The 144,179-nt window shown below is 43.0% G+C and overlaps 2 protein-coding genes across 3 annotated transcripts; one reads left to right on the plus strand and one right to left on the minus strand.

The window, feature by feature from the left end:
• Positions 1-375: 375 nt before the first annotated feature.
• On the minus strand, positions 376-118,519 carry LOC138827293 (sushi domain-containing protein 4). Of its 2 annotated transcripts, XM_070022797.1 has the most exons (9): positions 118,430-118,518; positions 117,632-117,814; positions 49,498-49,710; positions 31,080-31,253; positions 27,538-27,726; positions 6,220-6,411; positions 4,680-4,824; positions 2,842-3,224; positions 376-1,923 (listed from the first exon to the last, which is right to left on the minus strand). In XM_070022797.1, the coding sequence occupies exons 2-9, from the start codon at positions 117,777-117,779 to the stop codon at positions 1,895-1,897; spliced, it is 1,473 nt and encodes a 490-aa protein (XP_069878898.1). In that variant the 5' UTR covers positions 117,780-117,814; positions 118,430-118,518; the 3' UTR covers positions 376-1,894. The 2 variants fall into 2 exon arrangements, with proteins under 2 accessions (XP_069878898.1, XP_069878899.1); XM_070022798.1 differs by lacking the exon at positions 27,538-27,726 and having other exon boundaries at positions 118,430-118,519.
• A 17,559-nt stretch (positions 118,520-136,078) lies between these two features.
• Positions 136,079-138,031, plus strand: LOC138827266 (coiled-coil domain-containing protein 185-like). Its single transcript, XM_070022749.1, has one exon. The coding sequence runs from the start codon at positions 136,108-136,110 to the stop codon at positions 137,980-137,982; it is 1,875 nt and encodes a 624-aa protein (XP_069878850.1). The 5' UTR covers positions 136,079-136,107; the 3' UTR covers positions 137,983-138,031.
• The last annotated feature ends 6,148 nt before the right edge of the window (positions 138,032-144,179 follow it).

The raw sequence follows: 144,179 nt of genomic DNA on the forward strand, positions 1-144,179 counted from the left end.
TCCAGGCACCCATACCCTCAGGGCAAGTGATGTTTATCCACAGACCTCTGTAAACACCAGCCCCTTGGAGAAGACGCAGCTGGTGATGGCGAAGTTGCACCAGGGGCAGTGTGAGGCTGTCACTCAAGCCAGGTATCATTTCCCAGTGCGGTACCCACATGCTTAGCACTCGTTACTGCTGGTGGCAGTAACGAGCAGCCTGAAGACGGCTGCTCCCTGGGAATGGAGACGCCAGCCTTTCCCATGTGGTGTCTCCCTTGGCCTGACGCTCTTTATCTTTTACCTTTTATTTCCATCGCCCGAGATCACTGCCACCCACTTCCGGCCCACCCACCTGACTCCACTCCACTATGAAAGTCACACTTCAAGCTGTCATTTTCTTTTTAATTTTTAATCAGTCTGTGTCAAGAAAAAAAAAAAAAAAAAGGACTCGATCAAGCTTCCAGCTCTTACTGCTCTGTCAGCACAGCAATTTTATGGATCAGAGTTTTGTTTATGTTAGTCTAAGACCCAGAGGAGGAAAGGAAGAGACACTTCCAGACTCAGAACATTTTTTTTAAGTCAGTCTATTTCTTAGGATCAACACTTAGTAGATGTCATGAGACACTGGTGGGAATGTGGGATGGTCAGGCAGCAGAGGTATGAAAGCAAGAAGGGACAGTGGTTGGGGGCTGGTCTGTGTGTGTGTGTGTGTGTGTGTGTGTGTGTGTGTGTGTGTGTGTGTAGTGTGTGTGTGTGTGCATGTGTACATGTGCGTGCCAATACTGGAGCTTGAACTCAAGGCCTGGGTGCTGTCCCTTAGCTGGCTCTCTACCACTTGGAGATAAGAATCTCACAGATTTTCCTGCATAGGCTGGCTTCAAATATGATCCTCAGGTCTCAGTGTCTTGAGTACATAGGATCACAGGCATGAGCCACTGGTGCCCAGCTTACATTCACACTTTCTTTGGAGGCAGAATATGTTTACAGAAACAATTTCTATTTGGAAAATAAAAGCAGTTAAATTTTGGAGTATGGGTAACATAATAGTCATCCAGAAAGGGATGCCTGATTCAGACAAATTGTTAAGTGGATTCTTATTTCAGTGTCCAAACCAAACATCTCCACAAGATGCATTCGAACACATCCCCACCATGTGCAAGGTCATAGGACTTAATCACACACCATGGGTCCACGTGGCATACCATGAACACAAATGCTGATGTTACATCACCAGAAGACAGCACAGGGTACGTGTGAGCTCTACTCTTTGAAGACATTTCCAGGAAGCAGACGGAGTCCTCTTTCCTTTCCTCTGTTACTGGAACTGTCATATCCTGCCTTGAGTGGAGTTATCCAGATGGAGGAAGATGGTCTGAATGTCACATGAGAGCCTTTCCTTGGGAGCCAGGTTCTTTCTGAGAGGGTGCGGGGAGGTAGGGCAGGAGTAGGTTCTGCTCCTTGCCCGCAGCTCGGCAGGGACCTTTTGCAGAGACCGACCCATCCGAATCCGATGTCCCCAGACAGTTTGAAGCAGATTTTAGAAGCTATTTTACATAATGTGTGACATGCTTTCGGAAGAGCAAGGAGTACTCACAACAAAAGTCAGCGGGATGTGCGGGGGGAACTGTCCCCCATCACATGGCATGAGATACCGCACACCATCCTCCAGGGAGGTGCCAGGCACCCCCTCTGCCCTCCATCCCCACTGGTCTTGGTAAACCCTTGAGTCTCACTTAAAAGCAGTGCACCTGCAGTTTGTCAGACTCGCTGTTACACTGGCGATGTATGATGGGCATCACTGTGCCCATGTAGATAAATTAGTAAACAACCTCCTCCAACTCCTCAAGCTCTGTCCTTCAGTGGCCTCACTCCAAGGTTTTAAGGTTCTTTTCCCCAAAGGAGTTTCACCTGGTTAGGGATCTTCTTCCATCAGAGGAATCTCTGTAAAAGAAGAGTTGTTTTGTTTTTTTTAACTTAGTACAATCCTAACACACCAGAATTTGCAACTCTGAGCTGTACTAGACTATAATTCCAGAGATAAGTGATGAGAAGAAAACATTAAGTTGGGGGGAAAATCAAATAAACCAACTCCCCCACAGGACATCTATATGCTGACCAACAATTATGACCTGATTCTCAGGTCATAAAACATACAATGTTAGATTTTTAGGACAGGCCTAAGAGTTAGGAATGCACATGCCGAGAGGCAGCGTGGCGGGCAGGCAAGAGACTCTGGGACTACTGACATTTACGGTGGATAGAAGCAAAGATTCCTGTTCTCATTAACAAAGCTACACTGGGGCTTTTCTCCCGTGGGAAACAGAGCCTTGAAGAATCAGATGTATTTTCTCCTCCTTTACCAGGAATTACATCCTTTCTCTGCAAACAGGTACAACTATACCTTTTTCTTCCTATAGGGAAATTCTGCACACTGAATTGCTCTGGGTTGGGATGTGGCTGGGCCCTGGTACACATGTGCAGACGACTTCTCCTTGCCTGTGTGTGATCCTGCTCTGGAGTCCCACTTGCAGAAGTCCTTCCCAATTATAGGATAAAGAAGAGAAACCTCCTGTGCCATACAGAGGCTATGACAACAAAGTCCAGCCACCATAGCCTTTCAACTCTGGATGGCTCAGTGCTCTTTTGGGTCTTCTGAAATGTTTATTAATGGGCTTATTAATCCAGAAATGATTATTCCTTACAGCAATTGGCCATGCCCATGGCTTCTCCAGATAGAGCAAGAAGCACTGGGAGCTGAGGGAGAAGTCAGGAGATGGAAGCAGCCCTGTGCTGCAGAGGGCTGAGTACAGGGAAGGAAGTAGGGTGCAGAGGCTGTGTCTAGCCTGGCAAAACACTCACCATCTGCAATGTCGATGCCTGGGCTGGTGGATGCCACCTCCCCCGCGGTGTTACCAATTGTGTCAGGGTTGTCAGAGCTGGGGCAGCTGCCCCCTTGGCACATGGGAGGTGAATATAGACTCTGGAGCAGCTCAGAAGAGCCCGAGGTGCTGTCACAGGTTTCTGACTCCCCTGGGCCTGTGTCCGTGTCCCCGGAGCCGGGGTATGCTGGGGGGCTCTGGTCGTCCACGGGTAAGGGGCAGCCCTGGCCCACGGAAGTCAGGTATCCAGGGCCTAAGGCACTCAAGCCGCCACTCACAGCCTCGTCATAGGATGGGAGCATGACGGGCACGCCGTCCACTACCACGAAGTCGGGGTCGCTGCTGGAACTCCTGGGAGGGCCCCTGTGCAGGGAAACAGTGTGAACAAGTCAGCGCACCACTCCCGGGAGGCGGCTGCCAGTGCTGGCCTCTGCATCAGGAGGTCCCTGGGCCCATGACGGGGTTGGTAGCATGGGGGTATTCCAGCCTTATTTCTGGGTCTACTCAGGTGAATGTGCCATGCTGCAGAGACAGGGCATTTTAGTCTTGTTCTTCACTTATCCTCTAAGCCCCAATGATGCCCCTCAACTCCCACACACCCCAACAGAAAACATCACCATGGTGTCTTCTCTAATGGGACCCAGCCCTGATCTTGACCTTGAAAACCTACCACTGACTGGAGTAGGTAAGACCAACTTCCCCTAAACAACTGAGAATAAATAGAAGATGGAAAGACATGAAAGATTAAGAGTAGCAGGCATCAAGAACATTCTGTAAACATCTTAATATTTAGTCGATATCCTAGAAGCTTCTTCTAGGCATAGGTAGAAAATAGCTCTGTAGGCCATTTTAAAGTACTCTGATGCACTATCAATCACAGCTATGCAGTCTAGCTCTTTGTAATCCTCTGGCTGCCTTGAGATACTGTAATTGTTCAGTGATAGTACATGGTCCCTTGATTAATAAATAATAATGCTGGAGAGAGAGACAGAGAGAGAGAGTGCATCAAGGGTAGATTTGAGAAGAAGGAAGGTGTTCTGGAACTTCAGCAAGAGTTTGGCTTGATAGGGTGCCTCATCTCTGGGCCTGGGAAGGGTTGAAGGTGTGACCATGTGGGGCTCCTATTGTCAGGCAAAGGAGAAAAGTGCTAAGTGAGGTCAGGTGTTCTCAGATGTGAGGCGCAGGGGAAGGGGCGGATGCTGTCTGCAGCAAGGTGGCAATTTTCTCCTTGCTCACACACCGGGGAGGTGTGAGAGACACTGGGCCTTGCTGGAAGGAAGAGAGAAGTAGTCAATTCAAAAACCCTCCTCATCTCCTAAGCAGGGAAGGTACACGTAATTCTGGGGACTAGAATGTCGCTGCGAGAGAAAAAGCAAATTCCTGTGCTAAGGCATTAGATCTCAAACAGTAATGGTGACTGAAAATGCCTTCCACTGGTGCGGCTTAGATCCAATTTTCAGGCAGATTCTCAGCAGCCTTTTCTTGGTTCCAACGCAGGAGTGGGAGGTGTCCCATTGGACCCACTGGCTGCCTTCTTACGTCACACATTCTGACCTTGTCTCTTCTTCAGGTGTGTGTATGTCTCATCTTCCAGGGTAACATGCAAGTAGACCACCCCCCCACCCTCGGAGGGGTGCCCTTGGCGGGGCAGCACACAGCTTTGTTATCCCTGATTTGCCCCCTTCTCCAGTCCCCATAGTGCCTGTCTCATAATGGTCTGCTGGGAAAAAAGGGCAAAGGGGCTTTCGCCAAGTGGTTTTCTCTCTCCTGCTGCCCCAGAGTACTTCGTACTCATCACCTCCTCTCTATTGCACTGACCTGGTGGGGAAGTGGGCCTTGAACTTAGTCTGGAACATCCTGGCCAGGATGACAAGCAAGAGGACCAGCAGCACGCTGGTGGCCGTGAATGCCACGATCTTCCATGTAGTTAGGAGAGTCTCGTGGGTGCTGGGCCATGTTTGCTCTGTGGTGAGAGGGAACAAAGCCATATATGAGACTCCCCAACTGTAGCACTTGCTGAGGCCCCCTCCAAGTTCCTTTCCTGGCACATGAAACATCTATGGTCTGCCACCTCATCCCAGTAGCTTAGTGGAGACAACACATACCTGATATGCCTCCTGATATTCATGTCTTTGGGACACCAAAACCCATCTCCAGCTTGGATTCTGCTGGGTTGAAGACAGACCTGCACATTCATATGCCAGACCACGTGCAAAAGCCTGGCACCAGCCTAATGAATGTGCTTGCTTCTTGGACAGAGAGACTGGAGAAGTTATCTTGAGCTGGACCAAGGGCTAAGGAAATGGAAGCTGGGCTAAGACCTTGGTGATAATCTATGACCTGTTGCTGGCTTGGCAAAGGAAGGTGGGGTAAAGCAAAGAAGAGGAAGACTGAGAGGACACAGCTCTTCCTTAGCTCTCGCTCCATCACCTCTGACCATCAGGTGTCTGCCAGGTAAGGGGCAGTAGGGCAGACATTTCCAGAACAGATTCCTGTCCTTTTGTATAAGTTTCCCTGCCTCCCACCTTCTCCTCCCACCTTCTCTCTCCCCTCATCATGCTCAGGGGTCATTTTCAGACTATACTTTTCTCCTCGCTGGCTCACATAACCATCTGTGAACCTCCAGATACCCAGCATTAGTAAACACTTCTCTCCCATGCTGTGTTCAGAGGAGTAGTAGGCAGACATCATTAACTGCTCCAGGCTGAGGCTATGGCCTTGCCCTAGAAAACACTAGGAGGAGTGGGAAGGATGGGGAAGGGCAGGAGACCGTGGGTATGTGTGGTACCCAGGCCTCCATATGATAGGGTCATTACTAGGTGTGCTGAGATCAGCAGCAAAGCGGAATTATAAGTAATCTGTTACTAGTTAGCAAGCAATGGAACTTGCAAATGGTCTTCATTTGTGTAAGTGAGAGCAGAACAGCACATCATTTGCATTTTGTTCTGCATTCTTCAGTGGGGGTATAAAGGTGGAGTCAAGCATTGCTTGGGTTCCAGAGCAATATGCATACTTAGAGTGATACCCATGGGTATCCTTGCCAGTGGAAGTTGAGGCTGGGAGAATTAAGACTGTGTAAAGAGGCTGAGATTCTGCCAAAGCTGCCAGGGGCTAGGGATCCTGTTTGGAGCGTGGATGGAGTTTTAGTCTAGAAATGGGTGGCTTCATACTCTAGGCCCCAAACTGGGCCTAGAATCATCTGGCAGAGTCCAGCCTTAGCTCCACATTGCCACAATGATATCTTTCTACAGCCTTTTCTTGATGCTGGGTGTGGGAATGAGATGGATGCAGCCCAGGACATAGGCGGACCAAAGCGGGCAGGAAGCTCATGATGGGCGGTAAGCCTCCCACACCTCACCTGATTTGATGCAGTAGACTTGGTAGGAAGGAAACCACTCTCCATACTGGCAGGTGATATACTTGTAGTCACTGGTGAGGCTGTAGCCAGGATCACAGTAGAACTCCACCACCGTTCCGTGGTTGTACCGCTCACAAGGCCGCGGGTGGCAGATGAAATCTCCGTGACTTACCATTGGAGGTAGTGGACAGACTTGGGCAGTGGGGGGAAATAAAAGTGTGAGAACCACAGACTCTCTTTTTCTGTGTCCTTCGCACACACACCCCACACACAAACACAGAGTTAAAGATGTACTTATAGGTGAATTGCCTTTCAGGGAAACAGATACTGCCTCTTTGGTATGCTCCCATAAGGTCAATCAACGAAAGCCTGCTAGAATATTCTGAGCATGCGCAGTGGTCACATGGTGTTGTAAAGTCCATTGTATAAGATGGGCTCATTTTACGATTCAAAGAGCATGCCTATGTGATAGTATTAAGCTGCTCTATTAATAATGCATGCTATTATGTGTCAGACAACCTAGTAAATAAAATTAAGATATTTACAAATAAAATCTTTCCTGAAAGGCACAGCAATGCCAAGTCTGTTTCTGTGAGCACAGTAGTTATTTGAGACTCTTCAAAACATGGGGCTGTGGCCCTACTTAGTCTCCCAGAGTCCTGCTGGGGTTTGGCCAAAGAACAATACTGAATGATTTTTGCTCTTCTTTTGGAACCAGGCCATGAACTCCCATTCACAGGCACAGTAGACCAACAGGGACCAGGGATTTGGAGCCAAGGGTTCTAGGCTGGCCTCTGCCACCAACACACTGTGTGACCCGGAAATTGGACACTTTGTAAGTCTTGATTCCCTCCTCTGTAAGGTAGAAGCCTATTTGGAACTAGATTTTGTCTGGGAGGCTTTCTGACTAATATTCCCTGTTGTCAGAGGGAGAAAACTGTTATAATCTTGAGATTGCATTTCTAGGCTGAAATATAAGAATAGCTCCAACTCCTGAAATGGAAAGACCTCATTCATCTCATGCCACAAAAGCTCTCTTCCCTGGAGAAGAACTCACAAGTAAATGGCCACTTACACATTTGTCAGGAAACAATCTGCGAATCTTACCCATTTCAGATTTAAGTCCACACTATTGAGACCTCAGTAGTAGTAGACCAAAACAAACCCTAAAAAGAGCCAACTCTGTGTGTGTGTGTGTGTGTGTGTGTGTGTGTGTGTGTGTGTGTGTGTGTGTGTGTGTGTGTGTGTGTGTGTATGTATGTGCCGGGCGGGGGGTGGGGTGGTCCTGGGGCTTGAACTCAGGCCCTCAGCTTTTTGCTCATGGCTAGCACTCTACCACTTGAGCCATTTCTGGCTTTTTGGCAGTTAACTTTTGGTTGTTAAAGATCATGAGTTAAGAGTCTCATCTCATGGACTTTCTTGTCCAGACTGGCTTTGAGTCATGATTCTCATATTTCAGCCTCCTGAGTAGCTAGGATTACAGGAGTGAGCCATGGGTACTTGGCAAGAGCAAACTTCTGACCTCTTCTCTGAAAGTAACTAAATATATTAACTAGTGTACAACCTGAGACACCACCTACCACACACAGGCAGTTAGTACTACACTGGCAGCCTGAGTCCACTGAGGCTACGTAAATAGACAGCCTCTTGATAGAGTTGTCCCAAGCCATGCCACCTGATGCTCCTCCCCTGATCCCTCTAATGAACGCAATGCTGAAATGCATATCTGCTTGGCTCTTAAAGCTAGGGAGTCTCAGGAAACTACAGGGGGAAAGGGAGCTGAAGCATGTGTTCCACACAGCGAACTTCCACTGCACTGCTCACCAGCTGAGCAAGTGCTTCCACGTCCTCATGTAACACAAGAGTCTCTCATTCTCAGGAATGCTGCTAAGGGAAAGGCCTTCGTTCAGAGCCCACATATTTCAGTGGGGAAGCCAGGACCTGAGCATCGAGAGAGAGGAAAGGGTTCTAGGCTGTTTTGGCTTCCATGGAAGGGCAGAAAAGCCAACAGGGGCATCTCAAAATCAGCAACAGCAGGAGGTGACTTCCACCCCTGTAGTTAGAAATGCTATGTCGTGTCCCAGAGTCAGCTAACTGTAGATTTCAACTCTCAGCACTAACATGTAAAGATAACTGTGAGGAGAAAGAGGCGTTAACTTGCTTGGGTGTAGTGATGTCACTATGTGTATGCATATCAAAACATTGTATTGTACACATAGAATATATAAAACTTGGATGAAAGAAAAAAAGAGAGCATCAAGCTCTTCTCCTAGCAGGCTCTCCCAGCAAGTCTCTGAACTGTTTCCAAGGGCCAGAAAACAGCATGAAAGAGGTGCAGTATAAGTGTGTGCAAGTTTGTTATCAGAAGCACTTGCTACTTGGCCTGAAGAGTAAAAGACTGTTCAAATCACTGATTTAGCCCTAGGCAAATGGTCCTGTGATTTGCTAAAGCATTGTTACACTCTTCATTTAAAGAGGCAAAGGGAGGCTTGAGAGAGGGTGGGTGGAATCATCCAAATTTGGGTACAAATGACCACTTTCCTTCTGATACAGTGTAGGCTGTCACTTCTTAGGTCTGAACTTCTTGAGTTGTAAGGATTAGAAGTATGTGTAAATTTTCATACACAAAGTCAGGGACACAGTGGATACTTAATAAGTAATAGCTATTATAGCATTGCTGCCTAAACTAACTTGCTGGATATCTGGTGCTGGACCTTCCCAGGCAGTGCCCCATTTCCAGCTCGCTTACGCAAGACAAGGAGGGTTTTCGGGTTGTCCCAAGGCGGCCCCAATCCTCAGAGAACCTGGACAAATGTTTCCACTGCGTTTTCTCAGAGGTCAGATAACAGCCATGGGATGGTTGCTGTGTTCTGACACTGTCATGGTTGGCAGCATGTAATGGACATGCACTTCCCCTAAGTGGAAACATTTATCTTCACACCTCACACTAACGACTGCACCCAGCAAACCGTTAGCTTTTCTGTAGAGGAATCCCCTGTGTGCTGATGCTGATGCTTGTCACAGAGTGGGGAGTGTTTCTTTTGACTTGGAAGGAAATGAGAGCAGAAGTACTGTCGATTACAAACCTGTAGACACAGATTTAAAAAGCCAAAGGAGTACTACCTGGGGTTCAAAGAGACTTCCATTCCTACCCAACACAGCCTGACCACGGGAGGAAACTGAGTTCTGCTATTCTATCCTTTCCACACGGCCCCTAAGAGGCAGGCCATTCTAGACAGAGACAGATAAACAGACAGACAGACAGATAAGCACACACTCCAACCCAAAGAGCTCATGCACAGGACAAACAGCCCTATTAACCATGGCTGCCCAGCTAGCATTTGAAATAATCCACACTTGAGCCAATGCAGTGTGGCTTCACCTCCAAACTGCTTTACGCTCAGCCTGTGACTCACGCCATTAGCTGCTAGTTCTGAGCAAAACACCCCCATGGATGGCACAGATTCTTCTGCAACTTAACTTTAAAAACACTTTCTTACCACATCAGGAATGATCAGCAATAGTGACTGCTTTGATGAGGCTTGTAGTGTGGACATTTAATGGCTACAAAGCAGAATCAAAGCAAAGCTCTGTTGAGGTTCAACCAGAAGAGGAGAAAAAAATTACAGTCCACCAGCTGTCAATGCTCTGTTCCTTGTTGGTTGACAGAGGGCTACGGTACTTAGAATAGCCGGAAAATTCCTACCTACACAAAGGGTTGCAGAACAGTTTTTTTTTTTTTAATAGGTTTTGTCTAGGCCCTGTATTGGCTAAAAATGGCCTGCTAGGGTTGGACAGTGAGCGAAAGCTTGCTATGAGACTTCAGATTCCCTAAATAAGTTCTCCGTACCCCCCACCCCCGTTTCCCTTTCCTGGAAAGTTCACGCACAGCTCCTTTTATTCCCATGGAAGTCCTGTACTCACACCTTCTGCCTCTTGTCCTTTTCAGATTAAGTCCAGGACAAACACCAGCTTCCTCAGGACACCTCTGTACCTAGCCAATGACTGCATTGTTTACCCAGATGCTTCTTGACCTACAGTGTATGTGTCCTGATAATTCATCATACAACTAGTGTAAATCCTGTTTCATTAGCAGTGTATAATTGTAATGTTAGATTTGATCAGCTAATACTTGTGGAAGGCTTCACGAGATGCTGATCTATAGTTTTCTTGTAATTTCTTTGTAATGCAGCCTCACAGAATGAGTCAGGAAGTATTCCCTCCACCTTCATCTTCCCACTCAGTTTCCTCCTCTATCAAACAAGAGAAATCTACTCACTAGAGTTTTTGTGAGGATTGTAAGAGTGAAGGAACCTTGGCAAGCAGCTTGCTAACGGAGGTTCACACTCGGTACTAAATTTGCTTGGCTTATTTTCAGAGGCAGGGGCCTATAGCCCTAGCATGGACACAAGGTGAAGTTGCTGGGGTGTTTGGGGAGAGGGGAGCATTTTTGCTGACTGCCTGGTGACTGCTGACTAACAGATTTCAAGTTAAGGAACAGCTCACGTAACCTCTGACCACAGATCCTCTGCTTCAACAGCGACCACTGAGAGGCACAGAAAAGAGACTGAAGTTCTATTATGTTTGGGCCATGATCTATTTTTGGGAACCTTCACAGTAACGGTCTACCATAAACAGCTAGCCTAAGAAATGAGTAACAGATAAGCATTTATTCTGTGAACCAGGATTAGCTGCTTGAACAATGGTCAGCACTCATGCTTGTTGCCATTTGATGCTGCATTTGAAGAGTGTCTTAATGACTTGAGTCCGTGGTTCTTTAGCTCTATTTGTACACTAGAAACACCTGGGGAGTTTTGTCCATTTAGCCAGTGTTGGGTTCTGGGCTTGACTAGGCCTTTACAACTTTCTCAGTGCTTCTACATGGTAATTAGAGTTGAGGAGCACTGCCTAATGCAGTTATGATAGAGAGCTGGAATAAAACCATCAAGTTTTTCTCCATTTTCTACCTGCTAGGGATCGGGGCATATTACACTCTGGAGCTAGTGGTTCTTCCCTTTCCACCAAGTCCTTGCCATCTGAACTGTGGAATCAGCTAGGAGCTCAGAAATGCAAGGTTCAGTCTGGATATAGTGGCACATGTCTGTAATTCTAGAAACTCAAAAGATGGAGGCAAGTTTGAGGTCACTTAGAAAAAGCTAACAGGGAGATCTTGTCTCAAAAGCAAAAGCAAAGCAAAAGAACTAGGAGCATAGCTCAAACAGCAGAGCTCTGGTCCAATACACGTGAAGCCAAATGCACAGAGACTCTAGCCACACCCAAAACCTATTGAATGAGAAACTTCTTGTTGGCCGGACTCCCAGGTGATTCACACGCACTGTGAGGCCATGAGGAAACAGGGTAGCTGAGTTAAGGGGCAATGGGTAAGAAAGCTGGCACTTAATGCCAGACTCTTGACCTCAGCTGGACATAAGGACTGGTCAAGCAGTGGGAGAATTGAAGGCACAGAAATTCTGTGTACTGGAGGGGAATTATCTCAAGACAGTCCAGCAAACTGTTTGCATGGCTCTTAATGAGACCTGTACAGAATCACTCAAGCTCTGCCTTCAGCAGTTCCGCTGCCTTCTAATGGTCAAAGCTGCTTCTGCACTAGCTGTCTCCCATTCCATCTAAGTTTGGATAATAATTCCAGGTAGCAGCATGGGACTCTCCATGCAAAAGTCACAGCTATTTCCGAGGTTACATGGGAAACTTTGCCTGGGGGCGGGGGCGAATCAATAAACATTATACAGCACATTACATTTTCCACTTTTGTTGCAACAACACGAAAGGCCAATAAATGTGTCTGCCCAAGGAAGCAAATGATCATGAGGTGGGAACTTTGCTTGTTTCCAGGCTGGATGGAACATGGCATTTACCTCCGAGATGTGCTGATAGATCACATTTATGATCAAAATTAGCCAGTGACCCTAGGTGGGGGGAGGGGCTCGTGAGCTGCTCTCTGTCTCAGAGTCACCACATTAGGCTGTCTCCAAAGAAACAGAGTGCATCTGATGATGGCTGTGAACCTCCCACACAAAAACAAAGGCAAGGCTTCACGTAAGCAATCAGCAGCATGCGTGGTGTTGCTGCCGCCTGGAACTCACAAAGGAGCTCACAGGTGAGGGAACAGGTGTAAAGCCGTGATGGACTCTGACAGTTTGTGCAGCAGTGGAAGAGTGGTGCTGAAATCCAAAGCTGAGGCATCTTTCTGGGTTTCGATGGGGCTGTGCTTCCCTGCAAAGGCCAGAGTACCGGCTAAATGGAGGACAGCCCCCACCACTGAGAGGAGAAACAAATCACAAGGCATCAGTGGAGTCACAGTAACCTGAAGGCTGTGACCCCTTTTGAAGCATAATCTGCAATTCCTCAGGGCATCTTTATTTTCTTTCTTTTCTTCCCTTCCTCCCTCCCCCATCTCTTTATCTCTCTCCTCCCTCCCTCCCTCCCTCCCCCTCCCTCCCTTCCTTCCTCTCTTTCCCCTCTTCCTCCCCTCCCTCCCTCCCTCCCTCCCTCTCTTTCTTTCTCTTTCTTTCTTTCTTTTTTCCTTCCTTCCTTCCTTTCAATGATGATAATACTGGGGCTTGAATTCAAGGCTGGCACTATACCACTTGAGCCACACTTCTACAAGTCTCACAGACTTTCCTGCTTAGGCTGACTTCAAACTGCAATCTTCAGATCTCAGCCTTCTGAGTAGCTGAGATTACAGGCGTGAACCACTAGTGCCTGACATCTTCATGTTTTTAGGGACACAAGATTAAAAAGAGTTATGTGTCCCACAAGGTTAGCCACAAAGCCCACAAATGAAGGGGGGCATTTGGTGGTACTCCTTTCTCTTTCTTTCTGTATTCCTACCATAGAGGCAATGCTGGAGTTCAATGTTGCCAGTATATCTAATTCTGGTTATTTTCAAATTCTCCCTCTAGACCCTAGATCACAATGGCACACAGATAAATTAAGGTATAGAATTTACTGTACCTTAAGTTTTTGTGCTATCTTTTTTCCTTAAAATGTTGGTACCTCTTCCTTCTTATTTAATAGCAAGTTCTAACAGATAAGGAGATAAATATTTAAGTAGTCAGATAATAATATTGGAAACTCACCGGCCATGTTCTATGTTAGCTATATGTGTGGGTTGTGTATGTGTAGTTCTGAGTACGGTTTTAAAGTACACATAGATTACAAATGCACATACATTACAAATAGCTACACATTAGGCAATAAAAGTTCTAAGATCAACATGTTAGAATTAATCTGATCAGTTTCTCAGAATCCTGTAAAAAAAAGAAGCTATTCTGTAAGGAGAAAGTGTTACACTTTTCAGACATATGAACAAGTGAGAAGCACTGCCTAAGAAAGCATGGACAATGCAAAGAAGAAGAAGAAAAGGAAAAGACAGAGGATGACAGGAAACGCAACGGTAAGAGCTATAATGTGAAGGAAGGAAAAACAGCCAGGAACTAACAAGGCAGTGTTTTAACTAGATACCTCATGAGGTTTAGACACACTGGTCAGCCACTTAGAGTTACACGGCCTTGGATATTTTACTCTCTTTTTAAATTTTATTTCTACTTCCATTCATTTCTCCTTTACTTTCTAGCTGAGCTTTAGTTTCCATCGCCTGTAAAGCAGCAATAGGCATGCCAACATTGCAGATCTTTTACAAGAATTAGAAATACTATCTGTAAATCAGCAAGCACAGAGTGCCTAGAATAAAATTAGCTGCTCAATAAAAGGAGACAGTTACAATTTCTATCAATATTACGAGCCAATGAGATAAAATGCAAGTACTAGTTACAGCCATCACACCTCATGCCTATTTCACTTAATCTAACGATGGTTCTACAGGGCAGGTACTGCTATGGAACCCTTTTGAAGCTCAGAAAGATGAAGCTATTTGTCCAAAGGTCATCTGGTGATTGAACAGCAAGCAGAACTGACTGGCCCTTATATGAGGTTGACTCTGAATTCTTCACAGTACTCTCTTGCCATCTCGTGGGGTTTTAAGGGTATATAGAAAAAAGAGAGTGCAGGGCCTCCCAATGATTTCTTTTATCTGCTAAGCATGCATTGTGCACAGTGGGGTTAGTTTGGAAAAGTCATGATACAGAGAGAGAGTAAAGGTGAGCTAGAAAAGCCCTAACACTATGGGCTCTGCTGATATGCAAAAGCAATGAGCAATCCAAAGGATGCTAGCCAACTCAGGTTTGGGAAGAGTTAAAGACCACAGGTACAAAATTAAGAAACTTGAGGGAAGAGGTGAGGTATGGAGGGATGAGGGAGGTTGATGAAAGATGTGACCCTGATTAAGATGCGCTGTCCTCATAATGCCTCACTGAATGGCAACTCCTTTATATAGCCACTTAAAGTTAAAAAAAATAGCCCCGTTGATCTGGAAACAAAAGAGAGGGTGGAGACAGGGGAAGTTTGCTTCTTATCAAGGCAGGGAGACTGAATTGTATGTGTCTTTCTGTGCCCTAAGCTCTTAGGCTGAAATCCCAACCCTTGGGAATGTGACCAGGTTTGGAAATTGGGTAGATTGCAGATGGAATCAAGTTAAGATGAAGTCACACTATGGAAGGGTAGGGCCTTGATGCCAAGTGACCTCACTAGAAGAGTAGAGAGATACACAGAGAAAAGATGTACACAGGAAACCAGGTACTTGGAGAACAAGGGGATGAGAGGGGAGCAGCTGCACACCAAGGGCCATCACAGACTATGGCCATATCAGAAGTGAGGAGAGGCAAGGAAGGATGCTACTCAAGTCTCAGAGGAAGTAGGGTCCTATCAACAATGGACTTCTTCCCTCCAGAGCCATCAGAGAATAAGTTTCTGTTGTTCTAAGCCACCTGATTTGTGGAATTTTGCTACTGCAGTTCTGGCAAACAAGTATTGCATGAATCCATCCTTAGCCCAGGAGACAGAGGCCCAGCCCTTAGGCCAGGTCTGCAAGGTAGCATGAGGGATTCCTAGGTTCTGTCAGAATGTGTCTGGAGTAACTAGACTCTGAAGATTCCTCAGACTGAACTGAAAAGTAACTATTAAAACAGTTTACTCCCGAAACTTGTAGCAGTGGGCAAGGTGGGGTAAAAGTAATATAAAGAGGCTGAATCCAAGGCCTGAGATTGCCAGAACTTCCTGGAAAGATAACTGTAATTCTTTCTGGGAGGTGTCAACAGAAACCAATTGGGGGTGCAGAAAGCCACCCACAATTAATGCAAAAGGCTAAACATGTCCAACAGTATGCCTGGGTAAGGTTCTGCTTGGCTATTATTTTAGCCCTGGCTGTCTAGAAAATTCTTGACTTCTCAGCTTCCTATTCATTTACTTTTTTCCCCAGTACAAAAAAAAAAATCTCTGAATAAGATACTTATGGTATGAAGATAGACTGATGTATGCAAATTATTCCCTTGTGATAGCTTGAGATGAGGACTAGTTTTAAATCTGAGTTTCAATATAATTGGCTGTCTCAAAAAAAATCTAACCAGGTTTCTAACTTCATAGTAGTCCAGATCGCTTATTAAATCCCTTCCTGTCACTGAAAGAGATGGGGTTAGAAAATGCACTGGATTCTCTCCTGATTGAGGACACACTGGGTAGAATATGTGCAAAGTCCCAGGCTTTGCCTCAGCAGGCAATTCCTGGGAGAAAGCTGAGCTGTGAGTGAAGCATTGTCTTCTTAAAACACTTTTTACTTCAGAGGTAGCTGGGCACAGTTACAGTCAGGCAGGATATTGTACAAAACTAAACTCTAAAGTCTTTTGGACAAAAGGAGAAAATGATTGCGGGCACTGGCATTGAGGGTGTAGGATCTACCAAGAAAAAGAAATTGCATGGTAGAGATGAACAAGGACAGGCGTGGCTTTTTTTTGTTTTGTTTTTGCTTGCTTCCTACCCCGTTGTGTGGTTACTTTGGGAAAAGAGGCAGGCAATTCTGGAAGTGTTTTATAAAGGAAAGCGGGGGGGGGGGGCGTGGAATGGGAGACGTGGAAGAGAAGGAAAAAGGAAACGAGAGGCAAAAACAACCCAAACCACTCTGCCGAATACTGTACTGCCAAGTGCCTCTCAGCGTGACACAGCCCTGGAGTGTCTGAGGGGATTTATGGCCTTCTCTGTTGCACCTGATTGCAAGAGATTTTATTACTATGAAATACAAGTCATCTCGCTTTCTAGAAGGGAAAGGAGGAAATAAATCCTGCCTGCAGCAGGGATGGAGAAGATATCCTCGAGTTTAGGGACAAACACAGAGAATTTCCCATTGGTAGTGGCTATCTATTTTCTGAGCATAATGAAGTCACCCTCAGGCCCCAAGTTGAGGTTCTCGGATCATTGGTCATGACTTTGCTGTTGTTTAGCTCTTTGCCAGTTAAACACCACAAAATAAAGACCTCAGCATGCATGTCTGTGGAGCTTATGAAAACACAAAGAAATTGCAGGGAAATACAAGAGAGCCATCAACTCAAGGAAGGAATGACCCTGTGGCCCATCCCTGCCTCACAACTCATCCAAACTGTAGAACAGGACAGGTGGCCTTCCCAGAAGGAGAGCGGTGTGTGTAGGTCATGCCTGGTGGGATCTCCTCTGAGTGTGTAGGAGGAGAGGTGGTTGGAGTGCTTTTCTAAGGTTCTCTTTCTTGATTTGCTGGGGGACACTGTTTAGAACACTGAGGCTGTCTGCTTTGCTGCCCTGTCCTGTTCCTCTGACCCCACTCAAAATTTCTTAAATGATATTTGAAGAAAAAGACGTCTATTTCAAAAGCCCAGGAGAGATAGAGAATGGATGGTCACATTTCCAATGAGGCAAAATAAAGTGAGATGTGGTGAGGCCAGATCTGCCATGGGATGAGAGCTGGCAAAGCACAGATACCAAGAGTAGGAGGGAGAAAAAGAGTCCAGGAAGGAAGAGCAGCAATGCCTGAGAACTTGAGTCTACTTGAAAAACAAGAACAAGGTCTGTTGGTTTTCTTAGGACAAAAAGATCCGTGTTTTCTGATTCAATATAGGAAAAAATAAAACAGAGAAGAATGAAGATTCTTGAAGCTGTGGCACAATCTCCCTGGGGTAAAGAGTGATCTGTGATGATAAAAAAAAAAAAAAAAAAAAAAAAAAAAAAAAAAAGGGAAGATGCCATTGTGCAATTACTCATTGTAGAAAAGGAAAGAACTGTACATGGCGATCCTGAGAAGCATGCTGAGGTAAGCAAGCAGTTATGTCTTGTCATCACTCTGCTGTCATGCAAGCACCGTACATGGAAACAATCTTCAGATAATTTACTATCGCTTGTTGAACAATAAATGAGCAGGTATGCTTGTGAGTTTGCATTTGCTGCTAATAAATTACCCCACCAGAGTCGCAGAGAAGAAGGTAGCTTCCACAAGAACAGTGCCAGCCACAGGCCTTTCAATTATGGACATCAGAAGGGCAAAACAGGGGTGGTACCCGCTAACACGTGCCCAGACCACAGAATGCATTTCCACTCACAAGCTGACCTCTTCTTGTTTGAGACAGGGCTTTACAAACTAATGTCACCCACGAGAGGAAACAAACATAAGCGTGTTTTCAAAGCAAACGACGATCCTTACGTTTTTGAGAATGTGACCTAAAATTCCCATAAGACTTTAACTAATGTAAGCCGAGCCCTTAATTAAGGTTAGAAACTAGCTATCTACTTACATACTTGAAAGCTGTGTGTCTGAGGAGATGGAATTTCTTTGTGACCCCAGAAAATCATTCACTCTTTTTGGTCTCAAGTTCTCAAGAAGGCAGAGATAAGGGCATGGTTTTCAGACTACACTGGTAAATTCTTCCCTCCAATAAATCTTGAATGGGAACACACTAGGTAAATATGTAAAACAAACCCCACAGGGGTGGGGATAACCTAGAACAAAATGACGCCAACTTCCCTCATTGCTTCCCAAGGCACTTCCTGGGCATTTGAGCCTGATCAAAACCATCTGACCAGGTATTACCTGAGCTCTTAAAAACCTCTCAAGTTGGTAAAGCAGAGGGAAGGGAATAGCCTGGGGTAAGCAGATAAATCAGAGGGCTTCCTTCCACCTTCTTGTGAATAGAGGTCCCACTGCTACCAGGGAAAAGAGGAGAGAAAAGCATCATTTACTGCCCTTTTGTTCATTTTCTGCTGATTCAATTTCATAGTGGATCCAGCTGCTGGTGGCAGCCTTATGAGTGACTCCTCAGGGAACCTGAAGGGCCAGGAGAGGCTAATGGAGATCATGCCCCAGACAGTTGGTCTACTCGGAGAGAGCGAGAGGGGAGGAGGGTATTGGGTGACCAGTTGGTCACTGTCATTATCATTTACAGCCCAGGAGAGCCAGACCTGAATTCTAATAAGCAGAGGCCCCACAGTGCTCAGTGCACACCGGTCGGCACTGGAGACTTACCTGGAAAAGAGGAGGAAGGGGCAGAGGGAGAGAGGAAAGAATCCTCCCACATGCCAAGCATTGTAGGCACTGCAACTTAAGAGGAATCCCATAGTATAGCTCTTCTACCTCCCAGAGCCTGGTGTCCTGGGTGCATTACAAGAGTGGCATTAGCAGTAGGTATGGGCTCAGGAAGCACATGGGCTGGGCTGTTGATGAAGAGGTGACCTAGGAGAGTTTTTCTGAAGCCCAGTCTCCTCATCTGCCATTGGCACAAACTTTCTTCTCAAGACTGGTTAGGAGGGAAGGTCACATAATAAAGGCACTTCCAAAGCACCTGGCATGGGAGAGGCATCCAAAATGTTACAAGGCAGTTTTAGGCGTGAAAACATGCCACCCAGCAGGCTTACAAAAGCAGAGAAGGAGAAGGCACGGTTTGTCATGAGTTATTCAAGAGAAGTTCAGAATATTGTTTCTCCCTGTTCAAGAACGCAGGCGAGGGAAGGAGACAGAGAAGATGGAGGGGCATGGGCTCTCCCCGTGTGAGATGGTCACTAGGCTGCGGCCAAGCCAGCTCACCTCCAGTGTTGCCAATAAATTCATGTCTACAAAGGAAGTGCTAACCCAGGGGAGAGGGGAGGGGAGGAAGGTACTGGGGATGTCTATGGTCTTCTGTGTCCTGTATTCTGTGATCAGTAATTCAAAGTCATCATCATGAAACTGAGCATGGTGACCCATGCCTTGTCATTCCAGCGCTGAGAAGGACTGTGAGTTTGAGGCCAACCTGGGCTAGATAGCAAGACTATCTCTCAAACAGCAACAAGCGCTGGAGCTCTTATGTAGCATGCATAGGGTCAATTGCAGAAATCAACAAATATAAGAAATAATCCATACCATGAAATCTCTAATGTGATTCTTGACATTTCCCTTGTTCTTCTTGAAGTCCAAGACCAAGCAAGAAGGGGAAGACTGAGTCTTTCTTGCTTGCCTGATGAGAAATAACAAGGCAAGGACACGAGGTACTGGGAGAGTGGCTCTCCTCTGTGTTGGGGAAGTGATAGCGTGAGAATGAACCTCCTTATCATGGACCATAATTTATTTCTTTTCCTTTGTTTTCATTTTAGGGTCAAGTAAGTCTAGGACTTGAACTTGATACTTTACACTTTTGTTCACTGGCTAGTGCTGACTGAGCTATACCTCCAACCCCATGGACCAACTCCTTGGGAACAACCCTAGCCTCTTTATAGTGTTTAATTTTCCATTTGGAAATGGGAGCAATATGCTCCTGGTGGACTGTATGGACATACCTTCAAGGCTGTCCTCTATGGACTGCCTCCCGAAGCCTTTCTCTTTCTCTCTGATCTCCTGAGGTAGGCAGTGTTTCCCATTTGATGAGGTCCAGATTTGAGCTGTGTCTCTCCTGTTCTCTCCACTAGGTTGGCTTTGAAGTCCCAGGGCACTTCCGAGTGACAGCAGGATTTCCAGAGGGAGAAATCGTGGCAGGTGCCTCTTAGGCCAGGCGTCTCTTGTACCTGACTGTGTTTTGACTTGGGAACAAAGTACATTGCAAAATGCAGCTGGGAGACTGGGAGCCCTCCACATCTAAGCTGGCTTTTGAGTTTTGATCTCAAATTGGAACCTTTCAAGTTATTTCATATTTGGCCAAACAGGGTTCTTCAGTTTCTTAGTTTTTTCTACTTATGAAAGGATGAGATCTAAAAAGGACCTTTGGGCACCAGTGGGTTCCTAGAAAATCACACCGCCACCTTCTCTGTAATTGAATCCAATACTGTCTGATCAAACCTCTGTCTCCAACCATGTGAACTAGGGGATAAAGGGGAACAGGGCCATCACTTTGGGCATTCTGAGCTGGGGGAGTAGTTGGATTTAGAAACAAAAATTGCATGTGTTTTTTAGCTGTTTGGAGCTGTGTGTGTGTGTGTGTGTGTGTGTGTGTGTGTGTGTGTGTGTGTGTGTGTGTGTGTGTGTGTGTGTGTGTGTAAACCGGCCCTAGGGCTTGAACTCAAGCCCTGTGTGCTGTCTTTGAGCTTTTGTGCTAACGCTAGCACTCCACCACTTGAGCTTCAGCTCCACTTCTGGATTTGGGGTTGTTTAATTGGGGATAAGCATTTCATGGATTTTTCTGCCAGGCTGACTTTGGACCACAATCCTTAGATCTCAGCCTCCTGAGTAACTAGGGTTACAGTCATGAGCCACAAGTGCCCGGCTCTGGCTTTTAATGGGGTCACTTTTACTTATTTCTGGAAGAAATGCTAGTCATAAGGATGAGAAAGTCCCTGAGGATGGAAAAGTCATTGCCCAACTGATCACAGAGGAAGCTACTAATTCTGTTCAGGGAGTGCTGTAGACAGACAAATATACCAAATCCCAACCAGCTACAAGTGGCTCACCTACTTGCCTCTCCTAATACTTTCACAACCACGAACATGCCATTTTCTAGCTCCTTCTCGGTGGCCTCAGAGTAACAATCTCTACTACCATGGTCCTTGGACAACTGATAAATACAATATTATGAACTTAGCTCCATCTGCAGGTCAAAGCCCCAGAATGGCAGAAACCTGTATAACTTGTATAACTATGTGTTTTGGATCTTGTAAATTCCTCAGCATCTAGGAATAACAAATATTTACTGACTGGATACATGACTCTCAAAGGCATTTACTTAAACTAGCACAAAGCTCAGATCTTAGTATCTCTCTTTTCAAAGACTAATCTCACTGCCTGGTCCTTTTTCCATGTGATTGCCTCTCCCCTACTAATCTACTGCCTTTTAAAATCTACTGAAAGAAAGACTTCAGGCTGGAGATGAAAGTTCACTAATTTAACATGGAAACAGAGGAAAATCTTGAAGTGGATGGAACTACACCCAAGGATTACACATTCCACATGTGCTTCAAGCATCTGTTCTGACCCTGGTCATGTGACTCAGAGGTGTACAGTCAGGTGATCACTGCTTTTCTTAACTTACTCTTAGAGCAAGCTGCCATCATGAACTTCTCTAACTAGATACTTAGGGCCCTGCATTACTTTCAGGACATTGGAAAGCCTGAATGGAAAGAGCACGTTCCATAGACCAAGAGGCTCTTGGATGGTTCTTCCTCCTATAGAGAAAGAGACCTGTTTTGCAGATACCATAGCCAGCATGTGTTGCAGCCCCAGCCACACCCTGCCTTGGGGATTCTGGGCAGCTCATACCTCTGTTTCCTCAACTACCTCATATATTCAGGCTTCCTCCTCTGCAGCTACCCACTTCGTGGTGAGGTCACTGGCTGTCTTACGCCTCTCAGTGTCTTTCCACATTCCTGACTCTAAACCTTGAGGCCAGCGCCCTCCATACACTAAGGCGCAATGCCTAGGCTCATGAGCGCTGCAGAGCTTCAGAACGCACAATCCTTTTATATGATTGAGGTTCAGATGCTCTCTTCCTACTGTTCAAAAAGAGACAGAAAATATATGACTGTTTGGTCTTTGGGGACAATAAACAAAAATGCCAGAAATCCCTGGGTAAAAATTTCACTTTACAATTGCAATATTACCTACTGAAACTGCCCTTCCATGTCTTCCAAAAAGACATCTCTCCTCTGCAACTTTTTTCACAGTTGTGGTATGTGTATGTGTCTGCTATTTGTAATGATGCTATTCTCTAGGCAGAGTGATTTGTCTTCTTCTTCTCCCCATTAGACTCTAACCTCTGAGCTGGGCACCAGTGGCTCACGTCTGTAATCCTAGCTACTCAGGAGGCTGAGATCTGAGAATCATGGTTCAAAGCCTGCCCGATCAGAAAAGTCTGTGAGACTCTTATCTCCAATAAACCATTAGAAAACCGGAAGTGGAGCTGTGGCTCAAGCAGTAGAGTGCTTGCCTTGAGCTGAAGAGTTGAGGGACAGTGCCCAGGCCCAGAGTTCAAGCCCCACGACCGACAAAAAAAAAATAGACTCTAACCTCTGTAAAGTAGCAAATTATGTTCTTTGTTTTTCTTTGCAATTTCCTGGGGTCTACTCCAGTGTTTCTCTGGGCCTAGCAGTTGTTCAATAAACACTGCTGGCAAAGGAAATGGATTTCTTGGCATTTAGAAATGAAAGATTCCTTGCACTCATTATCAAAAGTTCCTGGTGTTCTGGATTCTGTGTGTGTGTGTGTGTGTGTGTGTGTGTGTGTGTGTGTGTGTGTGTGTGTGTATGTGTGTGCATAAAAAAGACACTGACAAAGATGAGAGCCTCAAAGGCCATGACAGCATAAGGAAGAAAAGAATTTAGCTATGCCAAGGTCAGGAAAAACACTTGGGCCCAGAGAAAAACAAGCCCAAACACAAGGATCTATGGAGCATCTTCCAAGGCCCGAAATTTTGATGTCAAAGGCTTTAGTCGATGAGGCATGCTTCAGGATGTGCTCACTTGCAATAGCTCCTTGAAATGCACAGCCCACATCTACATATTAGTCCTTGGAACTCTTGCCACCTTTGTTGGCACTTGTCAGTCTGTCTTTTCAAATGGCCAGCTCCTCATGAAGCCAGATCTAGATGATGGGATTGTTCATAAGTGGGTGTGACAGCCGTCACTCAAACATTGGTTTTCTATTCCACCAAGGAGAGGAGGTACCATGCAGCAGGAAGATCCTTGCACTGAGCTAGAGGGTGTGGACAGGTCATGTCATCCTTTAAGGTGAGAGTGTCTCTGTCTGTACAAGGAGGCCACAATATCTGCCCGATTCATTAGCCGAAGTGAGGTTCCCTAGAACTGTGAACCAATGAGCACTGGCCAATGAGCTAGTGGCCACCCCATGGCCAGCAGGGCCATGCTCTGACCTTCCAATCTCCTACAACAGGGGTTCTTCAAGGAGGACAGCTAGACTGGACAGACACATTCCTTCCTACACAACAAGCCTTTGAAACTTTTTTGACTCTTTAAAAATGACTATGAAAATACCAAACTGTTTCCCTCCCACTGGAATGTAATCAGAACAACTCATTAGGTGATGCACCTGGGTGATTAAGATCCACACCTTTGAAGTGACAATATCCACACTCAAGTTCCAGCCCCCTTAGGTATGAGTGCGCGGGTAGGTTACTAAGCTTTCAGAATCCCAGTTGGCTCATCAACATGATGGGACAGACAGCAGACAAGGGACATTATGAGGATCAAATGACACTTTGGTAAGATCCTGACACATAAATAGCCAGCCAGTCTGATGTCAGTCAACACTTCTAATCAATACTCGCATCTCTTCCATTATCAGCTTGGGGAATCCAAGCTTCTTTGTCACAGAAGACTAGAAAAAGAGTTAAGGGTTGGTGGGGGGAGGTCTGCAGTGACATGTACCCTAAGAGTGACAGGTCCACTGACAGTTGATAGTAAGATAGGAAAGGGATAAGAAGCCCATTGAGAAAGATTTCCACTGAGCCGCTGTCCACACAGTCCCTTGCTTGTGGACTCAGAACACTCATAACATGGAAAAGCCCCTATCAGCAGATGATTCTACAGCACAGTGCAAAATGTCCACTGCGTTTTCTTGAAGAAATCACAAATTCAGAAAATAATTTGAGTCAAGGAGGAGAAAGTGTAGACGACACATTAAAGGGATACATTTCCTCAGGACGGTTCATCTATGCTGGATATCTTACAATAAGATTACATCAACAAGGACCTGATATTTAAAAAGAAGATATAAGATTAAAGTAACAACAACAGACACAATTGGAAAACGTTCTCAAGAATCTTTGCTTCTTCTTTTAACTCGTTGCATCCTTTGTTTTCTAAAGATGCAGAGTCTCATTCTGTTGTCCAGGCCAGTCTCTAACTCCAGTGTTCAACTGATCGTCCTGCTTCAGCCTGCCAAGGATCTGTGACTATGAGCATATAGCACCACTCAGGCTTACTTTAGCCCAGTTTCTGTCTAGTCTTGAGAAAAGTAATTCTTTAATTTACTCTGGGCCTCTCCATTTGGAATCATGGCTTTTGTACATTTAGATAGTGTTTCCTTGAAATGGTTCAAAAACTAATTCTATCAGATAACATATTGAAAGTAAAACTGTAAATATTATTTTTATAAAACTGAGGCACTCAGGAGACACTCTGTTGAAAATGAACTATACAATATGTGGGTGGAGATGGGAGGCAAAAATTGGGAGAGAGTGAAGGAAGGCGTGACATTGTCCAAAAAGAAATGTACTTATTACCTGACTTACAAAGTGGTAACCCCTCTGTACATTTTCTTTATAATAACAATAAATTTAAAAAGATAGAAAAAAAACAGAGGAAACTGGAAAGTGGCTCATATCCTTGGAGGCTAAGAGCAAGAGGACTGAGGTTTAAGGCCAGCCCAGGCAGGAAATCTGACTCCTTCTCAACAAATAGCAGGGTAGAGTGTCATATGCCTGATACCTCAAAGCCACATGGGAAACAGGGATTGAGAGGATCTCAGTACCAGACCAGGCCCAAGCAGAAAAGTGTCTCCATAGAGGAGAGCCAGTGATAAAGAGAAGCCTAAAACTAGAGGATCATGGCTCAGATACATGCCCGAGTGGGAAATGATACCCTATTCTAAAAATAACCAGTAAATCAAACCAGGACTAGAGATGTGGATCAATGGTGTTGTTCTAGCCTTCCAAACCTAAGGCCCTGAGTTCAGTCCCCTGGTCTAATATTGCCAAAAAAAACCCCAAAACAATAAATGACAAGAAAACACTCCCCTTCCCCCGCCCCCCAAAACAAAAACAAAGCCTCCAAGTAACAACAATAAATGTGAAGGACGAAAACACTTAGTGGCCTTAACAGCCTAGGTTTTCAGCATCTTTCCTTGGCCGGAGCCAACTGGTAGCAGTAAAAGAGCATGGTAAGTGAAGGGACTCATTTCTCAGCAGCTTACTCATCCAACGCTCTCTGTTTAAAACCTCACACCACTGCCTCTGGAAGATAGATTTGCTTTACATCTTATCCATATCATATTCTGGACCCCATAGAAACAATTTTCCAAATCCCCCAAATAAAGATGATCAGAACCTGACCGCTTGAAACAAAGTCCAAACAAATTTGAAAAGATTTTTAAAGTGATCATTTTAAATGGTTAAAAATCATCATGATAATGGCATCTTTAAACTGCCCTCTATCTGATTTTAGAGCAGGAAGAACACCAGGCAAACTAGGAAAGTAGCCCCTTTCGGTAGACATGTACCTTGGCCTATTATTGGTGTCTAGAAAATGGAAAGACTATCTCCATTGGAAACAAAGGGGGTAATCTTGGCCCTCCAGGTTAGGATGGCCAGATTTAGCAAACAAAGATTCATACGCAGTTCTACTTGACTTTCAAATAAAGCATATTATTATTATTGTTGTTGTTATTATTACCACAAGTTCCATGCAATATTTAGAACAAGCTCCTATTGGAAAAGTACTTGCTATCTGAAATCCATGTTTAATTGATGTCCCATATTTAAGCTAACAGCTTTACTCTTGGCTCCAGTCACCTGGGGAAATTGGGATGGGTAGTAAGTTGGGGGTCAGTGAAGGTATGGCTATCTTAGGAGTATGACAAAACTTACAGCACAAACCTGGTGTCATCCCTCCCTCTCCTCTCCCTTTTTCCCTCTCCCTTCTCTCCCTCCCTCTTCTTTCCCAACTTTCTCTGAGGAGGTTCATTGGCTCAGGCCAAGCTCATTCCAGGCCACTTAGAAACCAATGCTTTTTTCAATTCCTCTGATCATCACCTGCATGACATACTTTCCTCCTTGGTCTCCTACATCAGAGCTGCTTTAAACTTGTGAGATTCACTTCTACATTCTATTGTTTCTTCCCCAAGCAAGGCTGTAAATAGGTTTGGAAGGGTTCTCTAAAATTGTTTTTTTAATTTACTTTTATTGCAATTTTTTATTAGCATACTAGGAGGGCTCTTGATTAAAGTCCCCCCTCACTTTTTCCACAGACAATCCTCCCTGCAAGTATTCATATGCCAAGAAGCACAGAAGGCCTTATTTCCAACTCAAAGAAAAGAGAAGGCTGAATCTTGTGTCTGACTTGCCTACTACAGAAGAGTTTATGGGCTCCACCCCCAGATACTGCCTTAATGCTGGCAATGGATTCTGTCCCCCTCACTGACTCAGACCTCTGATTAGTGGTCTTTAGTGAGCCAACTTTATAACCATACAGATTTCATAAAAACAAGGAAGAAGAGCTCTGGCTCTCAGGCTTCCAAGGATGTGCTTGCAGTGAAACATTTACAGCTAAGCTATAAAATGCATGGAGATATGGAAGAGACATTGACACAACAATAAAACGAGGAGTGAGATTAACGATGCCATAATGCAATCTGTTTTCATTTGGCGCAGAGAAAATTAAGTTTTGAAGCATTTCATTTAACTTTGCAATATTTTGCAGCTTAACCTTTGATACTTGCAACCATTTGTGTGTGTGTGTGTGTGTGTGTGTGTGTGTGTGTGTGTATGTGAATAATGGGGCTTGAACTCAGAGCCTAGGCACTGTCCATTTGCTTTTTTTTCCACTCAAAACTAGTGCTCTAACACCTGAGCTATAGCTCCATTTCTGGCCTTTTTCTGGTTAACTGAAGGGTCTCATGGATTTTTCTGTTCAACTGAAGAGTCTCATGGTCTTTTCTGCTCAGGTAGAATTTACCATGATCCTCAGATCTCAGTCTCCTGAGTAGCTAGGATTACAAGTATGAGGCACAGACACCTGGCCTACAAGGTTTTCTTTTATCTGCTGTCTACTTCTTTAAGCCTCAGGATGGGGAAAGCAAATTTTGCATGTAGTTCGTATGGCTTTGTGGCAAATGATCTCTTCTGTGGACAGAGACACGGAAAGATTACTCCAAGAACTAAAGTTATTGCTGGCCCTAACTTGTAGCATCGCCTATCAAAAATCTACTTCAGAGCTATTAAATATAACTTCCTAAAGGCTAAGATGTGTTACCTTCCAGAGCAAGGCACCGGGGTGGGCTGGATGACCAGATAAGGTTGTGTAAGCACTCAAGATACTCGGACCCCTCAAGTTTAAATCCAGGGAAGCAGCGATAGGCAATCACAGTCCCCACCGGGAAGGAGGTCTGGAACTCCGAGATGTTCACATAGCCATTGGAAGAGGCTAGAGGTCTCAGGCAGCCTGGGAAGCATAAAAGAAAGAGGAAAGGTTTCACTTGGTCATCTTAGTGCATTCAAAAGTCAAATGGAACACTGGAAGTCTTCAGGATTGCCTCATGGCTCCGAGGAGGGAAACACCTTGGTCTCTAGGCTTAGTTTCCATCTTCAAACTGGCTTATTACATTTAGGAGGCAAAGGTTTGCTTGTATGTTTGCAAATGTCACTGAGAGGGTTAAATAAGGAGTCCAGAAGTAGAGTTGAGGAGGTGATGTGTTTGTGATGAGGACTGGCAAATACAGATTGTGTGTATATCCTAGGCACAATGGCAAATGTCTGAACCCTTCCCAGAGCTGACTTTGCCAAATACTGAGAATGTCTTGAAGGAATCTTAGGCACATTTCTTCCATGGACACCTCAGTCTATGACGTCTGGACATCAGAGTGAGTGAGATTAAGTGAGGCAGAGAGGGCAGAACTTAGAGTCACTCATTTTCCTGGTCTGCAGTAGCTAGCGTGCCACTACTGTGCCCTGAGGCACAGAGCTCTCCAATCCCAGCTGACCCTGTCTACTCTTGAACCAATCAATGCTCAGGACAAACTAGATCTGAATAAGTAGAGGAGCTCAACCATCTTTTTAAGAGACTCATACGTCCTTACATGTTTTTGATCTGAAAAGTGGCAATGTTCGTGGCAAAAGTGAAATTGGGGTGGGAATCTGGAACTCCTAGGAAGAAGTTACAGCTCTAAGCTACTTGCATAGATAAACTGGTATCTCCCAAATAAACACTGACTGATCCATCGTAAGCAGCAGGCATCTGAACACTGCTTTCCAAAATATAAATGTTCCCACAAAAAATGTCCACCCCAATAGGCCTTCTAGCAGCTTCCTACGCCCAGGAGATGGCAGGGGTTAAAATTTGTGCAGCTAAGCAGAGCTGAGAGGAAAAGGTAGGTTGTTCACTCTTTGCTGGAGATAGTCCATCCTACATATAATAGGAGAAAATGGGCTTCAACTCAATAGTTCAATGGGGTTTCCATTTGCACTTCTAGATAATAGAGAGAAGCTTCCTCAGGATTCAGCCCCTGGATCTATAGGTGCAAATAAAAGTTACAGAATGAAATGTCACTCTAAGGGCCAATTAATTCCTGCAGGGGGCTCAGCCAGGTGTCAGGCTGTCAAAGGCAACTCGGATGTCTCATTCCTTGTGCTATGCCAGAGGAGCAGCAGTGACAGCTGGCAGAACACCTGTATAGCAAGAGGCAAAGTGGGGTGGTGGGGTGGTGGTCACAATACAGGCCAGGGCATCTCCTCTGTGAGATGGAGGGCTCTGAGGAGAAATGAGCACAGGGTATGTGTGTATTGTTTGAAGAGGCACATCTCTCAAATGTAGCCATCTAGGCACTAAGGGTTCTATCCAGTGGTAGAGCACTTGCCTAGCATATATGAGGATCTGGGTTCAATCAGGAGAACAGAGAGAGAGAGGGAGAAGAGAGAGAAAGAGGTGAGAGAGAGAGAGAGGGAGGGAGAGACTGGAGGGGAAAGGAGGAAGGGAAGGGAGGGAGGAAGAAAAAGAGGGAGAGGGAAAGGAAGATGGAGAAAAAGATGGAGAGAAGTCAGCCAGTTCTTTGGTTGCTGCAAAGTTCTACCTCATGGCTTGAAACAGGATTTGTGAAATGGGTGATAAGGTGGCAAGCCAGACAGAGCAATGGGAAAACAGGTATTTGAACTCCTTAAACTGACATCCCAAGAGATCAACCACCATGGGATGTTCAAAAATTATTGGGGGGGAAAAACTCTTAAGGAAGCCCAGTGTATTTAAATGACACAAAAGGAAATAAAAAGGGTGAAAGGGAAAGAGCAAGGATATATGTGAAAAAGGTAAGAAAAGAAGTAGTGGGAGCCAAGGTGATTTTCTTCGCCATTACTCTGACAGTACCAGAGACCTGGAACGAATCAGTGGTTAATAAAGTTTATTCAAATAAGGAGATCAATCTAGGAGCCAGCGACTTCTTTTGTAGACAGTCTCAGAATGTGTAAATAAATCCGAGTCTCCTTTAGAAATGAAATACAAGACAGGCTAGCAGCACAGGCGGCTGTGGGGGAAAGGCAGGGCAGGGAGTGTGATGGTCAGGCTATGTCTGTTTTCCCAATTCTGCAGCCCGTGTTCCTTCACGGGGTCATGACTCTTAAGCTCCCATGTAAGAAAACAATTTATTTCTGATGATGGGGCACATAAAGTAATACCAGAGCCTGCCAGTTGTGATTTCCAAGCACAAAGTTAACATTTGTCTCAACTTGAACATGCCAAGGTTTTGGAAGCAAATGAGATTGCTCTCCTTCTCCCTCACAGAATGAATTATGCATTGCATTCTCAGTCCTTCAGTTCAAATCTCAGGCCAAAAAAATAAAATGAGAATTAATGTGAACTGGAGGGCTTATTTGCACAAACAAGGAGAGACCTCTATATGGCTAGGGCAAATCTTTCAAATCTGAAAGGATAAATATTCACCATAGGGTGAATATCTGAATTTGTTTTTCTGCTTTCTATGCTTTAAAAAATGGCTAGTTTTGGAAGTGGTGCTGTGGCTTAAGTGGTAGAATGCTCACCTTGAGCTGAAGAGCTCAGGGTCAGCATCCAGGCCTGGAGTTCAAGCCCCACAACCGACCCCTCCCCCCCAAAAAGCTAGTTTTTTTTAAAGAGAAAATAGTGCCTGTCAGATGGGATTTTCTATATTCTCACTGAAATAAAGGAAAGCACTCTGTTATTGCCATTACATAATGAGCTATATAATGGTTCATCATTGTGTTCAGAGCCCAGATTATATCTCATAGTCCTTAAAACTACCTTTCACTTACTTACAAACACAAGCAACATGCTAAAAAGGAAGGTATATGGAGCCATGACTGTAATCCTAACTGGATCTGAAGATCCAGGTTTGAAGCCAGACTGGGCAGGAAATCTGAGACTCTTACATCCAATTAACCACCCAAAAGCCAGAAGTGGGGCTGTGACTCAAGTGGTAGAGTGTCAGCTTTGAGAAGAAAGAAAAGCCAAGGGACAGTGCCTAGTCTGTGAATTTAAGCTCTGAGTCCAAGGGCTGAACTGAGGGCTGAGTTCAAGCCCAAGTACTGGCACAGAATGTGTGTGTGTGTGTGTGTGTGTGTGTGTGTGTGTGTGTGTGTGTGTGTGTGTGTGTGTATGAAGCTGAGTCACTACAGGGATTTAGATGGAGATTCCACGAGCAGAGACATGGCAGTCCCCAGGAAGATATGGGAGGACTCACATGGAATAGATGCTCTTCTATTTCTATTATGCTGCTCTAGACACGATGCAGTCCAGATAGAACAGCTGACAAGTGCAGCTCTGTCCCGTACCTTGACAGATGGGCAGATTATCCCACGACCCATCATCGCGACATAATGAAACCGTGTTGTACAGGTCAGGGTACCGAATCTTGAATCCTTCATGACAGGTGATGATTAACTTATCTCCATGTCTGTATGTCTTGTTATGAATCTCAGCATCTTCAATTTGAGGGATACGGCAATCTGCAATCAGGTTAAAGGTATATATTATATTAGTTTGGGAATTTAAAATGGTTAACAGCTTCACAAGAAAGCTCATGTTTTCAGTCCTTATCTTGACTCATACAAAAAGTTGATGCAAGGTATCTTACCCATCATTAGGCTCAGATGCCAGGAATAGGCAACACAGCCTGAGTCACAGAGAGATGCAACTCAGAGTTGACACGCAGAGGGAAGTTTATTTCCTGCCTATGATACTTCTGTACAGCTGGTCTTAAGAATAATTATGGCAATAAATGAAGATAGGAGTCAGGGCTGAACCTGAACTATCTATCTGGTTATACACTGTTGTGGATGGTACCTAACACAACACAGTCTGTCTGTTAGACCTGGCCAACCCCCTAGCAAGCAGAGGTCAAGCTGTGGCTGTGTTGGCTTTCAGCATCTTCTGTCTATTTTATGTGCTTTTGAATGTCTAATGAATGGAGCAGCACATACTCTTATCAATCGCTCAAAGGCTTAGAGCACCCAGCTGCACTGCCTTCTAAAAGTAGGGTAGAGCAGAGTGCACAGATGCGGGGTGGGGGGTGGGGGCAGGGCAGCAGCTCCTTGCAGCTAAGTAGGGATCCAGTCCTTGCTACCCCCCCTCCCCTCACTGCCTCTTCTAAGTCACATTGATCATAATGTATCTCTCTCCATTTCTTATGAATACATCTCTACTTAGTGTTTCCGATTTTATGCATTTTTTTCAGAGATGGGGATCGAACCCAGGGCCTTGAGCCCACTAAGCAAGTGCTCGGCCACTGAGCTATACTCCCATCCCCACTAATGTTTCTGATTTTAGATGCACATATATTTGTTAGTCTGACCTATGGGTAGATTAGGTTTCAGACATGGACTCTTAATTTTTTTTTAAAAAGGAAAATTCTAAGGACAGCATGTTGTCGATCACAAGAAACTCCCCCCATAAATTCCTGAATCGCCTTAAAGATAATGATTCCTCAGTCATTCCCCACTACACAGAACCTATGATACTGTTGAAATAGCATCAGTAGGAGTTCTGACCTTTAAGTGGTTCTCAGGTGTGGTCTATCAGTGCTGAGGCACTGGACCCTGGAAGCTCTGACTGGGATGACAGGAAGAAAGAAGCCATGGCTGACAGGGTGGCTCTGGTGGCTGCAGACTTTGGTTGCTTTGAAGGAAGGGAACAATGCTAGGGATACGGGGTTTGGGCTACATTGACCAGGAACAGTGGGGAATGATACGATTGACTCTAGAAAACAGGATGTGAACAATGAGAAAGATGAACAGAAAGTGAGAGGGGAGGGCCTGGCAGCTGGAGAGAAGGAGTGTGGGCTATCCATTGTAAGGGTCATCTTAAGTCAAATGCCTGGAAGCCTGAGATGACTTTGTTACCACCATTAGTTTGAGAGCAAGACTGGTGCCATCCACTCCCTGTAACATTGTTTCCAGACTTAGGCACAAACCTGTCAAAGAGGAAATGCAAAGGGAGCCATCTGAATTTCTGCCTGAGAGCCCTAAGAGTACTCAGGAGCCTGGTTAACTGGCTCTCCACACAGCCCCAACCTCTCCCGCTTCCCCAAAGAAATTATCATCAAGCTGTCTGATGAACTCTAGATTTCCAGCTAGAGTCTTGGATACAGAACGGTGATCTTGTTCTTTGTTTTCCTCTCCTTTTTGCTTTTGGAATGGGGGTTAAAACAGTTTACATTTAATCAGTAGTTTTTCTGCTAAAATAGCTGAATTTCTCACAAATTAACCCCAGGATAATCCTGACTAGAGTGACAACTCTGCATACCATTGCTGCTTTCTTCTTAATGGAAAATGTAAATTATGGTGTTTTTTTTCCAATGGCACTAAGCAGACATTATTCACAGCAAATAAAAACACATTTATCAGGGCATCTGTCTGTAAAAATCTTGGCTTCACATAGTTCCTGTGATAGTAATTTGTATGTCTGAATAACTATGTTCATAATGGACTTAAAATGTGTTCAAAAATTAACTGGAAGAGTCAGAAGGTGGTAAACACTAAGAATAGTCCATGGATAAAATGTCCATTTGGACTTGACAGATCAATGCACATGGGCTGGCTAGGTGCCAAAACACTCATGCCTTGTTCCTAAGGTTGACTTCCCAGCCTGTGGTGGTTAAAGTAGAATGCTTTGAACTTCTCAGTAGAACTCCAAGTTTCTGCAGGCAGGAGTCAGGTCTATTTCAGAGCATATGACACAAGGATTGAAGGGAGTTCTCAGCCACCCAAGTCTCATGGACTTCCATCCACAACATCCATGTGGATGCTTCAGGGACAGTGATGCAGGGCCAATTCACCAAGTGGAGCAGTCACATTTCAACTTGCAATTAAGAAGTTAGAGTTCAAGATCCATCACAGTGGAGATGCCAGGAAGGAATATGCCTTAAAAGTAAGGAAAACAGCTGGGCGCTGGTGGCTCACGCCTGTAATCCTAACTACTCAGGCTGAGATCTGAGGATCACACTTCAAAGCCAGCCCAAGCAGGAAAGTCCTCAAGACTCTTATCTCCAATTAAGCACAAGAAAACTGGAAGTGGCATTGTGGCTCAAGTGGCAGAGTGCTTCCCTGGAGCTAAAGAGCTCAAGGGTAGCGCCCAGGCCCAGAGTTCAAGTCCCATGACAAAAAACAAAAAAAAAACAAAAACAAAAAAACCACAGACAGGTTCTAACAAAGCCTACATCTAAACAAAAGAAAGGATCATTTGGTCTCTCTGAGTTTTTATGGCCAATGTCTAGCATTTAACTTCCCCACCACCCATGAACGCAGAAGAAGCCATCTGGAACAGGTATGTGCCCGAATGAGCTGTCTGTGATGGAGAATGCCCATGGACCTTAGTTCTATGGAGCAAAATAATCCAGAGACCTTTGGTCTCTGAAAATTAATGTGAAATCTTCATCCATGTGGATGCTTTGTATAGAAGTCTTCATGGTGATATGGTTGGTTTCTGAAAGATCTGTTTGGCCTGTTTATAATCTCACAGCCTTCCTTATTCTATGTCAGTTGGAAGGTTGTTGTTGGTGGTGGGGGGGAGTTTCAGGGAGCCTTCTGGCAACACTCAGATAAATCCATCATAAGTTAAAAATGCATTAAATACACCTAACATATGGAACACCCTAACTTATTAGTAAATATGCCCTGATATCCGCCATTTCCCCTCATGTGGCTGATGGGATTGAGGCTCAATGATACTGTCCAGCACTGAAAGAGAGTACTATAGCACAAATCACTAGCCCAGGAAGGAACAAAATTCAAAATCTGAAGTACAGTTTCTACTGGACGTGTATATATCACTTTCACATTACTATAAGGTCAAAAGACAATAAGTAGAACCATTATTAAGTTTAAGATGTTTATAACACCATTTTCTTTTCTTCCTTCCTTCCTTCCTTCCTTCCTCTTCTTTCTTCCTCTTCTTTCTTCCTCTTCTTTCTTCCCCTTCTTTCTTTTTTCCCCTTTCTTTCTTTCTTTCTTTCTTCCCCTTTCTTTCTTTCTTTCTTTCTTTCTTTCCCTTTCTTTCTTTCTTTCTTTCTTTCTTTCTTTCTTTCTTTCTTTCTTTCTTTCTTTCTTTCTTTCTTTCTTTCTTTCTTTCTTTCTTTCTTTCTTTCTTTCTTTCTTTCTTTCTTTCATTGGTCGTGGAGCCTGAACTCTGGGCCTGGGCACTGTCCCCCAGCTCTTCAGCTCAAGGCTAGTGCTCTACCACTTGAGCCACAGTTCTACTTCCAGCTTTTTCTGCTATGTGGTGCTGAGAAATTGAACCTAAGACCTCATGCATACAAGTCAAGCACTCTACCACTGAGCCATCTTCCCAGCCCCTGTAACACCATTTTCTATAGCATAAATTCATTCAGTCAGAATTTTTTAAAGTCACTTTAAACATAGTATTACCAAGGACTATAAAAATTATTTATCAATATTGTATTCTATCACGGGGAATCAGTCAACAATTAGAACCTAGGAATATGGGACATAAATAGGTGCTTGCAGGATGCAACTTGAGGGATATCAAAACCTTTGATTCTGGGAGTCATTTTATGCCAGCACACCACTGTCATTATTTTTTGTGCCTTGCTCCTAGTAACAATGGAGATTCGCTACAATGACATATTAAAGGAGCAAAAGATCCTAAGGCAGTTTTATACATTTATATCCAAGTACAAATTAATATATCAAGCTAGTTAGCAGAGAACAGGTTCCTAAGGGATATAGCAGGCATAATATTCATAAAAAGAGGTTTTCAAGAATGTGTGCTATATGCTGGTTGCATATGTCTTTAAGATGTGAGTTATATGTGAAAACAAATTTGATTTCTTAAAAAAGCCACATTTCAGCATTAATACAGCCCCAAACTGGTCCCAGGAACATTAATACATGATATAACACTCAAAGAATCACAGTCCACATTAATATATTAAAGGCTCTAAAGGTCTTTCTGTAAATAATTTGATTTAATTTCATTTAAATCAGAATTTGTAAAGCTTATTTATTCAGGCAGCTACTTGTTCATCCATTCCGTGAATTATTGAGCACTTACTCTAGGCCCAGTACGTTCAAGCTGCTAAGACAGAAAAAGTCAAGATTCCTACTCGTATAGCACTTGCATGGAGGGAGACTGCTACTAGAAAAAAATTAAGAATCAAGTGAGCTGAAAAAAAATGACAAGGACATAGGACAGGTACAGACAAAGGGACTCACTTAATTGGGCAGCCAGGAAATGGGTCCCTGAGGAAATGACATTTGTTGAGCTGAGACATCAGTGACAACAAGGATCCAATTACACGTGGAGCTGGGAGAAGAAAATTTCAGATAGCAGAACAGTTGGTACAAAGGCCAAGAAAGAACTTGGTATCCTGAGAAACACTAAAGGTCCATGTGTTGGGAATACAGTGACAACGAGGGGAAGGGAAAGGCCACACCAGTTGGGCTGATAGATTAGGCAGGGAATTGGGGTTTTAAATAAGTATGGTAGGGAGCTACTGGAGAGTAAGCATGGGCCATGAAGGAGCTGACCTAAATCATGTGCATAATGGCTTTTCTGAGTTCTGTGAGTCCGACAGTACTACTGGAGGAAATGGACTCTTACGCACTGTTGATAGGAATGTCAATTAGTCCAGCCACTATGGAAATCAGTATGGAGGTTCCTTAAAACCCTAAAGACAGAACTATCATATGATCCTGCTATATCACATCTAGGTATATAAGGGATATAAGTCAATATACAATGGAAATGCCCACACATTCACGTTTATAGCAGCACCATTCACAATAACCAAAATACGCAATCCATCTCTGTGCCCATCAATTGATGAGGAAGTAAAGAAAATGTGATACAAACACACAATGGAGTTTTACTTGGTTATAAAGAATGAAATCTTGTCATTCCTAGGAAAATGGATGGAATAGAAGATCATCGTGTTAAGCACATTAAACCAGACGGAGAACAGATACATATCACATACTCTGTCATATGTAGAATTTAGTCCTTAAAAATAAATCCCAGGCGCATACATACTCATGTTTATTGCAGCACTATTTACACTAGCCAAGTTATGGAAACAGCCTTGATGCCCCATAACCAATGAGCAATCAAGAAAACGGTGTGTGTGTGTGTGTGTGTGTGTGTGTGTGTGTGTGTGTGTGTGTGTGTGTGTGTGTTTGTGTGTGTGTGCATTCACACATGTGTGTACACACACATGGAATTTATTTATTTATTTGCCAGTTGTGGAGCCTGAACTCTTGGCCTGGGTACTGTCCCTCAGCTCTTCAGCTCAAGGCTATTTTACTACCAGAGCCACAGCACCACTTCCAGCTTTTTCTACTTTATGTGGTGCTGAGGAATCGAACCCAGGGCCTCATGCATGCAAGGCAAGCACTCTACCACTGAGCCACCTTCCCAGCCCACACATGGAATTTTACACATCCATCAGAAAGCATAATATTGTTGTTGTTGTTTGCAGGCTCAGAAAGACAAAGGTTCATGTGTTCTCTCCTAGGTGGAAGATAGACCTAAAATATAAATATACTTGAAAATACATACTGGGCCATATATGTGTACACATATATGTATCCCTGAGCCAAGAGCACAGGGACAGCTCCCAAGCCCAGAGTTCAAGCCCCATGACTGACAGAAAAAAAAGAAAGAAAAGAATAAAAGAAAAGAAAAATCCTAAAATATTAACAGTAGCATCAAAACTTCAATTCCTAGGTATAAACCTAACAAAAACATAAGACTTTCCTATAGAAAACTTCAAAACATTATTTAAAGAAAAACTTGGAAAGACCTTAAGTAAGTGGGAGAATAGTCCATGTTCTCTGATTGGAAAACTCAATGTTATAAATATTATAAAGGCATTACTTTCCTCAAAATGAACTACAAATCCAACATGGTTATATTAAAATTTCACATTTTGATAACTGGCATGCTGATTTTAAAATTTAGATAGAAATACAAAAATATCAAGAAGAGATCAGTCTTGAAGACACAGAGGAAAAGGAAAAACTTGTTCTGCCAGAATTCGGGACTTACTAGAGAGCTACTGAATTCAAAATGATATATTAAAGAAAATACAAACAGATAGATCAATACAACAGAACAGAGTCCTGAATCAGGATGTGCCAGATATCCTGCAGTATAGTGGGAAGAGTCTTTTCTATGACTAGTGCTGGATCATGTTCATACACAAACCAATTCCCTATGGGATGGTTGAGGTCTCAAGGGGAAAGGTAAAAGAGTGGAGTTCTGAAGATCATATAAGAGAATGCCTTCATCATCTCATAATAGGAAAACCTTTTTACTGGGGCTTGAACTCAGGGCCTGGACATTGTCTTTTAGCTTTTTTCTGCTCAAAGCTGGTGCTCTACCATTTGAGTCACCCCTTCACTTCCAGCTTTTGGTGGTTAACTAGAGATAAGACTTGCCTGACTGGGCTGACTTCAAACCATGATCCTCAAATCCTAGCTTCTTGAATAGTTAGAATTACAGACATGAGCCATCAGTGTCTGGCAGGAAAGCAGTAAAAACAATCTTTAGGAAAGTATTTTTTAAAACAAGAAAATACATTTAAAAACCACCAGATTTCCAGGATTTAAAAGAAATGACCAATACATTTGATTATATGAAACTATCTCATCACACTGATGTCAAGAGAGTAAAACCATAACCAAAGAACGATGGTCAGCACCCAAAACCAACAAACACTTGTAGCTATTATACATAACATCTAAAAATCAACAAGGGCTAAGTACTGGTGTCTCATGCCTGTAATCCTAGCTACTCAGGAAGCTGAGGGTTGAAGCACCCAGCACCTTAGTTCAAGCCCCAGGACCAGCAATAAACAAACAAACAAACAAACAAATAAGTCAACATGGAAAAGACAACTAATAGATAAATGGGCAAGTGAATTAACGAGTTTCAAAGAGAGAATATCAAGCTTTCCAATAAGAAGATAAAAATGTACCCAGCCTCCTTATTCCTCAGAGAAATGTGCAGTGCAACTGGTAGATGCTGGAAGTGGTAACCCGTGCCTGGAATCCCAGAACTGGGGTGGCAGAAGAGAGGAAGGTGTAGAGGCAATTGGATCATCAGTTCTTGGTCTACATTAGCCAAGACAAGTTCCCGTCTCAAAAAATAGCAACACAAACCAACCAGCAAGGCAATTGCCTATCTATCAGATAGCTAAGATATTAGCAACACCAAGTGCTGTCCAGGAGTATGCTCTGCTGGTGGGGTAAGTGTAAATCAGCGCAGCCACTTCAGAAAGCTAGCAGCACCTATGAACACAAGACATATGCATATTCAATACCTTAGCAGAGCCAACAGAAATGTGAGCCTATGATTCACCAATGGGTTTTCAGCACAACTGCAACAAAATTATGGTTAACAAAGTCAATTAGAAAACACCTGTCTATTAAACATCAGAACGTTTAAGTGATGGAATGTCCATCATATATTAGAATGCCATACAGCAGGGAAAATGAACAAAATGCAGCTGTATGTGATTTATGTACATGGATTTAAACATAATGTAAAAGAAATTAGATATAATCTTTATAATTCCATATACTACAAGATAAGACAAAAGCAAATGAAATGTGAAGGAGTGACATGCTTAGGAATGCATGTTTCTGGACTGGGTGACTGCAATCATGAAATAGTGATCGCTGCCTATTAGAGGGAAATCGAAGGAAGTAGTGGGATCAGCTTTCTGGGGCACCAGCAATATACTATTTTGCTTCACCTGGATGACAGTGATGTTGGTGTTATTTAAACTCATTGGGCTAGTCAGTTTTATATACTTTTCTCTATATGCATTATATTAACAATACTAAATAATATTAAAGTATATTTTATATTAAAGCACATTATAGTATATTAAACACAGTCTTCTATTTATAATATTCTATTTATGCTTCCAGTATTTATAATAAATTTAATGTCTATGTAAGTATTCTACTTTATTCATTTCAAAAAGGGTGAAAACACAGCATAATGCATCCAGAAAGAAGAGCAAGAAAATTCACTGGACATGCAGCCTTCTTTCTCTTCTCAATTGGAGCCACTGGGTCCAACAAGCAGAAAAGTATGTAAAGGAATTTTGGGGGACAGAATGACTAAACACAGGGGGGCAGTGCTAAAATTGCCCAAAGCATAAAACCTTAATTATTTGAATATTTTCCAGATGGCATCTTAACTTCTGAATGACAAGCGTTCCTGGATTCTGAATTCTTGCTTTTCTCCTAATAAACACAATTTAAATGACTTTATCTTTAAAGAAATGTTGAATAGACTTCATTTAAATAAGAAGATCACAGGAAGTACTGCATGGTCAGAGGTGATCTCACAACACAGATGAAGTAGCTGGGCCCCGTGGGCTCCCACCTGTAACCCTAGCTATTCAGAAGGCTGAGATGTGAGATCCTAGTTTGAAGCCAGCCTGGAGAGGAAAGTCTGTGAGACTCTTGTCTCCAATTAACCAGCAAAAAGCTAAAAGCAAAGCTGTAGTTCAAGTGGTAGAGCACCAGCTTGGAGCAAAAAAGCTCAAGGACAGTTCCTAGGCTCTGAGTTCAAACCCCAGTGCTGGTACCAAAATAAAACAAGAACCAATTTCACATCCATTTTCCCTGGCTCATGGCTTATAGAGCTTCTGCTGCCACCCTCCCCCATCTTAATGTTTTATTTGTGGAACATCCAAGACAAGTATCCCAGACACTCTACAGCAGGATCACCTGCAGATGCCTGTGGAATGTAGATCCCAGTGCATAGAAAGCTTTGAGCATGGTGCTTGGAAATGTGCTATTTTTCTTGCAGCCTTCAGACAATTCCCATCAAGTCAATCACGGAGACAACACCGTCTGGTGAGATATACCAGGTTATTCTAGTCACTGACAACTGAAGATATCAATTAAAAAGCAAAATTGCTGGCCCCAAATCGAATTTCTAGCCCATCTTATAGTACCAAGAAAGCCAAGCATAATTCCATTCTAACCTGAGATTCTAATGTTCATTAGCTTCAACTCTGTCCACTAAGGCTTCTAACTCTTGCAGACTGAGTGTAGGTTCTAAGAAAGCCTGGCTCAGTATCTAATTGGACTATAAGAGCTGACTGAGGGAGCCATGATCAACCCCGAGCTGTGCTCGACAGGCAAGAGAGAAGATTATTCCCACCCACATGGGTTTGGAAGGACATCCTTGGGGGTAGCCCCATATGTTCATAAGCAGTCAGCCTAATTCTGGGTTGTTTCAATTGTGAGCTTGAGCAAACAGCTTTCTGGGGATTTTCTACCATCAGCATGGAGTTCAAGGCTGCCACCAATCATAGTGTGACCTTTACATAGGATCCCACAAATCTCTGAACATGTGCCCATGTTGTCATCCTTGTTCCCTGCTTGCCTAATAATTCTGTGACTTAAAGCCGTTTCCACCACCAGGGTCCCCAAGCAGACAAGGGCAGGATCCCAGTACTCATGTGACATCAAAGAGACGTATGGCTAAGACAACGCTGCCCTGGTTAGTACTTTCCCTCCACATTTGAGGGCTCCTCCACAAGCTTGAGAGCCCTTGCCTGCGGCAGTCCAGTTGTCATCTTCCCATAGTGATAACTGATCACTTCCATCACTTTCTTTGTGAGATCTGCTCCTGTCTGACCTGACCTTATTTCCTCTGTATCTCCTCCCCTTTCAAGTCATGATCATATTTAAGTTAAAGAAATCTGTTTAAGAGCAAAAGCCAAACTCACTCGGAAGCTACAAGGGAGGAGTAGAGGAAAGCAGGGAGTTCTGTGGATAGCAGCCTAAGTAAGAAATGGCAGTGGCTCTGGGGACAGGTAGAGACACCTCTCTGCTTTTTCTCCCATTAGAAGATGGAAAAACGAGGCCATGCAAATACCTGCCCTTCCCAGTAGAGGCTGTAGCTTTTGATAACTCCTGTATAAGCAACAAGAAAGACGTTTCAGATGATAGAAAATGCACATGAGAAGAAAAGGATGTTAAATAAAATATTTTTAAAGCACCCATCTGTTTTGGCAGAGCTTCTGGAGCTGGAAGACATTTCACCTTAATATATGAGTAACTGTAAAACAAGAGTAAGATTCCCCCGCTTTTGAAAAATGCCTGCGCCCCACAGTTTCAATGAAGAAAGGAACTAGCTGCCAACTTTGCTGCCAGCTTTAGCTTATGAGTCAAGTTGGATCTTTTAATTAAACATTTATAATGTAATAATAATCTTAAACTCACATTGCACCTTTCTCACTAGGAAATTCAAAAGACCTTTTTAACATCAAATTATTCATTTTTTTAAATAGCAATCCTGGTCAGGTTTATGGGAGCCAAAATATTTTAGTAAGTGCTTTAGAAATAGCACATGATGAATGTGTTTTTTTTTTTCTCATTTGCATTCTGTAGGGAACTGGGACAAAGTAGGGTTAAGCCTGGAGACACAGGGAGATGGGGGCGTGGCCGGGGCATTTCTTCCTGAGTCCTACGCCCTTTTCAACGATACCAGGCAACCAGTAACAGGGATCTGGGGACACAAAGCACAAATGGAAGGGTGCTTTTATAAACACCCATACCTTGGCTCCCACCTTCCAGAACAACTGAAACCACCTTTGGAATGAGTACTTGGCACTCCAGGTGATTCTAACTTACCAGCTGGGGCTGTATAACACCGGTCCTGGTCTGGAAGTCAGAACACTGGTCCAATTCCAAGCTTACTTACTGTGTACCTTATGTCACCCCTTAAATTTGTACACTTCCTTTGTTCTGTTGTAAAGTGACAAATGGATGTTCATTTGGTGGTAAGAATAAATGGTCTCCAAGAGGCTCTGCTGAACACTAGAGAGCATCATTTCTCTATTCCCTTGCAGAGCCTCATCACACTACATTCCTGAATAAGTGGGTCTCACTCCGTTCTCTTTATGTTTGAGATAACCTGGGAGTTTTAACAAATGAAGATTCCTTGGCTCCACCTCTAGCAGGAGGTCTGAATATGTATTTTCATCCCTCACATACAATAAATCAGGTTCTTTCCCAAGGGGGTCTGGACCTGGACCCTTATTATATGTGTCACCTCCCTCCTCTCCACAGGTGGTTCTTCTCCTCTGGGTAAAACCATTCTCATCAGATGAGATGAGCACCCTGGAAGGCATAAAGGATGTTGACTTGAATCCCAATTCTGTCACTACTTAGGCTTCCATGGGGAATCTAGCCTTTCTGAGCTTCCACATTCTTAGTTGTAAAATAAGGTCTTAGACCTTTCTTTGTGGAATGACTGTAGTAATTAAAAAAGACAGTGTACAACAGGTACACAGTGTTGAGGAAAGGCAAGCAGAGGTGATATGTCAGGGACATAAACTGCAGATGGGCCGGATACAGAGGCACTGAGGAAGCTTTGCCTTTAGTGGCTGACAAGGACAGGGCAGGTTTGGCTGCTGCCTAGCTGCTTCTCCTTCTCATTCAACTGATGCTGAGTTCCTCTGTCAGCATCCCCAAAGTGCATGATGTGGCAATGACAACTCAATTCATAGTGCCCTGCAGATAACTCAGACTCAGCTGTACCAACATTACTAACTATGACTAAGGCAAAACTAGTACTAAGCAATGGGGGGTACTAAGCTAATCAGAAGTAGGGAAGGAAGCAACATATAGGTGCTTTCCTTATATGTGACTAATGAAAAATGGCAAAAGTCAGCTGTTCTTGGAACCCAAGTGGAGGCAGGAAAGACTAACAACTCCTGAAGCTGCTCACTATGACTATTCATGGGACACCACTTAGGGGCCACTAATTATCACTAGATCACTTGAGACTATGGAGAACTTCCAAGAAGGCAGAGACAGATGGGTTGCATGGACCCCTGGACAAATGACTACAGAAGATCAAGAGAAAAAAGGAGTTGCTAGTCTACTGGGCTTCCCGTTTCATCCTCTGTAGAAGAGAACTGTCCACACGCAGGTGATAAATAGCATGGCCAGTGAGGTACAGATCTGGTCATCACACAGACGGTATAACAGCATGCAAATCTGAAATTTCATCTTCCTCCTAGGTTGAGGGATTTCTCCCTGCCATGGCACTGAAAGGTGGAGAAGGCTGCTCTTTTGGTGAAGAAACAAATCTCATGAAGTCATCTCATGTTTGCCTCAGGCCATGGGCCTGGGTCCCACCTTCTATATCTTGCTCTTTGCACAGTGCTGCAAGTCATACTCAGGTTTTCAGGCACAAGACTCTGGCTCTGCTGGTGGTATCCACGGGTGGCCTGTGCAGGCAGCATTTTCAAGATCTATTCTATGTGTGGGGGTAAACAATGCTATTTCCTACCTGGCTCCTCTCCAGCTCAAAGGAGTTGGCTGGCCAACTACAGCCAAGAATTTTCTGAAAACCTTTTCTGCTCAGGCAGTTCATTTTCAAACAAGTGATGTTCTTCAGAGGGGCATGGAAGGTCTCTTCATAGCATTATGCTGGGATTAGGAGAAGAATCACAGGGATGTAAGCTATCTGCGTACTTTCACCTAAACCAGCTGTCTGCCAGAACTGGGTGACTCCAGTGCCATGGAAGTGCTTTATTTTCTTCATATGGCTTTATCTGAAATTGACTTGAAATGGGGGGATCAATGATGAGTGGCTGTGTGCAGAACAGTGGCTGCTCCAAGGAAGGAGTGGAAAGAAAGAGAACTGTTTCTCTCTACTTTGCAGAGAAGAGCTGGGTGAGAAAGTCCTCAAATATTAAGAACCCATTTCATAAAAATTTAAGTCAGCAGCAGCTCTGCCTTTGACTCCTTCTACATCCCAAAGCACCCATTCCATAAAAGGACACTCAGAAAGGAAACACTGTGTTTCTAACACACGGAGTTTGTTGTCTATACCCAACAGTGTTCAATAAGCACTCTGAATCCTCCCAGTTTCTTCTAGATGGAGCTGCTTTTTTAAAGCTAGCATAAACACTCTTTCCAGAAATGAGAATCCAAAGGGAAGAGGGACTTGGATGCTATTCAATATTGTCCAATGGTCTAAAGAAGACCTTTAATCCATGTAGGACTGCGGTATGATAAAGTATTTAGGGATCTATCTGCAGAAAGAAGAAAGAAAGAAAGAAAGAAAGAAAGAAAGAAAGAAAGAAAGAAAGAAAGAAAGAAAGAAAGAAAGAAAGAAAGAAAGAAAGAAAGAAAGAAAGAAAGAAAGAAAGAGAAAGAAAGAAAGAAAGAAAGGAAGAAAGGAAGGAAGGAAGAAAGGAAGGAAGGAAGAGAAAAAAGAAAGGAAGGAAGGAAGGAAGGGAAAGAAAGAGAGAAAGAAAAAAGGAAGGAAGGAGGAAGAAAGGAAGGAAGGAAGGAAGGAAGGAAGGAAGGGAAAGAAAGAGAGAAAGAAAAAAGGAAGGAAGGAGGGAGAAAGGAAGGAAGGAAGGAAGGAAGGAAGGAAGGAAGGAAGGAAGGAAACTTCTGCCTAGTTAGGATAACCAATATAGAAGGGCTGAGGTGTACTCAGTAGCTCAGCTGTAACACAAAGTGTTAAGCTAGGAAATACTTATATTAATATGGACAATCAATAAACTTGTCAAGATACAGGTTGATTTTTTTTCTCCTCTATTTTGTCCCAAATAATATCTGTTCATAATACAAACAGGTCCTTGAATTGATAGGTTTTATTTTAATCTCTTGAAGTACTGTGAAAGTAATCTTCTTTAATTAATTTTAGAATGTGCTTTTCTTACTTTTGAGACTGTCTTCCTATGTAGCCCAGGCTGGCTTAGAACTCATGACCCTACTGCCTTTGTCTCCAGAGTGCTAGGATTACACGTGTATGCCCATGTGGCTTACATTCCTTCTTGAAGTTGTACAGACCAAAGTGTGAATCAGCAAAACACTGATACCATTTCTTAGCCTTGGCCAATGTATTTAGTAGGTCAGTGCCCACAGGGTGGATTCCTAGTTCTGTGCCAATTCCAGGTCTCCTCTCCATCACACTTTCCTTGTTCTCTGGACCACAAATGTGTTCACTCATGCCTAGGATCACAAAGACACAATTTCATCTCTCAGAATGCAAACTTCAGGGGAATTTGTTTCCTATAGTATCAGTTCTATAAGTCCAAACTAAAAGTGAGTTTGCCTGGGATGAACAAGTTATATGGGAAAGGTAAAGAGAAGACAGATGGCATGTGCTGCAGAATGCAGTGAAGAATAAGAGAGGACCCAAGAGAAACTTATACCTAACACCGTGCAAAGAGTCAGGCAAATGCTTCTGTAGAGCACTTCATTGCTACAAGCCCTGTAATGCATATGAATGTCTCAGACAGAACTGGTCCACAGCGTAAAGCCCAGGAACAGAGACAAACCCTGGGGCTACAACACATCTGCCAGTCACTACTTCATTTAATTCAGGGAAGGGTCTTCTTTGAGCCTCAGTTTCTCTATCTGCCAAATAAAAACTAAATCAAATCAGAATGAAGGCTGGGGTTATGACTTCATGGGTCTCTCTGGCAGCCTAGGGCTCAGTAAAATTGAGCAGAATTGTGGAAAAGCCCCTGACAAAGATTCCATTACTTTACTGGAGAGATGGAATCACAAAATACCAGGTGACCTACACCACAGACCTGCAGGTAAGATAATACCCCCAAATTCCCTATGAGCTCAGGGTCATATCTATGCCTTGAGGGGTATAAGGACCAATGGCAGTGCCAAACCTGGAAGGGACAAGAGGCTCTAATGCATAGGCATCTGCTTGTACTTTCTCAAAAGCATGTGCCTATACTTCCTACACCAGGCAGACACTGAGCTACACCAAACTATTAGGCAAGGGTCCCAGCGGAGGGCTCCAATTTCAGGCCACCTAGAAACCTGCCCTACTGAATAATAAAAATGCTTCAGTTTCACAACAGTGAGTCCTCAACCCAGCTGTCTCCCTCATGTGCCACGGTGTTCTTTCACTTCACTAGAAAATCACTCCTTGCACTCTTCCTCTTTGTGGTTCTCTGCCTACCTAGGGCAGCATCGTAAGCTCAGATGTCACCCCCACCCTCCCCAACAGTAGCATCTGCAGCCCTGAACCTGACCCTGATCCAGCAATGTGCTCTGTGTTGGATTAGAATGGGGCTTCTATGGCACAAAGAAGGTTGGGAAACAACCTTGGTGGAGGACAGAGGCGCCCATTTAGTGCTGGGGTGGGGGAAGGTGGTATTTGTAGTGTAACTGTGAGAGCTCAGAACTGTCCAGAACAACAATTTATTAAGTTGGTTGTCTTGGAGGAAGAGAACTAGGCTTCAGGGTGATACACTGAGAACTTCTTTTTTTCTTAAGCACACACCTCCATCCTTTCCTTAATCTTTTAAGAACCCATCCATTATACATGGACATTCTCCTAACTGCCCTTCCTCTCCTCACTTCATATGAATTATTGCTTTATCTACAAAGAAAAATGTAGATGCTGTCCCAAGAGATCTAGATTCAGAGGAGAGGGAGGAAGTGGGACTCAGAGGAAGTTCCTGTCCAGCCAAGACTTTTATCTCCATTGTCTCATTGTAATGTTCTGGGTCACACACAAGCCCTTCACACTCTCTCTGACCCCTGAAAGATGGAGATTTGAAACAGAAAGCACTTCATTTTCCCCAGGGCTGGCCTGGATAAACCCAGTTTTTGTTGTAGTAGTAGTAGTAGTTGTTGTATTTCTGCTGCTCCCTCATCAGCTCTGTGATCTTAACAAAGTGAGTGGACCTCTCTGAGCCTCAGTTTACTAGCTAGGAAGTGAGAACCATGACTCTCAGCTTGTAGAGTGTTAAATGACACAGTGACTCTGGGGGTACTTTTAATAACCTATAAAAATGTGATAAATTATTATTATTATTACTGCCCCTACCAAAATTCATTGGCTTTCTAAGAGATACCCAGCAAGGGAAACAAAGTAATTCAGCTGCCCTTGCTATTATTCTCCCAGCATAAATCTTGAGCAAGGGCTAAATCAGAAAGACGAGTCTTTCTGAGGAGACGAGTCTCCTCATAAACTGGAGAGAATAAATGAACACGGCCTGGGACATTAAAATTGCTTTCCCTCCATCCGGGACACAAGAACAATGTCTTTATACAGATCTTTCAAAGACCATAACAATATCACTGTTAAGATTAGAATGAAATTGTGCATCATTGTGCTTAGGCTGGCAACAGTCTTCCAGATTTCCAAAATGATGAGAGCCCAGTACCATGACTGGAACACAGACCTGGACCCTCCTTTGAAAAAATCAGACTGTCTTGTTTGAGGGTGCTGTCTTCACCTACCAGCATGGGTGGGCTAAGCATCAAGAACTATGCATACTGACTTGAACAACAGAAAATCTTACTCCTTTCTCAGGAATTACTACATAGCATGAGGAGTTGGAAGGAAGCTCAGCTAAAATGTGACAAACTGGTTTTTCCTGCAATAGTAAAATAACAGAAGCTTTCATCTCTGGGCAATATTCAGGAAGCCTATTTTGGGTTTTCTTTGTTCTCTGATGTCCCTGAGCTTGTCTGGGTTTTAAGTACCGGGTGTCATATGACTTCCCTTTGGCAGCAAAGTTTACATTCATGAACCAAATAAAGTTTAACTAAGTAGGTTCTCATGAAAAGCACAGCTTGCATGGACTGCTTGCAAGAGGAGAAAATAAACTTATTTTTAAAACATTAAATTTGGCTATATTTTTACCTATCTTTATCTCCTTTTCTCTCTATGTCTATAGGGCATGTGATACATATTTACAATATACATATATATGATACATAAAATACACATCCTCATCTTAAAAACAAAAGCAAAAGTAAAGATTAGAGGTACTTTAAGAACAACACACCATCCTACCCATCCTTTACAATTTCCATGAGGAAAACCATAATAGATATTTTTAAAACTGCTTGTCAGATTAAATTATTTAAAAGTATCATAAAAGAAACATGCACAGAATCACAACTTTCACATACATACAAGTATCATAAAAGCTCCCTCCCTAAATAAACTCAGTAATGGTATCAAGAGATCCTGGAACTCATTCCTAATGAGCTCAACAACATAGAAGTTCTAGGCTTCATAAAACTGGGGGCTAGAATTAATTCTTGATTAATGACTACACCAACTTCAGCTTTGTTGATCCTCTGAGATGCATAATCAACAACCACTTGGCAGTACAATTAGTTCAACTTTAAATATGTCTACATATATGTGTGTATACGTGTGTGTGTGTGTGTGTGTGTGTGTGTGTGTGTGTGTGTATTTAAGGTGATTTCCAGCAGAAATTGAATATCTAGTGACCACCAATAGATTTAGGTGTAATTGCTAGGAATAAATGTCTACCATGCAAATCAGTTCTGCTTTCTTTCCTTAAATGAATCACACCTAATTCAGAGCTGAGAAGGACTTGATTTAATCCTCTGAGTAACACTTGTCTTTTGTTTCACAAAATAGAGTTTCTTCACAATATATTTACTGTACTTTTTATTGGACGACATGAGAATGAGTGCTGAGCTGGCAGCCTAATAACAAATAGCCCTAATGTTATCTGAGTTGCTCTCTTGCCTTGACAAAAATGGAGATAAATTAGATTATAATTGACATACAGAGGGAAGACTGTTTTTCTTAATGCTGAGATTAACTTGTCCCCTACCCTAGTCCTCAATGTTTTCATGCTGGTATAGTCAGAAACAGAGATCAACCCCAAGGCAGTCCTGCAGCTGAGCCACTTGAGTGGCTTTCTTGGAGAAGTAAACACTTTACCTTCTTGCACACAGATGGGTCTATCACTTGGGACCCAGCCTAGGGTTCCATTAAGATGTTTCATACACAATCTCTTTGTAGAGCCCTTCAGCCTGAATCCGTCTTGGCAGTGAAATCGTGTTACAGAGCTTTCGAAGAAATCCCCTGTGCTGGGGGTCCTGAATCCATTCTCTGGAACACCAGGATCAGCACATACATGAAGGTCATCAAATCCTGCATTGATAGAGAAAAGAAAATGTATCTTGAATACACTGTTCTTGTGCCAAGGGTTTTCTTAGATAAATGGCAAATACAGTATTATTTCACAAGAGCACAAATATTTCAGTGCAGATTTCATTGGCTAGGAGAGGCAGAGCTTGGACCAAAAGTGCCTGGAACAGGACAACAGGACTTATCTTTCACCGAAAAAGGAAGACAAGTCCTGCTACTGAGGGGAGGAAGTTCTCCATAAGGTAAGTCTCCTTCAGGATTCATCTAAAATAGCACCACTTCCACAAATGCCTCTCTTCCCCTTCAGAATCCAAATAGGAGGCCTCTTTCCCATCATCCCCTGAGCTCTCTTCTCTATAAGTAGTCATTACCATTGATACATCAGGTGTAGCCCATTGGGCTATGAACTCCTAGAGTAGAAGACAATTGTTTTTTTCTTCACCTTCTGAATATTATGGGTAAGTTCCTGGAGGCCATTCCACAGATGTATTCATGAAGGATGGATGCATGCATGCGTGGATGGGTGGATCGATGGACAGGTGGATGAATGAGTGAATGGATGTATGGATAGGTGGCTGGGTAGACTGATAGTTGGGTGGATTTATGTATGAATGGATGGATGGGTGATGGACGGATAGATAGCTGGCTGGCTGGATGGGTGGGTGTTTAGATTAACGATAGATGGAGCTGCACACTAACTATTCTTGTGGAGCCATTAGGCAAGTATCATGATAGTCCCAGAAACTTACACATTCCACAGACAAAAGAGATGTGAGGTACTCTCCTGTAGCACAATGATGCTGTCTCTTTAACACCCTTTCAGCTTCCTCTCTTTTCCCAACCTGAGTAGGCTGTACACCTTAATTTTCTACAACCTTCTTCCAATCCGCAGCCTGAAACAACTTAGTTCTTTTGCTTTGTCACCAATCAAGGAAAAGGTGTATGGTGGAGCTTTTCTCCAGCATATATAGGTTTTAGCCAGTCACCCCTGCTAACCACTAGACCTGCTGACTTCCAAGGTCCCTCGCCTGTGGCACATATCATCCTTGCTCTGTTCTTTCTCCCAGAGGACAGATAATTCAAAGGAGGGCTGAAGACCCATAAGGAAAATGACTGCAGCCATCAAGAAAGTAACTCCTGTCTAATAAATACATGACAAGCACTCCATTAAAATTACAATATTAGAGAGACAAAATTTCTTTTCTGTACTTGTTTCTTCATCATTCTTATTGATTTATATTTTTATGCTGGGATTGAAGTGAGGGCTTTACACATACTAAGCCACACTCAGCACACAACTATTTCCATGGGTTATTTTATTCCTTCCTTTTAAAACACACTTCCATTCCTGTCCTCTACTTTGAACCATAGCTAACTTGAGTGTGTTTCCATGCCCAGGGATGGATGTCTGGAATGTTGCTGCCCATGGCTCCAGCCTCTGGCACAGACTACGGAAGCTGAGAAGCCAGGAGGCATGAGAAGGAAATACTCATCATCTTGGATATGTTGCTAACAAGAAAAATAGACATTTTCTAAGCCTACCAGAGTTTATATACCACTTTTCAAATTAACTCCTTGTAGATCAGTTCCCTACCTGGGTAGTTTTCTGTAGAGCTCTTCTGATAGTATTCTTTTATAATGATGAAGATCAGCCCTAGCCAGTAATGTATCAATTAAGGAGTAGGCTGGTATAGTTATTAGGGAAAAGAGTGGAAAATAATTTATGTGCAGACCTACTCAAATAATTCTATTCTAAGAAACTGTTCTTTGGTTTTTGTTTTTGTTGTTGTTCTTCTTCTTATTTTTGGTACTAGGGTTTAAATTCAGGACTTTGATTTGCCAAGAAGGTATTGTATTCTATCACCTAGCCACATCTTCAGTTCTGCTTTTTACTGGTTATTTTTTTAGATAAGGTCTCACTTCCTGTCTCAGTATAATTACAGACTGTGATCCACCTTTTTTGGGGGGGCTCCCTTTCATTGCTGGGATGACAGACAAGCAACAATGGGCATATCTTCCCTACACCGAGATGGAGTCTTGTGGATTTTTCTGTCTAGGGCTGGCCTAGAATCATAATCTTCCCAATTTCAGCCTCCCACATGGCTTATGAGGGCAGTTGTGTGCCAGTGTACCCAGCAATGGGTATGCCCTTGCTTGTTTCAAATTGTGATCCTTCTATTCTCAGTCTCCCAAAGCAGTTAGGATTACAGGTGTGAGCTACCAGCATCTGGCTCAATAACCTGTATTCTTATAGTCTCAACCTATTTCCTTCTAACTCTTCAAATTCTGTTGGTGCTTAGGAAGTAGCCACAGCCTGCGGAAGAGACAAGAATGCACAGAATGATTTTTAACACATTTGTTCTTGGGAGGAGCTGGAGGTGGGGAAGCTTCCATTTCAATCAGCTGTCAGCATGAGGCATCCCCGGAAACTCTTCCTACATTCAATTCAAAGGGCAGCCAGCAATCATGCAAGAGACAGTCTTTGTGATGGCTAATTTTATGTGTCACCTTGCCTGGGCCACAGGTACCCATATATTGGTTAAACCTTATCCTGAGTGTATCTGTGAGTTGTTTCTGAATGAGATAAACATTAGACTCTATATATTAAGTAAGCAGACTGCCCTCCCCAATGTGGTGGGCCTTATCACATGATCAGCGATCTGAATAGAACAAAAGGCTGAATCCAATACATTTTTCCATCTAGCTGAAAGACTTCAAGCTGGGGCAAAGATCACAGACAGACAGACAGATAGAACACACATACACACATACACATACATATGCCTTCCTGATGGTTCTGTTTTTCTGGAAAACCCACACTCCTATGGCCTTTCTAAAGGTACTTAAAATATATGAGTGACAGTAATGCTGTCTGTTCCTTTCCTCTAGAGAATGTCATTTCTCTCAGGACCCTTGGTTCTAGTAAGTAGCAGTCCCTGGGTCCTAAAGTCTGGACCACCCTAGCACATGGTCCCAGCTTTCAGTCTCTTCTGGTACAGACAGGACCAGCCACTCTTAGCCAGCATCTGCTTCTCAAATACTGGCCTCACTCTCATGTGCAGACCAAGCTCAGGACAGAGCTCTAACTTGGACTCTGGTTCTTGGTGAAAGCTAAGATCTCTTCTTTCTCTTGTCTCCAAACCAAAATCTGTGTAAGAGGAAATGGAGTGGCCTTCCCTTCTCACATGATGACATGAGCACATTAGCTCCTCTGTTTTATGGTAAGGGCTAGACACTTCTAGTTTGCTTACTTCTGAGCCCGCTGAAAACCTACCAGACAGTTTTACTGTGAGCAGCATAAGAAGTCTTTGAAAAGAATAATAAAAATGAAGGATGTACGAAAAGCAATCTTTGGGGCTATTATAACTGAAAAGTCATATTCTAAGAAAGGAAGAGTGTATCAAATGTAGCCAAATCAATTTAGAACTAGGGTAGGTATTCATTTCTCTGTACACTGCTCTGTGAGTCTTTGGGAGAAGAAACAGGATATAGACACAAAAATTGATTTTGTATGCATTTTCTTAGCAAGAGGGTATCCCTGCAAAAGTTTAAACAAATACCTTTGCAAATGTTAAACAGAATTGAGAACCCCCAGTTCCTAAAGCACTAACTACAGACTCATAGAATTGGCATCAAAATCACCTCCAAAGTTATCTACTCTGACCTCTTTGGCTGGGTGGTTAAGGGACTGGCCCAGTCACCCTCAGGGCTAATAGCAGAGCTGAGAATAAAACTTGATTCTTCTGATTCAGCCTAGTGCTCTTTCCACCAACAGTGTTGCTCTACTTGGCCTTGGCCTGTCCCATTTCACTTTGCAAATGACTCAACGCTTTCTGATGCCATCAACTTGTGGACACAAAAGAACATTTTAAAATGTTTTGGGATCCCTGTATCTGTGAAAGAAGGGCTGAGAAAATGCAAAAGTGACATGTTTGGTGAATTAATACAAAACCGTCTTCATGGTTCTCCCCACCGCTGCAAAACCCTAGTGCATCATCTCAGCACAGTGAAGCCAGGGTGTTTGACTTGTGACCTAAGACATCCACCAATCCAGGCAGTCAGCCACCAAATGCGTATTGCCCATAGTGTGTCTCTGCAGCATGTTTCTGGTGATGCAAGATGTTCTTCGGGGAGAGTACAACCTCACCCCAGGTAACAGTTGAGTGAGACAGAGTTATTCCCGGAGATGTGGAGTGCACATTTCCTCTCATCTTCAGAGACGAAAGAGAAAGATGTGGTGGGCTCAGGGAGTCTTTGACCACCTAACTTCCAGATTTTCCCATGGGCTAAAAAGTATGCCATTTCCTCATCAGGAGTGTAGATGAAGTTTCTTTAAAACCATCTAAAGTGTACATTATCTCTGTGCTTCAAGAAACATATGCATGAAGGAGAGAGCCCTTTGTCCTATAGAGGAAAAAAATATTTGGAAAACCTTTCTCATGGTTAAAGATAGTAAGTTTAGTCACCCTGGCTTGTAAGAGACCAAGTAATCACTATGTCCAAAGGCTATGTAGGTAGGGATATATTGACCCATCCTCTTCTCAAAACCCTCTTACTCTTAGAACTACCTAGACTTATTTTCTGAATGAACATTTGTATGGGCATTCCGACAGAAACTATTGGAGCTGGGACTATAACTCTAACAACTTACCAGCAAAGAACAAGCAGCATAAAAGAATTAATATTATAATCATATCAATAATATTAAGCTAAACCTATAAAGCACATAAACTGTCTCTAACACTAATATTTTAAACCCAATGCTCTTGATGTTGGTGGTCTTTAACACAGAAGCACCTGGCATGCCAAGTTTCTAGCTACCCTGCAGCCACTGGGAATCCAGGCTGGCCCCTACCCTGCCTTTGAACCCATCAGGGCTTGGGACATCCTTTGAAGGTGAGATGTGTGTCTGCACTGCCAAAGTTGTGGCTCCTCTTGAGTTTCCTTTTAGAAAAGTTCTGAATGGCCTGGAGCTCTACCTGAGGAAGATCAAGCTTAACCATCCGGCGTGCCTCCTTCCAAAGATAGTTTAAGGGCTACCAAACAGCGTGTAGAAAATGCCAGAAGGACTGAATGACTAAACCAGACTCCAGGCTTCTCATGCATGCCCCCACTCTCCTAGAGATAGAGCAGGAGCCAAGCCCATGCAATCAGCCAGTCTCGAAGAAGAATGCCAGTGTGGGCAAATGATGATGTAACAGGAAGAACAGATTCCAAGCCCAGACTCCAGTGTAAGCAGCAGGAGACACAGACAGGCTGTTAAAAATCAGAACTAAAATCACTGGGAAAATGTAATTTCCTTTATTAAAAGAATCAATATGACACACATATTTTCATAACATGATCATTGAGTGTTTCCTGACCTTCTGGTGTAATAGTATAAGCAATCTTCATCTAAAAACATAGATCTGAAAAAAAATAAAAATTACAACCTGTTTATGCATTTAATCTGTCAACAAACAGTGTTGGGAACTGGGGGAGGGGAAGATGGAGCTGATAAGTCATTCAACAAATAACGGGACCAAGGATCTCTTGAATAGTGAACTAACATCCAGGATGTACAGGGCCTTTAGGATCTCTGTGTGTGTGTGTGTGTGTGTGTGTGTGTGTCTGTGTGTGTGTGTGTCTGTGTGTGTGTGTGTGTGTGTGTCTGTGTGTGTGTGTGCTGATACTGGAGTTTGAACTCAGGGCCTCGCATCCTAGCTTAGCGTCTTAGTTCAAGCTGGTACTTTACCACTTGAGCCACACTTCCACTTCCAGCTATTTGCTGGTTAATTGGAGATCTCATAGACTTTTCTGGCCTTTTCTTAGCCTCCTAAGTAGCTAGAATTACAGCTGTGTCTCAGTCCTGGCCTCTTTGCCTTTTTGTTTTTTAACACGGAATCTCCCTGTATAGCCCAGGCTGAACTCAAACTCACAATCATCTTTCCTCAGCCTCCTGAGTGTGGGTCTTAGGAATGTGTACCATCATGCCCAATTGAGTTAGTAGGTCTATCTTCAAGTTGTGACTTATAATGGGTCTTGAAATCAGTTCTAAGGTTTTGAAGTCAACTAGCATTCTTTAGAAATGAGGTGAAACAGAAAGGCAAAGTCAGAACACCCTTCACGGTAGAGGTGAGCTGTGTTTTGTGTGGCTTTCTGTTTTATTTGTGCACATGTGCTTGTGTGCAATGCAAACTATGTCTTTCAGTGGGTCACATCAAAAAGATGTAGCAAACCCTGCTTCCAAATCCTCTACTTTTTCATGATACATGAAAACATATGTACTTGAAAATGTGCCCAGGGCTTAAGGGCACAGGTTGTGGAGTGAGCCTGCAGGTTTGGAATGTCAGCGCTGCTACTTTCTACCTGGGTCACCTTGGGGGGTAAGTTGGTTAACCTCTCTGTGTATCTTAGGTTGCTTGAAATGTACATTCAATGGATGCTGTAAGCATAGTAACTGTTTCCTGGGATAATGCCACAATCATGTAGAGTATTGACTGGCAGACAGTAAGTGCACAGTCCTGTATGTAAACTGTCCTGTTGCTAATATTCAACTGGCTTTCTAAAAAATAAAATGCATTGCTTCATACAGGGACAGTCACCTAATTTCCTAGAGCCATTTGAGTTTCTGAAATATTCAGGCCTAATGTGTCTTAAAATTATGTTTTTGAAAATGACTTTCAAACCTAGGAATAGCAACAAACACTTATAGGCTTTTTCTTGGCCAACCCATTCCATTAAACCATGTAATAGTCAAAGGCAAAACACAAATATCCAAAAAACCAAACTCTGATTTCTCCAAGAGCTCAGCTTGCAGAGGAAATCATGGGGCCAGCATCTTTCAGTACCCAGACAGCTCTGGCCTTTGTTATAAGAGACAGCAACCTGTCCCTGGGGAAAGGCAGGCAATGCTTTTCTCTCAGGGTGAGCAATCAGGCGTAAAGCACCCTGTGATTCCATTTGGGCACAGGCTGTGTGTGTGTGTGTGTGTGTGTGTGTGTGTGTGTGTGTGTGTGTGTGTGTGTGTGTGTGTGTGTGTGTGGTGTGGTATATAGCAATGAGTGAAACCAAATCCTAGACCAAATTAACCACAGGAACAAAATAGATTCTAAGATTTATGAAGCAAAAGCTCAAAGACAATGTTTGAAATGAACGTTCCAATAAGACATACAATATTCACACACACACACACACACACACACACATACACAACAACAACAACAACAAAGGAACTCAAAGGAAAATCAAACTTCAGCAAAGAAGATTAAAGTTTCCTAAATTAATGTTCGTGTTTGTAAACTAGTGTTATGTCATTCCATAATTCAGTGTAGTAACATACATATTTAAGAAATATCTGGGAGGGAAAAAAGGAAGCTGATTACTGTTACCATTTATTAGGCTAAACAGATTTTTCACTGCAAAAGCAGCATCCTTAGGGAAATACAGCAAAGAAACACTAGGAAGCAAGACAGAGATAGTTACTATAGTAATATTTCTGCTGTCCCAGTAGTATGAAGTGCTATTTATTATAGCAGATTTATACTAACGACACACCACTTAAACCTAGTTTTCTGAGACATAACAATGAGTTGAGAGAATCAGAATACATCTACATAGGCTGAAAGCTCAGTATCTGAATTGAATTTTCCAGAAACTACATGGAACACCACACCTGTGATTATAAACAAAATATCTATGCTGAATATTTGGATGCTAATCAAGTTTAGGTAACTTTCCCCTAGCAATGGTAAGAAAGTCTTAATGCTTCAAGAACTATCCAGAGATGAATATAATGTCTGCTATGTCTGGGCAAGTGTAAACATAGCAAAAATAAGTCTTAGTGGCATAATTTAGACTTGATTAGAATGGATAAAGACCACAGATGTGGAAGTCAAAGCAGTCCCCATTTGATGCCAGAATTGATATTTTCCCCCTCTTGATTTAATTCACTTTGATTACCCAATTATTCCTAAATCCTTTCACTCAGTTTCAGCTCCAATAAAACCGATCACAAAGCTAACTCATAATGTGATTCTCCCTGCAGTCTCATGATACTGATCCATAAAAGCATGCCCAGCAACATAACGGAAGCATTCCAAACTAGGTTATTATAATGCAGAAAACCAGAACCAACCTTTATCTATTTGAAACAAAGCATGCACAGAGAGCCACACAGCAGAAAAAATTGGAGGTTTCCATCTACCTTTAGGAAAGTGGTGGCGGGGAGATTTTGTAGTTGATGAAGACTGCAGAATTACCAACTGTCCAGACATCAGAATGAGGTATGGATACATTTCTAAAACTGACTGGAGAAAGATAATCATACTAATCAATGAACCTATGTGAAAACAGAACCAGGTAAGTTGAAGGAGATGAGAGGGGTCAGAAGATAGGGGGAGAACGATGAAAGGAATGACACTGATCAAAAGCAATGGACTCACAAATGGACACGTTGAATGAAACCCCTTTGTTCAATACTTAAAGATGATTTTAAAAATCAGAAAAAAAGAAAATTAGAAAAAATCTGATTGGTATGATTAAAGAGGAGTCTTCTTTCTGAATCAACTCCTTCTGAGGGTTGCCTGTCTAGCTGGTGTGGCTCAGAAAAGTATCCTATCACTGAATGGGAGAAGTGGTTGGTTTCTCAGGCCCTTTGAACTTCTGGATCCCACAGTATCTAGTCTCTTCTTTTTCTTTTCTTTTTTTTTGGGGGGGGGTCGTAGGGCTTGAACTCTGGGCCTAGGCACTGTCCCTGAGCTCTTTGGCTCAAGGCAAGTGCTCTACCACTTGAAGCACAGCTCCACTTCTGGTTTTCTGTTGGTTAATTGGAGATAAGAGTCTCACAGACTTTCCTGCCTGGGCTGGCTTTGAACTGCTGGTAGACTCAGCCAGAAAACCACGTGGACATCCAGGTAGGAAGAACAAAGGAAAGGTTTATTGCCATTAAGGGGACCGGAAGACCCCATCTCACCAGGTGAGAGGAAGTGAGAAGTGTTGGCTATTGTCTCAGGTGACCTTTATAACTTCCGGGATTTGGGGGATCTTGCTGCCTTATATGGTCATAGCTAACTCAACAGGGTGCTCTCTTTACTACTTGGGCCTAGTGTTGCCTAGGGAAAGAGCATGTTAAGCCATGAGGGAGGAGGCTTCTGGGCTAACAACCAAAATCCTCAGATCTCAGCCTCCTGAGTAGCTAGGATTACAGGCGTGAACCACCAGTGCCGGTCCCTCACCTCTTCTTGATAAAAATTTCCCAGAGCACAAGTACTTAGACTTGTGTAATCAAAGGAAAACCAAAGTTCCTAGAATGCTATTCATTATTATTATTTTCAAAAGTTTCCCCTCTTGTCTGCGAGCCTCAGCTTTGCGGCAGTGTTAACACATGTGTTCCACAGACACACACAGTTCACAGTTTACAAAGCATCTTACACAACATCTTATCACATCCCTCTGAGATCTCCACAGCAGTGTGATGGGATTAGTTCTCACAGTCATGCGATGAAAATCCAACTGTTAGCAGCAGCAACCATTTTAGCAATACTAAATAGATCGCCCACATAGTTCATTCACAAACTAGAGTCCAGCTCAAAGCGGAAGTTTTAATTCTCTGTATTCTCAAGTGCCCTAAGGACTTCTTTTGATGTGGTAGTCTGGTGGAAGGTGGGAGTTATGTGTTAGTCAACTCTTTCCTACTATGACCAAGATAAGCAACTTATTTTCAGAGGTTCTAGTCCCCAGTTGAGTAGCCTCATTGCTTTGGGGCCTGGGGAGAGGCAATACATGTTGGCAGGGAGCAAATGAAGGAATGAAGCTGCTCATGTCATGGCAGTGAGGAAGAAGAATGACGGTGGGGATAGGTAGTTAGAGAAGGAAAGACCCAGGGTTCAAATATCCCTTTAAGGGCATATGGCCCCAGTGATCTAACATCCTTCCACTAAGCCCAACCTAGATAGCATCCCAATAGTGCTACAAGCTAGAGACAAATTCAATAACCCGCAGCCCTTTGAGAAACATTCAACATGTAAACTTGCTGTGAAATGAAAGTTGGAGAAGAAGCTGCTGCTGACTTAGAACAGCATGTGTGAGACAACTAGTGTCTTTCATCATCAGGGTTACCTGCTGAGAAGCCTGAGCACATTTAATAAGTAAGCAGGTGAGGGTTCCACTTGCTTTCTTGTTGGTTTGTTTCTTTATGTGCTTGTCTCTTTGTCCTCTTTTGTGATGATAATCTAGAGGAGACACTTGCTTCCATCAATGCATACATTTACTACAAAAATTTGCACCCATGATCTAGGAGGCAGTGATCTCTGTGACTCTGATATCTGTGGTTGAAGACACAAATATTGAAAACCTGCTTCTTGGTTGGTTGTTGGAATCTGGGACACCAGATCTGTTGTCTGAATGTGGTGAGGTAACTTTTCAAAGTATTTTTTAAATCAAATTATATCACCTTTCTCCCATAGAGGATCCTATTTTAGTCAAATACAACCTTTATAAAGAATATTCTAGGAGGTGACGCTGTGGCTCAAGTGGTAGAGCACTAGCCTTGAGCTGAGGGACAGCACCCAGGCCCAGAGTTCAAGCCCCATGACCAAAATTTAAAAAAAAAAAAGAATAAAGAATATTCTAACAGCTACAAAACAAGAGGCAAGCATATACAAACAAAACCTTTGCAGGGAGATTCCAATGAATGTTATTACTGGGAGACTGGGAGGATCTTAGAACTTTCACTAAATAATTTCCCAAGAAAATTGAGACCTGAGAAGTATAACTAACATGTACGCTTACCCACACAGCTCTGAGGACTAGAATATGGGGCTGACTGATCACTAATGCAAGTCCAGTCCTACTTGGTGGAAAAACAGAACAAGGCAAGGTTGGTGCACTGTTTTGCTGCCGGAATGGTCATCTCGACCTGATGGCACAATGTACCTTCCACCACGCCAATAAAAGTACCATGAAGAGAAAGAATGGCCTCTAAATAAGGGGGAAATATATGGGATTTCCTCATAAAAGAACAGCTATGTGAATTCATTCTGACAGACTTGTAGAGAGCACGCAGTTCTTTTCAGACTATAAAATTTGAGGGAATATTATTCTTCAGATGCATAAGAAGAATTGTTTTTCTTCCTTTTCCAACAAACCATCTCGCAGCATCACAGTGTAAAATCATTCAAAATAAACACACCGTTGTTGATCAACAGGGGTTCAAGGTAAAAATCAAATGAAAGATGTATATAGCACACAGACTTTCCCTGACCAGGCTGAAGCTCTGCCACCACTCCACATAGATCAGTCCCTTCTTCTGAATCGCTGTGAAATATCCTCCTGTGCCCTGCACTGTGCATCTTCCCCCAGCTAGCTGTGTTTGTTAGGGACGAAAGCTGAGTTGGGGGGAAGCAGCAGCTGAACCAGTGCCAGAAAGAACTAGAGAATGGAATGGTAGGCCCTGTGGTGATTCTACCTAGGGCCCTAGGCTGAACTTGGAGTGGTAGCTCAAGATGAGGGACAAGGTGTGTGTGTGGAGGGGGGGGGGCGGCTTCCTATGGTGAGTGGAATTAAACACCTAAAAGTATCCTGAGCCCTCCCCAAAGGGTAGTATTCAAGATGTCAGCTGGATTATGTTTAGCTTAGAGAAACATATCAATGTCCTGTTTCTGGCTTTGTGACCTCTACCCAAGGCCTCATTCCTGGTACGCAAATCTGGTGTGAACAGGAAGGTAGGTATAGGCCTGGTAGCAGCTATTCTAGAAGCCATTTCTGAGGACAAGATGTGTTCCACCTAAAGGCTAGTTTTTTCAGACATCCCCTGATATATCTCTGACTGGTAGAGAATTGGTTAACCTTAGTCTATTGTTCCCAAAATATGGGTAGTTTGGTTACTTCCATGTGATTTATGTGGCCAATAGCACACCACATCAAGTCCACTGGAGCTCATTCCCGAGTCTGTCATCCAGACTACATAACAAAAGCTTTTGGCCATCAATGCACAGCACCAGGGCATTGCCTGGATTTGATGCATAGGCCTCGCTCCTGGCCCTTTGGTGATCAGCTGGAGATGGATGTTTCTGAGTGTCGGCTTGACAAGGTTGCCCATTTGATCTTTTACTGAGCTCTATGGCCCTACAAAGCCATTCTTCCATAGACAGGACATCAGTGGCCAGTGACTTTGAGAAATCATATCAGTAACCATGGGCACTGCTCTGTGTGTGTTCACACCAGCATCTAAAGCCCAGGGCTGTACTTCTCTCATAGCTGCAATGCTGTGACCTTGGGCTGCAGTAAGTGGAAACACTTTTGTCATTTTCTTTTTTTACTGGAAATGCTTATGAACAATTTCAAACACCTCAGTCTTCAAACATGTAGGTCCAACAGCACTTTCTCAGGAACACCTTCACCAGAGTAAAAAATACTAGTTCATAAGTTATTCATACAATAGAATGCTTTAGAATAATTAAATCATGTTCTGGAAGATCTAGTCATTAACTGTTAATGATGATGGGCCCATTCTCTACATGCATAGTGGCTTAAAAAATTTGCATCACAGAATTTTTTTCAATGTGGAGAAAAATGCATGCATGTATAAAAAAGAATGAAAAAGAATATACTTAAATATTAAATGAAATCTTTGAGATTGAAGGTTGATGGGTGCCCTTTATATTCTTCTTTGTGCGTTTCTGAGTTTTCCAAATTCTCTACCAGGAATATTTACAATGAACTCTTACAGCACAGGATTGTTAAACAGGGCAGGGAGGGGTGGGAAAAGTGGGCCTCTGAAGACACACACAGCTTCCAAGACTCCATACAAGGCGAGCCCAGTCCAGTTCCTCTAGAGGTTGTGGTGCAGAGAATGAGCTTTGCTCTGGCAGGTATTAAATTCTACAGAGACGCCTGCAAATAACATAATGTCCCTTTAGTGGTTCCCCTAAATCATTCCCCGGCCTGAGAGCAGCATTGCCTCTGAGCCGCCCAGGGCTCTGAAGTTCTCCAGGCTAGTGATACCCAGGATGCTGCTGGGTGCTTTATGGCTCTCCTCCCCATAAGGGTAGTCTGAAGGCTGAGAATAAATGGTGTCAGGCAGGTACCAGGAGACTGAGAGAGAAAAATTGTAGCTGGATGCTGAAGAACAGCCGTCTGGCTGGGATTGATAATAAACCTTTGCATCCTATCTGAGGCCACTTAATTTTCAAAACACTGTGTTATAAATATGTTGTCAGTGGAGTTAGTGAGTTTGCTAAGGATGGGGGAGAATCAGAAAGAGGCAGATAAAATAGCTCCAGTTCCCCAGTATCCTTGTCTCTGGTCTTAGCTGGAACACTACTAGGAGAGGAAAGAGAGATGCTATGAATGACACAAAATGTTCTCTATGTTTGGGTAGGGGTAGGGGAGGGAGAGGAGCAGCTTGACCTCCAAAACAAAACAAAACAAAAAAGCCATAGTCACTAATGGGCTTTGATGCATTGGCCCTTTTCACCTGTACACTTCTATCCTAATTTATGGTGGAAATGGCCTGGTTCAGTAGTGATGGAAGTAGATGGTGTTTGTGAGCAGTGAAATATGCAAGTAAATTAACTTAAGGTGACTCTAAGGGGAAAGAATTGCACATTGATCCTTATTTGCTCAAAAGTAGATTCAATAGGTATTTATTTTGGGCTTCTGTTTTTCTTGTAAAATAGTATAAAATCCCCAAACCTCTGACACAGAAACAGATAAGTCTTCCTTTCCCTAGTGTCAAAATGCCAGCCGCAACTATCCTTATAGGCCAGAAAACAAAAAGACAAATCTGCAGATTTTGAGTCCATTGTGAGCCCTCACACTAGATTTCTATCTTCTTCCTCTTTTTACTAGAGGAAGGCATAGAACTTTACACTCTAGCATTCTAATAATTGCTAATTTGTTATGGGCTCAACTCACTTCCTCATTTCATCTCCTAGATATTATTCCAGTGAGAAGCTGCAGGTAGTACCTCCACTCGGAAGGTATTATTAATTAGCAGCCAACAGGGCAAGCAGAAATCATGTGCTCCATTTGCACAGCTAATGGTTTGGTTTCATGACTGGTTGCTCGAAATATTTTATGCCAACTGATCTGAAAGAACATATGATTCTGGTTAAATTTAAGGACTCTTGGATCCTGAAGGCCCACATATTCATGCCTTGAGCTGCCATGCAAATGAGATCACCATAATTTCAAAGTTCGATAGGAAGAAAATGAAGCAGCTGCTATTTAATTTTTTATGGAGCCCACAATTTCTCTCATTAGCTGGCAAATAGGATAGGCTGGGAACTGAAAGCAGCCTAAGCCTCGAGTCACAGGAGAGAAAAAAGGGATCACATTAAATCACTCACTGGGGCTCTCTACGGAAAGGCTGGACAGGCTGATGTGAGGTAACAGAGAAACACTGGCTGCTAGACCAGCCCCCTGCTTCAGCGCTACATCACCTTCACCTACCTATGGAAGCCAAATCTTCCTTACCTCATAATCTAACCAGGAAGGATCTGGAATTATCTATCCCTCAAAGCTGTGGGATCATGAGTGTGTTCTGAACGGTTGTTTGACTTGAAGATGACTGAGGTTTTACCAAGGGTCATAGATTTGACTTGTACGGCCATGAGTTCGAGCTTCCTCCTTCGGTGATTTGAAGAAAATCTCCACATTTTCCTGGTCTCTACTCGCAGTTGTATCCATCAGCCAGCACAGGGGAGGCCGAAGACAAGGAGGATGGAAGAGTGCTTCATCAAAGCCTGTTCACCCCAGGAACACAGTGAGGCTACCTGGTGACAAGTCATAGTAACCTGCTGCTGGAAATACAGATACCAGAGATGGGGAGGAAGACACGAAGCAAACAGAGCTAAGTCCTCTAAAGAGGAAGTATAGAGGAGAGGTAAAGATGGGAGAGAATGATGGAAGGGTGACATTGGTCAGGATGCATTGTACTTATAACCTGACTTAGGGAATGGCCACCTCGTTGTACAACTACTTAAGGATAAAATGTTAAAAAAAAAAAAAAAAAAAGAATCTGATTGGCTTTTGTCCCTAATTCCTAAGAGGTTTCCTCTAAATCCTTGAAATTTCTTGATCAATGCAATGCACTTTTATTCTTAATGGTGTGCCATAGGGTTTGTACTAATTAAATGTCTGTGGAGATCTCTAGATAGTTCATGGTAAAAAGAGGAGATCAGGATTGGGGGTGGAGGAGCTGGACATGCCAGAAACACCAACTGTGTATTTAGAGGTTTGGGACTTAGTGCCATGGGATCAGCCCCACCCACTCCATGGCTGGGGTGAGGACTGAATTCAATTCCATGGTTGATGACTAAATCAGGGCCTCTGTAATGGAACTCAAAAAGAAACTCAAGACACCAAGGCTCAGTCAGACCTCCCTGGTCAGAGATGCACCATGATGTACTTGGGATCTTCCTAGACCTCACTCTGTGTGTGTGTGTGTGTGTGTGTGTGTGTGTGTGTGTGTGTGTCTTCTTTGGGTTGGTCCTGATTTGCATCCTCTATGGCAGAAATGAATATGGTACTCTCTTGTGTTCTGTGAGCTGTTCTAGAAAATTATCAAGCCTGAGGGGGTAATTAGAACCCATGAATTTTTAGTGAGTTGGCTAGAAATGCAGGTGACCTGGGAACCCCAGAGCTTCTGGCTGGTGTCTGAAGAGAGGGCAGTCTTGCCAGGAGCCTACGCCTTTAACTCACGGAGCCTGTGCTGACCATGCGGTTGCTATCAGAACGGCACTGCGAGCCTTCAGGTCCTGAAAGAATTTTTTGTTTTGAAATGCCATTGATTTTCAAAAAGTCACGGAGTCACTTGGGGCAGTAGTCTTTATTGATATCTCTTATTCATCCTGTATTCCCTAGAGAACTTTATTGCTGTTGCTTTTATCTCCAGTCAATGTTGCTCATGCTGGCCAAGAAGCCTATGTGCTCCTGATGTATAAAGCTGGGGCTGCCAATGTTGCTGGGGCTTTACAGAAGCTCTTTCTGACTTGGCCTTCTTAATGCTGTGTGCTCAGCAGGCCCTACCCACCACCAGACTGGAGCAGAGCCTCCCCAGAACTCCTCTAGCTCCACTGCAGCTTCCCACACTGCACAGAACATGCCCACCAGCCTCCATGTGTAGTGACTAGAAGAACAGAGAGATAAGAGGCAATAAACTACACTTTCAACAGTATTGACCTCTTTCCTAGGACACGTTTCTTCCAGCTGAATTTTAATCCATGGCCCTTTCTTTCAGCCTGACGTTTCCCACTAGCAAGGAAAGCAAAAGTGTTATGCTTAGAGAAACATCTGCCTGAGGTTTCTTTTTTTTTTTTTTCATTGTGGAAGTGGTAGAGGGAACCGCAGTGGTGAGTTGGGAAGGCAAAGGCTTAAAGCCAATTACATCTGAGTTTGAATCCAGCTCTGCCACTTTGAAGCAAGGTAGACAAGTTATTTTCCTTCTCTGTGTCCTCATCAAAGCCAAATGCATACTAACTGAGTTATGGGGGCTTAAATAAAGAATCCTGTTGGAACTAGCATAATGCCCAATGCATAGGGGAGTTAGAAGCCTTTATGTCCTTCTCTTTATCCTTCCTCATCCAGGCAGAGTTATGGTTGTTGTTGTTATTATAACTTTTGTTGTTATTCTCTTTAAGTAGTTGTATAAAGGAAATGTCATTTAACAAAGCACTATATGACTATAATGCAATGCAATCTTTATCTGTACCACCCCTTCAACAATCCCAACCCCCTTCACCCCACTCCTTCTCTTACATTTCTTAATTTTGTGGAATATAAAATGAATTCTTGACCACATTCTGCCCCTTTCCTCCATTCATTGTCTGCTCTTTTCCTCTCTGCCCCACCCCCACCCCCAACTTGCAAGTATTTATCTCTCAGTGCTTATTTTCTTTGGTTTTGACTTAGGCTTTCTAAAAATCCTCAACTATTTGAGCTCTCTATAGCATCTATTATAATTCAGTCAGTTCATTTGGTGTGGTTTTTTTTTTTAATGATTTCTTTTTTTGGGGGGGGGTCCGGTAGTGGGGCCTGAGCTCTGGGCCTGGGCGCTGTCCCTCAGCTCTTCAGCTCAAGGCTAGCACTCTACCATTTGAGCCACAGTGCCACTTCCAGCTTTTTTTTCTTTTTGCTTATGTGGTGCTGAGGAATCAAACCCAGGGCCTCAGGCATGTAAGGCAAGCACTCTACCACTGAGCCACCTTCCCAGCCCTTTTAATGATTTCTTGTCTACAAAAAACTCTAAGTGAATTCAGGAAAAGTTATTTCATCTCTCTGTTCCCACTATCTTAATAAATATCACACATCTAAGAGACAGCAGTACCTCATGTGGCACCTGCCCTGTCCTGTTTATAACAGCATCTTCAGGGGAGAGAAGGTGGGAATGCATTGGTTTACAAAGTTAGGTGTCCGGAAGCCAAAATGTGCTCAGCATTCAGAGCCAGGCTGGAATGAAGGAGCTCCTCTTATCTTTGCCTCTGCTTCCTGGGGCTCCCACAGGGGTGTCCACCTGACTGGACACAGATGTCCCCATGCATAAGTCCCCATGGACATTTGGCTAGACATGGGGTAGGGGTGGCATAAGACCAATGGGCACCAGACATGGGCAGCAGAGTTCTAAGCCAGGAAGATGTTGAACCTGGCCTTCAGCTTCCTGTAACTTGGGGAGAGGGAGACACTCTGGTGTAGTCTCTGGACTGGGAGCACTATCTATGGAAAAATTACCTTCTCTTGTTGCATGCCCTGAGCTCAGAGACAGCTGTCTGGGACAGAGCCTAACCTCTGTGAGTACCTGGTTTCTCTAACAACTCTGACATCCATTTACTTGCCCCAACTCTTTGGACCCATTTAATGGACACAGGGTATGAAGTAGCATTCTACTCAGGTTTTCTGAGTTTCCATCACTTACTGCTTTCAAGCTTCAAAGGTGCTATCCCATTCCACATGTGGCACAATGTAGATTTTGGTTATCACCTCTCCCATATCTCATCTTTCCAGGTGGCAACTCCCTTCCCTATCCACAAGGCCATTGGCCAACACCGCAAGACTTGTCTATCGTCTGAAATACACAGCCAGGGAAAAGCAGACGTAGGCCTGCCCTGGTTTCAGACACCAGCCCTGAGAATTCCTTCCTGTTTTCTTCCCCATTTGGTTAGGCAGAGAAAACCAGAGACCTGCATGCAACCTCAAGTTAGCCAATTTCCACATGCATAGATCAGGGCAGCAATTAGCCTCTAAGCAAGGCTGTATTTTCTTATCTGTAGAATGGGAGGCTTACCTCCTAGGTAAGTGTGTGCCTCTCCCTGAGTCGTTAGCAGGCTTGCAGATGTTACACATGCCTTCTCTGGGCTAAGTGTTCGTTTGGCCCTCTGTGCTTCCCTAAAGTCCTGTTCCTTTTGCCAGCTTAGAGCCTGCCACAATGCTGGGATTATTAATCGTGTGTTTATTGACCCAACAAGATCAGGTATTCCAAACCTTTTTGTGCAAAGAGATTCTCTAGCAATCTGGTGAAGTCCATGAACCTGTTCTAAAACAATGTCTTTAAATGCACAAAGTAAACACACAGGATTATAGGGAAAAACTGATCCTACTGAAATTCATTCAAAACAAAGAGGTCTGTGGGATGGGAATGTACACGTTTCTCTATTAACACATCAAATAAGATGTAGCAGTGTCTGAAAATTACTCTGACTTCAATGTAGCAATTAGTACAAATGGTATTTTGGAATACTGACAACTGTAACTGATATGGAAGTTTCTGCGATTTCTGTTGCTGAGAAGCGCACATGCTGCTAAGATCACTGTGGCAAGTCCCTACCTCCGTAGGTTAAAAAAAATGCTGAATTTAGAGATTCATGGAAATAAAAAGTAACTTTCTTTTTTTTAAATCTAAGTTCACTGACCTCTGGAATTCTGGGTGAGCCTTCATCTAGATTGTAAGAGTTTACATGCTATTCATATATGTAACTTTAGCATCAAACATACAGCAAAAACAACATCTTGGGGTTTTTTTTAAACTAATGAATTTAGGATATTGTGCCAAGTGCCACAAAACTGACAAGGCACTTACCCTCTAGAAGTGCGCACACACACACACACACACACACGCACGCACACACACACACACACACACACACATACACACACACACGCACACACTGGTAATATAAGGTAAGGGGTAGCTAATGCTATACAGATTAGAAATACAGATGGCCTAGGAGGTATAAGTACATGCATGTGTGCACTTGCATGTGTGCACACGCATGTATGTTTGCACATGCAAGTGTGTACAGAGGTGTGTGCATATGAGGCAGGGAGCAGAGGACTGCAGCACAACTGCGCATTTACCAAATCATTTTGGAATTATTTGTTATGAATCCATCTCCCTGAGTAAAGTAAACTTTCCATGGGCAGAGACCATGTTTTATTTATGTTTATGCAACTGGAATGATATTTTGAAAATAGTAAGCTGATGCATTTTTCATTCCCCCATAATCATGTTCCCTGCAGCCTTCACATAATTACAGCTAGACCTTTCCCCAGGGAAGAGGAGCAAGGTACAAGGGAGGCCACAGGGATGGGGGGAGGGGAGCTGGAAGAAGGCTGTCACCTGCCCCCCTCCCCCCAGGCAGAGAAAGGTGCAGCCCTGCCACACTCATCATTGGGATGGGGGACAGGGGTGAGGCAGCATTAGCTACCTGTTCCTCCTCTCCCGGGGGCTGATTCTCAACATAAGGATGTAGAGAGAAGGCATAAAGGGAGAGACAAAAAGAGGAAGAGAAGAAAGAGGCAAAAAGAAGATAGAGTGAGGGTGGTAGGAAAGAAAAGAACCAAGAAGAGAGGTTAAGGGAATGCTTGTTTCCTGCAAGCCTCTGAGACTCGAGGTGCAGGAAAACAGCTTACAGCTGTGTCAGCACCGACAGGAGATGTCCAGGACAGAAGAACAGGGATGTGTCAGGTTTAGTTGGCCAGGGCCTGAAAGGACAACCAAACACAGGGGTCTCTTGACTTGCATGTGGCGTAAGGGACACATGGTAGAGGTGGAAAGTGGCTGCCAGCAGGCCTGCCTGAGTTGCTGTGGAGAGCAGAAAAGTGGGTCCATAGCTTAGCTTCTCAGTGGACCACTGCTCTGGTTTGAATGTGATTTGTCCCCCAAGGGTTCATGTGTTGGAGGGATTGATCCCCAGTGAGAGGTGCTGCGGCTTCTTGGGGGGAGGGGTCCTTAGGTCAACTGAAAGATTGTGCCACCTCAGAAAGTATTTTTCCCCTAAGCTGGCCCGAAACTATGATCTTCCTGATGTCTATTTCCTAAGAAGTTAAGATGGCAGGCACGTACCACCCACTGGTGTCTAGCCAAAATGGTTGTTTTTTAAAATGTATCTTAAAGGGCTACACTTTGGCTAATAAAAAAAAATTATCTCCCAAGGTTCCCTGTCACCCATCCCAAGATCACGGATCAATAAAACACAACCATATTTTGCCTTTCTTCTGTGCAGATCAGGCCAGGATCTGCCTCCAAAGGACCCTCAAGCATTCTGGCTCTGGGAGGGCAGCAAGCCTGCACACTTACTCCAGAGTGAAAAGATGCCTCCCACAGTATTGCTTGTGAAAACAGGGCTGCCAGACTCTGAATGAGTATGGAGGGGACAGTGGGCACTCGGAATCGGAGGAACCAGCAAGCACTGCATGGAGCTACATGTGCTACTCCCTAGGAAGGTCCTCATTGGCAAACAAGTCCCCTCGATCCTCCAGCCCAGGATCAGTGCCTTGCATTCCCCCTGTGAGTGCTCTGCCCCTGTGTCTCTATGATACCCACTTCACCATGTTACTGAGGTGAGCTGCTGACTCCTCTGCCTTCAGGAGGGTCAACACTCCCTGGCTCATCCCTTGGCAGCTGTACTTAATACAGTCTCTGCTTTGGTGGCTGGCCAACCAGTTGGCTCTTCAGGATCCACTGGGGAGCCTGCCATTTAGGATCAGACTTGGCTCCCAGGTATACAGACAAGTCTCACCACCATCACTCCAAAAACTAGTATTTTGGTCTGTAGCTTTATAACCATGAGCAGCACCTCTGTCCACAAAGCTTTTAAAACCATCTGACGTGGGATAGCTTAATGCCAGGAAAGCAAAAATGAGGGTCTGTGTTCAGTCTTGATTATGACTTTGGTTGGGCAAAGTTGATCCTCCTGTCCTATACCCAGTGCGTCTCCTCCACCAGCATTTCCCCTTCCTCTCCGACACATGCTATTTAGGGTGATTTCACCTTATTCACCAGGCTTATTGATGATTAGGAAAGAAGAACAAGAAATATCCAATGTACATAGGTGAAAAATGGAACCAGGGAACTTGAAGGGATGGATGGGGTGAGGAGAGATGTGGGGAGAAAAATGGAAGGGGTGACATTGTTCAAGAGGCATTATACGCGATCGCAACGACCCGGCACTCTCCACCCGAGCAGAGAGGTTCCATCCCGCCAAAACCGCCAGCAGCGCGCAAAGGGAACTGTCTGCAGACCACCCACCCGCCCGCCCGATCACGATCGCAACGACCCGGCGGGGCCACTCGGGCCCCAGAGGTACCGCGAAGAAGCTGTCTGAGCGGGGACACTCTTGACCCGACAGCTTCGACAGAGGCAGAGACAGAAAAGAATCACACAGAGCCACCACCGCCCAACCCAGCCCGGATTGCAACAACAACTGACGACCTACACCACACAGAAACAACCAGCTCCAGGGTGAGTACCCCACAGGGGAAGTGTATCCCTCAAGGGAGACCAGAGCTGGAGGGAATCCCCAGACCCTGACCTAGACTCCCTACCCCAACACCCGGACCACAGGACCCACTAAAACTGGGAACTGTTTGAGAGCTCCACCAGCCCGTGGAGCACACTCAGCTGGCCAGGCTAGAGCAAGAGCACCCCTGGAAGGGAGCTTAAATGCCCAAGCCAGGAACAGCGCCCCTGGGTCAAGACTACCAACAGTAGAAGAAATTTGAACTGTGTCCCCCAGGCTGTATAACCTAGGTGGTATACACATCAGCACAGGCCTAACGAGTGCGCTCCAGGCTGCATAACCTAGGTGGTATACACATCAGCACAGGCCTAACAAGCGCGCTCCAGGCTGGGGCCGGAACCAGGCCCGGGGATCCGGCGCCTGAACAACACAACCAACTCCTCCCAATTGAAGTAAAAAGCTGAGCATACGCCTCAACAGAGGGGAGAAAACCAGGAAACAACACTCCCCCGGGAAGCACGCCTGTGACAACAAAAGACCTGGAGGCCCAGGACAAGAGAAGCCCAAACCCCACCAAAACTCCACCCATATACCCTAGACTGGGAATTGGGCAACACAGGCTGCCAGCACCTGATAGTAAGCAGGAGCTCAGACTGTTAAGGTGGCTCAGCAATAGAGTGATACTCTTGGATGTATGAGGCCCTGGATCTGATTCCTCAGCATCACAAAAGCAAAAAGGGTCAGAAGTGGTGCTGTGGCTCAAACGGTAGGGTGCCAGCCTTGAGCTGAAAAGCTGAGGGACAGCACCCAAACCTAGAGTTCAAGCCCACAACCAGCCCAAAACAAACAAACAAAAACACATCAGGAGCCCATAGCAGACTCCAGCATTTGGGAGAGTGCACCCAGAGCATCTGTTCTTCACAAGAGCACCCGTAGGAGCAAACACAAGCAGTCTAGGCTGCTCAACCCTTCCAAAGGCGGGAACTGCCAGCAATCTACAGCAGAGAGCTGAGAATCCTAAGTAAGACAGAATAGCAGCTGGAAATAGGCTCCCAACAGAACCCAGATCAGGCACAGACTCTCTCTACCAATACAGAATCAGCAACCAAGCAAAGACAGACACACCAAAACAAAATTGAAGAGCAGTCTCCTGAACCTCCATGCGAAAATCACAGAGAAAAATCACAAGGTTTACTACCACCCAGGACAGCAAGCTCACCTCAAAAGCCAGCAGCCACACAGGGGAGAGCCCCAGTGGGAGCAAAGCAGGAATGGAAGACAAAGGCTACTTCCAAGGGTTGCTGGAGGCAATGACTCAAGAAATAAAGCGAGAAATTGATCAGAAATTGAAAGAGCACAAGGATGATCTATCCAAAGAGATACAGGGTATCAAACAAGAGATGCATGCAAAAATAGAAGCTGCACAAACCTCAGTAAGAAGTGAGATAAACGCCAAATTAGAGGTAATGCATACCTCATTGAGAGGTGAGATCAGTACTCTGAGAACCAACATTGAATCCATAAAGGGATCCATTTCCTCCATGCAAACCACAATAGAAGCCACTGTCAACAGAGTGAATGAAATGGAAGGTCGAGTGTCAGATACAGAAGACAGAATACACCAACTGGACCAAAAAGTGACAGATATGGAAAAATTACTCAAATTAAACCAAAGGGATATTCAAGAGCAAGCAGATAATGCTAAAAAATTTAACCTTCGCATAATTGGAGTGGACGAAGGTGAGGAATTCCAGAGCAAGGGAATGCACCACCTATTTAACAATATAATCAATGAAAATTTTCCCCACCTCAAAAACGACCATCTTAACTACATCACAAAAGCTTATCGAACACCCAACAAGCAAGACCCCAGGAGAAACACTTCTAGACACATTATAGTAAAAATGATAGATCTGAATAATAAGGAAACAATCCTGCATGCAGCAAAAATGAAGAAGGAGCTATACTACAATGGGAAAAAAATAAGAATTACTGCAGATCTCTCCACACAAACAATGAATGCAAGAAAAGCCTGGGAAAGCACCATACGAGCCCTGAGAGCCAATAACTGCCAACCCAGACTGATCTACCCGGCAAAGCTAGCATTCACATTTGATGGAGAACTGAAAACTTTTAATAGCAAAGAAAAACTAAATGAATACATAAACATTAAGCCAGCATTACAAAGAATTCTAAGAGGGGGGACACAACCTGAAGAAAGCAGCCAGGAACTGGGGCCTGCCCCAAACAGGCGTTACTCAAAGTCTAACTGAGCAAGCACAGGAGGAAAGGAAAAAAGAAAAACTTAGGAAAACGGAATGGCAGGGACAACAATGCATCTCTCTATACTTTCTCTTAATATAAATGGGCTGAATTCACCAATTAAAAGAAAACGAACTGAGGACTGGATAAGAAAACAAGACCCATCCATCTGTTGCCTTCAGGAGACCCACCTCTCAGCCAAACATACAAACAAACTCAGAGTGAAGGGGTGGAAAAGGAATAACCAATCAAACGCCCCCAGTAAGAAAGCAGGTGTAGCTATCCTGATATCTGACAAAATAAACTTTTCATTAAAATCAGTACAGAAAGACAAGGACGGACACTACATATTAATAAAGGGAACAATCCAAGAGGAGGATATAACCATCATCAACTTATATGCCCCAAATATTGGTGCACCCAGATATGTCAAACAAATGCTCTCAAACTTACAGAATAAAATAGATCCCAATACGATAATACTAGGAGACTTTAACACACCACTCTCACCAAAGGACAGGTCTACCAACCAGAGGATTGGCAAAGAAGCTACCGAATTAAGAGAGGCCATACTGCAAGCGGAATTAACTGACATCTACCGAGTATTTCACCCTAAAACAACACAGTACACATTCTTCTCAGCAGCTCATGGAACTTTCTCCAAAATAGACCATATCATAGTTCATGCAAGGAACTTAAGCAAATACAAAGGGATCGACATAATCCCCTGTATCCTATCTGACCACAGTGGAATCAAGCTAGCTCTCAATAACAAAGCATACCGCAGAAATTTCTCCAATACATGGAAATTGAACAGCACACTCCTTAACAATGCCTGGATAACAGAAGAGATCAGAGAAGAAATAAAGCATTTCCTACAACTCAATGAAAATGAAAACACCTCACAAAGAAACTTGTGGGACACAGCAAAAGCAGTCCTGAGGGGCAAATTTATTGCCCTCAGTGCCCACATCAAGAGAATGGAGACAGACCAAGTAAATAATCTCATGTTGCAATTAAAACAGCTAGAAAAACAGGAAAAAATGGGACCTAAAGCTACTAGAAGAAGCCAGATAACCAAATTAAAAGCAGAGATTAACCAATTAGAAAATCAGAAAACCATAACCAAAATAAACCAAACAAAAAGCTGGTTCTTTGAAAAAATAAACAAAATTGATGGCCCATTGGCTAGATTAATTAAAAAAAGAAGAGAGGAAACCCATATTAATAGGATTAGGGATGCCACGGGAAACATCACCACACGTACCCAAGATATCCAAACAATTCTAACAGACTACTTTCAAAAGCTATACTCTCTAAAGGAAGAAAATCGGGCAGAAATGGATGCATTTTTAGAGAAATACAAGTTGCCCAAACTGAGCAAAGAAGAAGTTAACCAATTAAATAAGCCAATATCCTATAATGAGATACAGGAAGCTATCAAAAGTCTTCCAACAAAAAAAAGCCCAGGACCAGATGGATTCACAGCAGAATTCTATAAGACCTTCAAACAAGAACTAATACCCATACTCCTCAAGCTCTTCAGAGAAACAGAGAAGGAAGGAGCTATCCCAAACTCATTCTACGAAGCCAATATCACACTCATCCCCAAACCAGGCAAAGACCCAACCAAAAAGGAGAATTACAGGCCAATCTCCTTGATGAACACAGATGCAAAGATCCTTAACAAGATTCTAGCTAACAGAATCCAGAAACACATAAAAAAAATAATTCACTATGACCAGGTAGGCTTCATCCCAGAGACACAGGGATGGTTTAACATACGTAAGTCAATAAATGTAATCCAACATATCAACAGAGCCAAGGTCAAGAATCACATGATTATCGCTACAGATGCAGAAAAGGCCTTTGACAAAATTCAACATTCATTCATGCTAAAAGCTCTGGAGAAAATAGGAATAGAAGGAACATTTCTAAAAACAATAAAAGCCATTTATGACAGACCAATAGCCAATATTATACTTAATGGGGAAAAGCTATAACCAATTCTCCTAAAATCAGGAACAAGGCAAGGATGCCCACTGTCTCCACTCCTCTTCAATATAGTCCTAGAACCCTTAGCCAGGGCAATAAGGCAAGAAAAAGACATTAAAGGGATCCGCATAGGAAAAGAAGAAGTTAAACTATCCCTTTTTGCAGACGACATGATACTATACCTCCAAGATCCCAAAAACTCCATCCCCAAACTCTTAGAAATCATAAATCACTTTGGCAAAATAGCAGGATACAAAATAAACCCACAAAAATCAGTTGCCTTCCTATACACTGATAATGTACAGGAAGAGAGGGAAATAAAGGGAGCAACCCCATTCACAATAACCTCCCGAAAAATAAAATATTTAGGAATTAACCTAACCAAAGATGTAAAAGAACTATTTAATGAGAACTATAAAAAGTTAAAGAAAGAAATTGCAGAAGACACTAGGAAATGGAAAGACCTCCCATGCTCCTGGATAGGCCGACTTAATATAGTAAAGATGGTAATACTTCCAAAACTAATATACAAATTCAACGCAATTCCTATTAAAATCCCAATGACGTACATCTCTGAAATACAGAAAACAGTCCAAAAATTCATATGGAACAACAAAAGACCTAGAATAGCCAAAACAATTCTAGGGGATAAAGACAATATGGGAGGGCTATCCATGCCGAACTTCAAACTCTACTACAGAGCTATAATAACAAAGACAGCATGGTACTGGCACAAAAACAGACCCGAAGACCAATGGAACAGAATAGAAGATCCAGAAATAAATCCACAGGCCTACAGCCAGCTGATATTCGACAAAGGAGCCAAAGACATACAATGGAAGAAACACAGCCTCTTCAACCGCTGGTGCTGGGAAAACTGGGCAGCCACATGCAGAAAACTAAAAGTGGACCCCAGCCTATCACCATGCACCAACATCAACTCAAAATGGATTAAAGACCTTAACATTAAACCTGAATCTCTGAAACTACTGCAGGACAGAGTAGGAGAGACACTTGAACTAATAGGCACAGGAAGGAACTTCCTGAACAGAGTCCCAGGGTCACAACAAATTGGAGAGAGACTCGACAAATGGGACTACCTTAAAATAAAAAGCTTCTGCACAGATAAAGCTATCGCAACCAAGCTAGAAAGACAACCAACTAATTGGGAAAAAATATTTACCAGCAATATATCAGACAAGGGGTTAACATCCTGTATATACAGGGAACTCAAGAAACTAATCCCTCCCAAACCTAACAAACCAATTACTAAATGGGCAAGGGAACTAAAGAGGGACTTCTCAAATGAAGAAATAAAAATGGCAAAGAAACACATGAGGAAATGTTCATCATCCCTGGTGGTGAAGGAAATGCAAATAAAGACAACCCTGAGATACCACCTTACCCCAGTCAGAATGTCCCACATCCACAAATCAGCCAACGACAAATGCTGGAGGGGATGTGGAGAACGAGGAACGCTATTACACTGCTGGTGGGAATGTACACTCATACAACCACTTTGGAAAGCAGTCTGGAGGGTCCTTAGAAAGCTAAAGATTGACCTCCCTTACGACCCAGTCATACCACTTCTAGGCATCTACCCTGAACAACAGGAACCAATATACAAAGACACGTGCACCTCCATGTTTATTGCAGCACTGTTCACAATAGCTAGGATATGGAAACAACCTAGATGCCCCACCACAGATGAATGGATCCAAAAATTGTGGTATCTATACACAATGGAATATTATGCAGCCATTAGAAATGACAAAATAATGGCATTTGCAGGGAAATGGATGGAGCTAGAAGGAATCATGTTGAGCGAGGTAAGCCAAGAACGAAGAGACAAACAGTACATGGTCTCCCTGATAAGCGGATGATAAATCCAAAATGTTAGGTGATATGACAAAACTAACAGGACTTAAGAAACAAAGAACTCCCACTCATCTGGTTGAACCACTACTAAATATCCCCATGCTGCTGATCACGTGTATGGTATATAACATATGAACACCGTTATATATTACAGATTGTGATAGACAATTTGCTCCAGGAAAGTTAGAATGAACGTGTGACTTTAAATGAGCATCATTATTCCACAATACTGTGAATTTCCGGAAATTAAGTAATCACTTAATCACAATCAAAAAAAAAAAAAAAGAACCTTGGGGAAGGGAGGGAGGGAGGGGATGGTAGGGAGAAAACAATGGAGGGGGTAACAATGTTCAAGAGGAAGTGTACTCATTACCCCACTCATGTAACTGTAACCCTCTGTATAGAATCTTTACAATAAAAAAATTAAAAAAAAAAAAAGAGGCATTATACTCATAAACTGACATGCTAAATTGAAACCCCTTTTTATCTTTTTATTTTTGTACATTTTTATTGTAAAAATGCTGTACAGAGGGGTTACAGTTACATGAGCAAGGTAATGAGTACGTTTCCTATTGAGCATTAGTGCCTCCTCCTTTGTTTTCCCCCTACCATCCCTTCCCTCCCACCTCCACAACTCCCCCCCACCCAGCCGAAGTTTTAAAGTTCATTTTCAACATAGTTTTTTGTACATCTCATTGTTACAATGGGTCAATCTGTATCCTTATTTAAGCATTTTGTTTTTTTCCCTTCCCCTTCCCGAATTAGAGAAGTGTATATACAAGATGCAGGGCACCGACATCAAATACAATGAAAACAGGGGTTATACCATGGGGGAGGAACATACAAAGCAACAAAAAAATGATACATTATAAATACATTAAAAACAATAAAAAGAAATAAAAAAGATATTTGTGTCCCTATCTTGGAGTTCATTTTGTTTAACATCATCTTATCTGGTCATATGTACATAGCTTTTGGTCTTTTCTGCTTGTCCTACATATGTACTAGTAATTGCAAATAAGGGAAACCATGGGACCTATGTTTCTTTGGGCCTGGCTTACTTCATTTAATATAATTTTGAAACCCCTTTTTAAACTACTTAAAGAGTATATATATATATATATATATATATATATATATATATATATATATAATATGTGTATAAACATATATAATGTATGCAAGTTTTTGTTTAAACTCAAGATGAAGGTTGAAATTTATATGTGGATAAAAATTTGAGATTATCAATGACTTTTCATTTACCTACATTATCTTCTACTAGATCAATACTGAACAATAGCCTTAACTGTAATTTGTCTGCTCTGACTTAATAACTTGTATGCCATTCTAAAAAGAACTGAAACACTTATGCCTGACATTATCCTGCCTTTTCTCTAAGCTCAACATCCTTTGTCCCAAAGGTGTAAATTTCCTCCCTCCAACTTTCCCTGTATTTGATCTACACATTCCTCTTTTGTTTGCTCTAGTGTACAATCACTGTATTCTTTCCTCATCCCTTCTTCAAAGCTATGAGAAAGGATAGCTTTCTACCTTTCACATGGGTAGAGTACCATGAAACTTGATTTACTGCATGGATGTATGGTCAGATGGATAGATGGCTGGCTGGCTACCTGGATGGCTGGGTGGATGGATGGATGGATGGATGGATGGATGGATGGATGGATGGATGGATGGATGGATGGACGGACGGACGGACGGACAGACAGACAGACGGATGGCTGGCTGGCTGGCTGGATGGATGGCTGGATGGATGGACGGACAGACAGATGGATGGACAGACGGATGGATGGATGGATGGATGGATGGGTAGGTGGGTGGGTGGGTGGATGGATAGATGGATGGACAGTGGGACAGATGAATGAATAGGTTACAGGAAGAAAAAGATAATACTCTTCTTTCATGCTACCACAACTTACTCTGCTGCTTCTTTGGAAAAAAAGAACTCACATTCATCCTCATTATCACACACTTTTGATTTCAGAGCACGTTCCCAGCTGGGGAGGTTTTGCCATTTCTCTCTGCCACCACTAAATTAAAAGCACACTGGCATACTGTAGCAAGGGGAAGATATAAAGGTCCAAAACTTGAAGGGCTAGATTTCTGACTAACCCACAATCCACATATTACTGTTCTTATTTGAGAAATAAGTTTTCTGTTTGGAAAATTCCCCAGGCCTGCCTTCTCTCACCTGCGTACTATACCTTCCAAGTTCTGCCAACATATCTTTATTCTTTCCTAAGACCCTCATTCCCAATTTTTGTCAAATTTTAAGTCTTAACCAAAGAGGTTCAGAAAACAACAAGTGAGAAAATAGAGTCCACACTATGAAAAATAAAACAGGTTAGTCGACAGCACAAGGATTATCTGCCAATAACAACACCATTTGTCTTAGTTACTGCTTTTAACTTGTTCTCTCTCCTGGCATTAATAGAAATAAAACTGCATGTCTCAAGCCTCATGCAACTAATGTACAGTTTGCACCCCAGGCAATAGGAGCCACGGAGTTCAAGTACAGTGGAGACAAATTCAAGTAAACAGATGGTAGACACAATTGATCGCAGCACTTAGTCTCATGGTACTGTTCACCATAGCTGAGGGGTTCTATGTACAAACATGGAGTCCTAAGGAGGGACAGCCCCATGTGGCCAGGCAGGCCCTAAATAAAAGATGGAAAGATGAGCCAAGAGCCAGTGGCTCAGGCCTGCAATCCTAGCTACTCAAGAGGTTAAGATCGGAAGATCAAGGTTCAAAGCAAGCCTAGTCAGGGAAACCCATGAGACTTATTTCCAATTAACCACTAAAAACCTAGAAGTAGAGGTGTGACTGAAGTGCCAACCTGGAGCAAAAATCTAAGGGAAAGTTCAAGACCCTGAGTTCAAGCCCCAGTACTGGTAGAAAGAAAAGAAAAACATGGAAAGATGACCAAGGAATTGAAACAGAATGAATGCTACTAGTGGTAGGTGGAGATCTTTGTTCTGATTTAAATGCAGGGTACCTACCTAATCCTTTTCTGCATCTCCCCTTCCCCACCTGCCTTCCCCATCACCACTGCCCAAGTACTGCAGCTGCCTCACACAGCAATTTATGGAAAGGGCATTCTTCATGGCAGCCCATCCAACCCTTCAAGGGTTGCACCTCAGGTTACCTACTCACTTCCTTTGCTTAGACTTTGGCATCACATTCCTATTTCCCCCAGTGGCATTAGTGATTCTAACATGACAATAATCCAAAGAACAATAGTAGATGACTCAGATTCGATTTGGTGGCACTTCGGAGTTCACGAGGTATTCTCCCACTGCTGGGTCACAGAATCTGGTTCTGTAACATGGAACCATCTCTTGGGGCTACTGAGGTCCCAAGGATAAGCTTTCTCTTATCTCCCCACCCCAACTCAGCAGTGAAAACAAACTGTAATTTTTTTAACCAAATCCCAGCAGCACCTGTGCCCCATGTGGCTGGCGTGGAGCATGACTAAGGAGCCTCTGAAGAGCAAGCCCCAGCGTGGCCTGGCGGTTCCAGTCATTTCACATTGTCTACTCAACACCATCAGTCAGACTCTCAAGATCTCTGACACTATCTGCACAAGGCAGAAAATGGGATCTTCTTGAAGTAAAAGCAGACACCCTGAAAACATTACAGGAAGGCACAGGAGAAACTCTAGGGCCCCTTGGCACACACCAAAATTTTCTTAATAAAGACCCAGAAACACAGCAAATCAAAGAAAGGCTGGACAAATGGGATTGCATTAAATTACAGAGCTTCTGCATGGCAAAGGACATAGCTAGTAAGATCAACAGAAAGCCCATGGACTGGGAGAAGATCTTCACTAGCTACACAACAGACAAGGGCCTCATATCTAAAATATACTTAGAACTCAAAAAATTAAATCCTCCAAAAACAAATCCTCAAAGAAACAACCACCCCATTAATAAGTGGGCTAAAGACTTAAAGAGAGACTTCTCTGAAGAGGAAATAAGAATGGCCAATAGACACATGAAGAAATGCTCAACTTCTCTAGCCATTAAAGAAAGGCTCACCCCAGTTAGAATGGCTATAATCAAGAAATCTAATATCAAAAGATGCTGGAGGGGATGAGACCAAAAGGAAACCCTACTGCATTGTTGGTGGGAGTGTAAACTTGTTTTGTAAAGCAGTATGGAGGTCCCTCAAAAGACTCCACATAGAGCTCCCCTATGAACCCAGCAACCCCACTTCTGGGCATTTAACCCAATGATCACAAACAAGGCCATACTAATGTTTGGCACAACTATGTGTATCGCAGCATTATTCACCATAGGTAAGATATGGAACCAACCCAGATGCCCCTTAGTAGATGAATGGATCAAGAATATGTGGTGTGCATATATATATATATATATATATATATATACATATATGTATATATATAGTAATTCTATGCTTCCATCAGAAAGAATGACACTGCCCCATTTGTTAGAAAATGGAAAGACTTGGAAAAAAATCATATTAAGTGAAGTAAGAAATATAGGTCCCCCCCAAAAAAAGAAATATAGGTCCCATGTTTCCCTCATTTGTAATAATTAGTATATGTCTAGGATAATAGGATAATTTTATCAAATGAGCAGAAAAGCTCAAAAGCTATGTACATATGACCATTTAAGATGACACTAAGTGAAATGAACCCAAAGATATAGACACAAGAGGTCTTTCTTTGTTGTTTTTAATGTATTATGTGATTTTTTTGTTTCCTTTGTATGTTCTTCCCCTTATGGTATACTCCCTGTTGTCACTGTACTTGATTTTGGTAGCCTGTATCTTGTACACACATTTGTCTAATTTGGGGAGGGGAAGGGGAATAACAAAACGCTGAAACAAGGATACAGGATGACCCATGGCAACAATGATACCCACAAGACAGCATATTGGAAATGAACTTTACAACTTCGGGGCAGGGAGGAGTGAGGGAGGAGGGTAAGGGAAGGGTTAGTGGGAGAGCAATAATGGGGAAGGGGCAACAATGCTGGACAAGAAATGTACTCATGTAATTGTAACCCCTCTGTACAGCATCTTTACAATAAAATAAAATTAAAAACAAAAACAAAAACAAAAACAAAACAAAATGTGGTTTTGGGGCTGGAGACTGAACTGCAAGTCTCCCAACAAGCTCACGTGTAAGAAAGGCCCAAGTTCACATGACCTGTGTGTCTTTTCTAATAAGAACGGAAAGAACTCTGACAGAGCCATCTGCTCCCACAAGAGGGCTTGGCTGAGAAGCCCCAGGAGATACAGCCCCAGCTTGGCAGTGCCAACCTGGAGACCTGGAGAGGCTGAGGAGCTCATTATGTTCTCTTCATCTTCCTCAAGAGAACACCTAGCAAAGCCACTCAAGGGCACTGACAAGGCAGTGCAGATTGTAGTATGAGCAGAAGTAAAAGTCTCAATAGCAGAGTAGGTAATGAATGAGGTGGCAAGTCATTTTGACTTCCGGCTTCCTACCCTTCATCCTCTGGCCTTCTGCCTGCATTCTGCTTCATGGAATCCCAACATGGCTATTCTAGAGGGCATCTAGAACCCACGCAGAGTGGGCTGAGTGATGAGGAAAGAGCCACCCATAGGAAATGCAGGTGAGAAGCTCTCTATTCTGCAAGCTTCTGAATTCTAGTCCTCATGGGCAATGCTAGTTGCTAAGTGAAACAGCAGTCCAGTGGTGTCAGGAATACTATCAGTGGCCATAAAATAGGTATGATGAGATTCATAAAATATTTGGAGGATGCTATTAGACAGTGTGGCTAGGCTACCTCAAAGTAACTGTTTTATATGTACTCACATGCACATGTATCTACAGAAAATATAATGGTATACGTACAAATGGCATATCTATATTCACACAGTACCTGTATTCCAACAAACATCAAAGGATTAAATTACTTTTTGAACTCCCTTGCTAAAACTGGCTATTTACGGCTGCTGGTATCTATAACCATTTCCAGCCATGAGCATTATTGAACACTAAGCCTTCCCAGTTCATCGCATAGAGTTATAGAGGGTTTCTTAGGATATGTCCACTTACACTCAAAGCCATTAGTTACTTTTATTGATGTAAGTTGGATTCCAGACATTAAAATACATGTTCTAGGCACCAAAACATGACCTGGAAACCCCATCATGACTAACTTGCAATGCAGTGAAGGAAAGTTGTCATGGAAGACAAGATCTTTCCAAAAAACACTCTCTTCAGTGCATGTGTGCCAGGGAACTGGAATTATGGGTTGGAACTTCCTCCAAGCCTGGAGACTGAAGCTTGATCTCTCCCTCTTCTGCCCCTGACTTTTACTTTTCCCCATGGTTCTGACATTTGAACTCATCACCATGCTCCCAACTCTTTTTTCTCTAGTTTATTTTTTTTTTCAGATTAAGGTCTTGTTATTTCAACCTCTATCTCATGTGCAGCTGGGTTTGCAGCTGTGAGTCAACACCTGGCTTGTCTGCTAAGATAGGGTTGGTCTCACGAACTTTTTTCCCCAGGTTGGCCTTGAACCACGATCCTCTTATCTCTGTCTCTCAGGTAACTGGGACTAGGCATAAGCCATCACATCTGCACCTCCACCAACCCCTGACTTTTATAGCTCCTTCCACCTACACAGGTAGTGGGGAGGGTAGCATCATCTTCTCTCTCAGTTTTTCCCTCCCATGTGACTACCATATTTTAAGAATACTTTCTGTTTCTTTTAAAAACAGCATTCAGAGGCTGGGAAGTTGGCTCAGTGGTAGAGCCTGCCTGAGGCCCTGGGTTCGATTCCTCAGCACCACATAAGCAAAAATCCAGAAGTGGCGCTGTGGCTCAAGTGGTAGAGTGCTAGCCTTGAGCTGAAGAGCTGAGGGACAGCGCCCAGGCCCAGAGTTCAGGCCCCAGGACCAGCCCCCCCCCAAAAAAAAGAAAAAACAGCATTCAGGCTGGCACTGGCGGTTCATCTCTGTAATCCTAGCTACTCAGGAGGCTGAGATTTGAGGATTATGGTTCAAAGCCAGCCCATGCAGGAAAGTCTCCAAGACTCTTATCTCCAATTAACCACCAGAAAACAGGAGGTGAAGCTGTGTCTCAAAGTAGTAGAGCATTAGCCTTGAGCAAAAGAGCTCAGGGACAGTGTCTGGGCCCTGAGTTCAAGCCCCACGATGGACCAAAAAAAAAAGTCAGCATTCATGGATACATGGTATTTTCTTATGTGTCTGAGAATTATTAATTGTGATATTTTCTGTCTGCATTGTTTTATATTTCTTCATACTTTGCCTTTCAAATCGGAGGCTTCTTTGACTATAGTTAAGAATGAGATAAGAAAGGAAGATCTGGCTTGTGGGTGGGGCTTGTCCATTCCTGGGCATCACTAAAAATGGATTGGGCTAGAATTTGGCCATTTCACTGTGAGTAGGTGGTATTGAGTCTAGCCCCTGATTGTTAAACCTGAAGGTCTTTTCCCTAAGACTGTGTGCTTTCTCAAAGTGTGGGAACACATGTAAAGACATATTGCAAGAGATGTCTCTGTGTGCTATGTACATATGACCATTTAAGCCAACGCTAAGCGAAATGAACCCCAAGATAGGGACACAAGAGATTTTATCTTTCTTGCTGTTCTTTTTAATGTATTTATAATGTACTATGTGATTTTTTTTGTTTCTTTGTATGTTCTTCCCCGTGGTACAACCCCTGTTGTCACTGTGTTGATTCCTGTGTCCTGTGTCTTGTATATACATTTTTCTGATTTGGGAAGGGGAAGGGAAATAACAAATTGCTGAAATAAAGATACAGGATGACTCATTGTAACGAGATGTACAAGACACAATGTTGAAAACGAACTTTACAACTTTGCGGGGAGGGGAGCAGCACAGGGAGGGAAGAGGTGGGGAGGTGGGGAGGAAAGGGATGGTAGGGGAAAAACAAAGATGAGAGTAACAATGCTCAATAGGAAATGGCCTCATGTAACTGTAACCCCTCTGTACAGTATCTTTACAATAAAAAATATTAAAAATAGAAAAAAGAAAGAAAGAGAGAAAGAGAGAGAGAGAGAGAGAGAGAGAGAGAGAGAGAGAGAGAGAGAGAGAGAGAGAGAGAGAGAGAGAGAGAGGGAGGGAGGGAGAGAGAGAGAGAGAGAATAACAAGTGAATAAAGGAATTAGCAGAATGGAGAAGTCACCAGAAAGTCACAGATGTCCAGAAAGAAGGATGATTGTTTTGCAGGTGAGTAGTCATGAGGCTAAAACAGAGAGACTGGCTAAAATATGTTAAGGAGAAATTAGACCCACATTCTTCTCTCCTGGGCTCTCCAGGAGAGGAGAGGGCGATTTCCTGCAGAGCTTGTAGCTTAGTAAAAGCTGGCATCTAGGATGGAAGGAAAGGAGACCACCCCAGCCTTCCAAGGGTCTCTATCTTTCAATCTAATTCCCTGCCAATTTATTCTCTAGACGATACTCAGCTCACTGTCTTAAAAGTGTTCTTTGTAGTTTTTTTTTGTCATCAATGTGCTTTATTGCACTGCAAGAAATGGGGGTTGTAATTTTCATAGTCACCAAAGACTGTTCAACACTCAAATGTTAGTAGAATGTGTGAGCTAATTAATGGATGGATGGATGGATGGATGGATGGATGGATGGATGGATGGATGGATGACACTTCACGGAGCCTACCCACAGACTTTGTTGAGTGGATAAAACCTCAAGTGTCTAAATGTAGCTTGAGGTGTGAGGGGAAAATATAAAGATCCCAAGTAATGAATGCCTGCAAATGAGGGTGGGTAGGTTAGGAAGTTCTTGCTGTAACTGGGTGTTCATAATAGAAACTCCTCAGCAACCTTAGCACCACGAGAGTGAGCCATCTGCTCAGAAGACAGCAATTAGGACAGCAGCTAAGTGCCCAGAGCCACGTGCTTGCAGCTGTGAGCTGTGTACAAAATCCCTGGTACCCACTTTTCTCAGCCTCGCCAGCACCAGCTGTGTGGATACCTGCTACACAGTCAGTTTATACAGTTATCACTCACAGTGGCTTTCCTCCCTACCCCCAACAGGAATGGTTATAGTTTCTAGCATAAACAGAGACCAAAACAAAAGAGGCTTAGAGTGAGAAAATGAGGCCAAAGTACAACCAAATCCCTTAAGAAAGACTAGGTGCCCTTCAGAGTCTGCCTGGTCTGGAGGCCACCCAAGCCTCTGAGCAGACTTGCTCAAGCAGGATTCTCTCTGTTCGACTATAAGGTCCCTCGACTCCTCAGGAATACTTGAACTATTTTTCATTTTTTAAAAAAACAGGTGAATCAAAATAGTACATGTATCCAGGACAGATTCACACAGGCCAATGGAGAAATCCAGCTTCCTTTGATTAGACTCGAAATTCAGCGTGGAGAAAAGAAGACTTAGGTCATGTCCAACACAGCGATATTTATGTACAAATGTAACTGTCACCAGAAATGAAAGAATGAACTAACTGTTGCTTCATAAAGCCACTCAGTCAGTCTCTTCTAGCACAGGTTAATGAGCCGAAAATAACAAAAAGGGTCCTGAAGGGTGAGGCTGGGCACCACTGTGTTCATAGGGATATCTGTGTCTTCTGCTCTGAAATGAGATCAAGCTGCAGGAACAGATGAGAGTGGGAGAAAAACAGGAAGCAGCAAAAAGAGAGGCAGGAAAATGGCAAGGTACCTCCGGCAGTGGGCTGTGTGCAGGCCTTGAAGTTCACAGTTCTACCTGGACTTTGAGCTATAATGATGTAAGCAGATATTTTGTTTTGTTTTGTTTTTGGAAAAATAACTGTCTTAGTGCTGCTATCACAAAATACCACAGACTAGGAAACGTATAATCTATGGAGATTTATGCTGGTAGGTCTGAAAGCTGGAAAGTTTAAGGTTGAGGAGTCATATCTGGGGAGGGCCTTCTTGCTGCATCATCTCTGGGTGCAAAGCAGAAGGGCAAGGGAGTTCCAGAGAGTGAGAGGGGGCCACCCCAAAGTAGAACAAACCTATTCTTTCCAAAACCAACTGGCTTCCATGAATGTTTTTTTTGAAGACAGAGACCTGTGATCTAATCATGTCTCATTAGGCCCCATCTTCAACACTGCTACATGGGGATTCATCTTCTGATGTGTGAACTTGAAGGGCACAGAAAAAACAGAAGCAACAATTCTCTGAGCTGCAGGGAGGGTGGCTGGATGGGTACTACAAGAGATGGAAAATCCATTGTGAAGCATTGCCAGTGGTCCTAGGATGGTAGTATGAAGGTAGTAGAGAGGGCGATGGAGTGGGAGATAATAGATGCAGTGTGTGTGTGTGTGTGTGTGTGTGTGTGTGTGTGTGTGTGTGTGTGTGTGTGTGTGTGTGTGTGTACTGGGCTTGACTTCAAGGCACAGGCACTGTTTTTCAGCTTATTCCCTCAAAGCTGGCATTCTACCTTTTCAGCTACCACCTCCACCTCTGCTTTTTTTTTTTTTTGCTGGTTAATTGGAGGTAAGTCTCACACTCTCCTTCCTGCCCTGGCTTCAAACCGTGGTCCTCAGATCTCTGCCTCCAGATTAGCTAGGATTACAGGCGTGAGGCATCAGGGCCTGCTAGATGAGGAATTTTATTTTATTTTTTAGCACAGACAAGCAGGACACAGACTGAGTTTACAGATAGAAGATGATGCCCAAGCTCTGTTGAGAAGGCCGAGGCATATAGATACAGCATCACTGAGACAGAGAACATGGATGAAGAAGATAATGTAGTCTAGACCAGCTGAAGTTGGTGGAGGGCAATTCAACAGAGATGTCTATAGGCACAGACATATCCTTATCAGGTCTGGAAAGAATCCTGTTCCTGGGAGGAGTTTGGGGGAAGAGTTTGGATCATAATAGCAGATGGGGTCTGTGGGTAGCCTGGATGGCCTGAGATGAGAGGACTCACCCCCCATCCCTCCCACCCCAACTATGGGGAGAAAGTAGGAGGAAATCCCAGGAGTCACCTCGGAGTTTGGACATTAATTCTTAAAAGACCTTGAGACATACAAGATGAAGCAAATGACAGACAGGAAGGAAAGCTATTTCTTCTTTTGTTTATTGATATATGTAAGTTTGAAAACACCTGTCTATCATTGGTAGAAGATTTGTCTTGGTTGATAATGTGGATTCTCATGTACTTAAATAATTTAGGGTTTTCTTCCAAATTAAATAGCATTTAAAGACTAATATATTGCACTTTTAGACAAGTATGCTATTCATGTATAGTCTTCTGATTCTGTGGAACACTAAAATTATTATAAATGAGGTATCTGGATCCATTACAGGTTGTAAAAAAAACTCCTTTATAATTTGAATCTAATACTCCTACTACTTTAGAGATTATATATAATGTTTTTAACCACCTAAATTATAATGTTGAGTTTTGAAAATAGAATGTGGATATTTTAAGATGCTGTACTTAATGCATTTCTTCTAGTTATCATTATGCATTACATAGAATTCTAATAAAATATTATTTGCTTTAAAAAAAAAAGGTAGGTGGTGAAAACAGAGAGACTCAGAGGGCTGGCTAGACAAAGAAAATCCCCAAAGTGAGTAATATCCTAGGAGTCATGGGAGGAGAGAGGGTCAAGGAGAAGAAATCACATGCTACAGAGCAAGAAGAGACCTGGCAATCCCCATCGTGTTCACAGATCTGGGGTTTGCATGTCTTTGGAGGTGACATTTACCAAGATAATTTCAGTGGCGGTGGGGGTGGAACCAGATTGCTGTGGGTTGAACAGTGAAGTTAGAGATGAGGAAAGCAACTAAATATGAACTGTGATCACTGGGAACTCCTGGGGGGACAAGGGGAGACAGAGAATCAGTCAGGAAGGGCCAGGACCAAGAAGGGTTTGGGAGAGGAAAGGTTGGAAATAAGGGCAGTGGTGGAGTGGGACAGAGATCATCTCCCTCTTGCCTGCCAGATCCTCCCTCACACAGCCAGATCCCTTCCAAAGCTAGGATAGGACAGGGGGATTCATGAGATTGGGGCTATAAAACACAGCTAGCTACATATCAAAATCTCATGACATCCGTTAAGTAAATCACTCCATTCCACTATCTTCTCCTTCTAACACGGCAGGAAGATTGAGGCCAAGGGAATCTGTGTTTACAGAAAATCCCTGCTCATTGCCAAACCTGTCAGTTCCTCTAACTGATAAACTTTGCAAATGGTACACTGAGGCCCTACCAGAAGCAGAAGCCACAGCTCTTCAAGAATGGGCTGCTTCTAGGGCCTGCTACCACATGAATCCTTGCACAGCCCAGGGCCAAGTCCAACAGCCTTGATGGGGGTAGATAGCAATCTACTAAACTAACAAAATTGGGCCATCATTCCAACAGCCTCTTCTGACACAACAATGCTCAGCTCCCATCTCCTGACATCTGTCTTCCTTCACCCCTCAAGCAGGAGGATCTGCAGGTAGCAAAGTCCCACCATCATCTCAAATCATATTCTCTGAAGCTGACTGTTGCTTGGGCCATGGGTACCCAAGAAAGGCTGAATATCACCAAGAAGTGAGACTTCCTGTTTGGCTGAGAACCAACTGATAAACCAGTGTGTTTATCACTTTTTCCTTGGAGACAGTTCTGCCTGGTGTCCTGTCTCCTGGAAGAGACAGAAATTCCCGCTCTGGCTTATCTGTCTTTCTGATGGGTGCCTCAGGAATGCCCTGACCTGGCAAGGCCTCTCCCTGGGGTGCAGAAGCAGGTGAACCACACTCCACACTGCAACTGATTAAAAACCAGGTACTAATGCTAGAGAAAAGGGAAGGCAAGTGTCTTACAAGACACTGGGAGCCACATGGCACAGTGGAAAAAAAAGGGGCTTTCAACTCAGTCCTTTAAAATCCCAGGTAATCTGAAGGTCCCCAGTTCACACTATGCTTTGACCACTGGAAACTGAGGCTAAGAAATTGCTGACAATAGATGAGGAAGAAAAGTCAAGTCTTGTCCAAAGGAGGGGCATGTGATTCTTTTCAGTCCTGTGACCTCATTAGTAAGAACACAGCCAACAGATACCCACAATGAGACAGGTCAACAAAAACTGCCAATGTTCCAGAAGAACATTTCTTAACTCTCTGTTGTTTCCTAAATGTAAATGCCCAGGCAAAGCTGATTCCTATCAAAAGACATTTGTGACTTCTCACTTCAACTTTTGCTGTGTTACACCCAGGAACTACCTGGTCAAAGAGAGGAATCGACATCTTTGATTACTACAGTGTACATGTTTGATATGCAAAGTTCTAAAGCCAGCTGCCACATCTTGAAACAGACACTAACAACCTAGTATTCTTGGGCAAGTGGTTTTGTTTTGGTTGCTGTTGTTGTAAATTTTTGTATAAGGCCCAGAAGTAACAGGCACCACAGAAGCACTAGGCCTGCCTGGAGTCCCTACCCCAAGGAGTGTTTACTGCCCTGTCTCTCCCCCATTACATTGCAGGAGCCCCAAATGTAGAACCAGATGCCTGTCTGAGTACTTGGCAGGCCACAGGCACTGCTGCAATTAGCAAGCTGGATCATGATTCAGCATCAGACACGGGCAGCCTCCACCAGAGCGTAGCGGACAGCTTAAAAATAGCAAAGCTGGGGCTGCATCTTGCCAGCCCAGGCTATAGGAGAGGCAAGGCAGCTGCTGCCAGCAGAGCCTGGAGAGAGTCCCACCGCCCACTGCCCACCGCCCCTCTCATCCTTCCCTGATGTGCCTTCCAGCTGTGAGGGAAACAGAAGGGGTCAGCTCCCATCAAGCCTCTCAAAGCAGAACATCTGATGCACAAATGGTCTTGTTTTACATATACAAATGGAAATGAACATGGCTTCCCCTGTTCCAGGTAGGATAACAACTGCATGTACAAACACAGCAGTAGGGGGCGCTCTCAGCCTCTCTGCACCCCTCCTATCCCCAGTTAAAGATGGTGCACAGGACAAATGTCATTCTGAAGAAAAAGGTGGAAAGAGGCGAGATTCTGTGCAGAGTGGCCTGGGTGCAAACCTCTGTCCGTCAGCCATCTTTCCATTGACGCTATTTGTTCCCTGGTTCCCTCATCACTACCCCTGTCTTACCCGAGTTAAATTACTTCCTAAGGCCTTGGAGTTAGATATAAAACTGAGCTAATGAGCACTCATTTGCTGGTCATGTCAAGAGTAAATGAGATACAAGCACAGCACTGAGGAAAGTGCCCAGCGTAGATGAATCTCGATAAATCAACATCCTTTCCTTCCACAGCTCCTCGGAGTCATGGCTAAGGTGTGTCCTAGAGGACTGAAGCCCTTGTAAGACCACAGATGGAGGACAGTTGGGGCCGCTGGAGCCCAGCACGAGAGGGAACCACAGAGAGACCTCTGCGGTTATTTGCCTTGTTTTCATCTCAGTCACGTTCTCTGGATCTTGATATCTTTCTAGATTAAAATATCCAGAACTGATATTGTCTTAAAATGTTCTTTCTCCTCAGTAACCCAAAAGAGAAGACTGAAAATAATGGAGAGGTTTGCCATTTTCCCTGAGAATACTAGTATTGAATAGATGTCACTTGTCCCTGAATTAATCTACAAAATTAACTCTATGATTCTAAAATTTATCCAGAAGAATAATTTCATGGGACTAACTGAGAACATTTTGAAAAAGAAGAGTAATGAGTGAGGACTTTCTCTATCAGATTTTAAAAGGTATAGTAGTAAAATAGTGTGGTTCTGGCACAGAAAGAGACATCAAATCAATGGGATAAAATAGAAGGTCCAGAAACAGCCCCAAATACCTATACAACATTAGTATGTTATGAAGGTGCTATTTCAAAACAGTGGGGAAAGGATGGCCTACTCAATTAATACTACCGGTAAAACTATCTAAGCATCTAAATAACAATAAACAATATCCACGCTTCTCCAAAACACACAAATGAATTTCCAAATCGACTAAACATTTAAATATAACCAACCAGTGAAAGTATAAGTGGACATTTAAGTAACCTAGGGTTGGCAACACACTTTCAAAGCATGCCACCACATGGTAGAAATCACAAGGAAGAATGAAGTTGACAGAATGTTCATAAATCCAATGAAAGGCAGGTGGAAAGTACAAGAACAAGTACCAGGAGAGAGGTGAAGGAGTGAATATTTGAGAAGAGTTTTTACAATAAGAGAAAGAGATAAGAAAAAAGAGAGAGAAACAGCAGTGGAAAAACTGGAAAAGAACACAAGCTAACAACTCAAAGTAGGAATGTCACATAACCACTAACCCTACAGGGCAATCTGCATTCCAGCCCCATGGCCACGTTCGAGGTGCTTGAACATCCATGCTATCTCCCCATGTTCAATGTGCTTGAACATCCCATGCTATCTCCTGACACAGGATATTTGCACAGGCAGTTCCCTCCACCAGGAACACCTTCTCCCTTGATCTTCCCTAGTTTAAGTCCATCAATTCTGGGAAAAACCAGTTCCTGGGGAAAGTCTTTGAAGACTCCCTGAACTCAATCACGTGTACTACTCTTTTATAAGCACTTCAACACCAAGCTGAGTTCAGTGCTATACTGAGGATGCTTGATTCTTTTTTTCCCATAACACTGCCCAACATGTGCTTAAGAGACACTGTGTTTCAAACCATCTAAAATTCTCACTTTATCACTTCAATTAAGCACATCAACTTACACTTCGCTTTCTGGGTACCGTTTGCTTCATGAAAGGGAGATCTTCACAGAATTGAGAGCAGGGAAACATAGCAAATAACACAACAATTTACATTCAACTCGCCATCCCCAGGGACTGGGCCACATAATGCATACATGAATTTCAAACTTTTGTTTTTAAATCTTCTTTTGCTTTAAAAATAAATTGTTACAGTTTGACCATACTTGGTCAAAATTGCACACAACGAATCACACATAAGGCAGGAGTTCTGCATGTACAGCACAATGGTTAAGTTATAGGACAGACACAAAATGGAATGTTTTTTGTATAGCAAGATAAAATGATGTAATAAGCCAGGCATCTATGGCCCGCATCTGTAATCCTTGCTACTCAGGAAGCTGAGATCTGAAAATCAAGGCTGAAAGCCATCCTGAATAGAAAAATCACCGAGTCTCATCTCCAATTAACCAGCAAAGAGTCAGGGATAGAAGTGCGGTTTAAGTGATAAAGTTCCAGTCTTGAGCAAAAATGTCAAGTGAGAACAAGAGGCCTTGAGTTCAAGTTCCAATTCAGATGTGCACCTGTGCAGAAGTGAGCACGCATGTGCTCTCTCTCTCTCTCTCTCTCTCTCTCTCTCTCTCTCTCTCTCTCTCTCTCTCTCTCTCTCTCTCACACACACACACACACACACACACACACACACACTTTTTTTTTTTTTGCCAGTCCTGGGGCTTGGACTCAGGGCTTGGGCACTGTCCCTGAACTTCTTTTTGCTCAAGGCTAGCACTCTACCACTTGAGCCACAGTGCCACTTCTGGCTTTTTTTTTTTTTTTGGTCTGGTCGTGGGGCCTGAACTCTGGGCCTGGGCACTGTCCCTCAGCTCTTCAGCTCAAGGCTAGCGCTCTACCACTTGAGCCACAGTGCCACTTCTGGCTTTTTTCTTTTTGCTTATGTGGTGCTGAGGAATCGAACCCAGGGCCTCATGCATGCAAGGCAAGCATTTTACCACTGAGCCACCTTCCCAGCCCCACTTCTGGCTTTTTTCTGTTTATGTGATACTGACGAATAGAACCCAGGACCTCATGCATACTAGGCAAGCACTCTACCCCTAAGTTACATTCCCAGCCCCCATATACACACAGAATTTTTAAAAAATGATGTTACATAAGATAAATTATTAAAGGATTACAAAAGGCAGCATGACATGTTGTTAAATAACAAAAGGCTAAAAATTAATATATATGTATACTTGTAAAAGAAAATATATAATAGAAAGGAGAAAGACATAATTTTAACAGGATTAGGAGAAGTATTTTCTTTTAAAAATTTTTATTGTTATAAATAACAATAAATAACCCTCTCTGTACAACAGAGAGGGTTACAGTTACATATGTTTGCTTAATTTTGGTTAGCTATATATTCCCATCTATCTGTGTGTGTGTGTGTGTGAGAGAGAGAGAGAGAGAAGAGAGAGAGAGAGAGAGAGAGAGAGAGAGAGAGAGAGAGAGAGAGAGAGAGAGAGATTTCTTCTCTCAGCATGGAGTCTTACACACTGCCGCAGTTCCATCCCACATATTCTCCCTGATTCTCTTCTTAGCCCTTTGGCTTTATTTGCCCCAACAGAAAGAAAGGGAACACAGGCCAGCAGCAAACCAACAGCTAACTCTCTGTTTAGTCATCTCTAAGCCCTGTGTCACTCATCTACAGAAAATACAAACTAAGCACATAGATTTCCACAGGTCAGACTCCCTAAAACAAATGAAGATGCAATGTGGATTATGATTGTCTAGACCTCTAACTCTACCTAGCCTCAAGGACTGTCTTCCAAGTACACATCTGCAGACAACTGGGCCACTTAACAAAACAAAGGAAGACCTTTGTAACTTTTACTACTGGACAGCAGAGATCATTCTTACCGTGTTTTAAAGTGATGGGTACGTTATGTGTGCACAGTCCTCTTAAATGGTTGATGAGCAGAGAGAGGGAGGTAAAAGAGAGAACAGAGCTTCAGCTAGGTGCTGGTGGCTCATGTTTGCAATCCTAGCCACTGAGGAGGCTGAGATCTGAGGATCAAAATTGGAAGTCAGCCTGAGCGGATGAATCCACGTGACTTATCTCCAATTAACCAGCAAAAGGCTTGAAGTAGAGCTGTGTGGCCCAGGTGGCAGAGCATCAGCTGTGAGTGGAAAAGTCTCTGAGCTCACATCCCAGTAGCAGCTGCCAACACACACACACACACACACACACACACACACACACACACACACACACACACACACACACACACACACACACACACACACACACACACACACACACACACACACACACACACACAGAAGGAGGTGTTCATAATTCCCTGGAAATAAGAAACCTCCTTCTCAACAAATTGATGTGGCAAGCACTTAGGTACCCTATCACCGGGCACGATGAATGTGTAAGGATGAGCCGTCATTGTACTTCTCCGGAGGCTTCCTTCTTGGCCTGCTCATTTGTAGCTAAGGGAAGAGCAAGTCTGCATTTAATACAATGACAGAACTGCTTGAGAATGGTTCATCCCTGAGAAAGGCTGAGCTTTGAAGGGCTGCCAAGGACGGCGTTCAGTGTGGGCTCAGCAATTTCAATCTGACCTGAGTGTGACTCACACTTCAGCCCCGGGAAGATGCACGCCCACTTCCCACCCTCTTTGGAGCCTGTGGCCCTCCCATCATCTGGGTGACCCTTCCCACTGGGGCTGGACCTTCTCCCTTCTCCCTAAGACAAAGCTGATGGTTTTGCCATCGCTGTGGCCCCCACGCTTGCAGAGAGGACAGACAGACTGCCTCCCTGCATCCTTCTGGACAATTTCTTGCAGTTGGGAACATTCTGTGCTCTTTTCAATGTTCAAGGCTAGGAGTTTGGAAGTTCAGAGATAAACAGATTCTGAGGAACTAACCATGATTTCCTCTGTTGCCTCTCCCTTCTCATTTATAGCTTCTAATCTTCTCTTTTTCCCTCTACAATTTATTTCTCTTAGTTAAGGAAACTGCAAAGTTAATATGAGTAATTGGTTATTAAATCTACACAACACAACTTTCGCAACCTACTGTAAGAAAAACATAATTGGATGTTGCAGTCATGCCAGGGGGGCTAACTTGTATGGAAGCAGTGCTCACAAACAGTAATGAAAATGCATCCCCAAAGGTGCCAAGGAGCTCCTAGCAAAAAGCTGCTTTCTAGTCCTTGGTTTCCTCCAGCTCTGCATAGTTCCACACAGTGGCCAGATGTCCTTAAAGTCCTCTTGTCTCTGGCTTAGAGCACACGGTGGTATCCTAACTTCCCACCCATCTCTCTGAACATTCCTTTTGTCTCCTGCAAGAAAACCAAGGAAATTCTGTGCTTACTAAGAGATAGAACTTCATAGCTGAGCATGGTGGTACATATACTCCTATAATCCCAGAAGTTGGAAGGCACAAGCAGGAAGATCACAAGTTCAAGCCCAGCCTGGGCTACATAGTGAGTTTCAGATATATAGAATTCTAGGTCAGCCATGGATACAAATCAAGACCTTTCCTCAAGAGGAGCAAGGGGAGGAGAGTGGGGTAGGATTCAAACTCAGGCTCCTGGCTTTCCTGTAGGCTTCCAGGATATCACACAGGCCCCCTTCCATAGTCTTCTCTCTAAACCACTGAACACTGATCCTGAAGATTGCTTTCCCTGATACGACGCCTAAGTCTGTATTTATAACCCCTATTTGGCCCTTTCCACTCTTCATTTTCAATTGACTGTTGGGTAATTCCATCTCCAAGTCAAAATTTAAACACCCAAGAACTAAATTCACTTTTTTGAAGTGACTGACCCCACTCATCTGGGCTGCCTGTAGGAGATACCTCTGACTGACTTCTCACTTGGTTTCCCTCCTACCCTCTTTCATCATCCTTTGCAATGTGTACCCCCACCTTTCTCTGCTGTAGACCCCTCAGCACCTATCTCCTGGAACAGCTCCTCCTGTTTCATCCCCCCATCTCCCCTCCAGCCTGCTCTGCCCACCACAGCAAGACAAACTGATCACCCCACATGGGGCTGCTCCCCTCCACCTCTGGGCATTTTGTCTGGGCAACTGTTTGCTGTATGGACTATTAGAAGGGGGTTAGAGCATCCTTAGCCTCTACCCTCTGAACATTAGTAGCATACTGTCTCCCATCCCACCTCCTCACTCCAGTTTCTACCAAAGATGTCTCCAAATGTTCTCTTTGAGAGCCATTTCTCTAAAGCAAGACTCAACCACACCCTCCATTGAGGGTGGCCTCATTGGTGGTGGCCTCCTGATGCATTTGTTCAAGATGTAGGAAATGAGTCTTCCTACTTATGATTTCCTTTCTCTTAAGTTTTCATCTTCACCAGCTTTGGGCTCGGGTTCAGATAGGGAAACCCAAGATCTATACAGAAAAAGGCAGTTATACTGGCTGGCAAAGCCATCTCTGCTGGAACACTGAGTCTCCCGTGGCTATGTGCGCCTGGAGTTGGTAAGGCAAGGAGCCATGAATACCCTGGCACCCCAGAGCCACCACCTTCTAAGGCCAGGACTTTGTATTTGTCCTTTAACCTATCCCTGCCCCATTCCCTCTAAAAACAAGAATTAAAACTACCTGATTCTCAAGGCTGTGGTGAGGTTATATGAGTTAATGTGCATACAGCATCTGGAGAATGTCTGGCCTGAAACAAGTAAAGGATAAGCATTATGATAAATAATAAACAAGCATTATCTCTAATTACCCATATTGTGATCTTTCCAGCTGTACCAGCTGAATGTCCCTCACATATGCTCTTAGTTCAGGTGCTGGGTTAGTCAGCTTTCTGTGACTGTGATAAAAACACCTGAGACAAGCAACTGTAAAAGGAGGTAAAGTTTATTTTGGCAAATGGATTCAGGGGCTTCAGTCTATCATCAATTGTCCTATTGGTTTCTGGGCTTGTAATGAGGCAGCACACCAGGAGCATGTGGTGGAGCAAAACTATTCATGTCATGGCAGCCAGGAAGCAAACAGAAAAGGCCAATGTCTCACACATCCCTTTTAAAGACACACCCCCAATGATGTAACATCCTTTCACTAGGACCCTTCTCCTTAAAGGCTTTACCACTCCATAACATCACAGACTAGCAACCATGACCTTAACACATGGGCATCTTGGAGATCATTTACCTAAACCACAGCAAGTCCAAAGTAAGTCCTTCTTTGACCATAAGTGGTATATTATGCTTGTCTTAGCAATGCTCTTCATTCTTTCTTCTAAAAACCCTTAGTCTATATTCTCTGTGGTTGAAATTCTGTGTGTCTTTCAAGGCCTAACTCAAAAGTCATGTCTATCACAAATCCTCACTTCTTCCAACAGTTAGAAGTCATCTTTCCCACTCCTGAAGCTCACAATACTGGAACTATGTACCCAGCATCTTCTCTCACAATTAAGACTGATAGAATTATTTCCTGGCTGAATAGAATACCTCAGACCTATCTGCATTCTTTACAGAGGCTGGTTTGCAACCCTTCACACAGCAAACACTCAGTAACTCTAACTTAAATCCGCACATGAAATAACTAAGGCACTATTTCATTAACACTGTGATTTCTTTTTTCTTATTTCAATTTCTGTTGGAATGAGTTCATAGTCTTGCTAACATAAAACTATCCTTTATTCTCCATGGGTGGAGGTGGAGTCAGGTGTGTCTCTCTGTGTGTGGTGGGGGGTAGGGGGTGTTTCAACACTATCTTCTCACCCAGATACCAAAATCTCCAATGCTCAAGTACTTAAACAAAATGACATAGTATTTGTAAGGTTACTGAGAACATTTGATACAATGTAAGTGCTATGTAACTAGTTCTTATACTGTATTGTTTATAGAATAATGCCAAGAAAAAATATTTTCAAATAGTTTTAATCCACAGTTGATTGAACCTGTGGTTATGGGACCCACAGAAACAGACGGCCAATCGTACTAGCAACAGAAACATTTTCAAACTTACAACTTTCAAAGTGCTTGGTTACAAGATATTAGGCATGACAAGTATCATTTCCCCACTTAAAAAAAATGTTCAATCCAGGTGCCAGAGGCTCATGCCTGTAATGCTAGCTACTCAGGAGGCTGAGATCTGAAGATCACAGTTCAAAGCCGGACCAGGCAGGAAAGTCCATGAGACTCTTATCTACAATTAACCACCAGAAAACTAGAAGTGGCACTGTGGTTCAAAGTGCTGTAGAGCACTAGCTTTGAGTGAAAAAGTTCAGGGACAGCACTCAGGACCTGAGTTCAAGCACCACGATCAACAGAAAACATTTTCCATGTTGAATTAATATTCTGCCATAAATTATAATCGCTTCCTGTTAGTTTTGCATATGGATTGGCTTTGATGATTTCACTAAGGCCTGGTGAATACTCAGTTTCTGCCTATGACTGTGAAATTCTGAGCATATAGGTGTCTTCCCCTTAGTATGTTCTTGCGTTTCCTTGGCAGCAAGTCCTGCTCAATGGAAACAACTCATACTAGGAAGTGTTTATAAAACACTCATCAGAGTTCCCCAGAAAAGGCCCCAAGAGTTTGAGTCTCCATACCTTGGAGCTAAGGCCTGGATCCAGGGAGACACAAATTCCTTAAACAACAAAGCACTTCAAGAAACATTTCCAGAATCTACTTGAGTGGTCTGGACCACGATATACAAGAATGGAAATGTTCAGAAGCCTGCTAGTCTAGCCAATGACCTTTGGACATAACAAATTCAAAGGCATGGATCACCCTCCCCCGCCCCCCGAAAAAGAACAAGTAAGTGGCCTATGAAGAGGCATGAGGACCATCAACAGTGTGCAAGAAAATGCTGCAACTCCTTGCCATCCAATCAACAAGCAGCTTCTCCCTGGTTGGTTCCTATAAATGCCCTTGTAGTTAACCAATCAGGGGAGGCAGATTTGAGCTCTTTTGCAAATGATCAAGGCCATAGTTTAGCCTTCTATATGCAACAAGCAGCACTACTCAGAACACCCAGTGTTCTGATGGAAGCAGAGCCTTCAGCAAAGTTCTAGATGATGTAGAGAGGACCTCTCCCATCAGCCTTGGGCTTATCAAAATGCTTGGGCACACCTAATTCCTCTCTGCCAAGACTAAGGGGAACTAGAGAGCAGCTACCAAGGGAGACTATGACTGACACATAAACGAGGGACAGAGGACCAAACAGAGACAGATTTACCAGAGAGGTAGAGTGTGAAGGGCAACCTTAAATTGAAATTCTGCACACACACAAAAAAAGTGTAAGGCTTCTCTGAGCATCTCCTACAACTAATGGACAAGAAGCCAGAAGAAGGGCACTGTGTTGGAAGAAAATTAACAGAAGTTCTTGGCAGCTCATAGGCATATGATATACATTACCCATTCATGAAGAGTTTAAATAAAGTCGTAAAGAATAAGATCCATACATGGCAAGGAGATGGCTAGAATTCACAGAGCTCGTGTTCTGGGCTAGGCCTAGGCATAAATGTTTTTTCTTGCATTATCTCATTTAATCCACAGGATTTCAGAGGTAAGTCCTGTTATAATCCATAGTTTTGAGAAAGAAGGTACCCCTGTTTATAGCAAAGATGCCAGCTCCTTCCCCTGTTTTCACCACTATGAAGATGACTTCAGACCATTCCTGCTCTACAACTTCAAACTGAAGTCCAGATCTACACTAGGAAGACGTATTTATTACGTTTCTAATATTCATTACGGAACAGAAAAATAATTTCTTTCACATGCAACTAAACTGTCCGTTTATAACAGTGGAAACTGCATAATCACAGTTGTAAAGCCTGTAATGTCTCAATATGTCACCGCGGCATGCTGAATGACAGAGATAACCTAGACAAAAGCATCGCTTTTGCCTGTTTATTGGGATATTTCTCATTCTGTCTACATTTTCAGGGGGAAAATATAAAGATGACTATTTTCCCTTCATAATTTCCCATAAACTCCGGCTGCCGGCTTCTGCCTATCATTCATTCCAGACTCTCATCCTCACTCCCACAGTGCCTTGCATATAACAGAGGTTCCAGACACACCTGCAGATGCTCCACCTATTCTGTACCTACCTATTCCTTGAATATTTACACAGAAACTGCTGCAGGGTGGAGGGGTTTTAGATTGCAGTGTTTGCGACTGTCAGGGTGATTGGAGAGCTAAAGGAAAGATGCAGCTCTGATGGTTCTGGTGGCCAACACAGTCCGCTTTTCCTCTCCAACCCTTTTTCCCCAGTACACCATGAACCAAAGCCCAAAGGTGACTCAGGTCAAAACCTCCAAAGGAAGGTAATCACAAGCAGAAAAACCAAAGAAATCACTTCCCAATATCTCAGAAACTATTTTCTTTCCTGGATGATCTCTCTAGTAGCTTAGCCGCAACCTCATTCAAAGCAGTCCATTCTAAACTTGTCATTCCTTTTTTCAGCCCTTTGTGGGTTAATGAACCTAGGTAAAAGTCGGTTGGAAACTAGATACCCTTTTTAGGTATTCATTTATGGCTATGGGTGGGGCTGGAGATGGTTTAAGGAGGTATGGCAGCTGGTCCATGTCACAAGGCTAAGAACGTCTAGGATGCACTTGTCAGCAAGGGGTGGACATTGACCCAGCTGCTGCCCTGCCCATCAGGCTGCAAAAACCTTCATTAAATACATGGGCTGGAGTTCTTCACAAACCCTTAGGTGCCTTCGATTGCCCCACAGCCCAATCCAAACATATAATGCATTCTGATATTCCCATTTATTTAAAGCATCACAAGAAGAAGGAAAGAGCAAAGGAACTATGTTGACTTGGAGAGAAAAGAAAATGCCCCATAAAAGACAAACTTAAAATGTTAAATAAAAGATAAAAAGTTTCCAGTACAACCTGAGACAGCCACCTATTACCACAGCTATTAACCAATCACTTCTCCACAGGCTAAGTTCTCATCATAATTCAATATTTACCTGACCTATACCAGAAGTAGCCCCACTGCATGGCCTGAGGAGCCATTTACAATTGATTTTTAGTGGCCAGCAGCTGTAATCAAATAATGTGAGTGTCTAGCAGTAGGTTGATTAGGTTAGAGCAAACATTGTAGCCCTGTAATTTGGGAAACTCTGCAATGTGAGCTTCTGCCTCAGTGCCGACCAACACAGCAAAGCTTATGACACATTTGGCGAATGACTCAGTGACATAAATTAATAGGTAAATGAATGGTGTGTACTACCAGCACATATAAACACAAGCAGCTTCATGAGATCACACTGATGCTCATATTGCTCCTCCTTCTCCTTCTTCACCAATTACTATGCTTCCTTCTGGAGTACTTTCTTCCTGGAAGCCTTCTCAGATTTCCCCTGACTGAGACAAGAACTCTGCATTCTCATAGCAGATTAACATGCATCTTCCTTTAGTATCTGTTGAGAACTGAAATGCAACCTCCTTTTACCCCTTATCTGTATGTTGAAGTCTTGGCTCCAATGTGACTCTATGTAGAAAAAGGGCCAACAGGAAGTAATAAAGGTTAAATTAAGTTTGGGCCCTAATCTGATAGGACTAGTGACTCTTATTGGACGATACACCAGAGATGATCTCTCCTGCCTGCCTCCTCTCACCCAACGCCCACCCCAAGAAAAAGGCCATGTAAGAACACAGAGAGAAGACAACTTCCTGCAAGCCAGGAAGAGAATCCTCACAAGAACCTATCTCTACCAACATCTTGATCATGGACTTTCAGCCTCCAGAATCATAACAGTTGTCTGATGTTTAAGCTGCCCAGTCCATAGTATTTTGTTATTTAGACTGGAGCCCCTAGAGGGACAATGTTTATATTATTCATATTCCTAATTCTAGTACCAAATGCAGTCTTTGCACATAGTAAATAGCCAATGAATGCTTGTTAAGTGTAGGAACAAATGAAGGTAAGAAGCTGAAAAATAAAAACACCTCACTTTCCCATCCTTATGGACACAAAGCCATGTTTAAAACATGCTCAAAAGTCTATAACCATCATGTTGCCACTCACAAGGGAGGGTCAAGGTTCAAGTCAGACATCAACAACGGGGACTTTGAACCTGGTTCTGGAGTCCTTTCAATCTGAACAAGCTACGGCACCTTGACTAGGTCTACACATGTGTGCAATGCTTTGAGAGGAAAAAGGAGGGAAAGCCTAGTGATCACCCTCCAGGAACTGCATGTCACTTTGGGGAGTTCTCAGACCCCCCCAGAACATTACAATCATGGAGCTCTGGAAACAGAGAGATTTGGGGGAACTAGGGAAGCCAAAGGCTCTCTGAAATACTACAGAAGAGAGATGGAAGTATATGCAGGAGAGGGGAAGGATCCTGAAGGTAGAAAGTGAATGCTCCTGGAGGAAAGGGACAGAGGCAATGAGTGAGTTCAGCAGAGCTACTTTGACTTAGGTCATGCACCATCCTTAAAGCATATCCTTTCTTTTACAATTCTTGCACGAGTATATGGCCATCCTGCTTTCCAAGTTAAGGAGAGCACGTGCACCTCAATCCCACAATGGTTCCAAAAAAAAAAATCATTTCCATGTAAATTCAGGGTCCCAGAAGAAACGGGCCTGGTACACTCGTTTGCATTTCCATTCAAGGTAGCTTATGCCATATTACCGAGAACATGACCCAGTTTAGTAACATCAACACAGCAGGAGTTAAAGAAAATGCCAAGTATTAGAAGCCCAAGGCATGTAGGAGGTGAAAGGGACACAAGCCAAACAGCACCACGAAGACAGGGACCAGTAGCAGACTCTGCTTTTGATTAGAGCCCCTGGTAACTACATTGCATGGAGGGAACTGGGAAAGAACAATTTTTAACAGCAGCAGCAACAACAGAGTAGCAGAATTCTGCCCCTGTGTGCAGCTGCAGTTCCCCACCAAGCATGCAGAGGTAACTTCTTCAGAGATGGGGCCCTTTCAGACACCCTGGGTTTCATTTTGGGAGCTCCTGCATAACTAGGTCTTCCTTCATCTCTAGATGACAAAGGGCAAAAGCTCTTTGGGCTCATTTCCATGTAAATGAAAGAGACAGCGGCAGATTTTCAGCAAAGCCACTCTTAAGGGGATAGATAAATGCCTTGCTACCTCATAAAACCATGTAAGACCCTCCGCTAGTAATTCAAAGCCAACTGATCTGGTTGCATTTGAAGGAACCTTTCCCAAAATAAGACCCTAGCATTGCAGGGGCCTATACATGGCAAAGGTCTGATGGCTAAGCCAAGGCTGCAGTGAGATGCCCCCGGAAAAGGCAGCTTTCCTAAAGGGCTCTAATATGGGAGCACAGAGAATTTCCTGTCCTTCCTGCAAAGCACTAAGAATCCCCACAAATGACCAGAAGCAACATCCTACTTAGGAAGCTATAAAGAAGCTTCCCAAAAGTCACAGACGGCAAGTGTGCAGCTGGAGGTGAGAGAGAGCTTTCCACAGAGATAAGCACTTAGAGATCTCCTAGATCTCAAGGCAAACTCTTGATTCATCCCTTGGTCCTCCCTCAGCCCACAGAGGCTGAGCCTTCATGTTCATGGGCATCCAGCACCAGACACACCACGCTGGAGAAGGGAGAGCAGAATGAGGGACATGAGAGCAGCTTCCTCCCGCGCAGAACCTTTGAAGCACTTATAATGAATTACTCGCCTGCTTCACATGTCTAATTTCTTTTTTTTTCCCTTGAGGCTTCTGTGAGCATACAAAAAGAGCCCACTGGGCTTGGGCCAACAGCCATAGAGAAGATCCTCTCAACAGAACAAGGACCTTCTCCATCTCCAGATGTGACTATTCGCCGAAGGCGCCAGCAGCACAGACTAGCATAACCCATGTTGCAGCAAAATCAGCTCCTCCAGCCGCCAGACATCATGTCCTCATAAAATGAGCTTTCACGGGGTCAGAACCCCCATGTGGGCACAAATTTACACACTGTGTAGAGCAGCCCTCGCCCTCTTTTTGGACTTAGGGAGGTGAAAGGCAAAAATGGCCCTCGGCAGAGTAGAGCGATGCCGCCCCTCCAGACAGGCAGTAATCACTCAGATGCATGTTTATCAAATGCCTTCTGACACGGCCTCCTGTACAATGGTGCATCCCGTGCCCCCATGAGCTGGAGGAACTGGCCTTATTGCCCCTGAATTACAGAGGAAGAAACCAAAGCATGGAGAGGTCAGGTGACTCACTTCGGAGGTGGCAAAGCAGGTCATAGGGGGCGGGGTGACAGGGGGAATCTCTCTGACAACTGTACCTTTAAAGATGAAGTGACAGCCTGGGAAGGCTGAATCTTTGAAGGACATGAGAACAGGGCTGCTGAAGGATCTATACAAGAAGGAATTGTGTCAAGAGCGCTAAGCACCTAAACAAGTTCAGTGCTCCAGAGAGACAGATGACAGGGAGATGAAGCCCTACCACCCGTACTGCAGTTAGGACACAGGACAAGAGACACCTTGTAATCCTGGTAAACCCCAGTTCTTCTCTTAGCTTTGTCCTCCCACCAAAGACTAGGACATATTCCAACTCTTCTCCATTGATCCACTTCCCTACATACAGCTCTTCTCCCTTCTAACCCTGTTGACTTTCTTGCCCAGTTGGTATAAGAATCCAGAATTGGGATCATGTAAACATTATCCTAATAATAACATAAAGTAAGCCTCCCAGCCCCCAAATAGGAAGAGCAATCAGGAGGCCAGCATTAAGTTATGGACAAAAATTGCGGGGGCGGGGGGACCAGTAGCTCATACCTGTAATACTAACTATTCAGGATGCTGAGATCTGAGGGTCTCAGTTTGAAGACAGCCCTGAGAGGAAAGTTCCATGAGCCTGTTATCTCCAATTAACCACCAGAATGCTAGAAGCGGAGCTGTGGCTCAAGCGATAGAGCTCTAACCTAGAGTTTTAAAAAAAGCTAAGGAACAGGCCCTGGATTCAAGTGTCACAGGATGGAATGCCACTGCTGATTAGCAGCACATCTCTTCAGCCTCTATCTTTTTTGGGTCTGGTCGTGGGGCCTGAACTCTGGGCCTGGGCGCTGTCCCTCAGCTCTTTAGCTCAAGGCTAGCACTCTACCACTTGAGCCACAGTGCCACTTCTGGCTTTTTTTAAAATTTTTTTCTGCTTATGTGCTGCTGAGGAATCGAACCCAGGGCCTCATGCATGCAAGGCAAGCACTCTACCACTGAGCCACCTTCCCAGCCCTCCTCAGCCTCTATCTTGACACTAAATGCACATATCTCCTGGGGTCCATCCTCAACCTCCCCTCTGTGCTCATTTCATACTCCCTTCCTGGGAAAGCCCAGCCCCGCCAATGGCTCTCACAATCCTCTCAATGTAGAGGACACACACATCTTCATCTCTACCCTTGATCTCTCTCCTGAGAACCAAACGGAATTTTCAACTACTGGGTGGACAGATGGCATCCAAATAGATGTCCTGCAGGCAACAACACAGCCTCCTCATCCAGAATGAAATCATTAGCTTCTCCTCCAAACAACACTGCCAGGCTCCGTGACTGGCTCTTCCTCTTCAGCCATCCCTACATCTAGCCAGCTGCTGATGCTGTTAATTCTCCCACTTTGCATCTTTTACCTCCATTTATTCCTTTCTAGTTAAAGCCCTTGTCATGTCCCTCCTGGATCTACGCCATTGTTTCCCAACTGGGCCCCCAGACACTATCAATTTTTGCCAGGCAGAGCTTTGTTTCCCCTTGTATCTTCCACCTCGTCTCGGATAGATACACAATAAATATTTAATAAGCAAAGGTCTCTCAACTTCTTCAGCTCCCACACCACTAAAAAAATAACTTTTAAAACAAAAAGACCTGATCTTGTCATGACCCTGAAAGATATATTTTGCAGGTTCTCCTTTACTAGGGGTATAGGGAATGTTCAAGTTCCTAAGCATTGTAGTTAGCGGGGCATGTGAGTTCAGCCTGCCCACCCACAACTCTTCTCTTGTCTTTTCCCCATTTTCCCCTTTTCTAAGGTTGCCTGCCCTGAACTATTCCTTATTTTCAGTACATACTCTTTCTCATTCTGAGTCTCTGTTCACGCTATCTTTTCTCTTGGAAAAAAAACTTACCTCCCAACACCTCTGCCTGGAAAATTATTTTATCGATCAAGACTTGGCTCAAATATCTTTAGAAAGCTTTTCCCCTACTCCTTTCCCCTCCCCAGAGTCTCCAAGATAAATCTCCACTATAGAAGCTACTGTACCATATCATGACAATTAGCTCTATGGGACTGTGGGGGTCGAGGCTCAGTGACTACCCAGTGAATGAATGCCTATGACACATGTTTCTCTTGGCCTGTGCCTCTGTGTATTGTTATGTATGTTTTATGCTATATCCCCTCAGGACAAAGGAAGCTCTTGAGGAGGTAAACCTGGAATAGTGAATGTAGTAAGCATTGTCAGTTTTTTCCTGAATGAAACTGATCCCTCAGATAGTTGTGGTTCTTTGCTCTATTTGACTTTCTGGGTTTGACTTCCATAACAACAAGGGGAAGTAACAGATTATTTTCCTTTCAGGTAGATGGATAATTTCACTTTCACAGTTAGTGAAACTGAGGCAACACTTTTTACCATCCCTCTGCCTTTGTAACTTTAGCAAGGAACCCTGAGTATTTTCTTTAAGGTTCTAGGCCTCTCTAGGTCTTTGTTGCAAGAACTGAAAATATGCATACAATAATTATTTAAAGTAAATAATTGGTGGCTTGCACCTGTACATCCTACCTGCTCAGGAGGCTGAGATGTGAAGATCGTGGTTCAAAGCCAGCCTGGGAAGGGAAAGACTGTGAGATTCTTAACTCCAATTAACCATCAAAAATCAAAATTCCAGAAGTAGAACTGTGACTCAAGTGTAAAGCACAATCCTTGAGGGGAGAAAAAAGTAAATGGAAGCAAGGACCTGATGGCTCATATCTATAATCATAGTTACTCAGGAAGATAAGGTCTAGGATCACAGTTCAAAGCCAGCCACACAGCAAAATCTCTGAAACTCTTACCTCCAACTAACCATGGTCCAGAGCCAGTGTTAAGTGAGAAAGTGAAGGGACACTTCCCAGGCCCTGAGTTCATGCTCCAGTACTGGCGTGTGCAAGCACACGGGCATGCACACACACACACACACACAAGCACACACACACACACGCACACACACACACAGTAAACAAACATCTCCCATTGAAAGACGAAAGGGAACAATCTGGACTATTTGCAACCTAAAAGGAAAAAATCTGGGGGTGCTTTTTAAAGACCCCTTAGCAATTCAAAACACTACTGTTCTAACTCAGATGAACTGCAAGTTTCTAAAATATTATTTCTCCATTGTATTTAAGTATGAGTTAAATACAGAGGAAGTCCCTGTATTTAGTTTATGCTACCCAAAACCTAATCTAAATCTACAGGTGTGTCTCCCTCCTCAACTCCCCCTCAAAAAAAAAAAAAATCCTTGTTAATTTGGGATTGATTCTAATGTTGAGATTCAGACTTAAGTAAATAGAATCCAACTAAAAGGCCAAAAGAGAACCTCCTATAAGATTAATCCTCAAAGCCTATCAAATTTCTCCCAAACAAGTAGCTCTTGTTTGTCTAATGGAGAAAAATCAGAATCTTCTAAGTGTCTAAAGTCCAAAGAATTCTTCTCCATGCTGAAAATGTGAATCTGAAGGCCTACACCAGTAACAGTGTTTTGTGAACACCTAAATACCCAAAGTAAGAAAAGATTTTCTTTCCTTAAAAGACCCTTCCTCTTACTGGCTCACTCAATTCAACCACATATATCTTTTATAAATGAAACCAGATCCAAGAAATAAGGTATTTTTGTATTTTGTTGCTCTCAAAAAGAAAAAAAAAACAACACATAGAGTGTCTAAGTGACCTTCCCTGTACAGCTCTTCTTCCACACTAGAAACTCCAGGAGATAAAAGGTACCAATTCCTAATAGAAACAGAAGAGATAGCCAGAAGGAGCCTTCATATCCAGGCAGCCTCGCTCTAATTCATCTTCTCTTGAAAAGCTCAATGTATTGGAATAATGATGATCACTGATCAAGTGTACTTGGCTCTGCAATTCCTTTCACTTCTACAAACCAAACTCCATTACTAGAGACTGGGCACAGACCCACAGATAGGGTCACATAGGTTCTATTCTAGTGTCCCTGACCTGCAGGGCATGGGTGTGCTTGTCGTTTACAGAGGAATAGAGAGAGACTCGCTCACTGTGGTGCTCCAAGCTTAATGCTATTTCCAAATCATGTCAAGGATTGTTTTTGTCTGACTTTTCTGATGTTCCCTGTTTACCTTGTTTAAGATTGATAAAGCAATTATGATATTCCCAATTAAGAAGCTATTTTAAAATGCACTTTAATTTCAGTTTGTGAACAACTCATTTAATTATTTCTGTTTGTTCTTCTTCTAGAGTAGACAATTTCTTTTCTCAGACTCACACAGCCATCTTTTTCTACAAAGAAGAAATTTTGAGCCAAATTCTTTCCTAATGTACAACATCATGTAATCCAATATGCCTTCCCAGATAGCAGAATGAGACTCACATTTCTTGACCTATAACATCGTGTGTGTGAGTGTGGGTGTGTGCATGCACACGCACACACACATACAACACATGAGAGAGAGAGGAGAGAGAGAGAAAGAGAGATAGTACTAGGGCTTGAATCAGGACCTCATGCTCTTGCTTGGCATAGTCACTCAGTTGAGCCACATTTACATTTGCAGCTTTTTGGTGGTTAATTGGAGATAAGTCTCTCAAACTTTTCTGCCAAGGCTGTCTTCAAACTAAGATCCTCAGATCTCAACCTCCTGAGTAGCTAGGATTATAGGTATGAGCCCTCAGTGCCTGGCTCAAACTATCATATCTTATTCCTACTTCAAAGTTAATCTTTTGGGAGGAATTTATACTCAGGCTTATGGGTCTCAGATATCATTTTTCCCTTACTTTTTTGTATATACTAACTAGATTATCATTGACACTATATTGAAAAAAATAGCCTTAAGCCCTAGTCAATAGGCCTGGCTCCTAATCTAGGTTTGTCTAACCAATTATGAAACCTAGAAGAGCAACGTCAATGTCAATGCCTCTTGAAATGTAGAAAATAAACAAGAGGAAGATAGTTAAAATCTTCTGCTTTACATGGTTCAGAAACTCCTGACAAGCTATAATACCCTGAGCATATATTAGCTAAGGTGTCATTTAGTGCTTGGACAAATTACATGAAAAATAGCCAGTCCAAGGAAAGCTGTCCCATTGAGAGCAACAAACTGTTCAAAGAATCACAGATGTGGAGGGTGGGGAAGAGGGTCACTAGAAGGGGACCACAGAGATCAGCCTTCCATTCATTCATGCTTGTTCTATCTAAGCAGGTAAGCATCCTAGATGTCCCTTCTTACCACCCTCCTCAAACAGCCCACAAGGACAGGCTCACAGGTTTCTGAGTCCTTCCTTTCTCCAATCATGAGCCCAAGGTTCAGGCACTCTGACCTTTGCTTTGTCCTGGAATTTTGTTGGTGATTTGCTGGTTTGTTTTCTGCTTTTTTATGTTTTTTATAATAACACCAAAGAATTCTCTTAAATCAGGGTTGGGAAGGCCAACTTTCGAAAGATAGGTTTGAGTCAAGTATGATGAATGGGAGAAAAATGTGTTTAGGATCTTGGATTGCCATGCCCTTGCACACTAAAAAAAAACTCTAACGAACAGGACAGCGTGAGTCAGATGACAGTGCAAAAATGGCCTTGGGTTCATCTTCTACAAAGTAAACATTAAATAATAACATCTGCCCTGCACAGTCACTGTGAGAAATTAAACAAGCTAACAAATCTAAGTATGAAAGCAGTATAAGCACTCTGTAAATGTTTGCAATTAGAATCAGTAATGATTCAGAAACTTCTATCAATCACTCAGATATTGGACACTTTAAAACTTCATCCTGGGGCTGGGAATGTGGTTTAATGGTAGACTGCTTGCTTAGTATGCACGATGCCCTGGGTTCAATTCTTCAGTACCACATAAATAGAAAAAGCTAAAAGTGGCACTAAGGCTCAATTGGTAGAGTGGTAGCCTTGAGCAAAAAGAAGCTCAGGGACAGTGCCTAGGCCCTGAGTTCAAGCCCTAGGACTAGCAAAACCAACAAACCAAACCACATAACTTCATCCTATCTATTCCCAGTCCTTCACAGTTACCAACAGTTGCAGGCTTATTCTTGAGAATGAATAAATGGTGTATCCAATGGACGAGAACATTAGCACTTCTTTAAAATTTGACTGTGTATATAAATAAATTAGAAAGTCTATTTGTTTTGCCTATTTCTTTCAGAAGCAATGATCCCAATGACCTCTTTAGACATATGTCTAAATGTGTGGTCATCTCAATGACCAAACACCAAATGAGCTTCAAAATAAGGCAAGGATAAACAGCAGAAGCAATCTGAAATCCCACTTTCCTCATTTGTATCAGTAAGTACCATTAGTTTTTAATGGAATTAAAAACCTATACTCCCTAAAATTTGTGCAATCCTTTTTTTATTGTGAAAATACCATACAGAGGGGTTACAATCACATGAGCAAGGTAATGAGTACATTTCCATTTCTTATCAAGCATTGTTGCCTCCTCCTTTGTTTCCCCTTCCCATCCCTTCCCATCCCCCCTTCCGCCAGCCAGTCCCCCCCACACCCCACATCTCCCCCATGCCAAAGTTGTAAAGTTCGTTTTTCGACAATACGTCTTGTGCATCTCATTGCTGCAATGGGTCTACCTGTATCCCTATTTAAACAATTTGTTTTTTCCCTTCCCCCCCACAAATTATACCAACATCAAATACAGTGAAAACAGGGGTTATACCGTGGGGGAGGGACATACAAAGCTGTAATCCTTTTGTGTTTACACTTTTAAGAAGAAACCAACCCTTACTTGGATGTTTCCTCAGGAGAAAAAACTGGATCCTCTTTAACACATACATGACTAAGGCATACAACAGAGACGAAAACTTAAGGCTAGGTAGAACAGAAAGACTTGTGGCTTGCCTTGGATTTTAGAGCCCACCAACTCTTAAAAGGTTCCTCTTATTGTTCCAAGATCCTCCTGAAACCAAGCAGAGCACCAAAACCCATGCACTGTGCTATATGTGTTTTCCTGGTTTTATGCCAAAATCCTAAGATTAATGCTCCAGCCCAAAGAGAAATTGCTATTCCTAAATTTACTGATAGCTGTGGAGTTTATCACAGATATGTCTCTATGATAGTTTGTTTTATAAATTAGGCACAATAAGAGATTAAAAACAATAAAATATACAATAGGCTGTTATGAAATTACAAGATACTGTAATGAAAATCATGTAAATGTCATCTCAAAACTCCTTGCTGTATTGTACATTGGTCAAAGGAACAAACCCGAGCAGGAGGGACTGATCAGGGTTCTTAAGAGTTCATTGTACACCTCAGAACAGCACACCATCTAAAGCTTAGGAATTACTTCTTTGTAGAATTTTCCGATCTCCTATTTTCCAACCACAATAACAGTGGATAACTGAAACTATGGTAAGTGCAACTGTGGAAAATGATAAGAAGGAACTATTGTAAACTTTGAAACCAAAGAATATAAGTGATATGAGTCAAGTTAGTGAAACTGAGTCACAGAGAAGTACTACAGACTGCCTAAGCTTTATAGCCAATCAATGGCAAAGGCTGAACTTGAACTCTTATCAGTCCTATTGGGAATGCAAAGCTCTTGTTCTGTACCAGAACTTTCCACAAAGAGCAGGTCTCCTTGGCCTTTTGAGGGCTTTGGAGATAACGCCTCACCAAGCACAAATTGAGTAGGTGCTTTTCTTCACATTTCTAATCAATATTTCCTGGAGAGAGATCTTCACCTACACTCATCATTACTTAGGAATTAAAGAGCCACTGATTGTCTCTGACTTGCCTCTTCAGGCCTCTGAGATGAGAGACTCGTTACTTGTTATATGAAATCCTTCTGCCCCCAGAAGCTTTCAAATTTCACCCTGTGGATAAATCAAAAGAGTTTCCATTCTCCTTATGTTAAGGCAGGCTTTGCTGAAAAAAATGAGAACCCTCAAGAGTTGGGACCCTGTTTGCAGAATGAGTAATATGCAATCTGAAATTATGGATTTTACATGTAACCCTGTATGACATTAAGACTTTTTCTTTCTTTCTTTAAGATACTAGCATCTAACAAAGCAGCCCATCACTCCAAAAGAATCCATTCCTACCTACTGGCACACAGCTTGATGCTGCAGCTCCATGACCCAAAGGAGGCCTCAAAGGACTTGATTCAGCCACCTTCCAACTGTGACGGTGTGCAGAGACACAGACTAGACTGAGAGATTGACCAGAGCCAGACTTGCAAGCAGAGAAAGAAGCTATGTACAGTGCCTGGATATTAAGTTCCTGCTCTAAACTCTTCAGAAGATCTGACTGCATGCTGTGTGACATTCGGGGTCCTTATTGGAGCTTCTAGAATACTTACAATAAGACTCAGACCTATTTGTTCCTCTATCCTACTGGTTACCTCCAAGTACACTATACTCTAGAGCATTGGGACTATTTTCTGCTCCTTGAACAGTCCCATCACATAACCACCCTTACACCTTTGCACAAGGTATCTCTGCTTCTTAGGCGCTTCACCCATCCCCCCACCCCACTCCTTCTCTGGAGCCTTTCCTGATTTTCCTCCATCATCATAGACAATCAAACTGGATCTGGCCTCAACTATGTAATGAAAGTTTGAATTTCTGTAACTCAATAGTAGTGATTATTTTCTAAATGGTGTGGCAGTAATTCGGGGTCCTTTTGTTTTGCTTGCTTTCAATTAACATTAGCTACAGCACTAACTATGTGTTAGAGGCTATACTGGGTACCGGGACACAAAAATGAACATGTCGAGAAGCTCTTTTCCCCAGAGGGTTTGCAGTACTCAGAAGGCTGTACCCAAGAGCAATCAGTGTCCAGGTGAGGGGAGAATTGGATGACCAGGGAAACATGAAATATAGCAGGGCATCTGAGTTGGGAACGGGAAAGTGAAGGAAGATTCTACCAGGCAAAGAGAACATTACATACATACTACAGTCCTTGGATCAGGGTGGGGTACAGGCAATGCTTACTAAGTGAATAAAAGCAAAGGCCTCATGGATTAGAACATTGTCTTGGTCCCTTATTCCCTACTTCTAGCTGAATTTTTTACTGAATGCCTATGTGTTTTCCATCCCTCACACCAACCCCATCAGCTCAGCATCATCATCTTCATTTTACAGATGAAGAAACAGACTCTCAAGGCCAAAGACCCCAAAGGTATTAAAGTGGCAAAGCCCGCTGAGCTCATAATCATACAGGAATTCATCTTCAAAGAACAACCTGTAGAGCAAATTCCTGGCTCTCTTCCTCTGAGCCTGGGCTCAGAGAAAGGGCTAAGAGGGCTCTGGGAATCCCTCAAAACCTAGCAGGCTTCTGCAAAAGTAAAGGGGACAAAGAAAGAAGAGCAGCCCAAATCAGGCTCCATGTGGATTATGGGAACAGCAAGCTCTGTCCTGGTATAAATCTGGTATCAACACCAGATTTATTTATTAAAATGGAATTTTAATAGCCCCAGATGAGGACCCTTCTTCCTCATTTACAAAAGATAACCTGAAGAGAGTCACCCAAAAGGGACTTATGAAGGCTCTCCTAGGGCTCAATGAATTGAATTAGATCTCTGGCTTTCTAGAACAAAACGTTTTGGTTTTGATGAGAGCTCTTTCCCCGCTTTTCCTTTGTCTGATCATTTTCTCTATTTCTCTCTTTCTAGTCCAGGCTTTTTCTGTAATACTTGTGTTGGGCACAGCTTTTTTCCTCCTAGCTGAGACTATTATGTCTTTCTATTGTGGTGCTTCTTTCCCATTGAAAGCAATCAAAAATGAAAATCCACATTTCAGAACAGTGTCTATTAAAAATGCACCTTCTTGTACATTTGAAAAAAAAAAGAAAAGGCTGATTTTCAGCTCTATGTATCACCCACAGGTAGATGCTAGGTGAGACTTCTACTTCCTAGCAGACCATTTGCATTTGACAATTGAAAGTGATGCCAGAAAGTCTGCAGCCAGCAGCAACTTACTGTAAGGAATGCCTTAGTTTCAAGCACTGCTAATTGAAGTGTGATCTTCGCACCAGAAGCAAGTGCTTCACCTGGGAGCTTATTAGAAATGCAGACTCACGGGCTCCATTCCCAAACCAATTGGGTCAGACTCTGCCTTTTCACAAAGATGTCAGTAATTTAGATGCAAAGTAAAGTTTTAGGAGCACAGATGTAACTGGGGGAGAGGGGGGCTATGTATGTCTGTGTATGTCAGTACTAGGGTTTGAACTCAGGACCTTGTGCTTGCTAACCAGGTGCTCCTCCACTTGAGCCACACCACCAACTCAGCACAGATTAGAATTAAAATGCATTTACTTGTACTGTCATCCTGGACCCCCCCCCATGTGTGTTTCTTCTCAAAAAAGAAAAAAAGAAAGAAAATCTCTGTTTAGTGAATTCCACAGGATGTCTCCCATCACTCTCCATTGCTTGTTCACAGAGGAAATCTGAAATGGTAAATATTCTAGAAATCAGTGTCGGCCCAGAGAGTTCAAGGTGAAGCAAACAAAGCTGATGACTAGCCTTTCTGCTGTGTATAGATAGCTAAAAGGAAAACACTGGAAGTGAGGCAGCTCATTTTCCTACCCTCTTTTCTGAGACTCTGGATCATTTTGCTTGGCATATTTTCCTCAGGGAAGGGATGGAAAAAGACACAATGTATGGACTGCACAAAAGACAGGTGAGTCCAAGAGGACATACTGAGTATCAGGAAGCTTTGAAAGCACAAACAGACAGATACAAGATCATAGCCTTTAAATTCAGGCTTTGCTCAGATATCATACATCTAAGAACAGTCCAGACATATGTAGATGAACTCAGATTAACCCATCTGGCATCTACATGAGAGACAAGGACCAGGAATATGGAAAATCTTATGGATCTGATTGGAGGGAAAGGGAACAAGAACTAAAAGGTATGAGAAAAGGGGAGGAAGAGGCCTGCTGCTCACTGGTATAGTGCCCATGGATGCTCACTTGCTGGAGAAACTTAATACCGGAGGAGGCATAGAGTCTCTGATAGGCCACGTAGATGCTGGCCAGGCCTCACATATGACCTTGTTCTCTATAAAAAGATACCTGCCTCAGAGATATTCTTATTTAAAAAAATAAATAAAGCACCAGAAAGTTACTTTGCTAAGCAAACAAACAGAAAACCCTGTCTCCTCACCCAAAGCGAGTGTTTTCTCCCTATTTCTAACAGATTTGCACATCACAACCAACATTTTCATGCCCTAGGCATCTTTCAGATGTCTAAGCAGAATGCCTGAGTTATTGATTACTGTAGTTAAGGCCTAACTTGTTATTCTCTTCTCTCCACTTTTTCTAATCATTCACTCTTTTTTTTCTATCTTTGACTTCAGAATCTCCCAAACAGAGTATTTTCAAACACAAAAATGGTTTATTTATACCAAGCAATGTTTATTCTCAATGAATGATAGTTTGTATCCTAACAGTATTTCAGCTCTGGGAACACAATGTTGTCTCTTTTAACTCTTTAGTTCACATCAACAAGCTCTCAAAGACAATTTGGAATGGGCAGGAATTAAGGACAGCCTTGTCAAGAAGATGCTTCAGCTCTGACATTCAGACAGGAACTCCACTAGTCTTCACCATAACCAAAAGATAGCTCTCTCCTTCACAGTCAAGTATTATAGATTAGCCACCGACAGACTATCAATTCTATTTCAGCTAACTTCCCCTTTATAGAAAAGTACTTGATTTGATTCTCCCACCCCCACCCTCTGTAAGTCAGACCCCAGTGAGCTAAGACATCTTCCAGAAACGCACCTGAAGAAAACCTCTTCTCACCCCCAACAAGCACAGACATGAACACACAACCTCCAAGAAAGAGAAAGTTAACTTTAAAATGAACCCTTCTTCTCAGTCTGGCCATGCTTTGAAACCTTCACATTCATGGATAGTTCGCAAACTTTCTCTTTTTCTCTTGCCTCTCTCTTCCTCTCTTTCCCTTCTCTTCCCCCTTTCCCTCTCCTGATTGTCTGCCAACGTGAAGATGGCTTTATTTTGTCCTTCCTTCAGAGAAGGCAACCTGGGCTACTAATGGGGTGCCTGGGGCAAGGTAGATGTGTTAACCTGTGCAGGGTCCAGAGAAGAATTTTCTGGCAACTCCGGAGGTATTGAAGAAGGCTGGGACACTGTGACTCTCGGGTTCTCAGGCACCCCTATGCTCTGGACTTATAGTGGTGGGGGGACTGGTGTAGGGCCATCCTGGTAGCTGACTCCTCTCCCTGCTGGGCCATCCTGGGCCCTCCACCAAAGCGGGGTCACTCACCACCCGTGAGCTGTGCAGGGCCGAAGCACAGCGCGAGCTGAAACCACAGGATCACGGCCAAGAGTCTCTGGGGGGACTGAGGCTGCTGCTGCTGCTGCTGCTGTTCTAGAAATCCATCTCCATTGCTCGGGTTCATTCCATGATACATCTTTCATCCACAGAGGGCATCCAGCTTGCAAGAGTCTGCAACCAGGAGGAAACAGAACACGACATACCCGGTTACCCTGGGTATCAGGGGCCACGCTCCCTCTGCCCGGGGACCCCGTGCCACGACTTCGCGGACTCCATCCTGGTTCTCCACCCCACCCCGCCACCTCCCGCACGGGGCACACGGAGTACCCGCCACCGTGGGATGCTGCGCGTGCGGCAGAGGTGGAGGAGGGGAGAGAGGGCAGGGGTTAGCGCACATGGGCTCTGCGCCGGTCCCCGGGATTCGCCGGTAGTGACCACGATTGCAAAGTCTAAAAGCCTTCCAGCACCTCGGGGCTGGGAGAACACTTTTCCCTGGGCCTAGACATTTCACTCCTGAGGAATCTCTCTCGGTGTGGGCACCGTTCCCTCCAGCTACTTCTCTGGTTTCCCTGAGATCGGGAGGGTCTTATTGCCCCAGTCCCCAATGAAATTTCTCTGCGCTCGGAAATGATTTTTTTTTTAATTAAAAAAAATTGATCGCTGGGAGAGGGGGAGGGAGCAAAAGCAGGCGCCAACTCCCCCCCCCCGACCCCCGGCGCCCCTGCCCGGCCTGCGCGCACCTCCCCGGGGTGGAAAGCCCCTTTCTCCCCCCGCTCTCGATCTTACCTGTGGGTCTCATGCATGCAGCTCCCTTCCCTCCTCCGCCTCCTCCCCCCGCCGGGCTAACCCGCATCTGTGCGCGACCTCTGCCGCCGCCGCCGCCGCTGCGCGAGCCAGCGACCGAGCGAGCGAGCGAGCGACCGAGACAGAAGCCTCGGCGGCGGCCGCGGCGCCCGGCTCCAGCTGCCCCCGCCCGCCGCGCGCTCCCTCCCCAGGCTCCCTCGAGCGGGAGCAGGGGTGCAGGGAGCGGAGGGATGGAGGGGAGGGGGGAGGAGGGAGAGAGGACGGCGTCCCGGCCGCGCGCCCCCGGGGAGGCGCCCGCGCGCCCGCTACCTGGATTCTGGGGCGCGCGCGCGCGGCGGCGCGGAAAGGGGGAGGGAACAAACGAGGGAGCGCGCGGAGGCCGGCACGCGCCTCCACCGATCTTGCAGGAGCTGCGCCCGGGGAGGGCGAGGGGAGGAGGGGGGACGGATCGGTGAGGGCGGGGAGTGGGACGGGGGCCCGCCGCAGCTGCCGCGGCTGCCGCCGCGACCAATGGGAAGCCGGCGCGCTTGCACCTGTCGGGGCGCAAGTCGCCTGGCGTCGGCACACAACACACACACACACACACACACACGCGCTCGTGAACACACACACACATACACACGCATACACTTAGGCCTGCAGATGCTGGGCTGCAGCTCCCAGCCTCCATTGCACGCTGGCCTAGCGGCCAGCTGTGGCCTCGGAGTGGCCTCTGGTGCCCCCCAGTGCGCGGGGCTGAGCAACGCGGGAGAGTGAATACAAAGCCGGATATGGTGCTCACCATGGGGTCCTGGATCCCTGCCCTGAGGTCCTCACCCCAGGATGCTTACCACTGACAGGCTGGGTTAACTTGGGTGGGACCAAGCTGGGGACGTAAATTGCCAGAGCCTCTTTTGCTGTGCTACAATCTGCCCCGGCCCATGTCTGCAGAGGCTCTGCTAGTCTCTTCCAAGCTGAAAAGACCATCTAAAGGGGGCTGAGAGTCTGACCCCCTTGGTATTTTCCCATTGCCAAATGCAGGCATATGGAACTAGCTTTCTTGGCAGGCCTAAGAGATGCCTGGGCCAGTCCAAGCCTTGAGAGGCGTTCCCCAGACAGGGGGTTGCAGACCGTGCTACCTAGGAAGGCTGATGGGGGAGGGTAGGCAATGGGGAGGAGTGGACAGGAACCCAAGAGAGTCAGGTATATTTGTCCTCCCAGCTTCCAGAGGAGAGAATTCCCAGGTGGCTATGGCCCTTTCTGGCAACTGAGCTCAGCCTGACAGCCGGCAAGGCTCTTTCCCACCTGACCACCCACGGTTCTGCAGAGATAGGCCTCCTTCTGTGGGCTAGGTTCAGAGGGCCCACGTTCCAGCCACGGTGATTAAGGGGTGTGAGTTAATGAGGTGGTGCCGGCAGGCAGTACTTTAGAAACAGTGGCACTCCATTATTCTGTAGCAATTTGTGGATATGAAAACCGTATTTCTGATAGAGCTACCAAATCATCCCGTCCTTCTATCGACTTTCCCAAAATCTTACATACTGAAATTACAGCTTTTACTGTGTCGACTCTTACCGGGAGTAATTTTAACAAATTCTTGCAGGATAGATTAGCTTGAATTTAGTAGATAAATCAAGCTCAGGATTTTTTTCTTTTGATTTGTAAAACTGAGCTGGCAGCCTTATACAGAATAAGTTGAAGATATTAGTTAACACAAGTACATTCCTACTAAGTGTCTCGCTGGGACTCCAAAGTCCTAGTTGGACATTTTCCCATATTCCCAAAGTCCCATTCCTCTACAGATTGAATATTTATTACCTTTTTTTCGGTAAATATTCTACCAAATCACGAAGCTGAAAGCTAGTTATTGACTGTATATGTATGCTTATGCAAAATCAAAAGAGAGCAGAGAGAGAGAAAGAGAAAGAGAGAGAGGGAGGGAGGGAGAGAGAGGGAGAGAGAATTACTAGGGATTAAATTTATGGTCCTTGTACATCCTCAGGCTATTCCTGAGCCATATCCCCAACCAGTTTTTTTTTAAACTAAATGTTTCCATTTATTAGAAATACTTTCAGAAAATATCTAACATGTGAGCAATATAAAAAATGAATAAGGACAAAGGTGATCTTGTTGGCATAGGTTGTTCTTTGGTTTATGTAGTACGAGGGTTTGAATTCGGGACTTGAACCAGGTATTCTACTACTTAAGCCACTTTGCCAGACACTTTTGGGGCTGGCTATTAGTGTGATACTGCTATTTTTGCCCCCCACTTCCACCTCTCCCTGGGATGACAAGTTCATGCCACTTAAACCAACCTTTGTGTCCCATGCCACCTAGGAAAACAAGCACAAATCACCCATGCCCAGCCATTGGTTCAGATGGAGTCTTAACTTTCCCCCCCACTTAGTCCAGGCTATCCTTGAATCATGATTCCTCCATTTACCACAGACTGGAGCTGCTGTACTTGGCTAATTTATAAAAATACAAAGATAAAATAAAGGATTAGGTCATTTGAACCTTCCTAATTATTAGCAAAAAAAAAAAGCTTAAAAAGCAATCCAAGTACATAACAAAGAAAACTTTTTTTTTGTCTGTTGTGGGGCTTGAACTCTGGGCCTGGGCAGTGTCCCTCAGCTCTTCAGCTCAAGGCAAGTGCTCTACCACTATCCCCAACCAGTTTTTTTTTTTTAATTTTAAGACAAGCTTTTCCAAAGTGTCTGTGCTAGCTTCAAACTCACTATATAGCCCTGGCAGACCTTGAGCTTACAATTCTCTTGCCTCTGCCTCCTGAATAGCTAGAATTATAAGAGTGCCATCACACCAAGTAAAAGAAATTTATCTTAAGTGTGACTGAAATCTGTTCTTCAGCTGGAGCGTAATCTATTTATATGGAAAGCATTAGGGCCAAAAGAACACCTAAATTCCCTGGATCCAAGCATAAAATCTATGCTTAGTCCCATCTCTGGCATTTCTAAACAGTGGTCATCAGCCTCATGCAATGCTTGAGGAAGCCTGTTATATTTGCTGACAGCACTCTTAGAAAAGCCTTCAGTATATGGAACTGAATTCTACCCTCCCACTACTTTTAGCCACTATTTCTAGATGTCCCCTCTGGCCTCCACAGCTAAACCAAATGCCCATTTAAGACAGTATTTCATTCATTTGAATATGGCTTTTTGTTCCTTTGAATCTTCCCTTCTCTATGTTATAAAAAGTCACTTCCTTCAGCTTAACAATTCACAGAATCCACCAGCCTGTAGTCTTTCTCTGGCTGTAACTGGACTCCTCAGTACCCAGCATTGCCAACACTCAGTTTGTTTCAGAAAGAATATTCTGTTTACTCTGAGTTCTGACCAGTTCGGGGACAGGACTGGCTCTCCCTGTCATCTAACTAGCTAGCTAGCTGTCTGTCTGTCTGTCTGTCTATCTATCTACTTATCTCTTCTGTTAGTGCAAATGAGGAAGGCAGTCATTTGGGTACGCCATTTTGTCAGTTTCTACATTACCACATTTACTTTTCTTTTTAGATCTGCCATAACAAAATAACCATTGTCTGGCTAGCTGAACTGATAAGAATTTAAGTTTTCAGAGTTCTAGAGGCTGGAAGTCCAAGATCAAACTGTTGATGGAGTTGATTCCTTTTCAGGTATCTTCTAGGCTTGGAGATGACCACCTTCTTCCCAAGTGTTCAGGCAGTCACTCCCCTGTGGTATCTGTGTCTTACTCTGTACTTTTTTAAAAAAAAATCAAGGATACCAGTTAGGTTAACTTAGGGACAACTCTAATGATCTTAGTTGAGAGCCTCTATGGAAAATATAGTCACATTCTGAGGTACCGTGAGTTGGGGCTTCCTTCATCCTATGAATTCCGAGGAAAGGATGTAGTTCGACCCAACAAAATAAATAAATCTGTGTTGTGTTCATCTTCAATAACAAAAACAAGCAACCTGTGTTGTACTCATCTTCCAAGTAAAGATGGTGAAAGCAAAGGAAGTCAGCCATTTATTCAAGACCACCCAGCCATTAGGTCCTCAGATTCAAATCTATCACAGTTCAACTCCATCCTTATAAGCTTTCCGCCATTTCACAGCTACTTTTGTGATTCCTGGTTACCTCAAGGAGCCTACAAAATGAGATATCTGATTTGGATATATGTTTTTCTCAAGAAGAGAAGGGGAGTGAAAGTAGAGAGTACAGAAGCTTGCTTCTTACTGGGGTGGTGAAGGGAATATACTTTATCTCTTCCTAACCATTAGAGTCAACTACCAAACCAATACCACTAGAAAAGTGCTAAATAAAGGCTCAGAGTCCTCCTCCCAAACACAGGAGGGCAGGAGGGCTATGGAATGGTTAGAAAACTTATCCTCTACTTCTTCCTCCTCTCCACCTTAGATGCATGAAGTTCTCTGTTGTTTTTACTCCATTATCACCCTGCCTTGCCGCTTGCTATAATATATTAAGTTTTCAAAACTTAATAAAGCTCTTTCTTCCTATCATATAGTAGAATTTCACTTTGAGCAGCCAATATTATTTTATTGCATATATATTATTGCATATATATACTATGAACTAGATATTGTTCTAGGTGCTGGGAATGCAACAACAAACAAACTCAAAAATCTAAGCCTGTCAGGAATTTATATTTTAATTAAGGAAGACAGATACAAATGAAAGAAGAAAAGCATTCTGTAGTTTAGATACTAAGTACTGGATAGAATAAGAAATCAGGGAAGGGTAGAGTTGTAGATATAGTCTGAGTAGTAACAAAGGATTTCAAATATGCAGTCATAGAATGGAAGTTTATTTCTTTCTCATCTAAACGTCTTATCATTCTTGGTGATAGATGTTTCTGCTCCACCAAGTCATAAAAAGACTGTTTTCCTCTAGCTGGTTACTCTGCCATCCTCTAAGGTTTTATCTGCATTTCCACAGTTGAAGTGGTGTGTCTGGGGTCATGCCTGAAAGTGATTTTTAGAAAAGGTTAATGATAGTGAAAAATAGTGAGGGAGAAGTTAACAAACAAGTACTCTCACATTTCAAAAATGAGAACAAAGTCACATGTCCACACCTAGCTGCAAGGGAAGCAGGGAAATGTAGTTTTTATGGGGCAGGCAGGTAGCCAGAATGAAGAGAATGGACTTGGGAGGAGGTAGGAGAAATCACATTCTGGTAACAACTTCTGAAGAAGGCTATTGGCTGTGATTTTTAGAAACTTCATGGGGAGGAGAAACCTCAGTGAGAAGACAGTCAAATAAATAACATGCAGTGGAACCATGCAGTTTTCTAAGAGAAAAGTTATCTCCAGGCAGAGACAAGAGGACCTACAAAGTCCATGGAGCATGAGCAAACCTGTCAGAGATTTTTTTTTCTTTAAAGCATAGAGGCCTGGAATGGAGTAGTAGTAAGAAGAACCAAGGGAGCCAAAGTCATCAGACCTCAGAAGCCTCGGCATTGATCTGGTTCTTTGGGTAAGAAGAGGTTTTATGAGCAAAGAAGGAACACGATATGACTTCATCAGGAACGAAGACAGATACAAATAAGAGAAACATAAAGCAGAAAGGCTTTGTGTTCAGTATCATACCAATTGCCCACCACCACTCTGTGCCATCTCTTGTTATGCTGGGACCCCAAAGTGCCAGCTTTGGAGGTACACTGCTTCATAATCCTCACAAAAACCTTAGGGCTTAATATCACCAGCTAACCTCTCCCACCTTCTTATTCATTCCTCCATAGGCACATGGATGGTGATAGCTCTATTTGTCTATTTGGTCCACCTATGGCTGAGCAGAGCCTGAAAGGCAAATATGCAACTGAAATGTTTCCAGATTTAATTCATATTTGAGGGAAAGGAATCAGTCTCCACCAATTTCTCGCTGTCTTAGTCTATTTTCTGCTTGAACAACAGAACACTGCAGACTGGGTAATTTGTAAATAATAACAGAAGATTATTTGTATGAAAAAGTCAAGCGTTTGGTGCTGGCAGGGAACAGGAGATTTCAGAGTTCTGCCGGTAGCAGTGTGATTTGCTCTGTATTAACCATGCTGTTTATTTTCTGTATTTTGATCCATTGACATCTGGGACCTTGCTAACCCACGGCAACCACCTTTCCCAGGGCTAGGCAATTTCTAGAGATACTAAATCAGGGCCCATTCACTTACAGTCTCTTCTCTGAGCCTTCGTACTCATAGCCACTATTTTCCTGCCCACAGGCATATACCAAACAGCAAGGGACAGTCCCTGTAACTGGCTGAAATTGTTCAGACAAGCCAGTCAGAAACCTGTTTATCTTGACCCTCAGGTACTTCCCATGAAAACCACAACAAAAGCTAGCTCTTACCCATGTTCCCACTCTACCACCCCCATTCCATCTGCTTTCTGATCAGCTCCAGTGCTTCCTTACATGGCCCTGCCTGGTGTGTCTGCACTTACGCTAGTTGCTGTCTATCCCTAATGAAACTCTGTTGCTTTTTGTCTAAATTACTCCAATCACTCGAAAATGATGTCAGAGCTTGCTGCAGACTACTAGGCATACTAAGAGGGATTATGAGTACCCAAACATAACAAGTGCTCAGAAAGGTAGGTCCCGAGTGCTCATGGAAGATACATTTTGAAAAAGTGACAAATTGGAAACAACCTGCATAAAAAGGTAACTAAATAAAGTATGATATGTCATACTAAAAACAGTGTAGCCACAAAGAATGAGCTAGGTTCCATAGAGAAACATGGAGAGCTCTGTGGAAAGCTGTTGTTCTATACTTTTAGGACAAGGTATGTCTGTGCTACACTGTCTGACCCCAAACTCCAGCGTTCAAGGAATCCTCATATCTCATCCTCATGAGTCCTTGGGACTTTCGGCATCCAGCCATCAAAACATTGTTGCTGAGTAAGAAAAGCAAATTGTAGAACTAAAGGTATAGTGGGAAAAAATAAAGGTATAGTGGGATACAATTTATGAAAAAACAAATGCCATGGATTTTTCTCTATATTTATACAAACACAAAAGAATAAGGTCTCAAAAGATCCCAGAAAAGGGGTAACATTCAGATTGATGAAACAGCTAAAATTGTTTGGGAGAGGGATAGACCAAGAGTAATTATTTTATTTTTATGACTTCTTTATTGGTTTTTGGATGATGAGACTATTCTATAATTCTTAGGTAATTTAACATTAATCTGAAATGGACAAGAAAAAATGGTAGGGAAAAACACAGGAGAAAAAGAAGGAATGAACCTAAAGCTTAATGATGTGGAGTCAGCTTTGAGAACGCATGTGCCACTGGTATACTTGAAAAAATATAAAGTAGAGATCTATCTGGTAAGAAGTCCTTTAACTGAAGGCTTTTCCTTGGAATGGGATGGGAGGGATATTCAACAAATGTTGCCTTTTTTGCTATTTTGTTGAAGATCAATGGTCAGCTCACTTCTAGAGTTTTCCCTTCTCATAGTGGTTGAGATGTAAGCATTCTATATTCTAAGCACACTATATCCTAAGCAGCCGTTGGTTGTTTCCCTTTAAAATTAAATGGCTACATTTAATGGTCTACATTAAATGGCTATAACCGACAACCCAAAGCAAGTAGTGGCTTCAACTTAGTAGAAGTTTCTTTCTCCCTCACAGGTCAGTATCTACAGGATGATGATGATGGGGCGGGGGAGGGACTGGGATGTTAGAGATAAATGGATTGAAGGAGGAGGGATAGCAGTTATTCAGAAACCCAAGCTTAAAACTTGGTTGTCTTCAGTACATGGTTTCTAAGAGTTGTTAGTTTTCATCATTCCAGATATTTTATAAGATTTAAAGATAATGGCAGGTGCCGGTGGCTCAAACATGTAATCTTAGCTACTAAGGAGGCTGAGCTCTGAGGATTTTGCTTCAAAGCCAGCTGGAGCAAGAAAGCCTATAAAACTCTTATCGCCAATTAACTAGCAAAAATGCTAGAAGTGGAGGTATGGCTCAAGTGGTTGAGTGCTAGCCTTGAGCAAAAGAAGCTCAGGGATAACACCTAAGCCCCAAGTTCAAGCCCCAGAACTGCCCCCCCACACACACAAGATTTAAAGATAGTCTGACACCGTAATGTCACCTAGAATGATGAAAGGCAGAACTCTTTATTATTTGTGTGAAAAGGCCAAGCAGGGCCACACAGGACATTTTTTTTGGAAACAGGCTTTCAGCAGATAGAGCTGTAGGAAGCAACTTATGCAAAGAAAATTGGGGTTAGCTAGTTTTCATGGGCTCCCTGTGGAGTGGCTACCATGAATAATTTTGGAGGGCTAGAAGGCATAGGAGTTATTCCTGATTGGTCCCTGGCCCTGTGTGATTAGAGGAGATGTATAGTAACTCATTTAACAGCCCCTCCAAATACAGGGCTGGGGTATAGATTTAATCAGCTATTTCAGGAGAAACTGTCCAGCCACTTACCAGGTCCTCAAAACTGGATGATGATACAGTAAAAAAAGTATCAGCCCATAGCAAAATAGCAAAAGGTATGGGGGAAGGCCTCAGAATAGTCCACATACTATTGGCCAGAATAAAGTTACATGTCCCACTATCATATGGTCTCACATAGATGCAAAAGGATCTGGGAAATGTGGTCTCAGGCACAATTATTCTGAGTATAGGAAATTACCTCTGAACTTTTCAGGTTCCACGCAAAAATGCATTAAATGACTCTGCACTCATGTATTTCTTTGCTTTGCTCCCCTAACCTTGCTTTCCTCGTGTCTATTTCACTTTCTTAGATGGGAAGATCCTTCAGGGCAAGGACTGTGATGTTCTCTTGCTTCTGATACTCTCCCTAGCAATTAATCCTGCATCCAAAGGGCTTCGTAATGGATGAATTTCTCCCTGAAAGGAGTCTCAAGTCATTTCAATATGCAAAAAAAAAGCTGCCACTTCAGAACCTGGCATAAATATGTGATACGTGCAATTTTAGTTAAATTTAGATCGTAGGGAATAGGGAGTTGAGAATGGCAACAGATATATTCTCTGGGCCTTTGGCTTTTTATTTAATTCTGAGTTGGATAAATATTTTAACAATTTTAAGCTTTGGCTTGTATATAGCAATATTGGTCCTCAAATTAAATGTAACAAGTATAACTAATGAGCTGGTTCAACACAGTCAACACCTATGGTCAAATAGTCTTCAGTTCACTAGCAGGTAAAGACAAACTAGTGCTTTCAGACACACATTCAGTAGTTAATTGCATTAAAATTTATATTTTCTTAATATTTTTCTTTTGTCTCATTCTCTGCCATCTTGCAGGGTTTCCCCCCCTTGATTTCTTAAAGCCAGTATTAGCCTGGCATAAACATGTTCTTTATGATGACATGTTCTATATGATGACACCAGGGTAAAGATTAGAAGAAAACAAATCTGAGCCATAGGATATCTTAATCCACATTCACCCAGCATTTATAAAGTGCCTAAGAGATGCTGAAAACAATGAACATCTATAAAAATGCAAATAGACACTAACCCAGCCTTTAAGAAGCTCACCATTATATTGGAAAGGCTTGGAAAAAATTATATTAAGTGAAGTAAGCCAGGCCCAAAGAAACATAGGTCCCATGGTTTCCCTTATTTGCAATATCTAGTATAGGTATGAGTCAAGCAGAAAAGGTCAGATAATGTGATGTTAGGAAAACGAACCCTTAAATATGTATTTTAATGTTTTCGTTTCTTTCATGCATGTGTTTCTAACGCATTTATAAGATTATTTCTTTGTTGCTTTGTATGTCCCTCCCCCACAGTGTAACCCCCGCTTTCACTTTATTTGATGTCAGTATAACATGTGGAGGAGATGGGGACAAACAAGTCGTTTAAAGATTCAGGTGGACCTGTTGCAACAAGGAGAATTACAAAATGTCATGTCAAAGCAAGCTTTACAATGTCGGTGTGGGGGCGGGGAGGGGGTATGATTGGGTGGGGGAGAGGGGGGAGGCTGGGAAGGGAGGTGAAGGGTAAACAAAGGAGGAGGCTGCAATGCTTGGTAAGAAATGTATGCATTATCCTGCCAATGTAATTGTAACCCCTCTGTACAGTATGCTCTCAAATAAAATAAAATAAAATTTAAATTAAAAAAAAAAGAAGCTCACCATTATAAAGCCAAGCCTACACATCTTATGTACAATTCTTAGTCATTCACTCACCCAATACATGTCAACACACATCTGTTCTTACTATATGCTAGGCACTTCTCTGGGTGCTGAAAGTACAGAATTAAGCACAGTAAAGATCCCAGTCCTTCCAGAATTCAAGTGGAAGAAGGTAGGCAATAATAACTTATCCTCATTTTCCACTTCTCAAACCCAGAAGTGATTTGTCTTACCTGCGAAGGTCTCTGAGAATTTATTCTTTCTTTAGACAATCACTACTGTCCATCAAATATGACAAAGGTCATTACCTTGCCTTCAACAATGTGCCTAGAATAGGGTTAATAAATGCTGATATTGACTGACTGAAGGAATGAGTATGTCTTCATAGAACTATAACCAGCATAGCTAAATCAAGTGAAGACCCCCCCCCCAAGGAAGTAAATAGCCCACACTTCCATTTGTTAAAGTTTCCTTCATAGCTGGCATCACAGGTGCATGTTAACAGGTCTAGATATTGGTTAGTATGGGGGGGGGGGGGAGCCTTGAATCTCAAGCAGCTGGAATTTTTTTCTTTTCTTTTCTTTTTGTCAGTTGTGGGGCCTGAACTCTGGGCCTGGGCACTGTCCCTCAGCTCTTCAGCTCAAGGCTAGCGCTCTTCCACTTGAGCCACAGGCATAAATAACTGGCACCTAGTAACTTTTTTTAAAGTTTATTACCTCAAGTGTTTGATATGGTAATAGAAAACTGACTAACTTGTTAGGGAAATTGAAGACATTTGTTTTGATGACCTTGATCCTATTTTAAATGTAGTTGCCTAGAGCAGGAACAAAGAACGAGTGAGCAAAGGTACAGTTGGGAGCTTCAGTCAGATGGTTTGAGTCATATACATATACACATGAGTCATATATATATATATATATATACCTATATATGCATATATATGTACATGTATATCTATCCATATGAACATTGGTGTTCATTAGCAAAGGTTCAGCTGTGATTTGGCATAGTAAATTTTTAATGAAGTCAGTCATTTATTCCATCAAAACACTTACCAAAGGCCTATAATGTGTCAAACACCGGCAATACATTGGTGAGCAGTAGTGATGAAAGGAAAGTACTGTTCATTCTCTCACAGCACTTACTGCAAAAGGACTTGGTCAGTGAAGTTGTCACAGAACCTCCAAGTGTAGGTCTAGAATGAACATGCAACCAAGAAGAGGCACTAACATCATGTAGTGGAGGACTGGATCTGGCAAGGGAAGTCAGAGAAGGCCCATAGAACTGAGATGTGAAGAAGAGGCACCATTCCACCCAAAAGGGAGGATGTTAATAGCTTTCCCCAGCAATGTGGCAATGGAGACATGTAGACAGGGTAACAAAAGTCCCTTGGCAAGGTTCATTTGGACTGAAGTAGTTTCTGAGTGCGCAGAGAGCCACCCGTGATGGCTGAGGTTATTATCCAGCTCTGTATGTGGGTGCTTTAGCGTGAAAAGGACACTATGGTTTGCCCACTGGAAATGCTTTCCTAGCCCCTTAACCCTGCTTGGAGGGAGAGGCTACGATTTTTGTGGGCTGAAGAAGCCTCTCCTGATGTTAACACTTGTAAATCATGAACAAAAACCATGTATTACAAAATATGCTCCATCAGCAATTGCAGAAAAACAGCCATCACCATGGCTCTACTGTATCAACATCTCCCCCTACCTAGACCTTTCTGAAAAAGACCAATGTTCTTCAAAGTCAAAGCTCAATGTTAGAAAAAAACAGAACTTGTCCTGTACACGTTTTTATAAATATTAAGAAAAGCATATTTCTTTAAAGAAAAGACGAAACAGTTATTCAGTATCATGCCTGTGTTACATTGGAGATGAAGAAGTAACTCCAAATTGGGTAAGCAATGAAGATCAACTATTTCTTGAAATCTCCACTGGGTTACTTTTTCCTTTTATGTTTAACATTGCAACCCATGTGTGATAATATTTGTCACCACTGAGCAATGCAATAACTGTTCCTCAGTCTTGTTATCTTCCTGTAGAGCTGAACTCTTTTGGCTCTTGATACTCACTTCAAGTTCTTCCTTTCTTCAGAAGAATCAGTTAATTGCTGTCTTCTGCTTGTAATCATGCTCAGGTTACAAACGCAAAACAACATTAAAATCCAAAGATGCAGAGAATGTAGAAGTGTTTATGATTCTCTCCTTCTCTGCTCCATACATGGTGTTCTCTGGCTATTATTGCGCAGCATTAACACAGAAGGTCAGATAGCATTAACACAGAAGGTCAGATAGTGAGAAGGCTGGATGATGGGGTAGGAGGTAGGTGTGACAGTCCAAAATCCAATTCTGGTTCCCCTACCAACTACTAGCTTTGTGATGGTGGAAATGTGCACTTTATGCCTTAGGAAAGAACAGACCTTGCTTGGAATTGTGGTAGGGTTTACACATAAAGCACTTAGAGCAATGCTCCCACACACACTCAATATGTTATCAGCCATCATTCTATACACACATAACCTCTCATACACATGAAATATTTGTAGTCTGGGTGAGTGTTTCCATGGCAACCTAACTTTGCTGTTTCCAGGTTCTTAACCCACTATTCTCCTTTTTTTTGGTTCCTTTTTAAAAAGAAGTTTATCATTTTCATACTTTGTATGATATTAATATAAAGGTTTTAAAAAAATTTATTGCCCTTGGTGTTTGCATATTTGTTTGTCTTTTACTGCTCTGTGGCTCGAATGTTTTTAATGAATCCAGAGCATTTTGGATAGGTGTAGAGTGTAGTCCTGCTCTGTATTTTTCAAGTATTGTGTCTTAGGGGTGTCTGTTTTTCTGCATGGTGAGGAAAAAGTAGAGATGGGTTAGAAAAGAACTAACATCCTGTGAAATTGTATCAGAAAGTTGAATTTTGACAATTAATCATGTAGTCTATGACCCACATATTCTTTGCAAACGTGCTTTCAAACAAATAATCCTATGTAAAATTATAATTATATAGATGTTGAAAGCTTTCATTTACAATATGAATATTGGGCAATCTTTATAAATCAGCACTGTCCAAATGAAATATACAAAAATTTGAGAAAGGTTGGTCAACGGGCAGTAAGTTACAGCTACGGGGCAAGAATGTTTGGTGTACACTGTAGGGTGACTATTGAAAACAATGTGCTGTGTAATCAAAAAGGTAGAAGAAAGAATTTTGAACGTTTTTGCCATAAAGAAAAGATAAATGTTTCTGATAGCTATATTTGTCCTGAGAACATTATATAGTACAAACATACATCAAAACATTACACAGCTTCCCATGAATATGTAATTTTATGTGTTTATGTATCAGTTACAAAATAAATTTAAATAATATAAAAAAGTCTATAAAAATCTATGTCATATATATTGTATCTACATATATGCAGTTTTTAATTTACTAGTAGTCCCATTAAAACAAGTACAAAAAATGGTGAAATTAATTTTGGCAATATATTGCATTTTGTCTAATGCGTTTGAAATAATTATCTCAACATGAACCTAATATAAAAAGCATTGGGAAGCAGGTACCAGTGGCTCATACCTGTAATTCTAGCTGCTCAGGAGACTATCTGAGGATCGTGGTTTGTAGTCAGCTCAGGCAAGAATCTCCAAGAGACTCTTATCCCCAAATAAACCAGCAAAAAGCCAAAAGTAGAGATGTGGCTCAAGTGTGTGCCATTCTTGAGTGAAAAAGCTTAAGGGATAGCACCCAGGCCCTGAGTACCATCACACACGTGTGCATGCACGCGTGTGCACGCATGCACACGCACCCACGTCCACACCCACACAGAGGCATTGGGGTTATTTTTTGTATTTTGTTTTTGGAATCCAATTTCTATATTATACTAGCATAACATATCAGTTTGAACTACTCATGTCAGTTTGCTCATACCATGTATGGTTATCTGATTTCTTCCCCTGGAACCCATCTGAGAATTGGAAGCTCCTCTGAAAGACAGAATTTCAAGTCCCTATACTGAGATCTCTCGGTTCTGAAGGATGAAGAACATACTGTCATCCCATAAAATAACTTGAATCGGGGACTGGAACATGTTTTTCCATGTTTTCCAATCTTCCAACAATTTTAGAAAAGAGGTCCAGGTCTTCATTTGGCAAGGGGCTATGTTCTGAGACATCCCATGGAATACATTAAGAATTTTGCTGCCAAATAAAAAAGAAGCTGATTGTTCTCAGTATCAAGGGAATGCTTGGCAGCTTAGCATTTGCAAAACATCTCTTTCATCTGTCCCGTGATAGAGATGACATGTCTTCCAAGCTGGGAATCCTCCAAGGAAAGGGTTTGAGCAGATATGAAGATGCAGGCTGAGGATTGTCCCTGCATTGTGAGTTGTATCCAAGGCCCAGAGCCTTGTCACCTGGTCCCTCAAAAATGGTTTCTCTTCCAAGTCTTGTCAGTTTGTTTCAAACATTCTGCCTCCTGTTCTGTGTGGGGCTTGTTTGTTATTACAGTTTGTTATTACAGCCATTATCACTCAACTATCTGCCTGGGCAACTGACTTAGGAACTCCCTTTTTCCAGATGGGATTCATTTCCAGGTCATGAACCCCTGACTTCTGAACTGACTGCCTGTCACTCCATTGCTTCCTGCCCCTTCTGCCACTGTCCCCGGTTTATCCTAATGGCTGCACCAGCCTCCTCTCTTCCCTTCCTCACTGTTGACAGGATGGATGTCCATTCAAAAACACATCTCCCATTCAATCAATTCTCTGCCCTCGAGACTTTTATGGACTTTCTACCCTTGTTTACTTGGTAGCTTTCAATCCCTCCCTGCCTTCTTTTGTGCCAGTCTTGGGTCTTAAATTCAGGGCCTGGGCCTGTGGCCTGAGCCACAGCTCCACTACCAGCGTTTTGGTTGTTAATTGTAGCTAAGAATCTCACAGACTTTCTTGCCCCAGCTGGCTTCAAACCACCATCCTCAGATCTCAGCCTCCTGAGTCGCTAGAATTACAGGTGTGAGCCACCAGTGCCTGAGTATCAACCTCTACCTTCTTCTTTTTTTTTTCTTTTTCTTTTTTTGTCAGTTGTGGGTCCTGAACTCTGGGCCTGGGTGCTGTCCCTCAGTTCTTCAGCTCAAGGCTAGCACTCTACCACTTGAGCCACAGAGCCACTTCTGGCTTTTTCTGCTTATGTGGTGCTGAGGAATCGAACCCAGGTCCTCATGCATGCAAGGCAAGCACTCTACACTGAGCCACCTTCCCAGCCCTTTCTTCTTCTTTTTTTTTTAATAAGCAGAAGAACCCTAGATTTTTCAACCTAAGTGTATAAAACAGATAAGGGGCTCCTCACTGTAAGACAAGGATGTAGATCTTAGGACCTTCCCTAAAGACTCCTATACCTACCCACTTCAGCAACTCCAGGAAATCCTGGAACTCTTCTGGACATAGCTGAAACTCTTCTACCTAGGTGGTAAAGCCCATGATCCTTGGACTTCAAGACCCTCCAGGCTGTGGGCCCAGCCCACCTTTCTGGCTTTATCACTCAGCACTCTTCTGTATACCTTCTATATTTCTGCTAGACAGACCACTCATGACCTGAATGGACTAGGCACTGGAGGCTCCACACTGTGGTCTACCCAGCTTCCTTAGCCAGACGTGTCTTCCTATCCAACCCTGAACTCCTAATCATCCTCCCAGGTTTAAATGCAATATCATCCCTTATGAAACCTCTGTGAATGACTCAGATGGAACCAAACTCTCCCTTCCTTGGGAACTCTGTTAAACAGACTAACTACTTGATATATCTGTGACTTTCATGTGTTTCTCCAAGTAATGGTATCTTTCTAATCCTGGCCCACAGTTCCAATAAACATTTGTAGCTTTATGAAGCTAAAACCATGACCTTTCCAGCATTACCAATAGTCCTATACAAGTTCACCATGAATTCTGAAACCCTTCACAGCAAACAAGTGCCCAAAGGATGCAAGAGCTGTAAATGAATACTTAGATTTTACTTCTGGCCCTGTCCCAAACTAAAAGATAGCTATCATTTTCATATTGTTGGCATAAGAATAATGATCATTCCAATGGCTAATAGTATGAGGCAATTACAACATGCCAGGAACTGCTATAAGTGATTTTTCATGGATTAACTCAGTTTTACTTTACTGAACAAAGGCTGAAGCGTTTGCTTGCTCAAACTCTTCTGCTAGTTCCAATTGAGTCTAAAAGAAACTTTACAGGCCAGAGACTAGAAGAATGAGGAGACAGACTCATAGGTAAAATCATTTGGCTTGTGGTCAGGCTTGTGGCTCATAGGAGACTATGTTTCACACTGCTTCTCCATGACCCAGGAACTACCCAGAGCCACAATTGTTGATGCAAAAGTTCTTACAAAGCTATACCAGGGAGATATGGTACTCAGCTAAGTAGCTGGCATGTCTAAGTATTTCCTAACTTGAAGAGTTAAAGGAGCCACCAAGCACTGATGACTTATAGCAGTAATCTTAGCTTTTCATGAGGCTGCGATCTGGAGGATAGTGGTTCAAAGTCAGCCTGGGAAGAAAAGTCTGTAAATTTCCATTTCCAAAGTAACCAGCAAGAGGCTAGGCTAGAGGCATGGTTTAAGTTGGTAGGAACCAGCCAAACAAGCTCAAGGACCTAAATGAAAGCTCTGTATTGGCAAAGAGTTAAATGATTCTGCTTGGATTTAGTTTAGTTTTTTAATACTGTCTAGTAAGGATTATAATCACATAAACTAATTTAGCTAATGAGATATAAATGGTATCTGCTAAGAATGCTGGGCACCATCTTCTAGACAGAGCAGCCTCTCGGGATTATCATACGAGCACATTTTACTTCAAAGCACATTGCCTAAGAGGCAGTATGATATCACAAAAAAAGAGAAGCCAAATCTGAAGACTAACTCCTATCATTGGCCAGTGACCTTTGGAAAACTCAGTTGATATGGCAGATTCTCTGAGGGAGATAATTAATTCTGCCCGTCCTGCCTAACTGGGTTTTTCTGAAGCTCCACGGAAATGTGGGTGAAGACTAGAGTAGGAAAGCACTCGTCTTCTCCTGTAATGAGTGAATGTAATTGGAGAAGGCTATCTGGCAGTCTGTCCTCATTGTACAGGTCTCAGTCCATTTGGCTGTCATAACGAAACACTGGGTAGCTTGTAAGCAACTGACATGAGGGCCTCACAACCCAAAAGCTGGGAAGTCCAAGATCAATGGTAGATGTAGAGTCTGTGGAGATCCCTTCCTGCTTCATAGACAGCCTTCTCTTTACTTTGTCTTCACATGGCACTTTAAATGTCTGCCCTGGCTTCCCACCGACCTGCAGCCAGCGCCTCCCAGCCCCAGCTGCCTGGCCTGCTCCGGGTCCCTGTGGCCCTGGGGCGGGGGAGGGGGTAACTGGGGGTGGCACCCAGCTAGGCTGAAAGCTGCAAGGACCCCAGGCGCATTGTGAAGTGGCCTGAGCGTCACAGGCGCGGCGGACCCCGGGGATCCGAGGGCCTGGTGGGTTATCTGCAGTGCCCCCTGGGCCCCTCCCCCGGGACCCTCGCACTGAACCTGGGCACCTTCCCCAAGGGAGCATGGCGGACTTCCGCTACTTCTCTCCTCGGCCCTACCCGGACCTCTGGGAATCTCCGCCGCCTGGTGGAGATCTGGGGTCCCCGGGGCCGCTGGACGGGTCGGCCAAGGACTCCCTGGCGGGGACTCTGTGCGCCGGGTGCGAAGCTGGAGCGACCTGGTATCGCACGCGCTGTTCGCCCACCCTGAGGTGCTGTCGGCCTGGGTACTTCGGCTCCCCGAAAGAAAGCCACAGCCTGACCCACGTGGCCCGGAGGCCCCTGGATCGTGCCAGGAAGCTCCGATCCAGCGCCCGGCGCCTAGGAGATGCCTGGGAGGAGTCAGGAGCCCAGTGGAGTCCAGCATGGAGGCAGCGGCGACCTCCACAGCCCCATCCCTGTTCGTGCTACCCCTCGGCCCAGGGAGATTCGCCCCCGCCGTACCCCGGGGGAGCGTACACCCCTCCGGGTATTCGAACTTTTGGGAAAGAGAAGGCGCAGGCCTGGGAAGATCGGTGGGCCGTGCCCGTGTGCACCCACGTGGGTTGCTGGTCCCCTTCCTCGGTCCTCACGGATAAGTCCTCTGGGTCATCCCAAGAGTGTAGGACCAAGTCAGTCTGCATCTGCGCCCAGAAGCGAGACGGTGGCGGTCGGATGGAGTCCGTGGACAGTCAGTGCTCGCAGGCCTCGGCCTCCAGCGGGCACCATCCCCATTCCAAGGGCAAGCTGGAAGACGCGGTGATGTCCTCCCGAGATCAGAAGATCGTGGCCCTGGTGCTGAGTCGGCTCAAGAAGGCGCAGAGGATGCGGGAGCTGCAGCAGCAGGCGGCGGTAGCCTGGGAGGAGCTGAAGCGCTCGGACCAGAAGGTCCAGCTGACCCTGGAAAGGGAACGGCGCCAGCTTCTGCAGCAGAGCCAAGCGCAGTGGCAGCAACAGAAAGAGCAGCGCAAGACTCGCCTGCCGCCGGGCCGGCGGCGGGACCGCCTGGGGAAGCACTCTGCCGCGAGCCAGGGGAACAAACACGCTGGGGGCCCCGGTGACAGCGCGTGGAAGGCGCTGACTCCGCCACCGGAGGACCAGGAGAACCAGCAGCAGGAGCAGCGGGAGAGGACGCGTGCGCAGGCCGAGCCTCCCCGGCACTGCCAGGGGCACAGCCTCTGGGAGCAGGAAAGGATGCTCCAGAAGCTGCGGGAGCTCCACAGCCTGCGCCAGAACAAGAAGCTGGAGGAGGCTCGGTACAAGAGGCAGATGATGCACGCCACGGAGACGCAGAACAACGTCCGGGAGAGCAACCTGAGTTCCCTGGTCAATTATCAAGCCCGCAAGGTCCTCATGGACTGTCAGCTCAAGGCGGAGGAGCTCCTCAGGAAGCTGTCACTAGAGCAAAGTGGCCAACGGTCCCAAGAGACGCACCAGGGCCTGGTGAAGAAACAGCACCAGGAGCAGCAAGAGAAGGCCCAGAAGTTGGGAGAGCAGCTAACGCAGACCAAGGGGCACGCGCAGGAGTCGGAGGAGCAGAGGCAGGTGCTCAAGAGGATGTTGCTCGAGCTGGCGGAACAGAAGATCCGCCATGCCAGGTGTCACTCACAGAAGACCACCAGAGACAGGGTGCACCACCTGAGAGAGCTCAACGCCCTGCGAGAGAAGAACCACCACATCCTGAAGCTGAAGGCCGAGAAAGAGCAAAAATATCCCATCGAGGGCATCAAGGAAGCCGTTAAGAAAAGAGAGCAGAGGATGGAGCAGACATCCCACAGGCAAGATCCTATCTTCCAGGACTTCCACAAATTCTCCTCGGCCTCTAGGAGAGACAATGGTGGCGGGCCTTCCAACAGCTGCTTTGATCCGATGGCCACAGAGCCCCAGGTGCACACACATAAGCATAGAGGAGACTACTGAGGAGCGAGAGCGATGCGGCCATGCCATTCCAATTTATAATCTGATTAAAATTGAGCATTGATTTTTTTTAAAAAAAAGTATATAAAGTAGCTGCAATTTCTTCTCATGAACTAGTTTACTAATTCGTTTTAGATAGTTTAGCGGGTTGGAGGGATTTGGAGGTTTTGAGAAAGTTGTTGGGCTTTGTCCATTTTGATCTGAACAGAAAAATATTCATTTAGAAGCACACATCAAGCAGATCTTGGAAGAGAGAGAGAAAGAGAATGTACTTGGGGATGCAGTTGTGCGTTATGTCTAAGTTTTCCTATCCTAGAAATTATGAAAGGTAAAGTGTGAAAAACCAGTCATAAAACATCTCCCCGAGTAAAATAAAAAAGATATAGCAGAAGAATTTATGTCAATAAATAGATTTGAGAAATATGTATACTATATCCCCCCTTCAGAGTTCATAATGCACTTAAAATTTTAAAGACTATGAAAAGACCTGCAGTAAAGGAATTTTTACTTGTTTGTCGCACAACACAGTCTGTCTCTCTCTTTCTCTCAATCTTTTTTTTTTTCTTGTAAATGACAGTCTAGTTCTTTCCAGATTGAGGATTTCTTTGGACATTCCTTCTTGTGTAGGTAAGAAGTGTTTATGATTCCACCAACACTATGTCTTTTTCTTTTTCCTCTGGTTCTGATTTGTACTTTTCACATAAGGCTGGTGCTCTAGATAGAGCACCACTTGAGCTATCGATCCACTTTGGCTTTTTTTCCCCTAGTTAATTGGAAATAAGAGTCTCTCCAACTTTGCTGCCTTGGTATGGTTTCCAACTGCCATCTTCAGATCTTAGCCTCCAGACTGGCTAGGATTACAGATGTGAACCATCAGTGCCCAGCAGCACAATGTCTTGATTTAAAACACCATGCTAGCATTATCTAAGAGCTATTATTTAGTCTGATTGTTTTGGTTGCTCCTATCCAATTCTATTCAATAAAACTTTATTAGCATTCTTTTCTTCCTCTATTTCTCCTCTGTCTCTTTTGAGGGAGGTGTGTGATGTCATTCTGTCTACCCACATTGTGTCTAATTAACTCAACCAGGCTCTGAATGAATAAGCATGACTCAGTAATGTGACATTTTTAAAATAAAGAGCAAGCAGCTAAATCGAAATGAGACCATTACATCTCACCATTTGTATTGAAAAATTTGAAGTGTTTTCTTTATAAGGCCCTTAATATAACATTTGTATTGATGAAGGGAAGGCAGGAGAAGAGAGATGAAGAATAAATGCCACTGGAAATTTTTCTTTAATTAGTTATTTTGAAGCAACATTGAAAACAACCTGATAAGGGAATTGGTACAGAGATCACAGCTTGTATATGGAAACCAAGCTTTCCTTAGCTAGTTTTCTTCCTCTGCCATAAGACCTCCTCTATTTGCTGTCTCCCAGAGAGGCCTACTGTAGGGCCTTTACTCCTTTGCTTGAAAATGAGGGTCTTTACTCCTTTGCTTGAAAATGTTCAGGGAGCTCCCTGTTCAATAATGCAAAGGCTTAGCTGGGATATAGCCCAGTCGCAAAGCACTTGCCTAGCAAGTGTAATGTCCTGGGTTCAATCCCCAGTACAAAAGAGAAAAGACAAAAAAAGTACAGTTTAAATGTCTCACAGCTTGTGCCTCAGTTTTCATCTTTGTGCTCTTCTTTCCTCAATTAATGAATTTCATGTTCTAGACAAAGGGCATATGCCTTCCAGGTGTTCTAGATATTCTATAATTGTGTAAATCTGAGGAAATCACCTCATTGAGTCTGAGTTTCCTCACCTGTAAAATGGAAAGTGATTGATAGTTCAAAGGCATGTTGCAAGGAATGGATTAAATAATCTATGGAAGGGTTTGACCCAGTGTTCATAATCTAATACGTACCTTACAATTAAATAACATGGCTTCTATTATTAATAATACTGACTGTGCCTTTGTCATTTCTATTTACCATCATGCTTTTCTACCCAGCTGCTTCCTCCTGTAATATCCAAGTTTATTTTCATTGCTGTTGTTTTTGTCTGTCTTTATCTTATTCGCATTCTCTCTCCTCTGGGATAGGTGGGATTTTCTGCTACCTTTCTTGATGTTACTCTTCTCTTGTAAATCACATAGCTCACTGATCAAGCAGTTGTCACCTTTCTGTGGTATTTCCATTTTGCAGTCTACATTTTGTCTTCCTAACTAGACTGCATGCTATTTGAGGCCAAGGTCAATGTCTTCTTTATATTGATGCATAATATGCTGGTCAACATAAAGCCAAAGTTATCCAATAGGATGGTTTGACTTCCCACCCATATTCCATGCCTTTTACCCTACAGTTTCTTGCTTTAAGAAATAAATATAAACTTTCTTTTTTCCAACCTTTGGGAGAACTACTAGCCAAAATTAATCTGTACAAAATAAAGCTGAGAATTCAAATAGTCTTCAACCTGTCTTTATATACAAATAACCTCCTAAACATTATATATATATTATATGTTATATAATATATTGTATATTATAATATACAATTACATAATTATATAATTGTATCTATAATATACATAATATAATATAATATACATAATATAATATAATATAATACATAATATAATATATAATAATATAATATACATAATATAACATATAATATATATTATATATTATATATAAATATAAGTATAATATATATAATATATAAATATAAGTATATATTTATATATAATATATATTATATATATTTATATATATAATTATATACATAATATATTATAATATATTATATATTATATATTATAATACATTATATATATTTAATATATAATTATATATATATATTATAATATATATTTTATATAATTATATATTATATTATAATATATTATATAATTATATTACATCATATTATATATAATATTATATTATATTATATATTATGTATAATATATAATATTATATAATTATAATATATTATATAATTATATGTTATATATTATATATTACATATATAATATTATATTATATTATATATTCTATAACATATAATTATATAACATATAATTATACATATAAACATATTATATGTTATATAATATATAAGATATATATAATATATATTATACAATAAATAAAAAATATATATTACATATTATATATAATTACATAATTATATAATATAATATATAATATAATATATAATTGCATAATTATATAATATAACATATATATAATAAATCTAAAATAAAAAATATATTTATATATTATATAAAAATATATTATATATAATTATATATATATTGTATAATTATATATTATGTAACATATATTTAATGTATAATATATAATATATAATATATAAATTATATAATATATAATAAATAATTATAAATAATATATAAATAGAAATAATTATATATAATATAATATATAATTATATTATATAATATATATTATATAAATTTTGTAATATATAATAAATATTTATATAATATATAATAATAGCATAATATTATATTATATTATAATATATAATTATAATTATATATTGTATATTATATAATATATAATTATATTATACATAATATTATAATTATATATTATTTATATATATTATATATATATGCCAAACTTGAGAAGACTGCAAGATGAAGAAAGGGAAGACTGGCCAGAACTGAGTACCTGAAGGACCACTCAGTGGCATATTTCCTGGGTTTTCTTTTTGAATCACATGTCCCAGACTTGGAGCTGAAGAAATTGACAACCCCAAATAGCAACAAGTGCAGGCACAACAGAAGCCTACTCTTTGCCAAAGCACCTGGAGATAGGGTGCCCTAACAGAGCAATAACTCCTCTACTTCAGCCAAATATGACAGAAAATTCTGGCCTCACTTGAACCCATGCCAGCTTCTAAAGATGGAGAAGGGAAATAAACTTTTACTAACCTCAGGAGGCTGTAACAAGGAGCTTTCTTCAGGAGAGCAATGTCAAGAAAGACCACATGGCAGCCAAACTCCTTGACCATTCTCTCCATAACTAAATCTTTCCTGTTCTCTACTGGGTCGTGTTGCAGGAAGTATAGTGGAGAGTCAAACTTTTATCAGTATGTAATGACAGCAAAGCAACATACCCATTCTCCCTCATTCTCCCTCATCTACCCACTTTGCCACTGTGTGGTGTCAGTAGAGGACACATGGAATAAGGAGGCTTAGAGGAGATCCAGGGCTCCTCCATCTCCCAATAATGAAGAATACTTCCCCTCCCCCTCAGTTGGCTGCAGAGGCTGAGCAGGTTACCAGATGAGGCACTAACACATCTTATTTTCTAGAGTAATATCAGATTAAAAAAAAAAAGTTTAAATACACTCTAGGGCCTTGTTTAAAGACTTTTTAGGCTTTGATTGAAAAAATAACTCTACCAAGAAGTAAAACTATATCAAGCCAAATGGAAGAGAATCCATAGATGCCAATATCTAAAAAAATAAAAGGAGCCACAATAAAAATCCCTTAATAAGCAATTATGATAGCATTTAAGACTAGTAAACTTCAGAAAGGAGAAATAAAAAGCAAGAGGAAGAATAATTTTAGAAGTGGAAATTAGAACAAAAACCTAAGTTTTGATGGATGGGCTTATTAACAAATGGAAGGAGCGAGGAAATAAGTATCTGTGACAGAATAATTAAAACTTACATAGTCTGAGAAATAAGCCAAGAATGGTGGCTCATGCCAGTAATTCTAGATAGTCTGGAGGCTAAGGTTGGGAAGATTTTGGTTCATGTCCAGCCTGGGTAAAAAGATAGGGAGAGCCCATCTCAACCATTAAATAGTGTGGTGGCACACATCTGTCTTATCAGCAAGTGAGAAGTATAAATAGGGGAGTCATGTTTTAGACAAGTCTGGACATAAATATGAAATTCTATTTGAAAAATAACAAAAGCACAAAGGTCTAAGAGCATAGTTCAAGTTATAAATACCTACATGGCAAGTGTGAGGATTTATGTTCAAACCCCAATACCTCTATCTGAGAAACAGAATATTTGTTGGAAAAAAATGATAGTATATCCTCTTGGACATGGTGAACTAAAGCAAAAGTTCTACCAGTCATAGCATGCGAATCCAGAAAAAAGACAGGGCTGGAAAATATTCAAGGAAATAATAGTCCAAGACTTTCTAATTTGCTAAGGAAGTCAAGCAAACCCTATAAAGGGTAAGCTCACAAAAATTCTTAAGACAAACTTCTAAAATTAAAAACAAAAGAAAAAAATCTTAACCAAGAGAATAAAAACGTCATAAATATAAGCCAGAGAAGGAAAGAAAGTATTTACCCAAAAGTAATTGTTTTAATATTCAATAAGTAACTAAAGCAAACTACTAGAGGCAGAGAGGAATATAAATATAAAATGAGTCAATCCATGAGAATGGCGTAGTGATTCTAAGCAGAGCTACAAAATAGGTGAAGCAAAAATGAACAGATAGCCGGGTGGCAGTAACTCACACCTGTAATCTTAGCTATTCAGGAGGCTGAGATCTGAGGATCACGATTCAAAGCCAGCCTGGGCAAGAAAGTCTGTGAGACTCATCTCCAGAAAACTGGAGTGGCTCTGTGACTTAAGTAGTAGAGTACTTACCTTGAGCTGAAGAGTTCAGGGACAGTGCTCAGGTCCAGAGTTCAAGCCCAACAACCAAAAAAAAAAAAAAAAAAAAAGAAAGAAAGAAAAGAGTACCAAGACTTCAGTTATCTTTCTCTACAATTCATAGAACAACTAAACAGAAAATTAGGAAGGATATGGAAGAATTAAACAATACCATCAACCAATAGGATCTAAGCTTGTTTATAGAAGTCCTCAAAACTACAGAATGTACATTTTTCCAGTGTTCATGAAACAGATAACAAGATAGAACATAATATGGGCTATAAAATGAACTCATACTTTAAAAAGAATTGACATCTTGAAAAGAATCAGATCACAAACCCATAATACAATGGAGTGGGAAAACCAGAAAAGTACTTCTACAAGAATACACAAGTCAGAGAAGTCTCAAGGGAAATTTAAAAACACATTGAGCTGGGTGAAAATCAAATATCAAATTTAGGGAATACAGCCAAAGCCATGCTAAGAGGAAAATTCATAGCATTAAGAGTATACATTAGAAAAGTGCAAAAGTCTCAAATCAGTACTCCATAGGTACCTACAGTA

Source organism: Dipodomys merriami, unplaced genomic scaffold (assembly GCF_024711535.1).
Source record: "Dipodomys merriami isolate MVZ:Mamm:240054 unplaced genomic scaffold, mDipMer1.0.p SCAF_153, whole genome shotgun sequence".
NCBI lineage: Eukaryota > Metazoa > Chordata > Mammalia > Rodentia > Heteromyidae > Dipodomys > Dipodomys merriami.

Coding starts and splice junctions, on each gene's coding strand:
- LOC138827293 (XM_070022797.1), bottom strand. CDS start 117,779: ATGTATCATGGAATGAACCCGAGCAATGGAGATGGATTTCTAGAACAG. Junction 4,825..6,219: donor AGTCTACTGCATCAAATCAG/GTGAGGTGTGGG, acceptor CTCTCACCACAG/AGCAAACATGGCCCAGCACC. Junction 3,225..4,679: donor AAGGCCCACTTCCCCACCAG/GTCAGTGCAATA, acceptor TTCCCTGCACAG/GGGCCCTCCCAGGAGTTCCA.
- LOC138827266 (XM_070022749.1), top strand. CDS start 136,108: ATGGCGGACTTCCGCTACTTCTCTCCTCGGCCCTACCCGGACCTCTGG.